The sequence below is a fragment of the Protopterus annectens genome, chromosome 14.part0 (assembly GCF_019279795.1).
Source record: "Protopterus annectens isolate FY-2018-M chromosome 14.part0, PAN1.0, whole genome shotgun sequence".
NCBI lineage: Eukaryota > Metazoa > Chordata > Ceratodontiformes > Protopteridae > Protopterus > Protopterus annectens.
This window is the reverse complement of record NC_056748.1, coordinates 508,523,892-508,668,070: the sequence shown is the minus strand read 5'-3', so window position 1 is coordinate 508,668,070 and position 144,179 is coordinate 508,523,892.

Sequence of the window (144,179 nt, the reverse complement as noted above, 5' to 3'; positions counted from 1 at the left end):
TGCCAATAGTCTGCATTAATCTGGACTTAGATTATTAAATTACCATTGATATGAATACATATCTGCTATTTACATGACAAAACCATCTTTATCTGCCTTTTGTCTGTAGGCAAGTATCAGCAAGTTGACTTTATTTTCCACACTTTTGCTAGGAGTTATTTATTACTTTGTGACGCAGTGAAATCATGACATTTTAGCAAAGTCAGGGTAGAATGGGTGAGAAATTCATTTTATATGATGAAAAATGCATCTATATTCTGCTACATGATAGTTATCAACCCCTTTTTTCCCCCTATTTTCTACACGGGGTCAGGTTGTCATGTTAACTGTCACCATCTCTCTGGATTCAATGCCACACTCCTGCCTTCTTCGACACCTATGCCTGACTGTCGTAGATTTTCTCTCTCAGAATCCATCCACCTCTTTGCTGGACATCCTTGTTTACTCATACCTTCATCATGTCTGTCCTTGATCTTCTTCACCAAATGTCTTCTGCTTTTCTGCACATGTGCTCGAAACATCACCATAATCAGTTCTCTTTTATCTTTTCTGCAACTTGAGCTACTTTGGCTTCTGCTCTTACGCTCTCATTTCTTTGTCCCAGTGTGCAACTGTGCATCCTACCACCCATCTCGGGCACTTCATTTCCATCATCTCCAGCTTCTTCAGCTGCTCTACCTTTACTGCCCAGGTTTGTGTACCACACAGTAGTACTGGTCACACCAGTTTTGTATACATTACTTTTAAGCTTCTTTGATATTCTTCTGTCATATGCCACATTTCACACACTATACCAGTTGGCTGCAGCACCTCTGATTCTAGCTTTGATACCTTCATTCAGGCTTCCCTTCTCTTTACCCACCCCTCCCAGACACCTGAAGCTGTTGACCTAGTCTACTATCTTCCCTTCCATCTCATTTCTCAGTTTCTTCTGATTTTCCCAATTTGCTGCCATCACTACTGTCTTATCTGTACTTAGTTTCAAGCCCATGTGCCGTCAATTATGCATTCCATTTCCCTATCCCCTGCTGAAGTTCTTGATCAGAGTCTACCTCTAATGCCACATCATCTGCATACAGTAACTTTGTTAATCTGTCCCCTCCAACCTGTTTGCTAATGTAGTCCATTACCAGTATGAACAACAGTGGGCTCAGAACTGAACCCTGGTGCACACCCACTCCCACTGGGAACTCTAAGACCGAATACTGCTCATACTTGAATAACTGGGTCCTTGGACATAGCCTGCACTATTTCTACCAATCTTTCTGGGACTTAGAACTACCACAATACTGCTCAAATCAGCTTTCCTTGGACCTTGTCATATGCTTTCTCCAAAACTAGGAATGCCCAGTTGGACTCTTTTCTTCATCTCTAGCTACTTCTCAACTATCTGTCTCACATCATACATTAGATCAGTTGTGCTGCATCCTGATTTGAATCCAAACTGCATCTCCCATCTTACTTTCTACTACTCTACATATCTGTATGAAATGACCCACTCCAGAACTTTCATGCAATGTGACAGGAGTTTAATACCGCTGTACTACCCACAGTTGTGGATGTCCCCTTTGTTCTTTTACACTGGCACGAGTATGCTTATTCTCCAGTCATACGCTTTTCTTTCTACACTGCTGAGTACACTCAGGAACCATTTCTCCCTTATCTTACCAAGCATCTTTATCACATCTGCTGTGACCTCATCTGAGCCTCCTGCTTTCCTGTACTTCATTTTTCTTAGTGCTTTTCTTAATTCTTCTAGGGTGGGCTCCTCCTCTTCTGTCATTGCAGGCTGTGTCTGGTGCAGTACAGTTTCTATGGGGCTTTCGTCATTTAGGAGCTGCTGAAAGTACTCCTTCCATTTGTGTTTTATGTCCTGTGGACTGGTGAGCAGGTTGGTGCCAGCATTTGACTATCTTCTTTATCTGCCTTTGCCCTGCAACCTGATATAGTATCTTTGTGCCACCTACTGAGTCACTTTCCAGAAGCTGAAAGCAAAGAACAAGGTATGGCAGTCACTATATTTCAACTCCTTTCTTAGCTTCTTTGTTAGCCAACAAGAATTCTTTCATAGTCTAGTCCCTCTTTTCTGTCTTCCACTTTTTCCTGCACGCCTCCTTTCTTTTAATGACTTCCTGGACTTCTGCATTCCATCACCAGCTTTCCTTATGTACCTTATTTCCATACCTGGCTTGGCCACATATCCGCTTTGTAGTCCTCACAGATGCTGTTTTGAGGCACCACCATTCCTCCAACTCCACCTATTTCCTCTACTTCTTGGGGTGCTAGAGTCCTGATCAACTCCTTTAACTGCTGTACTTTCTCTCCAGTAACTACCAGGTCTTCAGCATGGTCTGTTGACCTTCGAGCCTTCTCGGACCACTGCTTGCTGGGGATTTTGGTAACCAGTGGTTTATGCTGTGGGCTGATGCTGATTGCAAAGTCATCCCCAGCGAAACAATCAACGATTCTACCCCAGTACACCTAAGTTGCAGGTTGGCCACTCTTGTATGTGATCATGTGAATGCCTTTTTTTGAACCATGGGTTGGCTACTATCAAACCATTTTCCAGACAAAAATCTAGACTGTCCTCTACTACTTTATTCCTGTTGCCTACCCATGTGGACCCAGGCAGTTCTCATATCCTGTTCCATCTGTCCCAATATGTGCATTCAAGTCACCCATTATTAACACCAATTCATGTTGTCCTGCTTTATCTAGTAGGTCCTGCAACAGCTGTATGAATGCACACTTCCTCACTATCACAACCCTGCTGTAGGGCGTGGGCTGAGATTATGAATACTGCCCTATCATCACACTAAAGTCCGATTGCTAGGAGTATGTCAATAATTCTGATGACATCCCTCACTGCCTTCTGAAGCCTCTCTCTCACCACAATTCCAACAGCATTTCTACTGGTCTTCCTACTGAGTAGCAGACTCTGGATCCCAAGACAAGTGGCTTTCCTGCACTGCCCTTCCATCTAGTCTCTTGCATACATAGGATGTCCAGCCTTTTCCGTAACATCATGTCATCCACTTCCAATCATCCTATCAGTGAACCTATATTGAGAGTAGCAATTCTTAGTTCATGTCTGGCAAGTTGATTGGTTTTACATCCAGCTTTCGCTTAGAGCTATCCCAGGTAGCCCAGGCTGAGCAACTGGACACCGGCCAACCAGCAGATTGGCCCAGGGCTGCTGGGCTTTACGGCAGGCACACACTGGCCAATAGGTGCACATACACCCTTTCTGCCATTAGTATGGCTCCCTGGCATAGGTCAGGTCCTCAACCCACTTATCACAGGCAAATATTCATGCCCATTTGGCAACATTAGTCAACATGACTGATATATATATATATTCTGCTATATGACAGCCTGTAAATGAGCTGTTCCATTTTCCAGGTACAGATACGGTACCCACAGGTCGCACCCATCTTCACTACAAGATAAAAATTTTTAACACTTCTCATAGAACAAAAAAAATCCACCTCCAGGTGTTTAAGTTGTTTTGGAAAAGTTTCTTCTCTGTCCATTAATAAACTGGCAAAATGTGAAAGTTTAAACTATTTATTCAAAATGCATGTTTTTGTCTCAGGTGGCCAAGGATAATATTACAATGTCAAAAAGAGCAATAAATGAAATAAAATGACAAAGCACATTATTACAATTTATCTAGTTCAAACATGCTTAAAACCAGATTTAACAGCATTACAATTCAGCAGGCCTGAAACTATAATGCCATAATCCATATGTCTATATCCGTCAAGCTTTCAAATATATGCTCAGTACAAAAAGTTCTCATTTAGACCTAGAGTTTACTGTCTTCAAAGCAGTAATCTTAAAAGTTTTTAATATCCAGATTAGTATCTTCATCACTGCACATTCCAGCTCTGTGGAAGACGAGCAACTATCCAGAGGAAGGACGTTCATCAAAAACATTTATCCTCTGTCAAATTCTCAAACCTCTAAGTTTCGGTAATTTGGGAAATCTTACCAGTATAAGCACAACATAAATGTAGCAAGATACGCAACCTGTAAAGCAGCAAAATATTGTATTCCAGATTTATTATATAGAAAGGATAACAAAATAAGAAAGGTTCTGACTATTTTCTATTTTTATGTTTTATATAACCCAGACTAAAAGTATATTCTTAAATGTAGCCTCTGTTAACAGCATGCTATTTTGATTAAAAGGCAACATTTTTTGTGAACAATGGTGGTGCATTTCTAGATGCAAAATGAGGTTACTTTTGTATTCCTAGTATTAATATTGTATCTGTCATCAAGACTGAACAGTCATGCATATCTGGACTACATGTAGGCCTGTGTAATTTGCAGTTACAACTCTACCAGCACTGTAACTTGACTATCCCACGTTTTGAATATTGCCTTTACATCTATTGCTTTCTGGGATAGTGTGTGGCTGTCCGCACTATCATAACTGAAAATGGACGTATGAAGTGATGGAAGTTTCACAATATTTACTTGCAGATGATATGGCAATAAAGAATAAGCTTTTTTTTTTTTTTTGAGAACTGATGCACACCCATGAGTTGTAAAGATTGACCTTGAAAAAACAAAAGAAAAAGTGTGTTGTTTCTGCATAGAACTTTTTTAAATAAATATTAATGCAGGAAAAGAAACAGTTTAAAACAGTCATCTTCATATTTTGTTTACAGTGCTGAGTTAATTTTAATCCATGTCCTCTACCCATTTCCTCACTTAAGGTTAGTCTGAGTTACAGTAATAAGGATTAAAGAATGTCAACTGTTTTCAGAACAGTACATTAAAATGCAGCTTCTAAAACTGAAAAATAGTTTGTGCTGTTGTACAAATACTATACTTCCAACAACTGGTTAAACATTTCTTTATAATGAAAACATTTACAAGAATGGTCATTATAAATATATGTTTTATCTGTTATATGTGTAATTCTGATGTGTCTGTATTCACTGTACCAAAGTACACAACTATAAGCGGCATTCAGATATCTGTCATCATGGATGAGGGGAAATGGTTCCACCAATATTAATGAAAAGAAAAATTCAGGAGGCAACCCCCTTTATGCATGGGGGATTTCTCCCCACCTTTCTTACTTAAATATCCTAATTTCAAAGTTGAAGCTCCATGGAGTTAAGTGTAGACTATCTAAAGTGGCAATGTGTTCAGTCATCCTGTCAGAAACATTCTACTTGACTGAAAAAATAAAGACAACAACCAGCAACACTGAACAGCATGAACTACAAAATCCCCCCACAAAGAGCTCAAACACCTTCTGCTATACACAATGCACTGCACATAAATATCATAGGCATATTTCACTAGAAAGACAGTACAGCTTTCTTTTACATGTCAATCCATAAATCAGCTTGGCTGTTAACTGGGTCAGGGAATGCAATATCTGAATAAATGACCTGTACACTAGTTCAGTTGTATAACGGAATGATTTCACTGAAAGCAGCTTTGTCTTAAGGTTAGCCTGCACTTCTAAAAAATGCAATAACTATTTTTAAGGGACATGCATGAAAATTTTGAACTTTTTAAATACTTGTTTCTGTATTAGTGATTGACCTCCAACAACTTTTCACAAGAGTCACTGAGCATAATTTTATAAACTCGGATAACATGAACTATTTTACAAACATTTTAAAGTAACAAGAGTACAAAGCATTCTATTCAGTCCACCCCATTTTGTCTCCACTGAAGACATCATGAAATGACTGCTATGAAATGATAAACATCACTTTGCAAATTTTACTGATAAAAAAAACGTTATTCTTCCAAAATTATGTGCACATTAAGTAAAAAAAAAAAGCCTTTATAACCACTTAGGATCCGATTACATAACTTTAGGGAAAACCAGGACATATTTAATAATTACGAGACTAAATTGGAGGTTTGTCCACTGCCACAAGTAAAAGAACTGTAATAAAATATATAAATAGCTGTAACTGTTTTATTTCCTGCCCAGCAACAGTTAAAGAAACGAGTTTGAGTTGCAGGCCGGTAGAGTTTAAGTACAAACTGTTAAATAGATCAACAGCAACAGTGATCCACAGAATATAAACAGTCAGGGGTTCTACTATAAAACATCGACTTCCTGAAAGTCAACATTCCAAAAGAATGAAAAAAATGTCCAAGACCCAAAAGGGCAAACTTTTTTTTGCAGGGAGGCAAGCCTCCCAGACCCTCTGAACTTTACGGACTCAACTGCACCAACTCACAGAATGGAAAACTCTCCCTAAAAAGTAAAGCATTGCTGATACACACTTAGAAATCATTGCCTGTAAGATTTCTAAGTGTGCACCACCAATGATTCCCTATGGGGAAAAAGCATTAGACCTTTTGCCATTCAACTTTTTTTCCATGGGCTATTGACGCTTGAGCAATTTCTCCTCAAACATGTGTAGGAAAGCCATTGTCACTATAACCTGGTCCAATTTTTTGAGTGGGTCACCACCAGGTGTCTTTATGTGAAAAATTAACAGAAGGATCAGTGTATATAAATCTACAATATGTGTACCTGCCAGAGTCAAATATCCCTTTACATCCATTTTGCTTTGTTTATTTGTGCTTTTATATTTAGAATGCTTTTTATTGAAATTTGGTTTATGTGGTTCTGTCATACTCCCACAAGACAGCTGAAAAAACACAGAGCAAAGCTCGGCATTTTTTTCCATCTCAGTAATAAACCACAGAGGGACAGAGCCACACACAGACACACGCACACACATACTTGCTATCCATTCAGAATAATATACAGATATACAGACATGTGTGCACACACTCGTGATCCTTAATATAATTATTAGTTAAAACTGATACTTTGCATTGGTACATAACCTGGACATTTAATTCTGTGCTTTCACTGAACCTTTACGGCATCAGTAAAGTACACTGAAATGCAATAGCACTCTAATAAGAAATTCATTTTTTTTTTTGGGGGGGGGGTTGTTTTGCACCAGTACCACCACTTTGAATCATTGTACAATGATTTAAAGAAAAAAAAAAGCAGATTTGCACCTGTTGCTAGTTCGATTCTAGGGTGGGTGAATTTATTACTAGTCTGGTATTGGTACTTTATTTTACAGAAAGGAAAGGATTACACTGTACCAGGACAAAAAAATGCTTTAACGGCAGGAAAATAATAGGAATACCCTCACCTCACCTTCCAAAACATGCACACAAAACGCATGCACTTAACCCACTAAATATATTTTTCTCAGGAATGCAAATAGATTTGAAATGTCCAAAAAAACTGCACCTACCCAACTTTCTTTTCTTAACATATTAGTAGCATTAAATCAGGAACTCCACATATTCTGTTTTACATTTATCTTGTGTGACTTGAAGCTGCATTGTCTTACAGTAATTCTTTTTTTCAAGCTTTTTTCGCATCTGAACATTTTAAATAAGGCAGAGTTTAAAAGTATAGTTTTTAGGTAAGGCTTTACTGTCGAGTTAGGTCCCTGCCAGATGATAAAAATGAAATGAATCATCAACTGTCATGTAAAGAGCATTAGCTCATCTTTTTCAACCATTATTTCACTTTCATGTTTGTTTTTCTATGGCTTTGGTGGCTAAGCCTACAATGGTGGACATTGTTTTAGCTTAGTATTAACCTATGAACCTATTTTTCAAATTAAAAAAATCTCAGCATTTTTATTATTAGAATACTTTTTATTGAAATTGGGCTTGTGGTTTAGTCCCTCTCCTGTTCTGTGTCGTTAATGAACCACACAGGGACAGAACACACACTCACTTTTGATCCATTCAGCAAAACATGCAGATAAACAGACATGCGTGCACGCACACACACACACACACACACACACACACACACACACACACACACACACACACACACAATGAATGGGAACAACATGCATAAGGGAAGCAGAAGGTGTAAAAGGACAGGAAAACTTTTCTGAAATGGTAAGACTAACAATATGCATTTTAGTCGACTGCAGGTCTGCACTGTAATGATATTTTACTTAAAGACTAAAAAGTAAAAAATAAAAAAAATAAAAAGATTTTTTTTTTTTAATAAATAATGTTTTTTATTCAGCCATCCTAAAATATAAACATGGAATAAGAGTGAAACCTTTGCAAAAGAAATACAGACAAGCTGATTTCTAAAAGCATATGGGGTTGGTTTTGGTGATTCCTATTACTTCTTCAGATACCTCATTACCAGATTGCAAAGGTTTCACTGTTCTTCCTTGTTTTTTTTTACTTTTTAGGATGACTGAATAAAAAGCAGTCTATTATTTTTTTTTACATTTTTATTATTTATTTCTATTTGTTAACCAAGCAGAGCACTGATCTACATAGGCCTTTTCAGACTCTTTCCAGGAGCACTGTCTAAGTGAGTTGCTCAGTGTCACAAAACAGACAAATGGAGGCCAAGGGAGACAAACCTTGAACTACAAGCAGAAGCTCATCCTGTGATAACTACCATACAGATTACCAAACTGGTAAATCAAAATAAAAATCAATACTTGAGAAGACTTTTTTTTTTTTGGCATCTACTTATGCTTGTATCTGATGTTTCTATCACGTTTTTGTATACAATGAGAGGGACAGTCATTGTGCTGTTTGATGCATTTGATTCAGTTTTAAACTGCAGGTCAAACTGAAGTCTTTTTTGATATAAATGAGTGAAACAGAACCTTTTAAGTAAAATTAATTTTACTGGAATGCAAACTTTGAAAATGTTGTGTCCTGACATTGTGATGCTATCTGGTCCAATTATTTATTTTGCCTTGTCAGAAGAAGGCTCAGCGAATAATATTCAAAGAAAACCATTCTGAGGCACATTGTCCACTTGGGGTGACAAATTACGGACCAGACTACTTTCTTGTTTCACATACATAAATGTAGGAACAATTTTCCTTTATTGTGTTTAAATTCATGTGTTTTGTCTTTTGCGCTCTACCACTCTCTTCTTACAGTCTTTCTCCCCCTCTTCCTACCCTACTTCACTTGTTAGTCTCTTGATTTTTTTCCTCTTAATATAGCTAAAATATTTGATGGCAGATAAAAACGTACAAGACTTTCCTATTCTATACTCCTAGTCTGTATCAAAGAGATGGATGGATTGTATGAGAGAAGACAGGCAAAGTCAGGCAAGGCTATCGAAGAAAGTAGGAGAGTGGCATTGAATCGAAAGAGAGGCAACAGCTGCAAAACGTCCAGCAGTCAACTATTTTCAAAAGTCCGAGTCCGGCCGGCGAGTATTTTCCAAAACCAGCCTATGTTAGTAACTCAGCATACACAGGGCCATAAGCTGGCGTCCCAGATACAGTATGTACGACGTCACATCCTCAATCCTAAAATCCCAGAGTCTTAAAGACCCCTCAAAGAACAGCAAAAATACAATAAAGTCCAAACATGCTGCAATACCTGCATATTGGTTAACCTACAGCTACAAGGACAATAATACAAAATGACAAAATGTATAGTAGTCAACCACACAAATTACAAAAGCAAACAAGTACAAAGGCAAAGGGAGCTATAGACCCTACATGTATGTACCTTGATCCTTGGATTGTACAATATGTCCTGTGGATTGGTAGGATATGAACTGCAACAGGGACTTCTATGGAATAGAAAGTAGCTGCTGTTTGTAGAAGGCAATTGCTCCAAGCCCCCTGGCCCTATGCCTTTATGGTGGCAGTCCCAAGCCCATGCTGCCTGCCATATAGTGGCTGAAGAGCAGCAAGAGGATAAAAATGGCCCCTCTGCATAGCTGCCCCCAGAATATCCTAGCCTAGAACACCAAACAATAGAAATGGAACCCACAACTCCAGCGGGAATGCACGAACTTATCCCAGCTGTAATACTATGGCAACTGCTGGAATTGCAACTTGCCTAAAAGAAGTTCAAATTAAACAAAAGGCCTGTAACAACACAGGAAACATCTAAAAAAAAGCCACACTACAAAAAAATAGTTGGATTGCCTGAAAAACCTTAAAAGTGCTTTTCAAATCTTCAGAAAACTCCAACTGAATAAACTGTTCAAAATCTTAGTCTAATAATAGTAAGTGCCTAAGAAACAAATTAAAAATGAAGTCTTTGAAAAGAAGGAACAAAAGAAACCCCCTTCCATCAAAAATACTAATCAAATGAAATTCAAGGTGGGCTTTATTGCAGAAACAACCTGCAACAGAAAAACGCCAACAGAAAAGCAGTCTTTCTCTCTTATATTTTCAGCTCCTTGGCACCTGGCTTTGCTTCAGTTGTAGGTCCAAAATGCACACGAAATTTGAGATCCAACAAAAGTGGGAGAGAAAGGAATCACAGGAGAAAAGCCCATCAAAGTGATTCATTGCAGCATAAGAGGATTTCTAGAGCCAAGCACGAAAACAAAGGTTTGCTGATTCACTTGCTGTTGGAAAAATGTTCAAAACCTCTTCCACTTTTTGAAGAAAGGTACAAGAAAGATCTTTGTGATTCAAGAATAGCTTTGCTGTCCACATGCAAAAAGAATCACTTCCAGTTTCTCATCAATTTTCTTCTCCACAAAAGAGATGAATTCTTGAGATACACAGAAATAGAGGATGATGGGGCAGGGAGCTTGCATAAAGACACTTAAAGATTTCAGGGGTTAAGATGATAGAAGTGAAGGTAACATTGATATGCCAGAGACTTATCAGAAGAGAAAGACTGAAATCACCAGGCTGTTAGCCCTGGCCTTTGCAATCAGATTGAGAAGAAGACTGTCCTGCTTGAAGGAGGATGAATTACGGGCTATCAAAATATCCTTTGAAGATCCAGACTTGGAATTTGTCACCCATAGTGGAAAGAGCAAGAGACTGGGTCCTTGTGGCAAAATATCCTTTTTGTAAGGATTTGGCATAGAAGTTCAAGGTGTGAAGCTGAGGGTCTATGAAGGATGACTTGTACATGCTTTGTGCCTTTTGGAGTCCCAGAACAGGCATTTCCACTTCCAAGCAGCTTTGTAGCCTTTCTCCTTTCATGAAGATGCTGTAAGAGTTGTCCCCATCCATGATCTTATGTCTTCCTGTTGGTCTACTAAGCAGTTCACAGGTGTTCTGATGATCACCTTCTTGTCATAAAATCAAGGCTTGCCTGCCAGTGTCCCATAACCATTGATTTGCCCTAAGATTGCTTTAAGTGAGTTCCCTCTCATTGTGTTACCACTGAACTAGCCATTCCTCTTAAGGAATCAGAATGAACACTTGCATGTGACATCTACCTTCCTTACTTACGACTAAACTGGACTCTGTATGTCCACTCTGTTTAAGCATGTAGATGCCTTGGGACTCCACTCCCCAAGCGACTGCTTTCTGACTTCACTGACAGATTAGATGACGTGTTCTGGGCATGTGGCTGCTCATGTTGACTTTTTTCTGCTTTTATTGTAGCCACATAATGTTAGTTTTTGTTCCCTCTTTTTGAAATCTGATTCTGAAGATGGAAATACATTTTTAGATATTCCTGTTGTTTTACCTGAAATTCTTGTGTCAAAATCCTTGTTTATACCACACAGCCTTTTTTGAATACAGTTTTGTGTTGATCTCAGTGAAGTTACCATTGTAGAAGGAATGGATTGAGAAGATGACTCTACATGCAGAAATAAGTTTACATGAAAAGAATACCAGATAGGAAGTAAAGAGTCTCAGTTGATTGTTTTGGTGACTGGTCTGCAGTCAGACTGGCTGCTGTTGAGTTTATCACTGTAAGAAAGTTGTTGTCTTCTTTAAATTGTCCATCTTATGCTTCCCCATTGTCTACGCCTTCTCTGTTCTTAAGTATGCAGTCACATAGCAAGGATGCCTAAGACAGGACTCAGAACTAGGGCAGAATCCTTAAGATATAGAGACTAGGCAAAATTCCTTTGAGAGCCAGAATCATAGATGCTTCCAAAGAGATTGAGATTTGAAAATTCCAGAATGGGGAACTGTGAATTACTAGATAGCTGATTTGGTAATGGCACCCTGCACAAAGCTGGCCATTTTCAAAAAGGAAGATGATAGAGAACTGAGCAACTTAGCCTTATAGCAGAGGTGATACTTGTTCCAAGCGATCTAAAAGCAGTTGTATGCTGACTGCATCCCAGCCTATGTAGAGATTGTAACGCCCACAGAAATAAATGAAACTTATGTTCAAAAAGCGATGTTGAGCAATAAAATCCAAAACAGAGGAGAGATAAATCTATGAAAACTCTTTACTTGTGAATGGCTCTTGGCACACTTGTAGAGGAGGAATGTCTGGCATGCCTTTGAGTAAGCATTGTATGGAAATAAACGTTAACTTGCTTGTGAGGGATAGTCAATTGTGTGTTCTTGAAATCTGCTAAATTTGTATTTCTTTGAATAGCCTGAATTGAATTTGAATATGTGACAGTGAATTAATCAACCCATTCTTAAAACAGGGGATTAATCCCAAGTTTTTGTGAAAAAGAGACAGTCTTCCTCTTTCTTGAGCTGTTTTGCGTCCCTGAGCTGCCAGGGAAAAAAACAGATGAACTCCCTCCCCTGGTCTCCAGGTGAGTGAAGAGGGACTGGCCTACCACTAGAGGATTGAATCTAACCGAACCTTGAGTGAATCGCCCTCAAAGAACCCAGACAAAGACCCCTACTCAACTAATCTTTGACTAGAGCAACCCACTTTCTTAGCAGGCCAATTTCTACTACAAACACCTTCAACAGTTTATACATCAGTAACATTTTCAGCAGACAAAATTTTGTGTGAGCTTTTCTTAAGCACCTCCATTTTCTTTAACAAACTGCCACAGGCGAAGTAAACAACACATCACATCAGCCAGAGAAGATCCAAATCTTTGCCTGTGCAAACTCAAAATGCCTGATCCTTCACAGAACATGCCTGCCTCGACACACGAGTGCAGCAGCAACCCACCTCGAGAGAACCAAAACCATTCAACAAAATTTGCCTTACCTCACAAATCCAGCAGTGACCTACACACATTAACCAACAAAAGCAACCACATTGATTTCAATTGTCAACTGAGATTAAATATCTCTTTAAGTATACACTTAAACTGAGGATTCAAAGCTCCAGCCCTCCCAGTGGAAGAGAGTGCACTCTCCTTCTATCCAAAGAGGATTTTCCTGCCTCAGAAGCCTTTACACTTTTAGGCTGCCCACAAGATTTTGGGTTGCCCCATATTTTTATGACCTCCCTCTGGGTGAGCCCTAGGACAAATATTTCTATACGGGGGGAACAGGGAGCACAGATCAAAGAGTCAGGGCTTTAGGGAAGCAGAGGCAAACAGAGAAGGAGAGTCAGGGAAGCAGGAGAGGAATAGCCAAGGCCTCACAAGAATCTGAAAGCCTTTGGGCCAAAGGCCTATGCTGGAGTAAACAAGAACTTCCCAGAGTTTCCTTTCTGAGTCAGAATAAAAAAAGTCCCATTTAAGTGCTCCCTCGTCTCTGGTAAGTCTCCATAAAATGAGGAATCATCAGAAGAAGGATGCAGGGAGTGGAATCCAACACTCCCCATTCCAGAATAGGGCCAAATCTTCCGCCAGAGATTTATCAAGAAACTGAACAAACTAGGCAACTATCAAACTTGTCAGGGGCATAGAAAATCTAATCATAGCAAGGAACCCTTCTGCCATAGTAATCAAATCTAATCAAATTTTCTGATATGTTGCTAGGAGTTTCCCCCCTACGAAACTGAGAATGGCCACTGGCTGAAATAGCAGTGGCAACAGCAAAGTAGGCCCTCCTCAAAGTTGGAAGGAGACTAGGAAGAGAAAGAAAGAGAAAAGCTCCTCCTGCCCACCCTCAGCCACCCCCCCTCCTAAGAACCTCCTGAGCTGCATAGTTTAGACTGGCCTGCTCTCCACAAACTCCAATAAAACGGCTCCGCTCCACTTAACCTTCTAAAGAACCGAAATCCCGGGACAACCTCCGGTTCAGGCCGTTTGAAGAGGCGCTTCTTTTGCTTGGTGGCTGAAGCATGAGGCGGCGGTCAGCATTCGATGGCATTTATAATTACCCAACACCAAACTGGCACCTGGCAACTCTCCAGTCCTTTCCTGTGTTTTGTTAAAGAGCAGCCCAAAAACACAACCAACGGCTCAGGCCTCAACAAAGCAGGCCTAAACAAGGTATACAAGGTATGACCATCTATATGTTTCCCAAGAAATACCACATATTCACTTTTTCTGACATTAAAAAAATACCGGAGGCAAGAAAAAAAAAGAAAAACTAAAATGTTCTTCAGCCAACTCTATTCGGTTTCTGAAACTCGGTTTGTTTCGGAATTTGCAATCGCCATAACTGCACCTGCTTCTGCTTCTGCATCGGACCATGCGGCCGGAAAAAGATGGCGATATGGCATGCGATGCATACTCTGTACGCAGTACTGACGGGCGTCCGCGCCCTGACCTGACCGGCAGCAGCCTTCTCTCTTGGTATTCGGCCCACGGACGCCGGACTATACCCAATAGTCAGGACTGCAGCAATGGAAGACGAAGAACATCACCCTGTCCCATGCAGAAAATGGGAAAAGGAGGGCGATGATGACAGTCTGCATCTACATGTACCGATTTTACTTTCGCCTCTAACAAGTTAAACTGAAGTAACCTTGTGTAATATATGTAAGTCACTCTGTATTTACACTGTAACCTATAACTCTTAACTTCTTGTGCTGTCTCCTTGTCTAGAACTATACACCTGGAGTTTCTGAACAGTCTTGCTTGTTTTAAAACTAGTCTGTACAGTCACATTCAATGCCAGATGCCAAACAGGAAGCATCAACGATGTGTTGTCCACTTCGCTTGTCATGCCAGAGAATTTGTCCTATTTTTACACAACTCCATCTCAGTTGGAGTAAGGAGGAATCCTTCTGTACTGCCCTAGATGGTTCATTGAGGGCAGAATATATATATATATATATATTATATATATACACATATATATACATATATATATATATATATATACTGTTTGGTCAATGCAAACAGACATGCGAGATGGACAATCCCAGAGTGGGGGAATATTCTCTGTACACAGGGATTGTGTGATTTCACAATTATATATAATTAGCAGGGGTTGTGGGGGTGGAGCAGGGGTTGCCCCTCCAATAATACTTGTGTTTAGTTTACTCGACTCTGGGAGAATTCCTAGAGCATCCACAGAACACATCAGAATTTGTTTCAATGTTACAGTTAGTCATCTGGGTGTCGGCATAGCTAGTCATTTGATTTAGTAACTTACACCAATATGAATACCTAATTTTATATTATATATGTGTGTGTGTGTATATATATATATATATATATATATATATATATATATATATATATATATATATATATATATATATACACACACACACTTTTTTGATCTAATATTTTTATTGAAGAAAATGATCATTTTAACAATATGAACATCATGGATACAATTTTCAAACATAAAACAATGAAAAAGACACACTACAACTATATACACTATTTACAGTGGCCAAAAATTGATAAAATTATAAAATAGCAAACAGTTTGCATAATAAACATCAGATAATTCAGAAAGAGTTACAGTCTTTACAAAAAGTTTCAGTGAGAAAGGAAACCTTTACCCAAGGATTATTAATATTTCTCGAATTTATTCTCACTTCTTTCATTTTGGTTTCTCTGGAAATCACTTCTTCAAGGAGGGTCAGAAAATATTCCATAGCTGGAGAGGTCGTGGACTTCCATTTTCTTCTTCTACACTTTCTAGCAAATCACTAGTATTGTCCATAAGAGGTATGGAGTTGGCATTGCTCATTATAAAACCTTCATTTACATTAAAGAATATCATTGATTTAGTTAGAGAAAAATTATCTGTAAATAATGCTTCAAAAAACTTCAATATTATCCCAAAACTGTTTCAAACAGACACATTAATAAAAAATGTGGATCCAATCTGCTTTACATGGGGAAAAATATCTCCAACAAATAATGTTAGTTTTATTAAATTTTGTAACCATCTCAGGAGTTAAAAAGGCTCTGTGCAGGAACTTCCACTTAAAAATACTTCAACACTGTCCCCAGGATGTTAATTTTATAGAAGATAATAATAATAATATGGATTTCTCAAGTGAAGTATAATTGAGACAGAAACCCTTAGTTATTGAGTTCCAATGTTTATTTGTTAGTGTTGTTTTATATCATATTAGTATACCATACAGTTTGGAAATTATATTGTTAAAGTTAAAATTATTGTACAGTAATTCAGATATACAACAAATTAAAAATGGTTGGTCTTTATAGGATGAGTTACTAATAATTTTACTTGGATTCATTATACTTTGTAATAGTAACCAGTCTTGTCTCTGTAGATTGAATTCTTTAAAAATGTGTTGCATAGTTAAAACTAAGTCTCTTATTAAATGGCTCCAGCATACAAATTTGTTGTTCTCCCATTCATTGAAAAGTTTAAAGTGCAACTTATCCAGAAAGTTTTTTGCAATTTTGAAGGGAACAAGTAAATCAAACCAAATTTTTATGTCTTCATTGGAGTTTATCTTTCTGAAATTAAGGTGTTGTTTATATCATCAGACTTTGCAGGTTTTGCGACATTGTACTGTATGCAGTGGCAAATAAAATACCAAAATTTATTAGAAGATTCACTAATAAAAACTTTTGATAATAGTGTATTTTCAATTAAAAATTTAGAGAAGTGTAAAGACTTCCAATTAGAAACCCACAGTCTTGATTGCTTTCTGGATTTGTTTGGTTGATTCTGTTTACTGAGGAACAGCATTGATCAAAACCTGAACAATTCAGTCCCAGCCGGGGTTGAATTTTACAATTGCAAACAAAGAACCAATAGTGAACAATGCATATAATTCTAAAACAAATGGTATATTACAGGAGAGAGAGCACTGGCCAAACATAAAATAAGCCTAAAGCAGTGTAGAAATTTTGTGCAGAAATTTTGGTGGCAGTCTTATGTACATATTTACACAATGCTTACAGCACTAAAACTTCATAGCACCAATTTACACCCAAGTCCGCAACAGTTGTTTCATGAAAGCCAGTGGCATGCCAACAACAGACAAAGGTTTAAGTTTGCTGTACTTTGCACAAACCTCAAAACTGTCATCAATCTGTTTCAAAATAGAAATACAGAGTCCGCATCTCCTGAACCACAAAGCAGTTTCTACAGTCTATTCATAAACGTATGCCCAAACTGAATATGCGGTTTCTGTAAAACTTTCTGGCTCTCCTCCCCGCCCACGATCTCCGAAATTTTTGAGGGCCTCATTTTCACAATGACTTTCCTTATCTTTATTTAGAATGCTGTCAGAATAATGTCTAGAACAGTCAATTTCAGTCACTACTGCTTTGACATTTTACATATCCAGGATTGTTCCTGCCCTTTTTGAAGATGTCCTACTCAACAAAAATGCTACAGGTTAAATGCAATATTAAAACAGAAGTTGTTTCAGCTGAAATACAGATGTTGCTATGTTCAGTCAGTAGTGTATTAAAGGTGGGGTGAGAGGGGCAACTGCCCCAAATGCAAAGTGCTGCAGGGGTGCAATCAGCTGATCTGGATCTGTCTTTAATGCAATACTGACTTTAAAAAGCCAGCATTATATTTGCAGTCAAACCTGAGCACTGTGGCACTCTGTGTGGTCCAGACTGTAGCAAGTGTTTGTTAACATTGTTTAAAATTTTTTTTTTAAACTAAAACCTTAGCGCTATAGAGCTGCAAGTAAGTAGAGTATAATCTTTAGAAATTATTTCCTACAAAAGCAAGCAGTTTGCTACAGCTTAAAATAAATATTTTTTAATAAAATGTGTAGGTGGAGAGCAGGGCAAAGAAATGCGACCTGAATGGCTTGGGGAGGTGGGGGTTGTCATGCATCTGGTCCCCTGATTGGTGTGCCAGTAGGAAGTAAGGAATCTTTTTTGCTCTTCAATGGAAGAGCTGGGGTGAGGGGTGTTGATCCAACTGTAATAAGCCAAATGCTACAACAACGTAGCGATCGGCTAGTTACCAGCAAAGGGCCATGGTTGAGCAAGCTTCGGTGTTCACTCTCCCATCGGTATGCATTACTCTTCCAACTCTAAATTTGAAAGTTCTGCTATTAGGTGTACCAGTTTTCAGTGCCTTTCCATCTCCCTTTGAGTCATCATACTGATATAGCTGTCATAGGTTCATAGGTAGGTACTAGACTATCTGCCCGAAGGCATTTATAAGCCAAGCCAGAATGTGTTGGCTTCCGCTGCACCCTTAGATTAGTTCCCTGTGCCTCTGTCCAGCAGTGCCATTGAAGTGATCCCTGGGGTAAACTTTGTTTCCCATCCACTTATCAAGGTTTCTCTTGAAGAGGGTTAGCGAGGAGCTCTGCCTAATGTAGATTGGAATCTTGTTCCAGAGCATGGGAAGTCTCTGGGACAGGAATCTATTCCTCCAACATATCCTATTTATTGCTGTGGTGAGGTTTAGATCCCTGGAGCGTGTGGCTCCAGGGGATAATGTTTTCTTTAGGTGAAGCATGTCCACCAATTCTGGGTTGGACATGGCCTTGTATGTCAGGCAGAGATTACCTCTGAGTAGACGGTGTACAACCGAGTACAGCTTAGTTTCTTCAGTTGAGCTACATAGGGCATCTGCTTGAGGCCAGTGATCCTCTGGTGAGGTACTTCTGTGGTCTTTCCAGTTGTTGCAGGTGTCTTGTAAGGAACATTCCAAATGGGGCATTGTACTCTATGATGGGTCTGATGAGTGATGTGCAGAGGAGCCCAATGGCCTCTCTCAATCTGGATGCAAATCCTTTTGTGATTAGGTGGGCCACATAGAAGGATTTTCTAACCACTTTGGCAATGTGATTATCAAAGGAGAGGTTACTATTTACTTGGGTCCCCACCCCAGATCCCTCATTACATCTTCCGTATTTAGGGTCTACCACCTATGTGGTAGTTTGTGGGTACTTTGTTTTTTCCAAAGGGGATGACTATGCACTTTTTGGCATTTAGCTTGAGGCCATGGTTTTGTCACCAGGAATTTGTCTCAGTGAGACCATTTTGGAGGATGTCTGTGTCAGCCAGAGAGTCAATTATAGCCACTAGTTTGCAGTCATCTGCAAACTTGGTCAGCCATAGTCCTCCTGAGCTTGCCTCTACCTCTGAGATGTATATGCCGAACAGGAGGGGTCCTAGGACTGAGCCCTGGGAAGCACCACTTGTAACCGGTTTAGAGTCAGACCTAGCTCCCGCAACTCTTATCATGTGGGTTCTGTCCGTGAGCCAGTTGGCAACCCATCTCATGACATAGGGGTTTATGTTCAGTCTGGTGAGCTTGTCTATAATACCTGAGTGAGGAATGGTGTCAAAGGCCTTTGCGAGGTTTAGGTAGGCTGTGTGGACCATCTTTCCCTCATCTAAAGCCTTGGTAACTGTCTCAAAGAAGTTCACCAGGTTTAGGAGGCATGATCTGCCCTTAAAGGCAAACTGGGTAGGGTCCAGTGTTTGGAGGTTCCCAATGTCTCTGTTAATAAGATCCATGATTATGCACTCCATAGCTTTGCAGACCAAGCTAGTCAGGATTATAGGGCAATAGTTCCCGGGGTCCATTGTGGCTCCACCTTTGTGGAGTGGAATAACCATTGCTGTGTGCCACTCTATGGGTATGTAGCCTGTGGAGAGGCTGAGTTTAAACAATGTGTTTAGGTGAGGGGTTAGCTCATCTTTGAGCTCATGTAGGATGCAGCCTGGGACACCATCCAGTCCCATTGATGCTGTGTTTTTGGCTTTGGAGAGGGCTGTTTTAACCTGAGTGTCTGTGATTTCAGGGGCGCTACATTCTTCTGGTATAGGTATGGGCCCTTTTGGGGGTGAGAGAGGGGTGAAATTTGCACTGAACCTGTCTGCCAGGATGTTGGCTATATCGGTCGGTTCAGTGTATTTTGGGCCAGTCTGCACGGACTCCGAGCAGATCTGAGAATTGCCACTTAGGTTCTTGACATAGCTAAAGAATGCCTTGTGGTTATCTTTGGAGTTCATGGCAATTTTTCTTTTGAAGCTAGCCTTGGATGATTTTATGAGAGAACGTAGTTTCTTGCTGATACTGATCAGGGATGTCTTTCCTTCTTGGGATTTTACTCTTTTCTGTACTAGTTTCCTCCTCCTATTTTATAGCTTGTTTATGGCAGGGGTCCACCAGACTGGTTTCCTTTTCTTGGAGGAGTGAGTCTTGGTTTTGTTTGGGATAGCACAATCCATGCATACTTTTAGGTGCCCATAGAGTGCATTAGTAAAGGATTTTGCAGCCTGGACAGCATTATCCTTTATCATGGGGCTTTGAAACTTCCCACCTCGGTCTTAATAACATGAAGTTTGCTTTTGAAAAGTTTTTCACTGTGGTTTCTTTGACTGGGGGTGGTGGAAGAATGTGAATATCCAGAGTGATTAGTTTGTGGTCAAATCTAACCAGCAAGGGGTTGATCTCTGGTGTGGAACACCGGGCACCCATGTCGGTGATGACCAGGTCCAATATGTTGTCACCTCTGTTGGGGGTGTTGACCAGTTGATCCACAGCATTTGAGTTTATAAATTCTAGGAAATGTTGAGCAAGGGCGTTTGTACTTGAGTAGTTCTCCCAGTTAATGTTTGGGTAATTGAAATCACCTAATATCAGGGTGTTTGGTAGGACCTTTATGTTTCCCAGTGTTTCCAGGAATGCGGAGTGGGGGGTCCTGGGACATGGTGAGCGATCTGTAGCAAGCTATAATTTGAATAGCAGCTTTGCCCATTGTTAGTTGCATGTGGATGATCTCTGAAGCATCGTGCTGTGCCACAAACTTGGAGGTGTGGGTATCCTTGATGAATATGGATACTCCCCTGCCTTTTGTATTTCGGTCCGGGTTTTGTGGCCAAAATGTATGGTATGATTTGTAACCTGGTAGTGCTTGGGTGCTCTCTGGAGCCTAAAACCAGGTTTCTGTTACTGCACATGTATCCATTTCCTCCATACCCATAACCATAACCATTTTTTCTCCATAAATAGTTCTTTTGCATGCAGTATCAATCACAGCTGGTCCAAAAGATTTGATTACTTGAATCTCTGTATCTGAAACCAGCTCTTTGGCAAAAAAAAAAAAAATATGCTGCATTGTTCTGCATCTTCAGCTGGTTTGCTTTCTACTGTTATTTTAAAGTTTTTAACAATTGTTTGGGCAGTCTTTAGGCCTGTAATTGATGTGCAGACATACAGCACATTTGCATTTTCGGTCATACTTATCTTGTGGATTGACACCAGGTAATAGTCATCTTACAGAGCTTATTTTGTCTGCCCAAAGTGCTCCTTAGTTTCTGCTCTGTGAGATACGCAGTGTCTTGACTTATGATGATGCCCATTGCAGTACCCAATGCATTTTCATCAAAAATATACTTTAGGTTTGTCGTCATTGAGAAAAAAAAGTACGTTTGCTGTGTTCTGTAAATACCAGATGTCTGTTTTATATATTCAAGTGTTACTGTTACTATTCTAACAGTTTAAAAGCAAACACTGCAGCGGGTTATATTTATACATCCAACTATGTCATTGCTAAAAATCAGCTATGTAATTTGTCGCTGAAACAGTCTCATTGATAATTCAGTCAAAATGAACAAATGTGGTCAAAAATTAGAGTATTCTTTATTAACCCAGTTTCCCTTTTTAGCAGCATAGCATCACATTTAGTTATTAAAATAGATATACCTCCATCTGTGTTGAAATCCTCTGCTGAGATTTCCACAACAATGTCCTTTGCTCATCTGCAAGAGTATGCTTTCATTAATCCAGCTCAGTAGCCAATGTCCAGTTCATAACCTTATTTTTCCGGCTTTCACTGGCCTTATTTTTGTCAAACACATGTCCCTAAGTAAATACACCCACAGCAAAAGGTACCACTAACAGCCAAAACCCAAGACTCTCACTACCTCCATGTGTCAGTAAACAGCACAATAGACACCATATTAGTAAGCCTCAACCACACATGGAAACTTCCATATCTAGATTATATATGCTCCTTTTCCACTAACCTCAAGAAGAGTCACTCCGACTATGAGCCTAACCCTATAAGATCTTCAGATCTTGTAGTTAAGCACACCAGTGTTTCAGTTATTGGTGGCTCTATAGTCAGGCACAGTGAAGACCCTTTTCTCCAGGCCAGTTAAGGGCAGTGTTACTATTAGCCACACCAAAATTCATAATGTGATAAGGGGTTATTGGGTTTCTCCACTCCCCCAAATATGAATCTGACTTTGTTTGCCCATAGTGGGATGGTGACTTTAGATGCTCTACCCCAGGAGATATACTGACACACATGATATTTCTCTTTATGCACATGCCTGAAACAGGAAACTCATTTGCCTTGAGCAGTTTTTGCCATCACCAAGAATGATTTCACAGTTCAGTGGTCCTGCTGCATGTTGTCATTCAAAGGGATCTAGTTATACATTAGCAAGGGAGACAATGATTGACAGATCATCCTGCATCACCAGAGATGGCCTGTACCTCTCTCCTCAAGGCTTTGACATATTGGCTACAGCATTTGCTGGACTCAGTGTGTATTTTTTAGGTAAAGTCCATTTTTAGGGCAAATCAAAATATCACATTTTAATCCAGCTTGCATTAAGATGGCACTGTTTAGTACTAGGAATCCAAATAAAAAATGCCTAAGCATAAGGCCCTCCTAATACTTGAACATGTACATACTGGTGTAGTTAGTGAAAAGCAGTTTCGGTGTACTGATACCACTCCCTTTTTGCATGAGTTTAGTGCCTATCATTTGACCAGTCCTTCCAGACTGCAGTGCTGTCCATGTTAATTTACAATCCTATTATCTTGCACAAAATACTATACAATACCAACCTCTCATTCCTAGAAATCCTAATGACATTTATCAAGGTTATTCTGTTATTGCCAGTTATATGATCCCATCAGTGTCTCTTGCCGACTATTACATATACATAAAGTAGTTAGATCAAATGCCATATAATAATTTTAGGTGACTTCAACAACAGTTTTGTCAAATGGCAAACCTATACAGCCAACACATATGCACACTGGTTACTGAAGTGCTAACTCCAACTCTCTACAGCAAACTGCGCTCCTCAGGTGGGAATCTTTTTGACTTTGCTTTTACATATATTGGCACAGCCTGTACCATACTATGTGCCTCCTTCCCAATTAAGTCTGACCAGCAGGCTATTACCTTCTTCTTTAAAACTAGTCCACCCATGCCTATAAGCCCTTCTATATTTGGTGACTACTCCAGAGCCAAACCCACATCAATTGCAGACTACCCGGAGACATTCAAAAGTGCCCACCAAGAATTAAAGCTGATGAGCCTGCAGCCAAAGTTGCAACATATACCTTAGAATTCCACTCATCTAACCTGGTGTATGTATCTGTCCCTATCAACAGTACTGTGGCAAATTCAAAACTAAACCCTTATGATGGAATTCTTACATCAACAAACTTTATATTAAGAGGAAAAGATGCATGCTTTGTAATAATTCCCTTCCTTCCATCATAAAAAGTATCAAAAACTAGACAGTAAAGATCCCAAGGTGTAAGCATCTCTCACAACCAATCAGTGACAATAAGAGACATTTCCAAAATATTACAATTGTTAACTTGAGACATTAGCAGAATAAAAAAATGTTAGTGTACACTTTTGTGAAGTAAAAAATCTATAACTCCATTATTGTCAGAGTATAATTCACCATCCTTCCTACAAAAGTCACCAGCTTTTACTTGAAAATCAGGGAAAGTTGAGATGAGTGTGGAGCAAGTTTTGAACTAAAAATTACCACCTTTTCCAGATAGAGCTACCATTTTTTGTTATGCCAAAAATTGGACTGAAGCCAGACCCTTTGTACCTCCTCTAGCCCTGCCTCTCCCCACCCCTTTCTCCAACAAATCCACCTTCATCCATGAACTCTGCAAACATTCTGCAAAAATCTGGACAGTTGAGAGGTATGAAAATGTATAAGTTGGTGGGAAGTGAAATGCCTCTTTTTTGCACCAGCCAGCCTTGGAGTTTACTACATTATTGTGTTAGTGATGTTTTTCTTAAATAAAAATCAGTACAAGGTGCATCTTCACAAACTTCAGCATTCTGCTTATGCTGTGACGCAAAATACCAAAATTTGTAATGTGTTTTCCAGAGTGCAGGCAATCATTCTGACTTCTGGATACTCTGGAAAAAGAACAGGTAGTAACCCTACTTCCAGTGACAACCACAAGGCCTTTTTACCTACATTAGGGTACTCAGAACAAGCACCCAGTACTGTTGGCAACCTGCAGTCTGATGGTACCACTTATTCTTATCAGGACACCATTGCCATATCTTCACTACCAAATTCAGCTCTAATTTCACCTAGTCCCAGAAAGCCATAGGAAGGTTGGGGTGAAGGAGTTTAATTGCCCTAGGGGCAATCTATTAGTGGACATGGTCAGCACTGTAACAGAGGTACAGATTTATCCCTGTAAGCATATAAATATCCACAATCATGAATGTGGCTACTTGTATGAGAGGTTGAGCTGTAGCAACAAGTGAGTAAAGCTTTTTTGCTGCAGTTTACCAAAGATAGATGCATAATAGTTCTCTGCTTAGCTTGAAGACTTTTTCTAAGCATAAATGACAGTAAATAAAGTGTGAAAAGGAGTCATTATAACCCTTTGGTACAGTTTAGTGAAGATGTGAAAGAACTATTCCACACATATACAGTAACTCCTTATTTAGCCTGAAAGCCTTAAGATTTTTTTTAAATGGTGGGGGTGGTTCTCAACTTGGGGAGTAATTTTTTTTTTTTGTTGCTCTGTCTTATTTTTTCTCAACTCCTCAAATTCGAGAGGACTTTTTTGGTGTGGTCTAACTTTTAGGGGACATTTTTTGGGTCATCAGCTTCAAATTGGGAGGTGCCAAATGGGGAATTGTCTTGGGTGCCAAATGATCTTGCTGCAGTACTGCACCCCTGTATCTCTGCATTCCCACCAATGCTCTTCAAACTACCCCCCATATCACCTTTGAACAAATTCTACCCACACTATCCTAAACCAAAAGCACCAGCTCTGTGGGCCCTGACAATATACCTAGCTGTCTCTTAGCATAAAGCATTGCGTTGCTTAACCCTTCATGAGACAATTCATCTTGGGAGCAAAACTAGTGGAGAGGCTAGATGTATGAAGGACTGACATAGTATTTCTGTTCTGCTATATAAGTGTGGCCCCATCACAGAAAAAGACTAAGTTTCACCAGCATCATTTATAAGGTCATGGAATGAATAATAGTTTAACTTATAAAAATGAAACAGGTTAGCTATAATCCCTTAACCCTAATCAGTTTGGTTTTGGTGAAAGCTAAATTCTGATTATTCTATTTAATCAACTTATTTGAAAGAGTTATTGAAGCCATGAATAAGGACCATCAAGTCTGCACTGCCTATCTGGACATAGATGCATTTGCTAAAATTCTCAGGCCGGTATTCAAAGCTGTAGCTAGGTCACCTGCCATACCCCAATAAAAACAATGTCTTCCACTCTAAACATGCCAAGTTTCATGAATGCAGTATCAGCACTTATTCAAAAAGCCAAGATATTGCCAACAGCTTCTTATACGAGTGCTGATACTGCCCCTCCCCCATCAGCAACTGCTGATCATGCCCCCTAACAGCATGGGTCTGGGGCAGCTAACCCCTTCATCCCATCACAGGTATAGTTTTGCTGATATTATCAACAAGCTCACCCACCCAATATTAACCCTTACATCATGCATTAACTAGCCAACTGGCTTACCAATATAACTCACACTGTGAGGATTGATGGTACCTTTTCCACTCAAAGAAACATCACTAGTGTTCTACTACGTGGCTCAGTCTTAGGCCGCCTCTTCTTTGACATCTATTTTTAGACATGAAGGAAGATATCCAAAGGCCAGGTTTGCTCAGTACTACAAATTGAGCCCCATTATTAGTTCCTTTGCTGATGCTTAGACCCTACAAGAAGGTTCGACCATGCCTTCACATGATGTGCTAACCATGATCTCAAGTTCAAACAAAAAAAGTGTTATAGTTTCATTTGGAAAACGTGAGAATCCAACTCTATACCACATAAATGGTATCCCCATTAAAACAGACTGTCATTAAAGATATTCATTGACAACAAGCTATCCTCTGAATACCATGTATCAATCATCATTAGGAAATCAGTTTATCACACTCAACTAATTACCAAAGGAATAAAAGTCATAATGCCCCTTCTATTCTCTCCTCATTAGGTCCATCACAGAATAAATATAATGCCGCATTAATATATACTTCGTCAAACATTTTGGAGAACTCAAAAGGCCCCAATGACTTAACTAAAACAAATTACAAGACTAAGTTCCTTAAACTACCTGGAGAAATTAAAGTCCCCGTCACTTCACCTCATATTATGCAGATTTCATTGTGGTGATATTTACTTATGCTTCTTTGCTATAAAGCATCCTGTCCTACTAGACCTACTGCACTTTCAGAAATCTGGCTAAAATATGAATACTCACTGCAAAGATCTCAGGTCTTCATTGTAATAAAAATAGAATCCACTGACATAACCAATGTATCCACATCTATAGAACAGACTACTTTTACATGTCAAAAAAGGGACACACTGGTCACCTTTACAACTAATCTTCAAACACAATACAAAATAAACATTCTATAAACTGCAGAACCAACAACAAGTGGAGAACGCTTATTGCCTCTGTGTCTTGAGACACTGAAGTCCCTTTAGCCAGCAGCTCAAATCAGAAAAAATCTCAGCAAAGGTCCGCTGACATAAAAATAATTTTATTAAACAAAATCAACAGTAAAATATCCAACGGTTAAGCGCTTTCACTTGCTCCAAGGCAAGCTTCATCAGAACTCTGATAAACAGACCTTTGAACATTTAAATAGACAATTTGGCACCAAAAGTGCTGTATAAAAAACATTGCATTTAAAGACATAAGACATTTGTTGTAAAACAACATGCAACCAATACATTAACACAAAGACACAAAAATCTGAAATACTTGTGTGTGCAAGTGAAAGCGTAATACTAAAAAAAATTGTAAAATACTTTTCAAGTTATTTCCTCTCCTATATGTTATTTTTGGGCCATTATTTAAACGTCTAGCTATACACTGATCTGTTCTAATTAAGTCCCAATTTTTAAATAACACTTCCTTGATTAGCTGGTGATCTAAAGAGAAAGTGTGTAGGAAACTGATAGTATATTCTGATTTAGTCCCTAGAACAGTATACAGCGTGTCAGTTGTTTCTAGGTTATCTTCCTGGGAGGTAGTTGTCTGCCCTGAAGAATAATCCCCTAAAAGGGGAATGAAATAATCTTGCTCTCGCTTACTAGTGACCTCATTTATGAGTTTAAAAATTAGGCTAGATGGATACCATCTATGAACGAACATGCTCACCGCGGTAATTAAAGGACAGTTAGTTAGGGCTGCCCGTATGATCACAGACTTGCACGATTTCCATTCTGAATGTTTAACACTCATGAGCATTAGTAAAATATTTAGCAAGAATTGATGGAGTGACTTGTGCAAATAGTTATCTTTTATGTTAAATTGCCTGTTGTATATACAATTCCAATAAAATTACTTAAATAAAAGAAACAAGCAGACTCCACCTGTATTGAAGCTTTCAGAGCCTCACTTCTCATCATCAGTACAGTGTACATGTTATTTGTAAGCAACCCCCTCCTAAGCATTAATCAATGCTAGATATAGTTATGAACTTTTAAGCTCTTTAGCTAATAGGTATGCAAAATCATAGACGTATAGAAATGTACACAGAGCATTTTTTTTATTTATCTATAGGACTTCAACTTTGTTCAGTGAGATTCATCATTGTACCTCTTCTTGATGATTACTTAGCATTGCATGCTTAACTATTTCTTAGATTGTATTTTTGCCTTAACATTTATTATAGTGTTTTGTACCTTTGATTGCAATTCATTGCGTTTTCAATTTAACAGATTTACAATATTTTTCTTATTTGCAGACTTAATATTTAGAATGTAGCAAAGCTGCTATTATTTTTTTCTGTGATAGAGGTATAGATCTACACTTTTACAGCATTTATTTCTAGCCATTAGCATAGTGTTTGACTTAATAAGACATAGTAGCTTAGCAAAGAAATTATCTACTGAGGAGACTATAGATAAATAACATGTAAACTGTTGAGAGTATGTGTGTGTTAATTTGTGGGAACCGTGTGCTTGTATCTTTGCTTTTTGCTTTGACCTGTGGAGATGGAAGAGACTGGCATCAGGATTGTGAACATTTATTGTTTAGCAATGTCTAGAAAAAAATCAGGAGATATTTTAAAATCTCTCTCGAGCTTTTCCGATCTTGCGTGTGTTACAAAGATGAAGGTGATCCTCAGGTTAACATGGTAATGTCAGAGTCTCATCTGATGGGCATGCCATGTGGCTGTTAGAAGGTTTGCTTGGCTAAGAGACAGGGCAGATATTTAGGCATGAGTTCAAAAGGAATTGTTCTGGAAGTGATGATGAGGGTAATCTGTTTCTACTCTTCAGGTAAAAGTTGTCTAGGTGAGTTTTGTGTGCTGATTTAATGAGAGTTGTTTCCTAGCCATCTATATTGTTTCCTATTGTTTGTTTTCCTGATGCCTGGCCCTGGATTTGAGAATCCATTGATGACTTCCAGATGAAGCCATCTAGACATACAGCATGTAGAACAGCTGCCAGTTTATGGCTGAGGATATAAAATAACTTAAGGCATGTTTCTGAATGGATGTAAAGGGGTAGTGGTTATGTCATTCCCCTTTCTTCTTCCTTCTTTTCTGTGGCCAGCTTTGGCAGCCTGCTACTTTAAGGTCAGAATAATTACTTGGTTGTACTTCTGCAGAGATTGTGTGTATCGAGTGATATTGGTGGATTATAATTACAGAAGTTCTGAGTGGCCTTTTATGGTTGAAAGTTAATTGATTCATACATTTTGTTTCATTGCTTATTAAAAGAATGTTTAAAACTACAAATTTAAAACCCATTCTAACAAGTGGTGCTGTATTATACAAGGAATATAATTTAATACAGTCAGAAAGCTGAATCAAAAAACAAATATGTGTATGCATGGCCCTAAAAATGTGTGCAACTGTCTGTTTTGAAAACAGTCCATCCTCCATTAGCCAGATGCATTTTCTATGAATCTGGATTTTCATGCTATTTTAATGAATGTGAGTTTTGCGGTTTCAATGAGTATGAGTTTCAAGGGCAGAGAAGTTTACTGCTCATGCTAAGTCTATATTCATTGTGAGACTGTATTGTTTGTTTAGGAAATGGTCATCTGTGTTTGTGTTACTTTATTTCATTATCTGTAAACATTGTGGAAGTAAATAAGAAAACAGTATGCATACTGATAGATTTGAACAATGTGTCTGGTAACTGGTGAGAAATAGCCAAGTAATGGAACACTGGAATGGCTGTGGAGGGGGCTGCTTTTGGAGGGTGAGGGTTGCTGCAAGAGGGGTTGCTCGGGGGGGGGGGGCAATCTATTACCCTGCTAGGGCCCTATTTGACTATGAGGTTTACCTTTAAATAGGCGATTGCACTTTGTCGAACGGCCACTTCGACGCATTTTGCGCAAACCGAAAACGCGAAAATTTTTAAATGTCGAAAAACATTCGACGTTCGACATTTCCGGCCACACAACACCTCCACACCCATGCTACTATGGGTCAAAAAGGGGCGAGGTTTTGCCATTTGCACATTCGGAAGTCGACTTTGGTGACTATCGCATTTCAACCCTCGCGCAAGTCGAGTCTACCATATCAGGATCGGCATTATAAAGGTAAACCAACTATGATCCAGTTCTGGTATTTAAAGTAGGAAATAAGTACACAAAGGTAGTTGCAGTTTAACTGCATTACAAGGTATCTTTTTCTTATCCATTTAAATGATTTAAGGAAATCACTGGAGTGGCTTTCTTGGGGAGTGACTTACCTGTGGGTGTGGCTCAAATAGGGTTGTTTTGTGAGTATGTTGTGGGTTGGGCGTAAGGGGGCGCCATACCACTACTTCGCCTAGGGCGCCATTTCAGCTAAGGCCGGCCCTGATGTCAGCTCACAATTTGCAGTCATCTGCAAACTTGGTGAGTCAGTGGCCTTTGACATTAGCCAACAGGAACTGGTCCAGCACTCATCAGTGAGGTACTCTGCTGGTGACCTGTCTTTTTGGTCATAGATGTTTCCAGGATAATAACCACAAGGGCCTTTTTAAACCTAGCCATGCATCCCAAATTTCGAATAAGCTCTGATACCCTTGATAAGTGTAAGCATGGGCCTGGGAGACTAACCATTTACAGGTTGTGTGTGTGCATTAGAGACACAGGTGCCAAACCAGGGATGAATTTCTGGTTTCCCATCCAATTGTGCAAGTTGCCCTTGAATTGGGTTAGGGAGGAATTCTGCTTCACATGGAGGGGAAACCTGTTCCATAGATGTAGTAGCCTCTGGGATACATACCTATCTCTCCAGCAGGTCCTATTTATATCACAGGCAAGGTTTAAGTCTTTAGAATGGGTATTCTGTTGCTGTTTGTTTTGTGGATATGCAGGAGGTCTATTAGAGTGGGGTTTGACAATGCCTTGTATGCCAGGTATACATCTCCCCTCAAAAGCCTGTAGGTGACAGAATACAGGGATAGGGTCCTTAGGCGGTCTGCATTGGACATTTTACTTGCACCCTGTTTTTTTAATGAGGAAGCTTTGTGGACATTCCAGCTGTTGGATATGCCTGGTTAGGTACATACCAAAGGGGGCATTATACTCAATGATGGGTCTGATGAATGCTGAATGCTCCTTTTTCTTATAGAGTCAGATGGCTCACTATCTGTAATGGCAAAAATCAACACTATTTGGCAAGCTGCCTAAGGGCACTATTAACCCCATTAATCAGTTGCTTTCCCATAGAATTGTTCTCCACCATCAATGCTACTTCTTTCATCACTTCAGTTTATGTCTCAGACATGTTAACCTGCCTAGGAGTATCCTTAATTACCAGTCTTCATCAAACAAGGATAACTATAACTTTTTCTTCACCTACAGAATATTTCACAAGACTCATCACATTTATTCATGTGATTTGAGAGCACTTGCATGTTATTAAAGAAACTTGTGCATCTTGCAGACAACTTTGGCATTAAGCACCTCAGATCAAGAAATAGAACAAACTTCATTTATTTCCCCACTACTAGTCTCTAAAACTTAGGTTCCAGATGATAAGTTCTTAAAAGAAAAGGTGCAAATTCATCCATGAGATCTATATAACAGGGATATTTTAACCATAAGTTTTAAAAGCACCACATAGGCAGAAGAGTCGGTAATATGAGTAAAGTTAGATGTAGCTTTTGCAGATCTCCACGATCATGCAAATGCACAATTTTTATGTTAGACTTTCTTTCATAGATAGCTGAATCTAACAGCTTGTATTTGGACATATTAGAATTGCATTTCACAGGTCCTTTCGGACACCTAACTTTCCTAAAAATAGCTGAAGAAAAAACATTGTGAGCCACTACTGTTAATGTGACGTAAAGCCTGGTAAGTCTCAACATCAAGAAAACATTCTTTTTACTTGCATTACCAAGTTCAATTCAAAAGCAATATTTTCCTTAAGGATACACATTAAGGTTAGCTTTATATCTCTCTCTCTATATATATATATATAGATATATAGCACCTATGCTGACTTAAATGTAATCATAGGAAGAATAAATGGAACATATATAAAATCTAAACAAAATAACTAATTTTCATTTTGTGACTCTGTTAGATATATATATATATATATATATATATATATATATATATATATATATATATATATAAAACAGAGTCACAAAATGAAAATTAGTTAATTTTGTTTAGATTTTATATATGTTCCATTTATTCTTCCTAGGATTACATTTAAGTCAGCATAGGTGTTACTCCCTCGCCCTTATTTCAGTTTATGCAAAGTTTCTTCATTATTTTCATCTTCTCATTTGCATGCATATTTTTTTCAACAAGACATTTTAAATAAAAGAAAATTAATGTACATTTCATTTGAAGACATGGCTAATGAAAGTATGTTTATTAAAATAATAAAAACATATCGAACACCATAGGTAAAGGTTGTCACCAGCATAATCTGGATATTTTTTTTTTGAACAGCATCAACAAAAACCTGCAGACCAGTAGCACAGAAGGTAAATATGTTAAAGCTCAGAATCCACCGTGCTGCTATATTATCATTAAGACATAGTCAGACCCTTGTACCATCAATAACATGCAATATGAAAAACAACATGCATGGTTAAGGAATGAAAATGTGACAGTTTAAAAAAAAACTGAAAAGACAATGCAAGTTTTGCCATGTGGTAAGAGATAGATTTGATGGGATTCATGTGGAAAGTTGCACATTGCATAATTCAGAACAAGGCAATTTGTATTTCTGAAACAAAGTGTTGTATAACATTTTATGCCAGCCAGCCACAGTTCATACGTCATTAACAGACCATTATGTAACTTAGTTCTCTGCCAAGCAAGCATGCAGTTCAGCCAGAAATGGTTGACATGGACAGAGCACTGATTAGATGCATGTAAAAATATACATTTGCTTACATCGGATGGCTTCTGGTACCCGCAGCTTGCACAAATGCAACTAAGCACTGCGGTGCATTTGTGCAAAGCTGAACAAGGTGTTTAAAATTTCTGAAATAGTGAGGGCTTATGTAACATAAGTAGCAGAATTTTACACCACAAAATATATTTAATAATATTCAATGAAAGCAAAAAGCCACCAACTGGACACAAAGTAAATTTATTATAAAACCAGAAACGAACTTCAAAATTTACAATCACAAAGTAAACAATGAAATGTGAGCGCTTTCATTTAATTAATATTAAACTTCATCAGACAATACTTTAAAAAAAATCGCTTCCTTTTATAACTTCCTGTAATTCAAAAAAGCCCGCCATATGGCTCTTCAAATTCACGCATGCCTAATAGTACTAAATGGGGAAATAGAATCTAATGATTGTCTATATATTAAATTATGTATAGACTCAAAAGTCATAAAATATATACTTCAATTATGAATCAAATAGCCAGAAATTATAAAGATTAACTATATAAATATATTTAAAAAAAAAAATATATATATATATATAGATAGATAGATATATAGATATATAGATAAATAAATAAATAAATAAATGCATAAATATATATAAATTAATATAAATTAAATTCATGCTTGCCTCACAATAGTAATTAAAATACCCATAGTAACTATTTTAAAATTATTTATCAGTTATATATAATAGTAATGATTTAATTAAAAATCTATACATTAATAATTGGACAATACTTATGGATGACCCACAATGTAAAAAGTATTTAGGAGATGTACCAAAAATAGTTTACAGAAAAGGTAGAAGTTTTAAAGACATACTAAAAAGTGAACCCCATATAACAAAAAATAGAAATATAGTAAAAGGGATGAATAAATGTGGAGCCTGCAATTGGTGTTTCAAAATTAAAGAAGGGCATGCTTTTCATTTAAGAAATAAAAAATATTATTTGAAAAGTAGATATAATTGTAAATCTAAAGCAGTAGTATATTTAGTGATGTGTAACACTTGTCCTATATTTTATATAGGAAAAACAGAGAGAATGTTATCACAAAGAATCTATGAACATGAATATTCCATAAAGAAAAATAAAACAAATAATGCCTTAGCAAAACATATTAATGAATTTATAGATCATCAGTTCCATTTTACAGTAATTGATCATATAGAAGTAGATGACAAACGTCCTTGGGGGTTATTTTTAGAACAAAAAGAGATACAATGGCAAATTAAAGTACAGGCTGATATATGGCCAGGAATTAATGAACGTAGTTCAATAGCCCCAATTTTAAAACTTAAGGCATTAAATAGAAAGAAAATTAAAGATTAAAATAAAATAATTTATTATTATATATATGTATAGATTTTTAATTAAATTATTACTATTTATTATATATAAATAAATAATTTTAAAATAGTTAATATCATGGGTATTTTAATTACTGTTGTGAGGCAAGCATGAATTTAATTTAATTTGGGTTATATTAATTTATATATATTTATGCATATATTTATCTATCTCTCTCTCTCTCTCTCCCTCTGTGTATATATATATATATATATATATATATATATATTTTTTTTTTTTTTAAATAATATATTTATATAGTTAATCTATATAAATTCTGGCTATTTGATTCATAATTGAAGTATATATTTTATGACTTTTAAGTCTATACATAATTTGATATATAAACAATCATTAGATTCTATTTCCCCATTTAGTACTATTAGGCATGCGTGAATTTGAAGAGCCATATGGTGGGCTTTTTTGAATTACAGGAAGTTATAAAAGGAAGTGATTTTTTTTAAAAGTATTGTCTGATGAAGTTTAATATTAATTAAACGAAAGCGCTCACATTTCATTGTTTACTTTGTGATTGTAAATTTTAAAGTCCGTTTCTGGTTTTATAATAAATTTACTTTGTGTCCAGTTGGTGGCTTTTCACTTTGTTGTTGAGTATCTAGTCTGTTTTTTGAGTTATATTTAATAATATACTGGCTATTCCCTTAAAACAGAGTAATCTGAGACTTAGTCAAGGTTAAAATACCTGTTCTAATGAGGTTGCGTTGACAAATTTTGTTGGTCAGCATTCCCTAAACAAAACAAGGATCTTTGTAATGAGTATGCGAATGACATGAATAACCATAACTGAAATGCATGTCATGCATAAACCCAGATAAGGAACACATCAGTGTGAAGCAGAGGATCATGGGTATGTGTAGGCACCAGACACCATGGGAAAAGTGTAGCAGGCATTGCTACATGCTTAGGACAATAGGGACAGGTAACCAAGGGTACATAAAGATTTCCTAACATCGGCTAGATAACAGTGATTTCTGGGTGTCATCCTCCATCCCCAAGTGTAGTAACATTTCAGGAAAAGACAAGAATGAATGGTCTACTGGAGGATGGGGACTGCATGGTCAAAGGGGGAGAGAAGGAAGCCTAAAATGAGACCATATGTTGAATCCATAAAAAAATTAAATATGTTCATGCTGAATTGGTGGCAAACTTGCTTAGCTTCTATAACAATTCTTTGAAGAATTGTTATGACCATTTATAGATGCCTATATAATAGATAATTAGAAACTATATTTGGTCTTGTAAAATGTAGGTTGTCCCTTTGCTGACCTTTGCTTGAATCCTGTGAGCAAACAAAAATAGACAAATAGGAAATCTGAATTTGCTGTGGGGGTATCTGAGAAGAGTCTTTCATAACTAGCTATGCGTTATTACACCAATGGTATTTGCACAAGTTACAGACTCAGGCTCTAGTATAGAATACAAAGATATCCATACTACTTGACCTGATAATAAAATGTCATTTTTTATTTAACATCTTAACTTCCTGCAATGGGCTTGCAAATAGTAATTATGTAAATCTGGAAACTTGTGAATGATGCTTAACAGGTGAAAAATAAAAAAAAAATGAAGAACTTCAGTAATTGTACAGTGTGAAAAATGTGTATTTGGAAGAAAGTTACAATTAATCATGTAACAGTAATGATCATTCCTATAATTTTACCCACGTCAAATATTTTATTTTGATGAGACAAAAATGTCAAAAATAAAAATTCCAAAAATAAATAAATAAATAAAATTCCTCATTTAGCCCACTAGTTAAAAGCATGGAATCAGTTTGCAGGGAAAACTATTTTTTTAATGAGTTTGGATTTACAGAAGTTTCTAGAAGTAGAATGATATTGTCTTGACATGTTTTCCTGCACAAGTGCTAGGTGTGGAGATGAGCACTGTTAAACTCTCTAGGACATGAGGTACCTAACTGCAGCACCCCAGTATGGTGTAGGTGGTTTGACACACTCAAGATGCTCTCGTGAAAAATCAGAGTATACACTTCATGTCACACTGCCTCCTAAGCCACAGATTCTATGAACGACGATTTTTTTTTTTTTTTGCTTGAGAAGATAAGAACCCACTTAAACACTTGTTACATCTGAACTAGCTGATAAAAGCTAAAAGTCCCTGATATGTGGGGGATGAAACAAAACTGAAAAGTCTAAATGTTATTGGGTGAGGTCATGTTGGGAGACTGAATAAAATATGAAAAGTCCTACAGGAAGACACACTTTGGAAGTATATGTTCACAGTCCAGCTTATTTTACATTTTGTGTGTGTGTATGTCAGAGTAGATGAATCATCTAAATGAGTAGGGTGCAAAGAAATGAAGCACTGTACATATTAAAATTTGATATATACAAGCACAGTAGGCTTAACTGTGAAACAAAATGGAAAGTCTCAACTGAAATAGTAATGAAGAAACATTAAATCACTATTTAAATAGACTATAGAAGCTAATCCGTTTTAAATATTGTTATTCTCTTAAAGGGCAGGTGGCCAAGTTACCAGGGACTTTTCTCCTCTGTTTCTTTATGTAACAAAGGAACTGTTTAACATTAGCTTTGTTAAAGTTATAAATGCACTGTTTAACAAGTTCCGAGAAAAGTAGTTGTGGTATGTGTGCAAGTATTTGTAATAAAGTAATAGTGGTGACTAACTTTTTGAAAATGTTTTCTTTTTGTGTACTTGCACACAGATAAGAACCCATGAGGAAATTAAATCTAAAAGCAGATTACAAAGCACGCCTTTATGAACTGAACAGCTCAAAGAGGTTTCTAATGCAGAAAGTTCACATGATCTGTGGTTCAGTAAACACAAAGTTGCTAGCAACAGTATATCACATAATGAATGAAACAATTTTAAAAGAAAAAAAAAACAAAGTTCAGTTCCAGCCATTTACTTGCCTCTATTTAAATAGACAGATAAAGGGATGGACATTTATTGGGGTAACTTACTATAGCACAAACACACAAAGCAGCTGCCTCAGTAGAAGGATGGTGCTGAAAAATGCTTATGAATATGAAGTAGACTGTACAAGACTACCCTCATATGTACCACCCCAAGGAGATCAGAGCTCCATGCTGACAACTGTAGCAGCACCCTAAAAGGAACACTAGTCCTCACACCTTTATATAGTAGGCCATGCAGCATGTCATGGGTATATGGACTGTGCTATGATGGTCAGCACTGGTATTAGATTCCTAGAAGTCCAAGGAAAGTCAAATGTAGGGTAAACTGACATGGGGAACATACTGCAAGTGCTGCTTCAATGTGAAGAACTAGTGTACCCCCACAAAGCACCCACAAGGTGCCAATACAGATGACCACTGCTTTGTACATGCAGATTACATGGTACAATCCTGTGATTCTTAAACATGCCATGCAGATACAACTTATGTGTACACGGTATGTTACTTCTGCAATTTACATTATGGACTCTGACTTAGCAGTAGTAGAATGCAGAGAAAAGAAGGAAGGAGGCACTGATGCATATGGTAGAACTTGCAAGTGCATCTCTAACATTTTATATAAAGTTAGTGTTCATAATCCTTGATAGGCAATCTAAGTGGTCATGTGTAACAACGTCACAGTGTAGTGTTCCATAGCCTTTGTGCAGGGTTGGTATCTGGCCAGGTAGAGAGTATGCTGGGGTATCCATATGCTGCACATGAGATTGCCAGTATCCAATAATGAAACTCAAGAGAAGTATCAGATGGGTCATTAACAGATGAGTTATCTATGCAGATAAAAGGTTAGGTGTCAGTACAGAAAGTTTAGTGTGCAATATGCTGCACAGATATTACTCAACAGATGTAGGAAGTGTTTTGAACATGTATGTCAGATACTACATGAAATACACATGTTGCACTACTGACATATATCATAGGCAGTGCTACACATCATCATCTCAGGGCACATTACCACTATCAAGCACCCTAACTGAAATGGTACTACCTCAACTAAGAATGTTATTAATGTTTAGAAGTGCTGATTGATTAAAGACAGTATTAGTAAAATCAGGATGACATTAGTATTCATTCAGCTTTAGAAATGATCGATTTGATAGTTTGGACTGACTGAAGTGTATAGTCACTAGTTTATCCTTAATACTAAGCCACATCATGAACAGACGTTATCAGTTTGACTTGAGTTATTCTATGATTACTGGATGGTGTTTTGATTGTTTTGTGTAAATGTTCATTTGTACATGACAGCCTGCATGAATTAAACATACCACCAGCCTTGGAATTCATAATAAAGTGGAAGAAAGAGGACTACTTTGTCAGAAAAGCTCTTGGATACTACACTGCCTTCTGTTGGTACTCAAGTATTTCTTTATAAGCTTAATTAAATTATGGAGTAATACACGTTCCCTTAAACAGAGCATTCTTTTATAATGAAACTCTGTTACTCTTGCAGGAAGAATGGTAAATCTGACAGCAAAACTCATTGCATCATTCCAAAACTGGGCACCTATTGAAGGTTTGAGAACAGTAACAGAGATTCTCAAAACAGTAAAAACGTAAGTGCATAAAGGAGAACATCATACTAATTCAGAAGCAGTGGAGACTTGGGTGTATTTCTTCTACTCCGATTTACAGCAGTCTTTGAGTTGAAGTAGCAGTGGGAGTGTTGGAGGGCAAAGTCTGCCCTGCAAATCTTTCAACCTATCAGCAAGTTTTGCAATTCAGTTTGTGTGTGCGTCTCAGTTGCATTTAAGTTTGAGGTGCTGGGGCTGATAATACTGGGTCTTGTGTTTCCAACAGGGAGTTACCTAAATCACAGCAGTTGAGAAATGAGAGTACATTTAACCTATGTAGTTAAACAGCTTACAGGCTTGAAAAAGTTTTGGTCTGATAATATTCTAAGATTCTGAGCTAATGAATTTCTAAGTGAAGGCTGTGAAGCTTGAGAAGGGTCTTTATGCTCTAATATGACCTGTTGTCTTGTCATTATTACAGTACTGTTTGATTGGGTAGTGGAAATCACAAATTAGCAAATATGCATTTTCTGTGGCAACAGAGGACAGTGATCCTTAAATAAGGAGGAATGGATCATTGTTGCCCTGAGTTCTACTGGGGGCAATATTGCATTTGCTAGAAAAACACAGCAGTGCTCTCTGAGTAAATTGAATTTGTAAATCTACACATACGGTTCAAAGCTATTTTTGAAACATTTTGACTTGAAGGGAGGTCCTAGGGTAAAGGAGATTAGGTAGCAATCTGCTGTAAATTTATACTTTTGGCTATGTATTCTCTTGTTTAAATGGCATGTTCTCCTGAGTGTTTTTGTGACTGTTTTAAACCATGATTAATTTTGTTAGCCAACCACCGAATTGATTTACTTGTTTTATGAATTTGCTTTGGACACTTTAATGGTTGACTATAAGGCTGGTTTTATTTTTGTTGGTTCCCAAATAGTATCAGTTTTGTTACATTTGGATTAATAGTGAGATTATTTTCACACCACTGTACATGACTGGAGGGATTTTGCTAACAATTTTACTAGCTGTATCATTACAGATATAATTTGTGCTCCTACTTAAACTGTGTTGGCTGTATTTGAAGATCTACTTTTAAACTAGCTGCAAACATGGGAAGAAGCATTCTTAAAACCAATAATGCCCACAACTATTATTAAATCTTTGAGTTAGAGAGGATTTGATTTACCACAGCCCTGAATGCGATATCTGTGTTGTAACTGTGTCAAACCATGTTGGTTGTAGAAGCTGATGTCATATTTTGTGGCACATTGGAGTAGGTGATTAAAAGTTACGTTTTCCATTAAGCTTTGTAGTGATGAAATTTATATATCTCAATACTGTCACACTAGTTTTAAGATTAAATTATGTAGTAATAAGTTTACCAGCTACATGTATGTTGTTTCACTTGGTTTATTTTTTTAGTAGTCCTACATTTACAATTTTATTTTTAAAAGCTTTGAACGTATTTTAATTTAAAAGTCAGTATTACATTTCACATTTATAACAATCTGTCTGCTGATTTAATTCTTTTTGGTACATCTTTCATTTTACTTCTAGTTAAACCCAGTACATAGTCCACATTAAATGCAGTTTGGCTTCTGGAAAAATTAATTCACTTAATTTAGTAAGCATTAGGACATCCTCCACTGGACAGAAGGGTTCAGTACATGGAATCATAGAAGATGGAGGTTTTTTTCATCATATGATTGTCATTCGCAATGAAACTGTTGTTTCACATTGTTTCTAGAATTGAGTTCATGTCAGATGGAGTTCACATACTCACAATTGCCACGGTCTTCTTTTATGTCCTCCTCAATGTTAAATGCAAAGGTTGTCACCAGTAAAACAGAAGGTTCTGTATGTTGACAAAGTCCAAACACCTTTACATGATTTAGCAATTTTAGTTTTGAAATTCAAACTTCAGTAAAAACTGCAGAAGTGTCACTGTTCATGTCTTTTAATCTGAGAAACATCTTCTTAGATGCAGCTTTTTCTAATATCAAAGTTAAAGCAAGGTGAGGAGAGGCTCACAGAACTCATGCACATAACAATACGTTTACTTTGATGTGTGCCACCTAAGCTAACCTTGCAAGATAACACACAGTTTTTTCTCCTCTGGTTCCTGCTGCTCATTTTCATTTTCGTATAGTAGTCATGCACAGCAAAACCTTTAGAATACCGCTTACACAGGCATGTGATTTCAAACAAAAGGAGTACCTACATTCAATAGCAAATGAAATGTTGCTTCTTATAAGATACCTATATCACAATGACAAAGATGCAGGAGTGGGGTACACAATGACCCCTCAAAAATTTTAAACAGTGTATAAGGCTGAACACTTATCTCATTGTTGCTGACACTGTGTCTTAGAGCCTCTGCATACTACAAACATTTTTTTAGAAATATAGCTTTGCTGCTTTGCATAAATCTTAAGGTAGCAACATTTCTAACCATTTAGAACTGTATACTAGCATGACATGGCTGATATGGTCATATTATTCACTTCATAATTGCTAACACTATTTTACATGCTATTCAATATTTGCTTATTTTAGTAATTCAAAACAATACAGCTAAATACAGTCACTGTTTTATATATATATATATATATATATATATATATATATATATATATATTTATCAGTTTATAACTTGACCTTCTTGATCTTGATATCTGTATGTCACTTTTCCATTTATCAGACTGCTGAACTTCTCTACAGTTTACAGCCTGAGAATTACCTGGTAAATGAAGTTTCACAGGAGTGGACTATTCTAGCTGACACACACCTTCAAACCTGTCATATTTTGTAGACTCCTTGGCAACCAGAAGATCCCTTTCACTCTGAGTCAGCCGCAAGTTTAGCCAACTGGTCTAATCCAGTCTTGGAATGGACTCTTTATGCTCTATATAGAATGCCTTGTACAAATGACTCACATTTTTAATGTGTGTTTACATAATAGTCTTCCCTATCTGTCCATCTTTTTGTGTCTATGGAAATTGTACTCAACTTGATCCCCTTTTGTAAGTAGCTGAATTGCACTGTTCTGTGTTTCTGCATCAACAAACTGACAGCAGCGGACTTACTTTCAAGCCATCTACTTATAATTGAGCTGGGGATAGTGCTATGCCTTGACGAGGATAGTTCTATGCCTTGATGATTGCATTTTTACATTCCACCAAAGATGGATAGCAATCACATTTACCAGTGCTATATTTCATCATGAAATTCTTTACTGTTAGTTTAATCTTTTCATATATAGCCATTAATTTGGCATCACGGTGCTTGTAAAAAGTCAGAACTCCAACTCTCTTGCAAAGTCTTGGAACTATTGGCTGTTTCTCTGACATATTTGTCTGAAATCAGTGTCTCTGGAATTCCACACCTAAAGAAAGTGTTAATGCAAATATTACACTAACTCAAAGTATCATTTAAATTAATAACCCCTGCAGATGTGAAGTAATGGTCTACACTATTAAGGCAATAGCAATCTTTGAAATGAAACAGCCCACTTTTGGTCTTGTTCCTTGACAATTCTAGCAGATGGTGTGATAGCATTTTTTTTGACCGAAATCATAGAATATAATACAACTTCTACTCGTTCTGATATTTTAGTCAACAGAAAACACTTCACGCATTGTCCTCACACTTCAAAATTCCAAAGTGTGATTTATTTACTATAAACATTTCTTATGATTTGGACAACAGCACCCAAGTCGAACTAGTCTCGTCTTTATAATATACATAATTACAATATTATACAATATGCATTGTACACTCACAGTCTTGTGCATAACTAATAACATGGCCAATCTTTCATAACAACTTCAAGTAATTGCATTTCCTTGTTCTCCTGAATACAGAGTTCTAATCATTTTCTCAAGACACTGGTAAACGTGGAATAATTCAGAAGATTCTCAAATCTTCAATTAAAGGGTCTTCCTTCTGTTCCTTGAGATAAACTTGACTTAATAAATCTGCAGTGTTTATTTGCTTGCCTGGCTTGTATTGAACAAAATCATACTTGTGTAAGGTGCTACCTAAATCACAAATTATGATAATGATGCATTTATGCAATAAAGTCCTGAAAATACTCTGCAGAAATTTATGATCAATTTTAACATTGGCTTATTATGTATATACTCACTGAAACCTAAACATCATTTACAATGGCTAGCATCTCCCATATTCTAACATATTTAGCCTGTGCATTTGTAAGTGCTCTTGAATCATAAGCCACTGGTCTATTCTGTCATACCAGTACAGCTCCATGCACATTTTGACTCACATGCAGTCACAGCACAACTGCTTAAATGTGTGTTAATACTTCAGACTTTGCGCTTCAGTCACAAGCCTCTTTATAGACTCAAAGCAGTTTTCTTGTTCTGCTGTCTAATTCATTGCCATGTCAATCTCTAGATTTCTTAGGATGCACAGTTCTCTCTCATGTGAATTATGAATTTAAAAATATATCATTTCTACAAATGACATTTTTATTTTCTGATTTTGTCAAACATTATAGTTTTCACTTTCTCAGTATCTCGCTTCAGGCCATCTGTCATTATTTGCTAGAATTTGTTTACCAGGTAAGTCAGAATGGGCACAAATGTGACACTTTTTCAGCAATGGCCCAAAGAAATAAGTTAATGACCCATATATTTTAAAACTAGCCACCCAGATCCAAGATTTATTTTGGTTCAGTTTCCGTTTGTTCAGCAACTTAACCAGCCTCGATTGGTCATCCTGTTTACTCATACCATACCAGTATATTATCAGTAACGTTAGATATACCATCTAAACGTTGCACAATTCTAGCCACAGCTCTCTGGAATACTTCCAGTGCAAACAAAATGCCAATTTATCATCCCCAATTTCAAAATGTCATATTTAATGCACACAGCCTCAAGCTTAATTTTCCAGGATCCCTGTCAAGCATCTAAAGCAGACAAAATATTTGATATTTGGCATAAATGACAGAACCTCTGTTGTCAGCAGTGGATAGTGCTCTCTCTGAATCACTATGCTCGGGGTTTGGAGGTGCAGATTCAGTTTGTTTTGCTGTGTATATGCAACCATACTGATAACCCAACCAGTAGACTAACATTTACTCCTCATATTTCTTTCAACTACTTCCTCTCTTCTCTCCCTTGCAGTTACTCATGCTCTCTTAGAATGGAATATTGACAATGCCATCAAGTGATACTTTGATGTGGTATTCCCCTGGAAACCATCCTGGCCCGATATATATTTTACTTATTTATTTTTGCATTTGTTAACTGGGTTAGTCCAAATGGGGCCAGAGAGCCTTTTTTCAGTGGAGACCCTAGGAGAAAAGCTCCAGGAAAGTAATTAAAAAAAATAAGAAAAAACTAACAATTCAAGTTGTAAGATACTTAACAGTACAAGAACAGAGAAAGAGAAGTATACAACATGAATATTTACAAGGAAAAAGTACAGTATTTTGATAATGCAATAGCAATAAGTTTGAAAAATTTGGTTAGCATTAAGTTATATACAAGGAATATAGCAATGCCTAAAATAAAAAAATATACAATACACAATTCAGAGTAACATCATGACATAATACAACAAAGATGTGTTTAACAGCATAGGTACTAACTGCAGAGAGTAATGTTCAGACAGTTTAGATAGCAGATACCAGGCAGAAACGTTGACAGAGAAGAAGAAAAAATCATTAGGTTATTTCCTGACAAGTACAGATTCGTGCATGTTGGAAATGGGTTTTTAGTTGCTTTTTGAATTCACCACTTTTGGATGTGGAGCGAAGGGACAATGGAAGTTTGCTCCATGAGTATGCAACTGAATGACTGAAATATTTTTTCCAATATTTGTGGTTGCATGCTTCTGAGGTCAGGATCGGATGTGAAGGGTGTAATTATGGATGTATGGGCAGGGCAAGAGTTGGGCCTGTTTAGGATGCTATGTACAGTTTGTACTTGTGATACTTGTAGCATGTGGGGGAGCTCAGGCCATCTTAAGCTTTTCTGGAATATATAATGATGGTATTTGTAGCTATTACTGGCTGCAAATCTGGCTATCTTGTTATAGGTGGTTTCCAGTCTGGTTAAGAGATTATTTTGGAAGTTAGTAAGTATGGGAGCAGCATACAGCAGGGATGGTAGAATATATGTTTGAACCAGTATAGGTCTAGATTTGTTAGGTAGACATTTGTTGTTGCAGTACAGAAGACCTAGTTTTTGATTGGACTTTTTGATACAGTTTAAGATATGTAGGTTAAATTATAATTGGACGTTTATAGTAACACCAAGCAATTTGGTGTTTGAGTCGGCGGTGATAACTATATTATCTAAGGATGAGATAGTGAAGTTTTCTTTAGCTGGATTGAGGTATTTTGGAAAGAAAAAGGAGAAGCTTGGTCTTTTGGGGTTGAGAATCATGTTGTTTCCAGTTAGCCATTGTTCTACTAGGTGCAAAGATTGTTGAGTGACAGTCTGGAGATTTTGTATACTGCCGGAAGTGTTAACTGTGGAATCATCTGTGTACTGTATTAAAGTAGAGTGGGGGCAGGAGACATGGAGGTTACTTATAAATATATTAAAAAGTTGGTGGCCCAGGACAGAGCCCAGAGGAACCCCGGTCTTAACAAGATGGATGCCATCCCAAGCAAAACCAAGACTTACTCCTCCAAGAAAAGGAAACCAGCCTGGTGGACTCCTGCCATAAACAAGCGATACAATAGAAGGAAGAAACTAGTACAGAAAAGAGTAAAATCCCAAGAAGGGAAAACATCCCTGATCAGTATCAGCGCAAAACTAAGATCCCTCATAAAATCATCCAAGGCAAGCTTAGAAAGAAAAATTGCCAAGGACTCCAAAAATAACCACAAGGCATTCTTTAGCTATGTCAAGAATCTAAGTGGCAATGCTCAGATCTGCTCGGAGTTAGTGCAGAATGGCACAAAATACACTGAACCGACCAATACCACCAACATCCTGGCAGACAGGTTCAGTGCAAACTTTACCCCCCTCTCACCCCCAAGAGGGCCCATAACCATACCAGAAGAATGTAGAGTCCCTGAAATCACAGACACTCAGGTTAAAACAGCCCTCTCCAAAGCCAAAAACACAGCATCAATGGGATCGGACGGTGTCCCAGGCTGCATCCTACATGAACTCAAAGATGAACTAACCCCTCACCTAAACACACTGTTCACACTCAGCCTCTCCACAGGCTATGTACCCATAGAGTGGCGCACAGCAGCAGTTATTCTGCTCCAGAAAGGTGGAGCCACAACAGTCCCCGGGAACTATCACCCTATAAGCCTGACTAGCTTGGTCTGCAAGGCTATGGAGGGCATAATCATGGAACTCATTAACAGAGACATTGGTTACCTCCAAACACTGGACCCTACCCAGTTCGGCTTTAAGGGCAGATCATGCCTCCTGAACCTGGTGGACTTCTTTGAGACAGTTACCAAGGCTATAGATGAGGGAAAGGTGGTACACACAGCCTACCTAGACCTCACAAAGGCCTTCAACACCATTCCCCATTCTGGTATTATAGACAAGCTCACCAGCCTGAACATAAACCCCTGCATCACAAGATGGGTTGCCAACTGGCTCACGGACAGAACCCACATGGTGAGAGTTGTGGGAGCTAGGTCCAACTCTAAATCAGTTACAAGTGGAGTTCCCCAGGGCTCAGTCCTAGGACCCCCTCCTGTTCGGCATATACTTCTCAGAGGTAGAGGCAAGCACAGGAGGACTATGGCTGACCAAGTTCACAGACGACTGCAAACTAGGGGCTATAATTGACTCTCTGGCTGACACACACATCCTCTAAAAGGGTCTCACTGAGACGGATACCTGGTGTCAAAATCATGGCCTCAAGCTAAATGCCAAAAAGTGCATAGTCATCCCCTTTGGAAAAAACAAAGTACCCACAAACTACCACATAGGTGGTAGTTCCCTAAATATGGAAGATGTAATAAGGGATCTGGGGACTCAAGTAGATAGTAATCTCAACTTTGATAATCACATTGCCAAAGTGGTTAGAAAATCCTTCTACATGGCCCACCTAATCACAAAAGGGTTCGCATCCAGATCAAAAGAGGTCATTGTACCCCTCTAATCATCACTCATCAGACCCATCATAGAATACAATGCCCCATTTGGAATGTACCTTACAAGACACCTGCAACAGCTGGAAAGACCACAGAAGTACCTCACCAAGAGGATCACTGGCCTCAAACAGATACCCTATGCAGCTCGACTGAAGAAATTACAGCTCAGAGGTGATCTCTGCCTGACATACAAGGCCATGTCCAACCCAGAATTGATGGACATGCTCCACATAAAGAAAACCTTATCTCCGCGAGCCACACACTCTAGGGATCTAAACCTCACAACAACAATAAATAGGACATGCTGGACGGCTAGATTCCTATCCCAGAGACTTCCTATGCTTTGGAACAAGATCCCAATCTACATCAGGCAGAGCTCCTCGCTAACACTCTTCAAATGAAATCTTGACGAGTGGATGGGAAACAAAGTTCACCTCGGGATCACTTCAGTGGCTCTGCTGGACAGAGGCACAGGGAACTAATCTAAGGGGGTGGCGAAAGCCAACACATTCTGGCTAGGCTTATAAATGCCTTTGGGCAGATAGTCTACTACCTACCTATGAACCTAAGAAAGGGGAGAAGGATGGTTGCCATATGACAGACTGATATCTGTTTGTTAAACCAGGAGGTAAGTGGAGGTAGTGAGTTGTAGGTTGGAAAGTTTGTTTAGGAGGATGGGAAGGAAAACAGAATCAAATCCTTTGGATAGGTTAAAGAATAGAGCTGATATGAGTTTATTATCTCTGGCTTGGGCAATGCTGTGTGAAAGATAGGAGGGAAGTGGTAGAACTGTGCGAGGGTCAGAAACCGTGCTGTCTGGGTGTAATTAGGTTTGCCTGTAATAGGTGGTTTAGCATTTGTCTATGTATACATTTTTCCAGTATCTTGGATAAGGTGGATAATATGGCAAAAGGCTTGTAATTTGAGGGTTCTGTAGAATTTCCTCCCATGTGGAGGGGTATTATGAAGATTTTTTTCCAGATATCTGGTACTGTATTTTCTTGGATGGATCTATTGATAAGTATAGGTAGAGGGTATGCTACAGATCTGGCTGCATGTTTAAGAAATAATGGAGGTAGTTTGTCGGCTGATGGAGAACAGGGTTTGAGGTTATTAAGAAGTGATCTGATGAAGGAAGTTGGTACAGGTGCTAGGGAGAGCAAGGAAAGAGGTGAGGTGGAGTCTTAATATCAAGAGTGTCTGGTTTAGTAAGCTTTTCTATTGTTTCGATGAAAAAGTTGTTAACCAGAGTTGCAGTTTCACTAGGTTTGTTAGGGAAGGGGTTTGGTGAAGAGAGTTTCCCTGGAGATAGTAACTTGTTTGAGTGCCAAAATTTCTTTGGGCTGGAATGTGGGTTGCTCAGAGGTTTTTGATAGAATTTTTTTTGTCCAGTATGACTTGCTTTTTTGTTTGGTTGCGAAGTTGTTCATACAAGTTCAGGTGGAACGTTGTGTAATTTTTTTACCATGCTCTCCGGGCACCGTCTCTGTTGTTCATAAGTGATCAAGTTGCCTGGTTTATCCAAAATGTCATCACAGATATCTGATCTTGTAGCTTTCCAGTGAATCTGCTCAGTTTGCAGCTTACTTGGTCTTTTCCCAGGTCTTAATGAAGTACCACTTCAGGTAGCATTAACAGAACCATTCTGGAAAACACCATTTGAAATGCTGCCCTCGAATGCATAAACATTTATGTACTTGCATGCGCAGAGTTCATTTCACCATATTAAGTTTCTCCTATACCAAATAATCCAACACATTTAGTTTTTCACTATTTCTTAATGAAATGTTTTACAAGCATATTTTGTATCTTATAGAACATCAACGGCAGATGGAAATACTTTCAATAGTTTCTAAATTAAGAAGACCCAACAGAAGCTGTACTGCCCCAGACATGCCTATGATGAAAAAGAGGAGTCGTCCACCATAGAAGTAAGAACAGCACAAAAGAAAATGAAGTCAGGGAAAGCAGCAGACTCAGATGAGGTCACAGCAGATATGATGAAGATGCTGGGTGAGATAGGGGAGAAATGGCTCCTGAGGATACTTATAGCAGGTGTGGAGAATCCCAGATGACCAGAGAATAAGCATACTACTGCCAGTGTTCAGGAACAAAGGGGACATTAACAACTGTTGGCAGTACAGGGGTATCAAACTCCTGTCATAGTGCATGAAAGTTCTGGAGAAGATGACTGATAAATGAATATGCAGTGCAGTAGAAAGCAAGATGGAAGATGAGCAGTTCAAATTCAGATCAGGATACGTCACAACTGACCTGACATTTGTAGTGAGACAGATAGTTGAGAAGATAGAGATGAGGAAAGAGTCCAACTGGGTATTCCTAGACTTGGAGAAAGCACATGACAAGGTACCAAGAAAGCTGATTTGGGCAGCCCTGCAATGCTTCAAAGTCCTAGAAACACTGGTAGAATTAGTGCAGGCTATGTACAAGGACCCAGTGTCTCAAGTACAAACAGTGTTTGGACTCACAGAGGGGTTCCCAGTGGGAGTGGGGGTGCACCAGGGTTCAGCTGTGAGCTCACTGCTACTCACAGTGGTGATGGACTACATTAGCAAAGAAGTCAAAGGGCACATAAACAAAATTGCTCTATACAGATGATGTGGCATTACAGACTGAGCAAGATCAGGAAAGGATAGGGGAATGGAATGAAAACTGAAGGCACATGGGATGAAATGGAGCACAGGTAAGACAACTGTAATGGCAGCAAATGGTGCAGTTCAGAAGAAAGTGAGAATTGAGGTCGAAGGGGAAAATAGTGAAACAGGTTAACAGTTACAAGTATATGGGAAAGGCGGCTGAGAAGGGAGGTCTAAATGAGGAGGTCAAAGCTAGAATCTGAGGGGTTGCAGCCAACTGGCACAGTGTGTTAGGTATAGTATATGACAGAAGAATGCCAAAGAAGCTGAAAAGAAAGATGTACAAAACAGTGGTGTGACCAGTACTACTGTATTGTTTAGAAATCTGAGCAGTAAAAGCAGAGCAGTTGAGAAAGCTAGAAGTGATGGAGATGAAGTGCCTGAGACAATAATTCTTAACTGTACAGATTTTCGCAGACTGTCCAGATTTTGCCTCATATTTTTGAAGTGTTACTCAAAAGCTTGTAATCTTCTGGTAAATAATTAAGGACTGAAGACAAAAAATAAAGACAGACATTTAAAATTCAGACTTAATACCCTTCATAAAATTCATGCTCATTCAAAACCTGTTATTCTATCAACTAAAAATTGAACATATTTGTGGGCCTTTGTCCTCCCCATTACTTATGGCTTTTTTTATTTTTACTTTTTTAAACTTCTTTATTGAATCATCACTTGTGAGACTGGCAAATTTACATTTAAACAAAAGTAATCAAATTGTATTAAATTAACATTAACATACTTTATATATTGCTACATATTATATAACCTAAACAACATTATATCAATTATTCAATTCTTGCCCCCTTTTTTAAAACAAGAAACATATTTATTAAACCATTATTTATGGCATAAGCAATCATACATTTATATAAATGAAAATGAACCACACTGACACCATCCTAGTTGCAAGCATTTTGTCCAGATTTCTTGCTCTAAGAGGTTGAGAGCTATGCCTAAAACAGGTGGTAGGATGCACACTACGGCACAGATGAAATGAGGACATAACAGCAGAAGCCAGAGTAGCCCCAGTTGCAGAAAAGGTAAGAGAACAGATTATGGTGGTTCAGCACATGTGCAGAAAAGCAGGGCAATCTAGTGAGGATTTGGAATAGATAGGAAGAAAGCAAGAGAAAACAAAGGCATCCAGCAAAGAGGTTAGTGGATTGTGTGAGAGAAGACCTGCGACAGACGGCATGAGTGTTAAAGTAGGAGAATGGCACTGAACAGAGAGCGATGGCAACAGTCGACAACACCCCAACCGCATGTAGAAAACTGAAAAAGGGAATTGTGATGACTATTTTTAAACAAGTCATCACTATATAATAGCCCAGAGGCTTTATGCTCTGAATATACCAGTAAGATACCCTTTAATTTGCATAAAAGGCTTGATAGCTTCACTTTAAACACACTATATGGGAAAATATTAAGCTCTGCTCCAGTGCAAAGCTTAAAGTCAACTGCTGTGCTACTAATAGTAAGCTTTTCTGACTAGCAGCTGTTCAATTCTCTCTCTACAAATCAGTGCACTTGTTTCTGCATTTCTTACATTTCCAAGTCCCCAAAAATAAGTTATTTTTACTTGTTTATATATGCAAATTCAGCGTAATGGTCTATCTCTTACATAATCTTAAAATGGCTCATCCTGCCACATAATTTATAGATATGGTTAAATTATGTATTTTCTTTCCTCATGTTTTTAACTACACCAATTAAGTGGATTTTAACTGCATAGCTTCTTTTAGGTACCATCTTGTATATTCCATAGTTGTGTAAGTCATTGATTATATGACATTATACAATGACTGGCCATTAATATTCAAAAATGAGCACGCTGATTGTCCAGCCCAACCAGCATGCCCATTGTAAATCCCAGAATATACTAATGGAAAAAGGTCCGGTCACCCGGACTTTATCCCATTAGTATATCTCTTTTTTTTTTTAAACTTTTCTTTCTTTTTTTTGAACAAAACAGAAGACCTGAAACAAACGAGGGAGACAACACAGACAAAAATAAAAAGATAATCAGGTACGTTCTGCAAAACTAAAGAAAGTTACCCGATTATCCTTTTATTTTGTCTGTCCCAGCTCTCCCGAACATAAAGTCTCCAAATTTCTTTTTTCAATTAAGGAAAAAAAAAAAGCAACGGAGATCTTCCTTCCTCCGTTGCTACCTCTGCACATCACTGATATACTGTGTAAGCATGGGAATATGTCCCATATGCATGCGCAGTACATCAGAAAAAGCCCCAGGATACCAGAAAAACGCAGAAGGGCATCACGGAGGCAGTATACAAAGACATTATTTAAGAAAAGCAAGTATTTTTTTCTTAAATACTGTCACTGTATAATAGCAATAAATTACTCCATGGTTGTGGAATATTGAAATTTACCCCCGGTTGGCTTTAATCACTCCGGCTTTGCCCTGATGATTAAACCACACCAACCATGGGTAAATCTTTAATATACCACACAGACATCAGTTATTGCTTAAGTCACTCACACTCACTTTGTGCTTAATTTTTTCCCATTATCTTCAACTGCAGCTGTAGTCTTTTACACTTCCATTTTCAAGTATGCTCTTTCAACTGAATACTTAAATTTAATTCACTCTTTGCACATCCCCATATCCAGGGCTTTAGCTGAAGTCAGTTCAGAGTATCTCAAGATAATTTTAATGTTACAAACATTTCTCTTGTCAAAGAATCATGCAACTCACCAAATTTAGTCTTTTGTTTTGTCCTTCAGTTCAATCATGTCACAGAAGCATCTATGGTTTCCTTAATGTTTTAGCTTCTTGTAAAAAGAAATGTAAGAAAATTGCAGATTGTTTTTCGGTTTACAGTAACTTTAATTTTTTCTCTTAATTGGGACATCTCCCTCTCTCCACTTTAGGGTTATTGTAATTCCATGTGACACACAGCAATGTTGTATTGTTGTGTGTACTGATTTTTCTGGCTTTTCTAGAAACACTCACTGAGATGCACCTCCATATCTAAAGCTTCCAGTTTTCTGACAAGTGACATTGCAGTTTGAAAGATGTTGGTATTTGCAGTGCGTTCATCAAAATAAATGTAGAGGCTTGCATTAAAACAATAATTAATTAATTTGTTGTTTCAGCAATTTCTGAAAATGTGATACAATATGGACCTTGAACAGACTTGGCAATTCTGGTGAATTGTCAGTAAAATCTGAAAAAGCATGATGTTGACTCATTATACAACTACTGCATACAAGGACTAATACTATAGCAATATCTAACAGAGAAAGATTTCTAATCTGTAATATTTTGCATACACGATAACTTAAAAGGCAGCACAGTGGTGCAGTGATTAGCATGGTTGAGTCACAAGAGGTTCTCCAGTTAGATTCTCAGCTGGGTTGCCCTCTGCAGAATCTGCATGTCCTCCCTGCATTCATGTGGATTTCCATTGGGGGCTTCAGTTTCCTCCCACATTCCAAAGACATGCATCTGGAGCATTTCTCCTGTGGCTTCCAGTGAAAATAACCTCTGTCCCAGTCGGACTTTCCCAGTAAAGAAATGTTAAATAAATAAAATCTGTCACCATGGACTTTATCCTCTATTCTGAATCTATGTAGGAAACCTGTAATGGTACATCATTATGGCAAAGTAAAAAGTGCAAGTCATGTCTGGCAGACATGTCTATTCCCTCTTATTACCTCTTCAGGAAGAATCAAATTATTTAACATATCAAGCTAAACACTGCAGCTAAGATGAAAGCAGGACTAATCGCTGCACACATCTTCAATAATGGCTAAGCTGCTAGCATCTTACCTAGGCTTTGACGGAATTTAGATATGTACTGTCACAGAGGCATGGTTTAAAGACCTATCCGGCATTCTACCAATACCTAGTTCCAGCTACTTCTAGTTAATAAAATCATCACCTTGTTTGGAGAGAAGAATGAAATTTCATAGCCCACTCTTTCAAAAGCAATATCAGAAAAACAAATTTTGGGCATGAAGTACTCCAAACCCATGTTAAAATAAGCACAAGCTACAATACTGTAACATTTTATTGCAGCTACTCAATCACCTTGACAGCATGACCACTTCCTAGATTAATTAATTCTCCTCATAAAAAAAAAAATTAGCTTGTTGGCCATTTTTTTTATTAACTGAAAAGACCGTCTCAGACAATCAGGCAAAAAATCTTCATGAACATTAAATACACTGAAAAGGGACAGAAAACAGTAGATATTATCCTGATAAACATCCCTACCAGCTGTGCTAACCTAAATGCCTTTCCAGTTCATTTACACTTTGACCCCAATGCCATGACATTCCTCATACACACCACTCCAAGCTGATTTAAAACACAATACAATCTTTATGTTGTTTTCAAACAGTAACTATAGTGCCATGAGTGCATTAAGCCCCACCACAAGCTTCTGATAACTCATTCCCAGCCCATCACAGCATTTTCATAAAATTATCATCATGCAAAGTATTCAAACTTTACCCAACCCAGTTCAACAAGACTGATCTCTATCCAAAAATAGAATTCACAAAAGCAATCAAAATAAGCAGATATGCCACAAAACAAAGGTTTTACAACCACACCTGAAAAATTAAGGGGAATAAATAAAGTCTGATGTGTTAGAACAAAATGGTATCACCATAATACCACCTACAGATTTAGGTTACACACTAACAGAGATGTGGTGTAAATTTCAGAACAAAAGTGTTGACCTCATTAACTCTCCCTCACAATGCAATCGCATCCAAAATTGCATCTTAAAATGTCAGTAGTCAAGATCTTTCATTTCATGGAACCAGAAAGACTAATCCATACCATCAAAAAGTAACCTAGTAATAAACCCTTATGCCCATTCTTAATGCAGCTGTTAAAACGGACTGTGTCCCTGGCATCTAGAAGCAGGCAACTCTGGTTCTACTCAACTTCCACAGACACTAATTTACAGACCAACCAGCCTTACAAGCATATCCTACAAAGTAATGGAAAGATCATCATGATACTTGCTCAGAAAGCCATGGGAAACCTTTTCTATGACATAACCCAATATAGTTTTGTAAAGGATAGATCTTGTATGCGTAATCTCACACATTTCTGAATGTGACTACCACTGCCAGCCTCGATAAGGGTTTATCTACTCATGCAGCTTGCCTAGATCGGAGGCATTTGAGACTGTATTCCATACTGGAATTGTGCAAATTCAGGGAACTTAAGGCAAATGGTGCCATGATAATGTGGGTCCACAATCAGTAACATGGTTATACATAACCTAACCTCACCATTTCCTATGCCCAGTGGCGTACCTCAAGGTTCATTCCTGGGTCCACTCCTTTTTGGCATCTTCTCAGATGTTGGAAATTACTCCTTTGTCAAACAAATAAGATGATTAATGCAAACTTGAGAGCACCCTACATCTCCCTTCAAATAACACTTAGCACTACACACAGATACTTCAGTAGAAATTATCTTAGCTTCAATAGTGAAAAATCTTGGGGTCCTTATAGATGACAATTCATGTGATCTCCATGTAGCCATGACTGTCCACAAAGTGTATGGAGTAGTCCACATTTATTTATTATTTATTTGTTTAACATTTGTTGACCGGAAAAGTCCAACTAGGTTCCACAGATCCTGTTTTCAGTGGAGGCCTGGGGAGAAATGCTCCAGAAGCATGTCGATAGATGTGTCAGAGTAGTAATTGTTACCCTTTATACATTTGTTATTAGACCAGCTAGAGATTACTGCACCCTCTTCTGCAACATACTTGCATTCCAACTGATACAACTGGAGAGGGTACAAAGATTCTTCAAAGAGATTCAAAGGTTTCAAGACATGTCTTAATATGAAAGAGTGCAGGAGTTCTCAGTCTCCTGTCTGTATCTTATTACCTTCTTAGAGGAGACCTATTGTTGTCATACAAAGGATTAAAGGCCCCAATATTATTGGAAATCCTTTGCTTAAAATATCTAACTCCCCACTGACATGAAAAGAAGATGAAATGCGCCTCAATAAAAATTATCTTACAAAACTTCATATCTTAAAGACTTCCGTGCCTATGGAATAAACTCCCCTTTTGTATTACATTCTGCCCATCAAGCCACATATTCATGAAAAAATTAAATAGTTATGTTCATACGCTTGTACTAGGCGAACAACCACAAGGTCCTTTTTAAGCCTAGCCATGCATCCCAAATCTCTGACAAGTTCTGGTACCCTTGATAAGTGTAAGCAGGGGTTTCAGAGATTAAACATTTACAAGCAGAGGCCTGGGAGATGAACCATTTACAGGCTGCCTGTGTCCATTACAGACATAGATGCTAAACCAGGGATGAATTTCCTGTTCCCCATCCAGTTGTGCAAGTTGCACTTGAATTGGGATAGGGAGCAAGTCTGCTTCACACGGACAGGCAGCCTGTTCCAGAGAAGGGGTTGTGATGCCCATGCACTGGCCCAGTAACCAAGGAGCCTCAATCCTCACCACTAACACCAGTGATGGGCGTGCATATTGGGAGGATAACAAGGACACACAGTAAAGTGCAATTTCCCTTAAGAGCACACAGAGATCACAGGCAGTCTGGGGCTTATTTCTCCCTTTCTCCAGATCCCCAATAAGACTCCCCAATGGCACAGCTATAGGGTCCAGATCTCAGCCTAATGGTCAAGCTAAAACCTCCAGTACCCTCTCTGTCCAACCAGTGTTCCGTGTCCCCTGCCCAAGTAGTTCACATACACACAAAGATTTGATTTAGACACAAAACACAAACATTTCTGGGGAAGGCTGGCACAGGTTCTCCAGCTGTGCCCCCTTTCTGCCCAGACTATAAGGTAGTACTGACTGCCACCAACCACTAATATCAGCTACTATAAGGCCCTTCCCAAAGGGTGACCAACTTCACTGTGCAATGTCACTGTTATCCAAGTAATAAGTATGACTGAGCAGCAAGACTACTGGAGGGGCTTGGACAGCATCATTAAATACATGAAAGTACTCTAGAGCTTAAATTATCACTACATAAAACAGCCACAGTTGAAAGGTTTAAAAATATTTAATAAATCATAAAAATACAAGACAAATCTCATCAATTCAACACAGTGCTAATCAAGAGTTCAGAAATCATAGGAAAATGTTTTAAAACAATATTTTAAAACAATAGTGTAGGATAGTCTGACATATATAGAAAACAGCTAGATTAATCTGGCTAAATTCCTATCTAAACTCTAAGAGAAATACTAAGTTCTAAATACTACATACAAAGCAAAGTACTGGTGAGTTGTTGTCCGTTTCAGACAAAATCCAAAATGCGTAATTCTCTCATTGAGGAAGTCTTAAATTGATAAACACCCAGTACTGCAGAGTCATTTTAACATTACATCATTTCTATCAATTCTTTAGTTCCCAGGCTAACAGAAACTCAAAGTTTACATTTCTCTGTAAGTGCACCTGGCCAGGAAGCCACAGCAATAAAAGACATTTTTACATGTAAACTCTAGTAATTAACTCTGTCTTAACAATAGAAATAATTTGCTATCTCAGACATCCTGTCTCAGAGCTTTGAGATCAAACACAGCTGTAATTCTTTAACAGCTTTCTTCCAGCAGAGTCCATTGTGGTTACATTTTTTGAAGTTCATCATTTAACACAGTTTTCTTACATTTGAGAGAACAAGCCTGTGGATTATATTAATATTTACAATGACACATTATTATCTACAAAAGTCTATCTAGCTAGGCTGGCAGCCTTCACAGGGGTAATAACTGGGATACATACCTCTCTCTCCAGCAGGTCCTATTTATATCACAAAGTTTTAGCCTTTAGAACAGGTACTTCTGGTGCCATTTTTTGTGGATATGTAGGTCTATCAGAGTGAGGTCTGACAATGCCTTGTATGCCATCATTATACATGTTGTCTACAATGTCAGCTATGCAAGCAGTCTCTTTCAGTGCATACAGACAGTAATTATGACTGATAATCAAAGTCATGTTTTTGACAGGCAGAAAAGTAACTGCTAATACCTTCTTTAGATGATTACTTCATTTATGTTGCACCTGAACTAAAAAAGTGAACTGTTGTCAGCTGCCATTTATGCACATACTTCCTAGGTTGATGTTACCACCTTTTTAAAATAATTATACTCACAGGGCATATATGACATATTCCAAAAAAAATTCATGGGACTTAGAAGGGAACTGAACCTGTGTCATTCAGTTTTCATATCAATTATCCAAGCACTGCATTATCTGATTTGACTACTAGTACTGTAAAAAACTGAAGATACATTTATTGCAGTGGACAGACCTCTATTACCATCTTACACTAGATCATCAAGAATTTTGGATGACAAGCTTTGCATTGGTTTACTTCCAGCAAAGTACAGTTGTGTACACTTACCATAAATGTAGATGTTAGAGTGTCTTCACTGTTGCAGTCATGACTGTAGGGTTCTCCCCTGCTGGCAGGCAGTCCTCGGTCGGCCAGAATCCCAAAGTCTGGGTCCGGCGTCGGCTGTTCAGCCATGCTCCCTGATGTCAGAGCGCCAAGAGTACAAAGCTGACAGCCGACGCCATTTTCTCCAGTTTTTCTTGCCCCAGATGTCAGGAGTCCCAAAATGAATAAGGTCCCATACCCTTTGCAAATACACCTCAGAAGAATGGTGAAAAAAAGAACCACACAAAAGTAAAAATAAGAGGGGACAGGAGGGAAGGAAACCCAGACTGCAACAGTGAAGACACTCGAACATCTACATTTATAGTAAGTGTACACAATTGTACTATGTTCATTGTGTTTCACTGTTGCAGTCATGACTGTAGGATAGAATCCCAAAGCAGAATGAAAGGGAGGAGGTCATAAAGAAGAAGGGGCAGCTAAAAGGCCCTGCAAGACTGCAGAAGCAAAGCCTGCCCTAGACGTAGTGTAGAGAGGTAGATTGTAGTGCTTTGAAAAAGTATGCACTGAACTCCAAGTTGCAGCTTCCAAAATGTCTTTGGTAGGAACTCCCCTGAGGAAGGCAGCGGAAGTGGCAGCAGCTCTGGTGGAATGAGTCCTTATACTCCCTGGGATTTGCTTTCCATGGTATGTATAGCAAAATCTGATTCCATGAGGAATCCATTTAGAAATAGTCTGTTTTGAAATGGCTTTACCTTGGGAGCTTGAAGCATAAGAAACAAACAATTGCTCCGATTTCCTGATGTCCTTGGTTCTATCCAGGTAAAAACGTAGTTGTCTGTGTACATGCAAGGAATGTAAGATCCTTTCCCCTTTATTTTGAGGAGTGGGGAAAAAAGTTGGCAAGTGAATAGTTTGATTTAAAGCCACTTTGGAAACCACCTTAGGCATGAAAGTAGGATTAGTCCTTAAAGACACCCTGTCTTGATGAAAAATAATATATGGTTCCACAGCCATAAGAGCTTGCAACTCTGAAACTCTCCTGGCAGAGGTCAGAGCTAACAGGATGGCTGTTTTCCAAGATAAAAACTTGATGCAGAAGTGGCAGCAGGCTCAAGAGGAGGTAAGGTGAGCTTTTCCAAAACATAGTTGAGATCCCAAGCAGGAATGGGAGGAGATCTAGGGGGGCTTAAGTTCTTAGCTCCTCTGAGAAACTGTCTCATGAGCTTGTGGGAAAAGATTGGAGGGTCTGTATTATAATGAGCAGAAATAGCAGAGGCATGTATCTTAATGGAAGAGAAAGAGAGACCCTTATGTAAGAGGTCTGTCAGGTAAAGTAAAATCAAAGGAATGTTAGGAAGAAGAGGATCAGAATCCTGAGCCTGCATCCAGGAACAAAATCTTTTCCATTTTCCTGCATAAGATTTTCTAGTGCTAGGACGTCTGGCTTCTAAAATGACATCCATAACCTGCTTGGGTAGGAGAGAATGAATCAAAGACCCTGGATTAACCAGGCTGCCAGGCTGAGTGTTCTGACATGGGAGTGTAGAATCTGTCCCTGGTGTTGGGACAGAAGGTTCGGAGTCTGTGATAAAATCTAAGGTTGCTCCAGACAAAGGTTTTTCAGAGTTGGGTACCAAAACTGTCGAGGCCAATTTGGGGCCAGCAAGATTATCATCTTGGGCTTGTCTTGCTTGATCTTTAATAATACCCGTGGAAGAAGAGGAGGAGGCGGAAAGGCATATCCCGAGAGGTTTCTCCAACTGAATGATCGTGCATCCACTTTCCAAGCATGTTCATGGAAAGTCCTGGTGCAAAAAATCTGTAGTTGATGATTGAGGTGGGATGCAAAGAGGTCTATGTGAGGACATCCCCAGACTGCTGTTATCATCTTGAATATTTCGGTGTCCAGCATCCACTCATGTGGGTCCAAAAGGTTTCTGCTCAGACTGTCTGCCAGGAAGTTTTGCTTCCCTGGTAGAAACTGAGCTTGAAGGTCCAGATTGCAAGCTAGAGCTGTGTTCCACAGATCCATGGCTAGTCTGCAAAGGGGGTAGGAATGACATCCCCCTTGCTTGTTAATGTACCACAAAACTGTGGTGTTGTCTGCCCGTATCAGTAGTTGTCCTGGTTGTAGAAGATTCCTGAAGGCCAATAGGGCTTTTTGAACGGCTAACATTTCCTTTAAATTGATATGCAGGTGCTTCTGATCCTTTGTCCAAAGACCTTGCAGACAGTTGCCCTGAAAATGGGCTCCCCAGGCATAATCTGAGGCATCCGTTGTTAGTATCGGAGTGGCAGGAGGCAGGCAGAAGGGTTTTCCTTTGTTTAGAGTACATGCCTTGGACCACCAAAGGAATTCCTTTTGAAGACAAGGCAGGACAGAGATCAGTATGTCTAAACTGTGGCAATGCTGAGACCATACACATTTTAGGTACCACTGTATTTTCCTCATATGTAGTCTTGCATATGGTACGAGAAGGATGGAGGCCATGTAACCCAAAGCCTGCAGGAATCTCCTTGAAGATAGCTGAGTTAAAGTTGCTAAGGTTTTGAAAGTTGAAGCCAGCTGTAACTGTTTTTCGTATGTCAGAAATGCCATCTGGGTTGTTGTGTTTAGAGAAGCGCCCAGAAAAGTTATCTGTTGTGAGGGAGTCAAATTTGACTTTTTTATGTTTACAGTGAACCCCAGGAACTTGAGAAGATTCTGAACAAACTGTAGATGCTGGAGTAAGACATCCTTGCTGTCTGCCTGAATAAGACAGTCGTCCAGATAAGGGTAAATTTGAATTCCCTTGAGTCTGCAATAAGCTACTACTGGAGCCAGGCATTTGGTGAAGACCCTGGGCACAGTAGACAATCCAAAGGGCAGCTCAGAGAATTGAAAGTGCCTCGATACGGCCTTGAACCTGAGGTATTTTCTGTGGTCCTGCCTGATGGGAATGTGTAAATATGCCTCCTTTAAATCTAAAGTTACCATCCATGCATTTTTGGTCAGCATAGGAAGTAGCTGCTGTAGAGTAAGCATCTTGAATTTTGGAATCTCCAGAAAAGTGTTCAAGACTGACAGATCCAGAATGGGTCTCCATGAATTTTGCTTCCTGGGGACTAGAAAGAGCCTTGAGTAAAAACCTTGTCCCATCTCTGAAAGTGGAACTAGTTCTATGGCTTTCATAGCCAAGACAGCTTCCACCTGGTTTAAGGCCTCTGTCCATTGATGTTTTGGAAGATCTGGCCATCCGCTTGGCCTTGGTAGGGTATGAAAATGGAATTTGTAACCTCTTGAAACCACATCCAGAACCCACTTGTCTTGGGTTATACGAGTCCAGTTTTGGTGAAAAAGAGAAAGTTTTCCTCCGAGAGGGGCTTTCAGGCAAGCAGTTCCTGCAGCCCAACTGAGGGAGTCATTGAGTCTGTTTCCTATGAGCTTGCGACCTGTCCTCTCCTCCCCTAGGGGTGGAAGCAGTCCACTGTCTCGGTCTATAAGAGGCTTGTGTTTGAGGCTTTCCTCGGGAGCATCTGTATCTACCCCTCTGAGGCCTGTCTGAATTGGGAAAGGACCAATTTTTAGTGGGCCAATTCCTACTAAATCTGGGTGGCTGTACTTGTAAGAAATCTTTAACTGTTTGCATGGATTTTGCCTTGTCCTCTATCTTTTTAATCACCTCTTCAGCTTTAGATCCAAACAAAACATTATGCTGAACAGGAGCATCCAATAATTTAGCTTTTACTTGATCTGGCAAATTTTGTTCCTTTAACCATGCATGCCTTCTAATTACTGTGCCAGAGGCAGCAGCCCTACAAGAAGCCTCCAAGGCATCAAATCCACAGTGTAAACCATGCTTCCCAACTTGTTCAGTGGCATGCATTAAGTCATGTAATTCCTTATCATCTGCACAGGCGGAAATGGAAGTTAGCTTTTGTTTTAAAACAGACAGGAGAAATTGCTGGTATTTCAGCATATGAAACTGACAATTTAAAGCCCTTATAGATAGTAGCAGAAGTGTACACTTTTTTGCCCTATCTTTCTAAATATTTGGAATCCTTCTCAGTGGGAATGGGGTTTTTAGCAGAAGCTGCCTTAACTCCCTTAGGACCCTGAGAAATGGTTTCAGGGTCAGCAGTAGGGTTCTTGTATAAAAATTGGTGGGAATCAGGAACCCTGTAATATCTGTCAGGCTTAACAGGAGCTGGAGGAAAAGAGTCAGGGGTTAAGTTAGCCTCTGAAAAAGCATCATCCACAATATCCAAAACAGGAGGAATAGCCAGTGGTCTATGTTGGGGAAGAAGAAGAAAATCCCTCAATCTTTTCTTAGATTCCGAATACTCCTGTCTTTCCCAGTGGAAATGTTCCCTCATTTCATGCAAAGTTTTCCCAAAAGAGAAGTTCTCAGGGGGAGAAGCTGAAGGAATGGATTCCTCAGCATCAGAATTCTCATAAGGAGGGAAAGAATAATCCTGGTCAGAAGAAGAAACTGAAGAAACAGAAGCCTGATCAGAGGAGTCATAATAAACTTCCTGCCTTGGCCTTTTATCTGGAGGGGGATGTGAATCCCTAATCATAGTAAGTAAATCCTCCGCCATCTTAAGTAACTGTTTCTGTGACTTGGGAGCTGGATCAGAAGAGGCCTGTGTTGCAGTCTTTGATTTGGAAGGAGTCTTTGCCTTTGTCTTTGGCTTTGCCTTTATTAGAAGCTGAGTAGGCCTGAAAACCCCTTCAGAAGCTGGTACCTGCACAGCGGCTCCGGACCCATCTGAAGGAGCATTGTCCGAAGGTCCTGCAACAGAAATATTCAAAGGCCTAGTTGGCTCCTCGTGGGAGTCCATTTTGGCCATCGGTTCCAAAATGGCCAACGACAGGGGCTGCAAAAGCGCCTCACTGATGACAGCCGAACCTGAAGCTGGCTCTGCTTGAACGATATCGTCTGATTTGGACCTCGGAGGCCTGTCTTTGTCCTTGCATCGCTTGTGAACTCCAGTAGCCGGAACCATATCCGACATTTTGTAATTAAAACGCCTACCGAAGTAATGAAATGCAAAATCTTACCTTCGTTTAATAGTACGTTGATTGAACCTAGCACAAAACCGACAACTAGCTACGTCGTGGTCAGGGCCTAAGCAAGGAATACAGTAAGAATGAAAATCCTTATGAGGTATTTGCTTCCCACATGAAATACAATTATTAACTTTTTCTGACATCGGACTGGAGCAAGAAAAAAGTTTCCCCAATGGGGTACTTAGCTTTGAGTAGGAGAAGAAAGTTTTCGGACTGAAGATTGTTCAGAAAAAAATGTCAGGAGTCAGCCAACCGGCACTTGCGAACTGCTATCACTGCACGGCAAGAAAGACTGGAGAAAATGGCGTCGGCTGTCAGCTTTGTACTCCTGGCGCTCTGACGTCAGGAAGCATGGCTGAACAGCCAACGCCGGACCCAGACTTTGGGATTCTGGCCGACCGAGGACTGCCTGCCGGCAGGGGAGAACCCTACAGTCATGACTGCAACAGTGAAACACGATGAACATCTGCATTTGGATCCTGAGCAACTCACAAACTTCAACATTATTCAGAAAAATACATTGTGTGAAATAAGTTTTGCATCACATTTTAGTATTTTATGATTCAGAGATCCCATGTTTAGTAGCAATCCAAGAGCATAAGGAAATTAACTTGCTTGGTGTCATATAAAATAGATGCTGTTCACCAAGTGGATTCAAACTAATGCGTCAGGACTGCATTCCACTATCAAAGGTGGAAAACAGTACCTTCCCACCTTTGAAATTAAATTTGTAAAAAATAAAGTCAACACAAAACCTAGTGGTAGTTTGCTGAACATGCCATCTCATCATGACTGCAATAATGGAATGCTGTCCTATCTAAGCATACCATACCTCTCAACCTCTTAGAGCAAGAAATCTGAACAATGCCATCAATAAAGGTTGTACAAAGGCCCCAAAATAGGGAATTTTTAAATATTGCTCTTACAAACTTAGAAAGTTGATAGAATAAAGGTTTTACATTAGCATGAATTCCCTGAATGGTATTGTCTGAAACTCAAATGTCTGTCATTTTCTTTTAACATCAGTCTTTAATTATTTGCCACAAAACCACAATTTTATGAAAAATTTACCAAAAATATGAGGCAAAAATCTGGACATTCTGCTAAAATATGTACAGTTGAGAGGTATGAAGTATACCCTCATAGGCTAATGATATCTGAATATCTGGAAGCCATAATACACTAAAGACTGTATATGACTTGTTTATACAGGAACAATAACTGGTAAGAGGCTGAGACTCAACTCTGTGTATGTGGATGCACCAGACTCCTTCATAGCTTACCACCATGACCACTTCCAGCTCATGTGGCTAAAACTGAGCTCAGAAATGGAATGGATTGTCTCACTCTGAAACTGCATCCTTAGATTCAGCTTTAATATCAAAACCAACCTGTGGAGCCTTTAATGGACTGAGTGCAAGTTGGATTAAATGATGGACAGTGCTGCTAACCAAGATGGTGGCCAGTTGACAGGATTTTTTTTTCTAACAGACTTATCTGGCAAGACTTTAAAAATAAAAAATATATACTCAACTCATGCTCAACCCTAAAAACTAAAATAATATTTTCCCCTCAAATCCCGGTCATGAAAAAACAAGATTTAAAGTAGTCTCTCTTGATAATATAACCATTGAAGTAGCTACTCATAGAAAATTATTAGGGATGATACTGTATATACATCATACACACACACACACACACACACACACACACACACACACACACACACACACAGTAGAAAGTTTTTTAAAAAATTTCAAAAGGTATTTCCATATTTCTATAAACTTCCTGTCAAAACATTGTATAATAAAGGAGTAACTTGCTGAAGAACTGCAGGACAGGTCATTCTGGATCTAATACACAAGATAATTCTGTCAAAAAGAACTACAGTTTTTGCTTGACAATATACAGGGCAATTGTATAAAAGTTGAAGATGGACATAAAGACAGATTCCATAATACAAGACTATAAAACACAAACTGAACTGATCAGTAACTTAGTTAAGCAGCAGAGCATTAAGAATGCACAAGATATCATTCACTGATCTTCACATTCACAAGAGATTCAGAAAAGAATCACACAGAACTTTTTCTTAAACAAAAGAGCTTATTCCTTGAGAAATTAGACAACTTACAGAATAGCTCCAGGAGGAATAAGAATTTATGGAACTCCAGAAAAAAAAAGAGAAAAAAAAATCTTAAGTTTAAACTTTAGACTACTTCAGGTTGTTAGCTTACATGAGGCTTTATCCTGTGGTATCCTTACATGAGGCTTTATCCTGTGGTATCAAAAAGGCACACAGGTCTCTGGGACATTCATCTTCTGGTATGACCTGCTCTCCCAGGTCAATAATTGCAAGAGGTTTCTCCTGTACCAAGACGGACTTAAATTTTAAAGACCGCTTGGGCAAACCCACCTACAAAAACAGGTGATAATCAGATTTGTCAATGACTACTCTTCAAAAATAAGTTGTAAATAAAAAGGTTTCCTTACCACTAGCTAAAGACTTAAAAAGATGGTAACATTCTCACCACACAACAGGCCTCCCTAATACAATACACAGATGATGCCATACTAATTTATACATCTGACATGGCGCATCTACAAAAAAAAAAAAACTCAGGAAACTTTAACAGCCACTGAAATGTGGCTTTGTAACAAGTCATGCTCAACTCAAAAAAAAAAAAAAATGAGCTACTTTTACCTTACTCAAATCCCACTCTCATGAAAAAAAAAATAATTGTTTAAGTCTCTCTTGATAATACAACCACTGAAGCCACTTCTCACATCAAATTATTAGGGGTGATAATGGATGATTATCTTAAATTCAACCTGCATGTACAAAATTTCATAAGAAAAACTTATTGAAAACTAGGGATGCTTTACACTCCCAAAAACTCTCACCAATGCAACTAAAACTACAATTGCTACTACTTATTTCCTCCTCACACTTCTTTATGGCACTCCAATCCTTAATAACCTCCAGGCATTACAAAAATCAGAACATGAACAATGCGATAAAGTTGCTAAATTTGCAGCAAACAACCCTTTCAGAACCCGCCTCTGTACATCACTAAAAGCCTAAAGTGGTTAGAACTACCCCACCAACTAACATATACACAGATTCTTACCACCTATAGAATTATCCAGTATTCATCTGGTTGCCCAACACTAAATAATATTTGCACAGCTATGTTCCCAGTTGGCCATTAAGATCTAATGGCCAAAAACTGCTGTATGGCAGTAAATATGTCTAATTTGGTATGATTATTTAAACTGTATATTTTTTTTTGTATTTTTGAAGATTGTAAAATCATTGTTATTAAAAATGTTTTGTAATGCTTTGGAGCTTTTCTCCCCTGGAAATATGCTCCTACCCAGTCGGACTTTCCCTGTACTCAAATGTCAATAAATAAATCTATTGTTCTCTGCCAGAATTAGGTTTAAGTTTCTTCATGAAGGCCAGGAATCATGTGATACCTTATTATGTAATCAAATAAAAGACAGGTTTTTGAACGCAGTTTCATTAAATGGACAAGCTGAAAAATGTTTTGAAAAGCCAATGAAAAATCAAAAAAAAAAAAAAACGTAATTTTTCCAGATTGTTTGATAATTGGCATTACCAAATTTTATCACTGTATTTTAGTTCTTTAAGGTAATAACAGTTTTATCACATGCCTAACCATATGTAATGAAAGACTGTAGCCATTATATTTTTTCTTTGTTCCTTTCTTCTGCTCCTTTTCTTTGCCTTCTCTTCTGTTCAATTCTTATTCTTTAAATGTATAATAGCAGATTTAATTAATGTATTCATTCCTCTGTTCCTTCTGGCTGTTCTGTCCTCTTTCCTGTTAAATCTGGTGCTTCTACTATGCTTAATTTTCTATAGTTCAATACATATGTTTATATATTATGTGCATACACTTGCATGAATGATCCTTGAATATAATTTTATTCAGTTATATTTTTTATATATAATACTGCAGTTTTTCAAGAGGGCTTTGTCTACTGATAATTGGCAGTGCAGTAGTTTCACTAGCTGCGATGTTAATGCTATATGCTGTGTGTAATAGTGTTCAGTATGAGCTTTGTGTTTCTTAAATCATTTTTATTGCTGACGTATACATTTTTATAAAATTCTTAAAGTCTACATTGCTGATTATTTCTGTTGTATCAGGATTGGTTACAGCCGTTAATTCACTTAGCATTGTTTTAATAACGTGGATTTAAAAGATGTGTTTGTCAGTTTTTCTTCATTATTCTTTCTAGCAGTTGTGCAGCAGTTTTACTGTTTTAGTAAAGATTTTAGCTCTAGTCACCCACTTGCTTCATGTACATTCCTCCTGCATTTATTATGGATATCTGGAGTTGTGAAGACAAATGTCACAAAGTAGAGGCATGACAAAAATCACAAGGAAGCAGGAAATGATGGCAACTACATATGTGATTTTTGGACTTTTTTTTTAATTTTTGTCTTGTAAACAATGTTTTCAGTTTTAGCATATTTTGATACTCAAATGCTGTTTTTGTTAACTTGTCAAGTAATTTACAGCCACCACTATTTTGTTCGCTGTCATTTTTTACATTTGGATTGCAGCTTCCTTTATGTTACTAACAAAGGACTGATTCTTCCCATTTCCATTAGAAGTTAAGTTCTTAGCATTTTAATTATTCCCTTTTCATTTAAAGAAAGGTTGATATTCTATTACTCGGTCTTATACAGATTTTTCTTTTTTCTTCTCTCTACATTAAAATAAGAGGCAGAGGGATGAAGTGGTTGGGGAGGGTGAAGGCTATTAAAATATTCAAACATCTTAATCAAATATTGACATAGAGAATTTGTCTTACCGCATTACATCCAAGTGACACCTCCAGGTGCATCTGAAGTTACCTCCTACTGCTCCTCTAGGCATCAAATATTGCTTGTTCATTTTTGCATGAATAATTCCAAAACCATGCCCTATACGAGGTATCAGAATATTTATCTTGAAGCATACATGATGACAAACACAATTGTATTGATATTTGACCTATGTCAATGAGTATTTGTTAGAATTGTAAGGTGATAACTTTATTTTTTAAAGATTCAAGCCACGCCCACTAGGAGTTAAAGGTGCACAATCAAAAGAGCTGTACTGGAGGGAATGATTTAAATCATTTAATAAGTATTAAATGACTCGGACTGCTTTGATTTGTGTGCCTCTCATCATTTCTTTTCTCTACATTTGAAGTGGGTATAAGGAAGCTATGCCATGCACCATGGGGGACTATGGATCAGGACGGATGAGAAGCAACGATCATGAAAAGCAAGCCCTCTGAATGCTATTTGTGGATTTATATTACACATATAAATATGGTGCTGTGATAGTTGAAGGGGGTATATATTCTGTTACATTAACATGCGGATTTTGAAGGGTTTGCCTACTTGCCATTGAATTGGTTTTAACTAAATACTTTCAGTGTTTGCTAATTTATTACCTGTCTAACACATTCTTTTATCAAGCATGTCAGCATATTCACATATTCAGTTTCATTTATTAAGATTCTTTTTCCTTCTGTCCTTATGTTTTACACATTAAAAATAAACTAGCCACCTGGCAGTGTGAACATTGGCTCTAGATGGTCACTATGTAATTCTCCAACCCAATATGCAAAAATGGGAAAAGGGGGTTATGGATGGATGATTTAAGTATACATCTGTATTTGTTTATTTGGGGCATTTATATACACATGCATTCATGATACAGAGTGCACTAGCTAGGCATTTGTTTATATAATTTATTTATTTATACAAAATATGCTCCTCATGCATCCCAAGAGCATGTACAAAAATGGGGAAAGGAGGTGATGAATAAATATATGTTAAATATATATGGTTAGTACATGTTACTTCTGTTAGGTAGAGATGTTACACATTTTATTTTTACTAAGGTGTATTGGGCTTTTTTTTAGTATTGACATGTAAATGCATGTGCACAATAGATATATTTCTGTTAGGGATGCTGTGCTTTACTTTTTAGTGTAGGGTATTAAATTAGGATTTGTATTGGATCAAAAATGCATTGCTTACATATGTGATCCTATTACTTGCATCTTTTTCATTAGTAATGAAAGTGGTTGCAAATGAAATTGGTTGACATATGCCTCAACCAATTTAATTTGTGATTTTGTGTGATATAATGCCCCCTCTCTCTCTCTCTCTCTATATATATATATATATATATATATATATATATATATCTCCAAGAAGACACTGAAGGCAGGACATACACAGCCCACTTGGCTTAGCAATCACAAAACTGTACCTTTATAACAGTTATCCAGTTTACACAATCCTTCCTGGATAAAGGCTTTCTCAAGACAGAAAGGTCCCAGGCTGCAGGCCTGTCCCCGAGGCCTCACTGTCAGCTCCAAACTTCATGGATGTAGGCTTCCTCAGACCCTACATTTAACTCCCAAGCAGGTGCTTCTACCAGGTGCAATCTTCAGGTTTATGCTCCACAGGTCAACTCTGAGGCCTCTATCAATCCACACTTCCACATGTTCCTTTCAGCACTTCTCTGATATTACTTCAATGAGAACTGACTCACTAAATTTAAATCTTTGGTCTTCTCTTTTATATGGGAATAATTAGCAGTTAAGTTCATGTGACTTGTCTAAATGCAATGAGAATCACTATGAGAATATCCCTACACTTCATACATTAAGAGCACCATTAAAAACACATACTCAACTTTCCATCCTCAGTACATTACATTATCTCTATTAAATAATTCTTCATGCAATTACACATTTTCCATCAAATGTTACAATATCATAATAATACAAGACTTTACATGGTATTTATAGACTCAAGCTCAACATTTTATAACTACCCCAAGCACAAAACAAGGGGATTTGGTTTCATCAAAATGGTTAGTTAAGTTCTCAACAACCTGTCTGGAATGTACAAAATATGCTTTTCAGAGGAAACAGACTTTCCCAGTACTTCTCAATTTGGACACATTTCTACTATTTTTATGCAGCCATTCTGAGTTCTGGCATCCTGTAAGGCCTTGATGCAACATTCCCTTCTTAAACTGATGCTGAACTGAATCAATGTTGCATAAAAATAGTAGAAATGGTTCCTCAAACACTGTCCTGTTCCTTAGCAGAAACTTCACTTTTTTTAATGATTGGTGTCATCTTTTCAACCCATCCAGTAATTCTGTCTGTTCTCTAACAAAAACCTCCCTTTTTCTGGTTTCTGTATTATGGGTGTCATCCCTCACAACCCATCTTTTAAGTTACTTTATCACCATCATCCCTAGCCCCCATGTTTTCTACATAGAATAAGGCTTTCACATCAACTGCCACCACCTCTCTTGAATCAATGCTACTCTTCTTTAAGAAGTAGGCATGACTATCACAGGTCTTCTCTCACCCACGTCATTTCTCTCTCTGCTGGATGGGCTAATTTCCTCCTGCCTTCCTCATGCGCCCAACACCATGATAAACTGTTCTCATTTACCTTCTCTGTAATTGGAGTTGCTTTGGCTTCAGCACTGATGTCATCATATCTTTTTCTGTCCCACAGTGTGCATTCTACCGCCCATCTCAGGCACTTCATCTACATCACCTCTAGCTTCCTCTACTGCTCTGCCGTCACTGCCCGGGTTTTCTGTACCATATAGTAGTACTGGTACTTCCACTATTTTGTGCACCTTACCTTTCAGCTTCTTTGGCATTCTTTTGTCGCAAACTACCCCTGATACTCTGTCAGTTGGCTACATCCCTTCCAATTCTAACTTTGACATCATTTGAACTTCCCATCTCTTCAATCACTCCTCCCACATACTTAAACCTCTTCCACTGTTCTCCCCTTCTATCTCAGGTTTCAGATTCTTCTGATTTCCCCATTTGGTGCCAAAAAACTGTTGAAGTTCATGTTTAAGGTTTTTTTTTTTTTTTTTTTTTTTTGACAAAGCACCATTAGTAAATGAAAAATGAGAAATATAAAAAACAAGAAATGAACAGGACTTGATGCATAGTATATAAAGGAGTGAAGTGAATTGTATGTTAAGTCAAATAAATATGTCTTTAAAGCATGTCTGTAATTGAATATGGCAAAGCAACTGATGTAGCTAGTCTTACAGATATGGGGCCTGATAGTAGAAAGATCAGAAACCCACATATATTCAAGGATAACCCATAAAACCACACGCAGCACCTTTGATGCTGAGTGTAAAACCCATGCAGAGCGATCTGGCACAATAAGCTCATTCAGAGAGCAGGGACCCAGGTCATGAATGGACAAATCACCAATGCTAGAATCTTGAAGATGCTTCTGTACCAGAAAGGGAGCCAGTGCAGGTCATGCAATACAAACTAGATGTATCAGTAAAGTAGCCTGGCTGCAGAATTCTACACCAACTGTTAATGGTCAAGTTCAGTATTAGTCAGTCCCAGGTACAGGAGATTGCAGCAGTGCAGTCTGTAGGAGACCATGGTATGAACAATTGTCAGATCAGTATGTGGAATTAAGTGATTAATCCTGAAGAAACCTACAGCCAACAAATGGCCCCAAAGTATAAGCTGTGGGACAATAGTAATGCAAAGATTCTTCACCTTACTAAACAAATTCCAACTAATCGCTACCATACTTAATGCAATTAGACAAATGTATGGTAGAAGAATCTCTCAGACTTGCATGAATAGCCAAGACATTAAGTCTTGGTGGTGGTCGGTGTTAATAATTAGTATGTGTGAATGGCTTCAAGATCGGCCAGGGAAAAAATAAAAGATGCATCTTGCTGAGGAAAGGAAAAATAGATCAGAGTATTGTCCATGTAACTGCAGTACACTAGCCACCTTCCCCTTGATAAATTTGTCTGTACTCAGTTTCATCTCTTGTGCTTTCAGTTTTGCATTCCATTCCCATATCATTTGCTGATCCTGCTGTTCAGTCTGCTTGTAACACTAGATGGTCCACAGCCAGCACTTTTTTTTTTCGGTTCCTCTAACCTGTTTCCAGTAAGGACAGCAATGGGCTCAGAGTTGAACTCTAATGCACAAGCACTTATACCTGGACATTTTTCACTAGTCCAAACAGTGTTCATACTTGTGTCATTAGGTCCTTGCACATAGCCTGCACTAATTCTACCAGTGTTTCAGGGATTTCAAACCATCACAGGACTGCTGAAATCAACTTTCTTAAAACCTTGTCATATGCTTTTCTCAGAGTCCAAGAATGCCCAGTTAGACTCTTTCCTCACCTCTAGCTTCTTTTCTTCTCTCTCACTGCAAACAGATCATTTGTGCTGCATCCTGACCCGAATCCAAAATGTTAGTTTCCCATCTTGGTTTTTACTGTCATGATTTCCAGCAGCTTCATGCAGTGTGACAGGAGCTCAATGCCTCTGTACTGTGCACAGATGTAAATGTCCCTTCTGTTCTTGAGCATTGGCACTAGTTTGCTTATTCTCCAGTCATCTAGGATACACACCTTTCCATACTACTGAGTTTCTAAAGGAGCCTTTTTTCCCCCTAACTCATCCAACATCATGATCACATCTGCTATAAATTTGTCAGAGCTTGCTGTTTTCCCTAACTTCATTTTTCTTAATCCTGTTCTTACTACTTCTATGTAGGTTATTCTTTTTAGATATTTATACCAGACAGAAGGTTCAGGACTGATCCACTACATAATACAGGGATACTATGCACTCTGAATTACTCATTCATCTGTTCTTCCATCCTGTCACTCTGATACTGACTTGTTGTCCCAAGGAACATATTTCTCCATCTGTACAAGTCAAATGGTCTCTGCCTAAAACAAGGCTCTGGCAAGAATGCTGAAGCCTTGGAATGAGTGGTGCAGTCCATCTTTAACAAGCAAGCTAGATGTTAAGAGTCACATCCCATATTAGTTTGCAAAAGCAGAACCTATAGAAGTAAGATGGTCACAAATATTAAAGCCTATTTTTGACAGAGCAGCATGCAAGAGTAAAGCCAATGGAAAGAAGAGATTCATACATTAATATATTACATTTTGAAAATGCTACAAAGCAGGAAACAAGTAGTACAGCCCAAGAGTGTCATAGGGTGGAGAGTACAGGAATCATTCCAGCTCAGATATATGGCAGGAAGTGGAAGTGAATAACAGTACTGAAGAAAAGGAATCCCTCAATGAGGCAGTGTATTCTGAGGAAGTATATTTAAGAAGTAAAAAAATGTGCAAACTGTGGACTGAGTTATGAACTTTCTATCAAACTGCAACAGAAAGATGCAGAGGGGGCGATGGAATTAGCAACTGAAGTTCCAAGGTCTTTAACAGTATTTTTTTTTTTTTTTTTTTTAGTGCGGGCATTGTCCATGTATGCCAAGGGAAGGATTGTCTACCAAATGTGACAACACTGCACTTATTAGCATTTAAGCTGAACTCATTTTTAGCTCAACAGTTATCTAAGAACGTAAATTCTTGCTGAGGGACACTGGGAGGAAGATTCAACAATGAATCCCATTTTACAGCCATTTGCAAACTTTATTACCCAGAGGTCTTCGTGCATGGTCTGATCATCAGAAAACTAAATGCTGAAAAACAAATGTCACGCCAGCACTAAGCCCTTTGGGACATAACTGGTACCCTTCATATTCACTGAGAAGACACCTGCTACCAGCATCATGTGGGTTGTGTTTATTTTTACAGTTTGCTATCCATCTTGTTATCTGAAGAAGCACATTTATTGTGTGAAAGTGCTTACCTTGTTATATATTTTATTAAACCTGAGTTTTGTACAGAGACGGTCGTGCTTTGGTGCCATTTTTTATTCAGTGATTTTGCTTCTTGTTAATTGGTGCCATTCATTCCAAAGGATTTTTTCTTCTTCATTATACAACTCAAATATTGCTTTAAAATGTTCCAGCATTCTAAAATAAGAAAGACAAAATGCATCAAATTCCTTCCTGGCTCACAGTCTCCACCCATCATGAGTTTAGACCTCAGTGTATAGCTCATGCTGTTGTGGCCTTTATGAGTGCTGTGCATGTGTGTATCTGCTAGCCTGTCTGCCCTGGAGCCTGCTGTGCTGACATCCGCCAGTACTCATGTTCAGTATAGTAGCTTCCCTCCCCCTTTGTATCTACCTCTATGATTTGGGTAAGGTGGCATCAGTTACTTACTCCCACCCCTCATGTTGTTCCCAACAACTCCAGACTCACTGCTTGAACACAGGTTGCTGGCGCTGAATTTAGAGCTTAGTAACTCTGTGACCCAAGTCACCAGATTTCTGTTACCTTTACGTACAAGCTACCTGCATGTAGTCTACAGATTTGTTAACTAAAGAATGACTTAAGTAACTGCATATGTGACTATGTTACCTTTGTTTATATTTCCTATGTGTATTCTTTGTTTATGAGGTAAAACTATGTCTGTATTTTGTTTCCTTTCTGTCTCTCCTACATTCAAGGAATTAAATGTTTATTTTAAAATATTTGCCAGGGTTTAAAACAATTAAACAGCTATTCTGCTGCTCTAGGATGTCTCTTGTGACCAGACAGACAGACACACGGGCACACAGACACACGGGCACACACACAAACACACACACACAGACACACACAATAAAGGGCACCATGACTGAAATGTGATACTAACTCTGAGTCTCACAGCTTCAAAACACAAAACTGTTTGCAGAAGATATTATATTTAATATGTTAATTTAATACAATTTAAGTCTTTTTTTTTTTTATGTATGCTAACATAGGGGCTGCACACTCTGCAATCCCTCTACAGATATATACAAAGCCAACTGAAGTACTGCAAACTCAGAGTTCTAACATTCACATTTTTACTGTCACAGTTAGTGATGGTACTTGTAGATAGAGGTCTTGTACCTCTGTTTTGATCCTTACTTAAAGGACTTTTATATCTCAGGATGTTCCAGTTATTATGCCTTGTAATCAACTGGAAGTGAGGAAAGTTCTGTAAGCAGCATTTATAATGAAACATTTTTTGTTTGTGTGTGTAAAAAGCATGTCATGATAAAGAAAATATATGTTTTTATTTAAATGTATGTGAAAGGTCCAGGTGGACTAGTTCATAGTAAAAATACAAAGATTATTTTTGTGACAGCATGCTAATGCTGAATGTGAATGCTGATGTAAGAAAACTGAACTTAAAAACATAGTTCTTCATGTGATATGGTTTAGTACCACAAAGACTATGTATATACAGGCAGTGCTGTTTAATGGGAAGGTTAAATGTTGTTGAGATAGTATCTTCCTTTTTTATACAATTTAGAGGACACTCTAAATTGGCCCTAGGCATGAGTGAGTGCGTGTGTGCCTTCTGTGGAAGGTTGGGTGCCAGGCTGACAACTCAACATCTTAAAAATCCACTGCCAATCATGAGCGGACAGGTGATCCGCTGTGGTGACCCCTAACTGGGAAAAGACGAAAGAAGAAGAAATAAGAAGCTATCCATCTTATCACAAGGCTCTATTTGTAATGCATTAAGATTACTATGTTAGTATGAAGAATGGTGTCAAACTCCTTATTCAGGTCAATGATGAATAACTGAAGTGAGCAAACAAGGTTGAATGAAGTAGGAGATTGCCATCTGAAAGTGATGAACAGTAGTAAATTGTCAATTCAGTGAAACTGTTAAACCAGTGTCATTTGAAAGTAATAAGAAATGGTAATTTGTTAATCCATTGAAACTGTTAAACCAGTGTGTTATACAGACAGACTTTATAAGAATACAAACAATAATGAAAAGTCCAGAAGTCAATGCTAACATGAAAGTGAAATAAGTTAGAAGTAGTGTGCACAGGGATATGGACAAATAAAGGAAGAAGGACGAAATAAGGATGTCAGTAGTATAAAGTGAAATAATAAAACTAATTAACTACTTTGTTTATTCCATCTTAGTTTAAATGTGGAATGCAATACTGACTGATACTGATGTAAACAGTAAAGCTGCATTAGAAAAAAAGTGCCTTATAGGCAGAGTCATACTTGCAACAATAATACTACCACCACATTTGAAGGGAGAAATTACAGTAACTCATTTAAGGGGAACTATTTTGGTGGGTTGAAAATGTATAAAAATTTTACTGGGGGAGACCGAGATTTAAACATTTGTTTATAATTACAGGGACATCACGAACGAGAAGTTTATTCAACAAATATAAGCTTTTCCCCCAACAGTGCTTCTAAGAATATACTAAAGTCCGAGTGTAAGAGCAGCAACATTTAAAAGCATTCACTCTAGGCATCCCATGATCAAAATTAACCAATGACAATGATTACATAACACATCTAGAAGTCTTAGAGAGACCATGTTTAAAAACTTTTAAAAATAGTTTTTAGTATATCTGTTTACTAAAGATCAGTTGCATTTATGTATTTATTTACCTACTAACTTGCTAACGGCTAGTAGCTATATTTTGAAATGTTAAACCTACAATTGAGTTTATAACAAAAATAGTCACTTTATGTAAATGTTGGATATTTTTGTACTGAATTATGTCTTTTCATTTTTGTAACATTGTGACAAGCCAACTGTAAATATCACAGAGCTTATCTGTAAATGTTTAATTAACTGTATGAACTATGTCCTTTTGTAACATGTGAAATGTAACTTGCAATTATTGTGGAGCTTTTCTCCCCAGGCCTCCACTGAAAACAAGCTCTTCTTCGCCCAGTTGACTTCTCCGGTCATCAAACATAAATAAAATAAATAATAATACAAAAAAGATAATCAGCATTTGACAAAGTTAAGATAGTATTTTTTACACATTGCAGAACAAGAAATTCAGACTTAAATGTTTCTACACAGATGCTCAAAGTATAAATAAGACGAAACATGAACTAACCCAGATTACTGAACATAATCTAAAAAAAAAAAAAAATAATACAGTCATGTGATACTCAAGGAATAAATATAACCAGGATACAAGTATAATTTGATTAGAAATGGAAGGGCAGGAGGGTTATTAGTTCCAATACCAAATTAGGAATCAAATCATGTAGAGCATCAAGGAACCATAGATACAATTTTGTTAGTATAAGCTACATTGTTAATGTACAACTAAAGACTGTATATAGAAATCCAAACACGAATACAGAAAAGCATCAATATTTTCTGGAAACAATTAGATCCTATGGATGATATGCCAAATATAATTTTAGGAAATTAACATGAAATTTAATTGGAGTAAATATTACTCAAAAAATCACATTTTTTTTTTTAGATATTTCGAGTGGATGTAAATTTCATAAAAAATAAATACATCTACTACTGTATTTTGTTAGTAAATAAAGGGCTGGCAGTAAATCTTGATATTGTTAACCCGCTTAGTACTGGAGACCATGATAATACTGTATTTGATATTAATATACTTAGAAAAATTACAAATGAAAAATGTGACCCTGTATGATTCAAAGGAATTGAACTTTGCCATTTGCTAGTTCTGTTTTCAAAATTTCAATTTTGATATTTCCAGAGTATGGATGGTTACAATTACATAGTCTGTTATACTGTTATAATAAAAAAAAAAAAAAGAGGGAAGTACTGCCAAACCCTGATGGATTAACATAACCCTGATGGATTAACATAAGTAGCTTATGCAAAATAATGATTACATACTAAATTCAGAATACTTAAAACTCAGTATGATAAATGAAAAATTCAATAAACTTCAGAGTGCATGTAGGGTTTATGAAAATATCTCAGTTAAAAAATTTTAATATTTTATATATACATGACTGCCAAAAAAAATTATTATTAGCTCCCATCTTTTTCTGGTGAAAAATTAACGGAAAAAGAGATACATTTGAAGCATTCAATCAACACTTTATTTGATTAGGCTCTATTAATACATTTATATACCAATGCTAAAAGATTGTACAAATTCTGGCTTCCCTATAATTTCAAATGAAGTTGTACCAAGTTCAAGGAAAGTAAAGGATGACAGATTAATTGGACCTAATCATCTGTCTGGGCAAGGTATTAGTTATATTACTGGCAATATTATTGTTTAACCATTAAAAAATTAAAACAGGTCATAACATGGACTTGTGCTGAGAAACAGAAAAAAAAATTGCTTGTAGCCCCCATATTCAATGGGGGAAAAAATTAGAAATTTCCAACTTTGATAATCTGATTTCAATTAGTGGAAAATGCTTCCCACAAATTCATGATTAAAAAGCTAGAATGCATACACAGAGTCTAGATAACAATCAGTATGGATTTAACAAACATTGATCTACTCATTACTTCTATGAAAAAAAAATCTCTAAATTAAAAGACACAGGAAAAACAAGTACAGTGATTTACCTAGGCTTGTCTAAAGCTTTTGCTCAAGACATGACCAGATTATACACAGATTGCAAACCATAAACGTAAACCCATACCTGATACGGATCTCTGTTTATTAATAGGGAACAATGTATAGTATTCACTGGGCATCAGTCCACTTGGAAAACATTAACAAGGGGAGTCCCACAGAGTTCAGTGTTGGGGTGTATTTTATGCAACATTGTTTTTTGCAGACATGCCTACTTCACCAAAATTCTGGCTTGCTAAATATGCAGACAATTGTAAGGTAGGGGCCAAAATAGATTAACAGAAGATGAAATGTTTAAATTATTTATCTGAAAACTGGACTAAAAATAGGGCTACATTTTAATCATAAAATGTACTAAAGGGTAAGCCCTTACAATTATATATGAGGTGATATAAGGATGAGAATCAAGTTTTAGAAATAACTGATTGTGCTAAGGATCGTGGCACATTTATTGGCAAGGACATTAATTTTAAGTACCTCACACAAGTCAAAGACTAAGGCTTTAAGACAATCTGGCCTACTGTTAGGTATATTGGGAACTGGAAATATGGTTTTAAAATGAATTTATAGTTATGATCAGACCCATGACAGAATATAATTTTCAGTTTTGTAATCTGAACAATATGGACATATGGAATTTAGAAATGGTTTAAAGAAGGCTTATAAAATGAATAAACAAAATCAATAAGTGACATTTTGAGAGTTTGAATATTTGGATCTTTTCAGCATTTCATAGAATAACCAAGGGAAACTTTTGTGTTTAGCCTGTATTACATGGAATAATTTTGTTCTTTGACAAGCAATTGGTTTAATAAAGACTATATGAATATCTTATTATATGGGGTCATGGTTCTCAATATATAAAATAGAAATCAAATGAAGGCAAGAGACAGATATGTAACAAAGGATTCTAAATTATAGACTGGCATATGCGTTTATGTCAGAAATGATTGTTCAATGTCATTTTTTAAATATAGGTCGGACAATTATATTGGGAAAAGAAATTTAAATATGGACTTATGTAATCTATAATGCTTAAAGGTCAATGAAGACCATTTACAGTTTGAACTATGAAACTATATGGCCAGTATGATTGATGTTAACAGCCTGTATTACCCTAAGAAATTAACCAGATTCATTATCACCAGCAAGAGGTAGCACACTCACCTTTAGTGCAGAAGGTTGTGATTGCTAGCCAAACATCAGGTAGCTGAATTGCTGACATTACAAGTGCATCATAATGAGGGTGGGGTGCTGCACTCCTGAGTGTGTCATTCTTTGGATGTGACATTACATCGAGGTCCCATCTGCTCAAGTAGTTCATGTGGATATAAAAAGATCCTGTGACAACTATCATAAAGAGTAAGGGAGTTCCTTGAAGCTCTGGCCAGATTTTCCCTAGCAGTATAACATACCATCTCGATTGAGTCCCCCTGAAATGAGGCCATTAGCATAGTGCGATGAACCTGGTCAAGAAAGGATGGATAGGTAGATAAAATTAGACAGGATCTACAGTTGACAATGCCAAACTTATGCAAGTCTATCATGAGGAGATTTCTGATGTCATATGTGCAATGCTTGCAATTATTGCAACTATATAAAGCAAGCTACATTCTTTGAACATCCTGTAACAAAAAAGAAATATCATATTCATAGTTATGTTAACTGTAATACATAAGGTCCGTTATACTTAGCACTGTGTGAAGTATGCAGTGTTTCATGTTGGCAAAACCAACAGGCATTTGAGGGATAGAATACGCAAATATCAATATGATATTAAGAAAGGGAATCTACATAATGCATTAGCTAAAACAGCAATACTGAAGGTATACAACACGTTTAAATTTATTATGTTTCAAGTTATAGTACTGAATGAAAGAGGAGGGGACATAGGATGCTTACTCAGAATAAAGAGAGTGTCAGTGGATCACAAGACTTAATGCCACTGAAGTTCCAGGTCTGAATGAATATTATAGTTTAAAGCCTGTTCTTTTAAGCAGAATTACACTTTATGTAGTTCACAATATGGTGACTAGGCTATACTATGGAGGAATATAGCTATGCATATTTTCATATGGAGGGTTTATACTTTATTTATGAACTAACTGAGTTGGTTATTGTATGAACTAATTGAGGTAAATCAAGTTTACCTGGTCAGGGTACACTGCATACTATATGAACAAAATGTAGTACATTTAGTTTGGTTGTTAGGGGTATATTGCCTGACTAAATAAAGTAAATCAAGTCATTCAGGTTAAGTTACAAACTGACAGCTTAGAGTTTTGATCTATGGAAGTCGACTACAAACTGCTTTAGGCAGCATAAAACTACAGTAGTTATGGAAAATGTAGAGCAGCTGTGAGTTGATAGAGCTTATATGGAGGAATATGTGGTATACAGTGCTACTCCATTGTGCAACTGAGTAGCTGGCAGCATGTTTATGCATCACTAGTCACTCCAATTACTAGGATTAGGGAGAGAGAGGTAGGTGGCATTAAGACAGATATGGATCAAAATACCTGCATCTATACAACGCACATTACAACACAGTTGTGCTTAGAGCAGTGTTGTGCAAATATGGGAAATTTACTGCAACACTGACAAAAGCTGAAATTTTTCAAATGAGCACACTTAATAATAAAACACTCAAGGTTCTCACAGTAAATTCAGTAGAAAATAGAAAAAACATTTACCCCAGATCTTACAGGGCTGGTTTCATTCAATTAGTAGAATCAGGACAAGTTCAATAGAATATTAACACATTATCAAAAATTGTATGTTAGCATAACCACATCTAAACTTAACTTATTAATACCAAACTTAAATTTGTCAGTGTTACTAAAATATTTTGCACGCACAGAAGTATTAGTCTTCCCTGTATCTAACAGCCCACCTCACTAGATTCAAGTAAAGTTTATATCCATAAATGAAAAAAGGCACAGCAGTTCCAGCTATAAAATGCGAGAGCTTTTATTGCCGAAACCACAGAAGGTAGACTTCACACAAATAACGCTGCTACAGTTGTCTTATACGTTTTTGTCAGCTAACTTCATCAGAATGAAGTAACCACATCAATTCCTCCCTATATATGCATTTGTAATTTAATTTAATCCAATTAAATCATCCAACCCACTAAATACACTTAATTAAATGTGTAATGTCAAACAGCATAAAAAACAAACTTGTGACTATAAAATTTCAAGTGTTACTAAAGTCACAACCAATAAATGATACTTATGTTAATAAATAAAATGTATAAGTTATATAAATAACATATACAAATGTTAAAATATATATATATATATATATATATATATATATATATATATATATATATATAAAACTTAAAAAGATTTGTATAAACTCCTGAATTATAATAAATGAGAATCTGAGAAAATGAGATGTGTAAAAGTACATGAAAGAAGGGATAGAAAGGGATATGGTAGAATAACAATAATGTACAATATCCCAAACCAAAGGTATTGGGAAGAAATAATAAAAATGTTTACTATAAAAATGTTTTACTATAGAGAGGATGGATATAATATTGATGCACATAATAATGATATAAATGAAGACCAAAGTGGATTATACAATGTGTGCCCCTTTACAGTTTCCCTCTCCCAGGAGATCAGAAAGGTTAAAGAAAAAGGAACCTATAAATTACAGAAATGGGAACTACCAGCAAAAGGGAGGAACACATACTGGAGACAATAGTTAGAGGATATTGGTTTTAATGATGGCATTTTAAGTTACAAAGGTTTAATTATTTTTAACCTCGCTGATATTTCCATTACTAAGGCACACTTTATTTACTAAAGGATTCACCTTCATTCCCAGCGTTAAGGCCAATATTGCAAAACTCAAAAAAACACACCAACTATGGAAAAACACACCAGGAAAGCTGCTCTATGAACAAACAACACCCGCTTTAATAACTTTAAATGCACTTTAAAGAAGAAAAAGAGAGGAGAATGCTTTAGCTATGCACATAAATATGTACCCTGAACATAAATTCAAGTTTAAAGTAATACAACAAGTACATTTGGATGCAAGAGGGGGACCATCTGGGTTACTGTTGGAAAAATTAGAACTTCTTTGGCAAATAAAGCTTAACGCATATGTTTTTCCAGGTATTAATGAAAAATGTTCTATTATGTGTTTATTAAAACTGAAAAAATGTAGATAGATGAAATGTAATGAATCTATAAAAGTAATAATAAAATAATAAAAAATTATATATATATATATTTTTTTTTATGAATTTATTATGCATTTAAACAGATTTGGGTGAAATAAATTTAAACTTATAAGAATTCATATGTATTCATTCTTATTTTTATATATATATATATATATATATATATATATATATATATATACACATGTGTTTTTTAATATTTTTCAATTTTATCAATTTTAGGAAAAAGTAGTCTATAATGTTCAAAGACATTTATACATTTTTGTCATTCAAAATATTGTTAATAGCAATAATACACTTTTTTAATATATATATATATATATATATATATATATATATATTCATAAATTTGTGGTGTTGGCTGGTTAAATATTACTTTTTAGTTGTTTGTGCAATTTATTCATTCATTTTATTTAAATATAAATATGCGGATATTTTTTAACATTTTTAATGCATTTAGAATCCATTCAAATGTGTTTTACAGTATTTTTTATCATATGTCCGTAAGAGGGCTTATTGAATGAGATATACAGGCTATGTAGCTTTAAAATTGCATCACTGACTGAGGCTTTGTCTTTGGCGCCAAATTCAATTTAAAGTTTATATAAAGGGTGAATTTTTTGAATGTAGTAACTTTCTGAAGAAGTTTCACTATTAAGTGAGACGAAAAACGTTTGTGTAAAGTGCATTTAAAGTTATTAAAGCAGGTTTTGTTTGTTCATAGAGCGGCTTTCCTGGTGTTTTTCCATAGCTGGTTTGTTTTTTTGAGTTTTGCAACAGTTGTATTACACCATGGCAGACAAGTCATTCGAAACAACGCCAGCGGTTCTTAGAGATGACGCGAGATATCTCACTAATGGAGAGCAGATGGGCAAGTTAACGATGCTTTTGGAGCTATTGTCTCAAAGAATGGATTCTATGAGCGCAAGTTTGGAAAATATGACGCTTTTGCAACAAGACCAACATCAGCGTATTACTTTTTTACAAGATAACTTACAAATATCTGCAGTTCCTGAACAAACAGCTTCACAGAACCGAAGGGTTAATTCAAATGACTTGCATTTAGGGCAGTCAACAATTTTAAATCCGACGGGGCAAACACAAGCAGTACGGATGCAAGCAGGTACTTTCACTAATAATTCAGTACTACAAATGAATGTTGTTAATGATAAGGCACAGCAATCTACTACTACTATTCCTGATGGTGCTGTTAACAATCGAAATAATAGTAGTAATAACAATATGGTATCTGTAATACAAAATTCAAGCACTAATAATGATGTTCCACTAGATCAGATGAATTTAAGGGAACTATCGCAGATGCCAAATTTAAAAGATTGGCTTATTTCACCTATAGGTCTGTTTAGATCTAATCAAGAGACAACTGAACAGACTAACACACAAAATGATCACATTGTGTTGCCAAATTTGCTTAATGAATTAGATGCAAATATGTCGAAATATAAAAAATTGACTTTAGAAATTGAATATTTCCAACAATGTTTGCAGGCGGAAATAGTGCCGAAAGGCCTTAGAAGTTGGCATTATCCTACAGGTTTAATTCCGGGGTCGCAGTTTCATAAAGATTTGTTAAGCTTATTTGATCAGCAAGGATTTCAATTGATGCAGACAATGATCAAACATTATGCTGCTTTTACTAAAGACTTGGGGGACACAATAGAGAAACTGGATTCAACTATAAAGCAGAATAATGATTTTATAAGATACAAGTATGATTATATTAGAAGTTTTCAAAGTATAGAACAGCATATAGAAAAAAATGAGGAAAACAAAGATTAAAAAATTAGAAAGAGATAGGGCACAATATGAAAAAGGTACAGCTTACCCAGTGCCACCACCCACACAAGTATGGCAAAATAAGCATTTAGATTCTTTAGATGATTTTACAGAACATAATAATGAAAATGGATTGAACACAATTAGTACTAATAATAACAACTTTAACAATGGGAATGTGCCTAATCCTCATGTACCTGTAGTGCAACAACAACAACAACAGGAAACTAATGTCATTGAACAAAACCAAGTGAGGAGAAGTGAACGGTTAAAAAGTCATAATAACATTAATAATCCAAGAAATGAAACTGTTAATGGATCAACAATCAACAAAAATCATGGTTTTCGGAGGTATCCACAGAGAAATCGATGGAACAAGAAGAGAAATCAGAACAACCGGAGAGAACCCAAATTAACTTTGAACAAAATGGACTTAATATTATTAAAAACAAAAAGAATGATTTTGTTGTTTATAATTTTTCTTCTTTTCAGGTTACACAGAGTTTGGCTGACACGCTTTCCAAAGGTCTTACTTTTGTACCATCGAGTAGGATGAATGTGGCAGAGACAATTTGTGATCTCAAATTATTCATTAGAAAACTCAATTTAAAACAATTGTTAGGAGTACAGCAAGAATATGTTAATAATGAGTTCAGAGTATCTAGTTGTTACAATCCTCCTTTACACAATTCTCTGGCTATTTTAAAAAAAATATGTGAGTTAGATTTAAGGAAGTCAAAATAATATAAATTTTATCGATAATCTAAGTAAAGAAGAAAGAGACAATTTAGATTGCATGTTAAAAGCTAATATCAGAATAATGAGTCCAGATAAATGTGGGGGGTTAGTTTTTATGGATGTTCCAGATTATATGCAATATATCAGAGACATATTGACAACTGATGTTTATCAAATGACATCGATTAACGAATATAATAAAGCAAATCAATTTGTTAAAAGTTTTATAAATGAGCTGTTTATAGATGCAAGAATAGACATTCAAACATTTCATTTTTTGTCAATGCCAATACCTAGAGTACCATGTATTTCTGGAGTGCCAAAAATCCATAAGAATTTACAAAAACCCCCATTTAGACCTATAGTAGATGGGAGAAATTCCTCAACATAGGCATGCGCAAAATTTATAGATGTTATATTAAAGAAATATGTAGTAGAAGAGGAATGGATTATCAAGGACTCTTGGACTTTCTTACAAAGATTGGATAAGTTTGAATATAAAGACGATTATAATTTTTTAACAATTGATGTCAGAGAATTGTATACTAGTATTCCGCATAATGAAGGAATAGAATGGGTTGTGGAAAGAATGCTTCAAAAACAGGCATTAGCCTCCGAAATTTCTTTAGTACAAGAAATTTTGGATATAATTTTATCATATAATTTTATATTTTTCGACAAGCAATATTATGTACAAAAGAAGGGGGTGGCGATGGGATCACCATGTGGTTCAAGTTATGCAAACATGGTGATGTCATATTGGGAGAACACATACGTTTTCCCGAATGCCTTATTCCAGAAAGTAATGAAATTATATGTCAGATTCATAGATGACATTTTTGTCATAATCCAAGGAACGGAACAAACAGCTGAAGATCTAGTTTTCATGTTTAATTGGACAACTCATTTTTTAAGTTTTACTCATACATTTGATAACTTGTATCATATTTAGATATAATGCTCATTAAAAATAAGCATTTAAAACAGTACGAAGCTCTCATATATAGAAAGCCCACATATTCGATCAAATTCTTGCATTTTTCTAGTGCCCATCCGTTTCACCAGAAACAGTCAATACTTAAGGGACAATTTGTCCGAGCGGCAAAAATGATAACTGATAAAGATTTTGAAGAAGAATGCTCCAATTTAAAATCCATGTTTCTCAATAGAGCATATCCATCCAGTCTCATTGATGAAATAATGAATGAAGTAATAAGAAAGAGAAGTAATGGGGTATATACACCCATCTTAAGTAAGAGAAATTGAATGGATGCAGATTTTATCAGTGGACAAATCATGGAAGTAAGGGACAGGATGGAAGCATCTCAAGAGAAAAATAATTTCAATTTAGTATGCATCATGAGTTTCAGTTCTGATGTAGCATATATAAAATAAATCATCATTAAAAATTGGTCTTTATTGAATGATGATGCCACTTTAGGGTCTATTTGTAACTTTAAACCTAAAATTGTATGGAGAAGGACAAATCGTTTCAAACATCTTTTTCAAAAACAAAAAGATACATTTGTAAGGAATCCAGGCATGATGCAATGTGGTAACTGCTCATCATGTTATTTAATGGACACAGGTTATAGAATCAACATCAATGGGTATAAAATTTACCTAAAAGGGAGGTACAACTGTAATTCAAAAGGAGTGGTCTACACAGCAATATGTCAAGGATGTACATCATTTTATGTGGGCAAAACGGACCGTAGATTGAGAGACAGCGTCTCGTAACATGTAAGATGTATTAATCAAGGAAGAGAGGAGAATGCTATAGCTAGGCACATAAGTATGTACCCTGAACATAAATTCAAGTTTAAAGTAATACAACAAGTACATTTGGATGCAAGAGGGGGACCCATCTGGGTTATTGTTGTAAAAATTAGAACTTCTTTGGCAAATAAGGCTTAACGCATATGTTTTTCCAGGTATTAATGAAAAATGTTCTATTATGTGTTTATTAAAACTGAAAAATTTAGATAGATGAAATATAATGAATCAATAAAAGTAATAATAAAATAATAAAAAATTATATATATATATTTTTTGTTTATGAATTTACTATGCATTTAAACAGATTTGGGTGAAATAAATTTAAACTTATAAGAATTCATATTTATTCATTCTTATTTTTATATTTATATATATATATATATATATATATATATATATATATATATATATGTGTGTGTGTGTGTTTAATATTTTTCAATTTTGTTTATCAATTTTAGGAAAAAGTAGTCTATAATGTTCAAAGACATTTATACATTTTTGTCATTCAAAATATTGTTCATAGCAATAATATAGTTTTTTATTATATACATATTCATAAATTCGTGATGTTGGCTTGTTAAATACTACTTTTTAGTTTGTGCAATTTATTCATTCATTTTATTTTATTTAAATATAAATATGCGGATAATTTTTAATGTATTTAGAATCTATTCAAATGTGTTTTACAGTATTTTTTATCATATGTCCGTAAGAGGGCTTATTGAATGAGATATACAGGCTATGTAGCTTTAAAATTGCATCATTGACTGAGGCTTTGTCTTTGGCGCCAAATTAAATTTAAAGTTTATATAAAGGGTGAATTTTTTGAATGTAGTAACTTTCTGAAGAAGTTTCACTATTAAGTGAGACGAAAAACGTTTGTGTAAAGTGCGTTTAAAGTTATTTAAGTGGGTGTTGTTTGTTCATAGAGCAGCGTTCCTGGTGTGTGTTTCCATTTAAGGCCAATATTGTTAACCTACTAGTGGATGTAAAGATGTTTATTAGAATAATTTAGAGCAGTTTTTTAATGGTAGGGAGATGGAAAAAGATATTTCTATTTTAAAGAAGAGCACGTTTAATCCACCCCTACACCCACAGCTCAAAAACTTCGAGAATTTACTGGAAAAAGGACTTTGGGAAAAACAAAAATCTTAGGATTATGAAGCCTGACAAGGCGGGTGATGTGGTTTTAATGGACCAGATTGCCTATGATGCCAAAATGTTTGAAATGCTTAATGATGAAAATACCTATGAGAGGGTATCCGTGAATGAATTCAACATAGCACATAGGAAACTCACTGTGTGTCTAAATGACTTGGTATTAGAGGGACTAATAGACCTTGAAACTTTTAATTTTTTATATGTTGAAAAACCTAAAGTTCCCTCCATTTTTGGCATACCTAAGGTCCACAAAAACCACAGAGAGCCACCTTTAAGACCTATTGTTTCGGCTGAAGGTTCTTTAACAGCTCCTCTTGCCAAGTATATAGATGTTCATTTAAAACAAACAGTGATGGAACATCCCAATATCTTAAAAGATTCATGGGATTTTTTAAGATATATAGATAAAAATGACCAAGAGAACACTTCTTTTTTTCATAACCTTGGACGTTGTGTACCTGTTTACATGTATTCCCCACGACATAGGTCTAGCATGGCTCGAGGAATTTTTGGAAATTAAAAATGCCATCCCCTTTAAGGTATTTCGTACATACCTAGTACTCATGGATTTAATTCTAAATAACTTTATATATTTTCAGGGAGAGTACTATAGGCAATTAAAAGGGGTGGCAATGGGTGCACATTGTGCACTCACATATGCCAACATTATTTTATTATATTGGGAGAACAAGTTTGTTTTTAATTCAGAGTTCCAACAGTGTTGGAATTATTATGGATGTTTTTGGATGACGTCTGTCTTTTCTGGAATAATACAAAGGAAAAATGTGTACAATTCTATGAATTCATTTTAAGTACAACAGAATTTTTAAAGTTTACTTATAATGTTGATTCCAGTGAGCTTTGTTTTTTAGATGTAAATATTCAGAGAACCAATACAGGTTTTAAATCTAAGATTTACAGGAAAGGAACCTTTTCCAGCACATACTTACATTATATTAGCTCTCACCCGCCACACCAAAAGTAGGCAATTCTTAAAGGACAGCTGGTGAGAGCAAGTAGAATGACCTCGGATGAGCATGATTTTAAACAAGAATGTGAACATATAAACATGTTTAAGGAAAAGGGTTACCCAGGTCATTTTTTACAAAATATCATTAAAGAGGTAGTTAAGGCAAGGACGACTAGATTTTCACCTATATTAGGAAATATTGAAAATATAGTAAATATTAATAAAGAAAATCACCCAGCTGGGAAACTGTATCAGTCTGCCTTGACCCATCACATATGACCAGGAGTTTTATTTTATTAACAAGGAATGGAACAAATTTGTTAGTTTAACTGATTTGAAGTTGAATTTTGAAGAACCTCTCAAGTTAATATACAGAAAAGGTCGTAATTTTAAAAATATTATAAAAGGAGCCAACTACGGCCCACAAAAAATGCACAAGAAAGGGACAAGTGTGGCAGTTGTCCCTATTGTTGTAATGTGACGGAAAGTGAAAACATTTTTTAAAAAAATAAAGGTAGATTTATTACAACCAAGGGTTTTGCAAATTGTAACACTAGTGGGGCTAGTATACATTGCAGAATGCGAAGCATGTGATTCCTTCTATATTGGTAAAACTGAGAGAAAATTAAAGCAAACGATATATGAACACAATTATGACATGAGGAAAGGAAATGTAAACAATGCCTTATACAAACATACATTAGTATGTGATCAGGTGAAATTCCAGTTCTTTGTTATAGAAGTGGCTCCTGTGGATCCCAGGGGAGGACCATGGAAAGCTTGTTTAGAATACAAAGATTTATATTGGCAAATAATATTAGATGCCAATAGCCCCCCTGGTCTGAATAAAATGGTTTCCCTAAAACCTGTTTTGAAATTAAGATCTGCAAAATTATAATATAATATAATATATATATTTGTGCACATCTATACAATGTTTAACAAGATTTTAAATTATTTTATGTTGACTGTTGAATAAACACCTAACTGATGGACATGCTTCACCTAAAGAAAACCTTATCCCCACGAGCCACACAGTCTAGGGATCTAAACCTCACCACAGCAATAAATAGGACGTGCTGGAGGGATAGATTCCTGTCCCAGAGACTTCCCATGCTTTGGAACAAGATCCCAGTCTACATTAGGCAGAGCTCCTCGCTAACATGCTTCAAAAGAAATCTTGACGCGTGGATGGGAAACAAAGTTTACCCCGGGGATCACTTCAGTGGCGGGAACTAATCTAAGGGGGCGGCGAAAGCCAACACATTCTGGCTAGACTTATAAATGCCTTCGGGCAGATAGCCTAGTACCTATCTATGAACCTATTTAATATGATTAGATATTCATTCCCTTTTTAAAAAAATTAATTGTACTTTTTGTTATTAATTTTACCAACTATCACGACAAGATTGTGCTATTGCACAAGATTCTCATTTATTAAAATTCAGGAGTTTATACAAATCTTTTTAAGTTATATATATAAAATTTTTAACATTTGTATATGTTATTTATGTAACTTATACGTTTTATTTATTAACATTATATGCATCATTTATTGGTTGTGACTTTAGTAACACTTGAAATTTTATAGTCACAAGTTTGTTTTTTTATGCTGTTTGACATTACACATTTAATTAAGTGTATTTAATGGGTTGGACGATTTGACTGGATTAAATTAAATTACAAATGCATATATAGGGAGGAATTGATGTGGTTACTTCATTCTGATGAAGTTAGCTGACGAAAACGTATAAGACAACTGTAGCAGTGCTATTTGTGTGAAGTCTACCTTCTGTAGTTTGGGCAATAAAAGCTCTCGTATTTTATAGCTGGAACACCTGTGCCTTTTTTCATTTACTGGCTTGCGGTTCGGCACAGAGACCACTTTTTTTGTGTTTAAAGTTTATATCCAATAACTTCAACATAACATGCACTATTTTCCACACTTTGCTTAATAGTCTTAATATAGTCTTTTTTTTAGTAATCATCTTTTCACAATGTCACCTTGACCCACTTTTCATGCACATTATTTTGTTAGGCAGCACAAGATTTAACTCGCAAGCTATCATTTCAACAAGCATTGTACACTTTTTGTTGTATTTATTTCTGTAAAATTAAAATAGCTCACTGTTTCTGTTACACCACAAAGTGTTTAGCAACAGATCTGAACTCATTAATCCATTGGAAAATTGTTTTTTTTTTTCAAAGTCAGTCCCTTGCAGTTTTAAAGCATTAGATACTGTAAAAGTTCAAAGCAAACTGAAATTATATCCACTAGCCAGTCTTCAATTTGCAGGTGCAAAACAAAGCAGCAAAAGTTAAGTTGACGGGAAGAAAAGTTGTACTCTCTGAAATGAAAAAAATGTTCCAGCACTAAACAGGAACACAGCTGCATGAAGCTAAGCTTCTCAGCACTCCATCAAATGGAGAAGCCACACTCACTTTGTTATTGTTAAGTTACATCTAGGGACTTCAGGCATATGCATACACGTGAAGTCCCCGCATTCTCCACGGGAGTAGGATCCAAGAAAACATTGGAGGCAGGATGCATATACAAAATATATATCTTCCAAAGCTAAAATGTTACCCCACCTGGCTTTGAAATAAAAAAAAAATATACAGTATGTTCATAACAGTAATCTAGTCTACCTACTCCTTCCAGGATGCAGGCTCTCAAGTAACAAAAACATCCAGGCTGTAGGCCTCTCTCCCACATCCCCCAGTCCAAACTAAGATACTTCTACACTTCACTCCAAGACCTCTACAGACCTTATTTTCACCTCCCAAGCAGATACTTTCACCAGATACAATTCACAGGTTATTTCCACATGACAGTTCTGACTGGGCCCTCTGTTAAGGCCATTCATCCAGGTTTTCCTTTCAGCACTTCTCTCCAATGTTCCTTCACCAAGGAACTAATTCCCTAAATTTAGTCCTCCAGACTACTCTGTTTTAAACCAGAATAACTGACGTGTAAACTCATGTGATTTAGTTAACTGCTGTTAGAACTACTCTGGGAATATTCTCACACTTCACATATAAGAACATGCTAAAGGCACGGTTAAACAAAACTTCCATCAAAAAAGTTAGACATAAATGTAGGTGTAAAAAAGTCCAAAACCAAAATCTTGCTAGAAGACCAAATTATTTTTATTTAAAAAACTGCTCAGCACTTTTGCAATTTATAATGAGACTTCATCCGAACAATTCCAGACTCTCCTCTTACCTTTTAAATGCAATTGACAGTGATTTTATTTAACAGCCAAACATGATTTGCACATTCAATTTAGAGAGGCAGCGCTTGTCTCACTTTTAATCCATTTGATACTATCAAACCAAGATAACATTTGCTCAGAGTTCTATCTGCCAATATGATTCTCTGTACTCCAAAAGTGTGTGCAGGTCACCACCTCTTGCAATTAACTATATTAACCCATAACAAAAAAAAATGCAAACTTTGTCCACTTGTCAAAACTTAGTGTATGTTTGAAGAAAGCATTTTTGTCATCAGTAGCTTGTATAGTATACAAATTTTTATGATGTGACATTGTAGCCTAAATGTGGTCTTTACATAGAAGCTGTCACAACAAATACATAGGCCCACCTAAACCATTCCTCTCATACTGCAATTATGACGTTTTGCACCATATATTTTGGACATGCCTAAGACACAATGACAAATGTCAGTAAATTTGCAAGTTACACCAGGAAATGCACCCTAATGGTGTATTTGTTTCAAAGGGGACTTGGGGAAACCCTATGTTCAAGTAAATCTTTAGCATTATATACAATACCATGACAGTAATTGACAATAATAATTAATAATAATAGTAATGACAGTAATTGGTCTGTTACAAAATAATTGTGCAGTCTTGGAATTCTGTATTAGAATGCAATTATCGCTCATACTACCCCATGAATCCACTGTATATTGTAGATTCATACAAGTTTGTCCCTTCTCTCCCTTCCTAAAGTGGACCTCTAAACCATTTCTCAAAACTCTTTAGTAATAAACATTTCTGTAATTCAATAACTTCCCTATTTGCCTTCCAACCAGTCTTTGGTGCAACCTCAGTCCAAGAGCATGTTCACAAAGGTGTTCACCTCATTCATAAAGACGTGAGTCTATGTGGTTAAACTAGACATCCTCATTGATTGACTTCATCACATTTCTTTAAAAAAAGGATGCCAACTAGATTTTCTATACACGTCTCAAAACCTGTTCTGCCAGAAATGAAATTGACCTTCACATCTGAAAATGTAACATTCCCATTACAAATGAATCTAGTAAATTAAAAAAAAAAAAAAAAAAAGTGCTGTGGTTAAGCTCATCTGAAGCACACAATTTTAATTTTACCATTTCAAACAAAAATACCAGTAAAACACCCATAAAATAAAATACTTTCAGTTCCCATTCAGCTGAATCTAGACTGGCAAAGGTTGGGGGCATTACTGCCCTCATTGCCGTTCCTTTAAATTGTTTCAAATACATTCCTCAAAAACAGTAATGGTTTAAAATCACATTTAGTAGAATGGTAATGTACTAGCATTACACAGGCTTGTAGATCTACTAGAAAAGCTCTCATGTCTATTCCCTCAGTAACAGAGATACCTGTGTGCAAACTTTCAGGAACTACAATAACTAATAGACACTCAGTACCAGTTTCCCTATGACTCAGCTTACTCAGCTCATTCAGAAAATGCCAGAACACTTAATTAAAATTCAGTGATGCTACACCTGTGATCTACTACCATCAGAGAAGTTCAGTCTTGGAACCATTCGCTGATGCTACTAAAAGAAGGATCACAGATATTTTGTGTATCTTTAGCATTCTGGAAGAAGGTACTGTATGTGTCTAAAACCACTAGTGAACAGAACATCTCTTTCAATCTCCAACTTTTTATCACTTCAATTCCTCATTTAATGTTACTACTTTAAATTTATGCTCACAAATCAAAAGAGGAAACCTTTCATTTTGATGTTGACTCCATGTGCAAAAATGAGAAAAAGGAGTTGTGAACAGATGGATCTTTGGTCATAATGACCATTCTTTTACCTCTGTTGCCTTTCATAAACCAGAAATATTTCATGCAGTTCTTTCAAACAAATTTAAAATGCAACATTTCTTTGGCAGTTTTTTACAAATAGCTGTACACATTTTCAAACTCTGTACACTCTTGTGTAGAAGAGGATAAAAGGACTCATTTAATTTGGTGGAAGAATTCTCATCCACCAAGCTTTGTCATGTAATAACAATCTTAAAATTTAACTTCCTTCTATGTAGCTTCAAATCAAGAACATTCTTAGTGTAATGATCCCTTCAAAAGAGGATGAAAGAAAAAAGTCTGTTCAACAAAAATTTAAAAATCCATTAAATTATACAAGAAAGTATAGGCTGTGTCTTGCTGTACTTTTTATCTCCCTCCTCTCATTTGGTGTCTGCTGCCACGGAGTGCACCATGACCCCTCCCAGCTGACTGCTGGCATCTGAGGATCTGCCCCATTGGTTCCAAAATCTGTTCAGTGAATCTAATTTCATTTGGCCCAGTGTTCGACTGCTTGGCATTATCTCCTGCTGTTGGGTAAGTAAACCTGTTTAGGCCAAGTGTTTGCACTGGCAGCCTGCTTAACTTGTTTTAAGTATCAGTAACAAATAGTACCTTTCTTGTAGTCATTCCTCATTGAGAATTTTAATCGTGCCCTTTATGTTGCAGTGACTACTCATTACTGATACAATAAAATATATAGATTTTCAAGCTGAACAAATTCCTGATGAGATTTCATATATTTTTTTTTTGTGATCATTTTTTTTTCCAGTGACACCAGTGTGATATCATTATGATTTATAAAAACTTTTGACTGCTGCAAACCCACCATGCTAAAAAAAAGCTTTTAGTTCAGCATATAAATCAATGTCTGATATAAGCCCATTAGGGATTTTTTTTTTAAATATACTTTTAGGTTCACATTTAGCACTAATACTTCGCTCACCAGGGGCAACCATTTTTTAACAATCTGAACTTGAACATCTTTTCAAGATCTTGTAATTGTTTGTTTTCAACTTCTCCATTTATAAGACCCACGTATATAAATGATGTCAAGCGTTTACTCAACAGTCATCACATCTCTGGTGGTTCTGTTATCTGTACAATGGTTATGATTAGAGTCAGAGTTATTATGCAGCTGTTCTAGTTTCTAAATTTTGAATCACACCAGCAGCTAAACTTATAAAACTGTCTATAATTCATAAAGTGGTGTGGATAAAAAGGGTCCTCTGACCAACCCACCTACAGATAACAAATGGTAAATAACTAAAAATAAAATAATAAATGCATCAATAATCACCCTTAGAGCATTGCTTAACTCACTCTGCAATGAATGCAGTAACTACCTGAAAAAGATGAAGTATTCCTGTTCTTCCACTTCATGCACCAACTTGAAAAAAATACAACAGCAACTGATTAAATGTGAATGCAGGAGTAAAAAAAACACCCAAAATGAAAGCAGAAACTCATGCTGGAAGACAAAGCCTATTTAAAATACTGCCGAGTGCTTTCCTCTCTCCAGCTGATGGTAACACTTCATTCTTCCACTGGTCTCATCTTAGAGCACATTTCAAGAAAGCAATTTTTGGCATCTCGTTTGTATGCCATACAAGGCTTTTTACATTCATAGACTCAATAGGCTCCACTTGGTACTCACCCACTCTCTCTTTATATATAAATTATATATATAGGTAGAAGTTCATTTTTTCTAATAAGAGCTTGATCACAGTACAAGTGACAAAAATACCATCACACACAACCCATTGCACACTGCCATACATGTTCTACAGCATACATTCAGCTGACATCCATTCATACCATACTCATGCGTACACTGTCAAACCACATAAATCCAGGCAGTAATTCAACACACATACACCAAAACACCACACTAGTATCTACAAAAGTAGATAAGCCCCCAACTCTGTTATACTCAAGACTGCAGAGCAGCAGGAAAGGGTATACTCCCAAGTCCTGCTGTACCGCAATCCTGCACAGCAGAAAAACAGATAGCTTTTGCTTGCAAGTCAGAATTTCAGCAACATGTACCTTCAATTGATTGTACACAGCTCAGAAACATTTAACAAACTAATAATACGATCAACTGAATGGTGTACACACACAATACATAGATATATACACATCTACATGCATATATATGCGTGTCAGTTGGTATACCACATACATAATATGCATATACATAGATACACATGTATGTTAATACATTGAAAAGTGAACGCATCAAAAGGCAACTGGCCTAACACAACCTTTCGATCAGCAGCTTATACAAAATAAAGCAAAAAGACAACCATAATTTTTGTAGGGGGACAAGCCTCCTGTTTATCATATATACACACACACCAACTCAGTGATTGCACTACAGTGGGGAAAGGTCAATTCTTTGATCTCAAATGGTAAAAAGTCAGTATGCTCATTCAGTTAATTTTTGATTAATTGTTTTTTTTTTTCCCCATTTGACAACTCGTATATAATACAATACATGTATATCTCTATTGTAATGGGAGCTCTTACTCTAACCAGGTCCTCCATAGGAAAATGACCGTCAGTAAGGCACTCCCCTGCTCCTTAAAGGCAAAGTGGTATGGAATAGTAGCTGCTACTTTAAATTACCAAACAGAGGTAGGACCTCATGGCCTACTTTAGGACTTTAAACACAGGTCTTCTGCATGCTGCTTATTCAGAAGCACAAAAGTCAAGGTGGCTAGATGCTCAAAATATATGGTAACCAGATTTCCCAATAGCTGCAAAAATAATACACTGGAAATACAATGTTTACCAGGCGCCATGTGTGGTATCAAACATTGTAATCCTAAGCGATGACATCTGAAGTGTGACCAGCATCTGTCAGTGAGAAAAGTTAGACTGGGACCACTATGTGGGATCAAACCATGAATTATATAATGACAAAATGGTAACCACTATATGGCTTACATCTGTGTGGAGTGGATAAAATGTGGGAAGATGCTAGACTGGTAACTGAAAACTAATGTATACATACAGCTGCAAATTAAGACATGATTCTCAAAGTGAGCCATGGGATGTTTTTTGAGCAGTTCTGAAAATTTACATGGAAGGAACCTCCCCCCCATGATTCACATTTTCTGAACAGAGATCTAAACACACTATACACAGCTTCGCAAGAGAAAAATGTATGACTACAGACATCAAATGACCAATTCCTAAACATGAAAAAAAAGAACATTCTAGGGACTTTTGTACGTTTTCATGGAAAGGGGGGGGGGGGGTCTGTGTAGCTAATGTCTAACAGACCAAAATTCCTTTAGTGGTACAACTTTTTTTCACACAGCTTGACATTTTCACTCTAATAAGCTTTGTGAACAATTGTGTTGCTAATTCTGATACTCACTACCAAATTAAATGCAAAGACAGCAGCCTTGTTAATCAGAAAGACTGAAATGGTGTTGCAGTCGTTAATATTTGATGGCAAGATAATCCTTCCATTTATCTCAGGCCATTAACACACATTCATTGCAAGGTAACAATTTGGTGGCAGGAAATCTCTCTCTAAAAAGTGGATTTTAAACTTTGACTACATCTAATTTTGCACTTTTTGTTGATGCATTTGTTTATGGTAATGGGCTTGTGTATAATAAGATAACATTCAGACACATTACAAGTTGTTGTATTACTACAGCTTTACTGAAGAGAGACTCCTGTGTGTCTGTCCAAATTGCTCTTTCTGCAGTTCACAGAACCCTTGGCAGTGGTGGCACAGTTTGGATAAGCACCGTGTAAGCAAAGATACCTTTCTTGCCTTGCTGTTCGCTATTACCATGCTGTTTTTACCACAGACCATTCTGACTTATAGGCAGTCTTAAAACAGCTAACCAGCATTTTTTCAGTGATAGCCTTAAAGAACAGCTTTGAAGTTTGGTATGTGCTTTCAGAAATAATGTTACACGCAATGTATTTTAACAGAGAACACATTTATATTGAGATATAAAATGTATTCACTGAACTGCAGTGCAAATCTGAAGCACTGACAGCCTTTTTCAGCAAATCTGCAAGGAAGGGGAGCCAAGTCTGGTGTCAACAATTTTGTTTCTCAGCTTTGTTGAATCTAGCATCAATGAATGGGACTCTGACTACTAGGCCAACAAATACAGACATGGATGGTATTCAGGTAGCCTCTATAACAAATGTAGAGAGAGAGAGATGAACATGAAGTACATCAACACATCACTTTAGTCCGGGTGCAGGAGCACATTCTTCCATCAACATAATAGAATAAGTAATTAAACAAAGAAGGGGATGGAAAGACTGCGTCTATACGTCTACTGAAACAAGGCTCAAAAGAGGGGGTCATCTGAGCAAATATTTTAGTCAATTAGTCCAACCTGATTGTTCAAGACCTCAGTGGTTTATCACACTAGGCCTGTCAACTGCATGTTTAATTCCTTATACAGGAAGGTCTCAGTTAACTGAAACTCAAGCAATCAAAAAAAAAAAAAAATAAGAAATACAGAACCATTTTCATGTGTTGCACTTTGTTTACCCCCTGCAGAAACATACCTTATGTTTTTAGAGTTTTAAAAAGGAAGACGAAAATAAATTCCCTCTCTCCCCAACCTGAGAACAAGTTAAATCAAACAAATAGTATAGGGTACAGTATTAGTCAGGCCTATTTTTAATAGTAATTCTCAAGCAACCAAAAACTACAATTTTCCGGCATCTACCAATCCCCATAGGTGCCATTTAACCGAGAGTTTACTGTGTTCATTATTTCAGTAATACTGTGCATCCATCTTGGTCTATGGTCTTTACCATTAGTGTCTTCCTTGCACATTCCTGTCTTCACACTATGTGGTCAAATTATTTGAGTTTTAGTTTTGCTATCTGATCTATAATCAAACAATCTGTTTATTTCCCTAAGCACAGTCTGCATCGATACAGCAATCCACAGAATTCTCAAAATTTCTCTCAGATTCAACAGCTTAATATCATGCATTTTGCAACATACTCCTAGCCCAATTCTCAGATATATAGTATAAGTGGGAAGACCATTACTTTCACTGCAGTGATTTTTGCTGAAAATGTTGGAAGTGCTGATCAAGCTGGTAGCACTAGTTGTATAGACTGTTTTGTCCCATTCAAGCCAGGAGTGCATGAATGGCAGGCAGTACTCAGCTAAAAAAGAAAAGAAAATCTTGCTTTTCTTTTTCGGCAGGGAAGATTTGTTTGTGCAACTTTCTTTCACACTCGGGTCTAGGCGATCAAAACCTAGCTTGCTAGCAGTTAGGAATGTCATACAGCTATTTGACTGAAGTTACTGCTCAATAAGCCTAATATGATACTGCTATAAACTTTGTACTCCAAATATATTTAACTTTTACTAGCCCAGGTCTGTTCATACAATCAACTGCTTCACATTTAGTGAATTCACATTACTATATTTTACTGTAACACTGGGCTTACCTACATTCTGTACTCATTTTATCTGAAATCCTTTTCAACCTCTTTTGCATAGTCTCTATACTTCCTCTGACTGGATCATGGCTTACGAAGTCCAGTCAGTCATCTAGTTATTAAACATGTATACAAGATTAAATATAGACTAGAAAAACATTTTTTTCATTCCATTTTTTTTTCCAAGGACATAGTTGTAGGAATCTTCGCAGCTCTCTTCAAAACTACATTACAGATTACCAGCTAGTGACACCAAGGCTCCATAGATGGGACAGACATACTGCCCCACATACTGGCTTTTGTGGGTTTCCAGCTAGCCAATGATTCTCAAGCTTGTTTCTGAACTTAAATGACAGCAGTAAAAAAAGCTAAAACCCTTGCAAGCCTAAACATACACCCTAAACCATTTGGGTCCAGAGTATCATAGGCAGCTATATGGGGGGCCACCTTTGTAGGGAGGTAAAGGATTTGTGGGGGGAGGTGTTAAATATTTTTTTTCTAATTGACAGCCTCTGTCCATAAGCAACATGGGGGCCAGATGAGGGGAAATTTATTATTTCCCATCCAGTTGTCAAGGTTTCATTTGACTAAGGTCAGGGATGAACTCTTTTACATGGATGGGCAGCCTATGTCATTATGTGGGGATCCTTTAGGATGCATATCTGCCTCTCTAGCACATTCTAATTTATGTCGCAAGTGAAGCTCAGAGCCCTGATCTAGTGTTTCTGGTGTTGTTTTGAACATGTGCAACAGACACATCAGGGCTGGGTCTGAGGAATCCATGTAAGCCAGGCAAAGATTCCCTGTCAGTAGCTTGTAGGAGAGTGAAATCAGATACAGTGTCTGTAGGTTGCCAGTGTTCTTGTTCACCATTTCCATGATAATTTATTCCATGGCTTTGCATATTGCACATTAGGCTTTTTAGACTGGATGGGTCTGTAGTTCCCTGGGTCAGTTGATGGTCCTCCCTTGTAGTAGAGGGGAATGACTATTGGGGTCCTCCATTCACTTGGAATGTAGCCTGTGTTTCAAGGCTGCAGCTGAAAAGTGCCTCAAGTGCTCCTGATAGGCTGTGCTTCAGATAGTTCAGAAGGCACTCTGGCATGTTGACAGGATCCATGGAGGTGGCATTCTTGACTTTAATGAGTGCTGCAGGGGATTTTACATAATGGAGCTGGGGAAGAGTGGGGAGGGGGGGTGAAGTTTGAGCTGAATTCATCAGCCAGTAGATTTGTTATGTCACCCTGACTGGTGAATATAGTACTGCTCACCACCAGTTCAGCATACGTGTGCGTTACCTTTAAGGTTCCAGACATAGCTGAAGGCCTTCTGATTGCCCTTAGCCTGCGCGGCTAACCTGCCCTTATAGTTGACCTTGTTGGACTTGGGCCCATTAATTTCTTGTTTAGTTGTATGAGAGAGCACTTGTCTTTATTAAGAGAGTTGTTGTTCTTCCTGATTTTGACCATGGGTCTTCATCTATTATATATCCTGCTTAGCTGAGGATACTAAAAGTAGGGTTTGTTTTTAGTGTTTGTTTTTGGGTTTACTTCTGGTAGGTTTGGCAGCCTCTATGCATTCACATCTTTATATAGTGATACTTAAGAATTCTACATAGGTAGCTGCAGTCTAAGGGTTAGTGAGAGCCTTGAATTTTCACAAACGGTCACTTAATAGAATGTAATTTCCTTTAGAATAGCTGGTTTAGCCGGGTTTTCAAAGTAGATTTTTATTTATACCCCCCATGTTACATTCTCATATCAAGTAAACCGCCATATTTTTGAGTACCAGATCCAGTGTGTTTGATCCTTTGTTTGGAGCATGCATTATTAACACAAACACCCTGGAACAAAGTCCAGAAAGCATTGTGCCTGTGAGTTTGAGGCAGTGTAGGTTTCCTAGTCTATACAGGGGTAGTTAAAGTCACCCATGAATATGCTGTTTGGTTGGATGTAGAGTGCCTCTAGTCATGAGACTCTAGGCATATAGATGGTATCCTGTTTCTAGCCATGATATGGTGAGGGACCTTATCTATGGTGACTTGCATGTGGAGTAGCTCCATGGTATCATCTTGTTTAAGCAACCTAGAGATATGCTTGTTGTCAACGTAGATTGTGACACTTTCACCTTTGTCCCCAGTATGTGCTGTTATTGGTCTAAATGTGCAGAAGGGGACGGCCGTGCACTGCCAGAGTATTTTCTATGACTTTAAACCAAGTGTAGGTCACACACAGTACACAAAAAGTGCTGCCTCCTTGGCTTGTACAAGGACCACCAGCACCAATCCAATTAAAATAAAGTGTGGCCTGAATAATGAATATTGAAATGTGGATGAAAAGACAGTTCAAATCACAGAAAGTACTCCACCGTCATTATAAAATTCAAACTATTCTAAAAAGTAAAGTTAAGCGCTTCCATCCTGCTTTTGTTGAGAACTTCATCAGAACTGAACCATCATTATCCTTCTTCCATTTAAATCGATAAAATCATTAATTTATTGTTAAAATCCCAAACATTTAAATTTCTTAAAAGAATAAATGCATATCTACAACCAGAAAAAAATGGAGCAAATGCCCACACAACTGATAATGGGCCAGATTCAGTAACACCTACACTTAAGCGTACACAGTCTGTATTCAAGAACATTCCTACCACATCTTTTGTGCTTTTTAGTCATTCATATAGATTATATTAAGTGTACATGCAGTCTACCCTTTGTGGTAAACTCTATGAATCCCCCTCAGTATTTAAAGCTGCAAGACAATCAGTAGGAAAAGTAAAATTAGGAAGGAGTGTGAGTCATGCTTGCATTGTCTGTTCACTCAGAACAGTGTACACAGCATAGGTGTTAATGAATCCCAAGGAATGATCTTTATAAAAATATTATATAAGTGAATATATGTGTTACAAATATATATGCAGATGTATATAAAAAATAATGAACACCTAAACAATCGTAAATGTTATCACAATTTAGTTTACTTTAGTTTTAAAATGGGTATAACAGACACACATTCACTAAGGTAAGGCTGTTTTTATTTGCTTCTAGATCCAACTGTCATATTAGTTCTCTGTATTGTAGAAAATCCTTCCATTGTCCTCTCTGTGGTCCCTTTTAATTGTTCTAACACAGAGAATTTAAACTTCCCATTGTGGCAGTATTTATATTTTGCCAAAGTATAGTTTTCATTATTTTTATTAATATCATAGATGTGTTGATACACCCGCTTCCTCAAGGTCCTTTCCGTTCTTCCTATAAAATGACATATATTGGACACGTATTGCAATAGAAATCACCCAGTTACTGCTACAAGTAAAATAAGATTTTGTTTTTATGGTCCTCTTTCTCTGTACTATTTATATAACTTCTAGACTACTCGTGTAAGGGCATAGCTTACAGGTCCCACATCTATACATTCCCACTTTTTTTTTTTGTTGAATCTGTATAACCTTTTCTCTTTTCAAAAAAAATTTCAAATTTCTTCCTTTCTTGAATACCACCTTAGGAAAATGTGTTACAATATGTTTTTTTTTTCTTTTGATAAAGAAATTAAGATTAAATCCTTTTCTTTCAGAGCTTTACTACCATCAGCAGAGACCTTTAATGTGAGATTACTAAACAGTGGAGTAATGAAGTTTTTCTTTTCCCGCACTGTTATGCAGTCTCGGTTTATATAAATATTTTAGCATGGGAATGGTGGATGCCTTCACCTGCCTTGCTGAAGTCTCCCTGTATGTCCTGCCCTCACACCTCTGAACTTTACTGCAAGAAGTTTGGGCAAAGCATAAAATAATGGCTGGACAAAAGCCCGAAAAGAGGGACAGATTATAAACATTGATCTTACAAACTTAGAAAGTTGCTATTATAACAGGATTTGTGTCAGCATGCATTTGCTGAAGGATATGAAGTCTGAAACTCAAAGGTGTATCATTTAGGGACTTCAATCCTCAGTGATTTGACAAAAAAAAGTCAAATTTTATGAGGAGCAGACCAAAAATAGGAGGTAAAAATGTGGGCATTTGAGAGGTATGTCTGCTCCAGTGGTATTGAGATCAGTTTCTCCCTTGCCCATTTGATGATGAAGCTGCTCTTGGTGAGGCTTTGTCTTAGTTTCTTGTTCGTCTTTCCATATCCTAGACACAGTCTTCAAAGCCAGTTCATTGTAAGCAGCACCACCATTGCAGAAATAAGCCAGATAGTTGCAACACTTTTTGTACAATACAGTGAAAGCTCAAATTTATAGATATGTAACTGTTCCCACCTATAACATTTACCATTTGTAAACCTATTGTTTGAAATGAGAGCATTAAGATTATGTCGACCATCTTAATATTTTTTCCAAGTTTAATAGCATTCAGACAAGAATATCCATAACCTCAGTCATCTCTCAAAAAGGAGGAGTTGCTGTAAAATTTGGAATTCCTTCCTCGAAGATTAAGGTAGATTATACTTCATAAGGACAGTGAGTTTGCCATCTTCAATAGGTTTCCTTTGACATCATTCTGTAAAACCTCTAACATCAACATATATACACCTAGTAAGATGCATTGAATAATCTTTAAGACATCTGTGCCAGGTAATGTCTGGCAGGAGACAAAAAGGCTTCAAAATCACAAAGGTGTGTTATTCTTTGTTGGTATTCTAGTGTTTGCGTATATACTGGATTAGCATTTTAAAACTCAAATCAAAATATCCGATTTTTTCCATGGAGCATTATCTTTAGCTTAGGAAGTTGGATTAGTTTACTTTAAGACTGTCCCCACCTCCACTCTCCTGCAAATACAGCTTTCATCTCATTCTTTTACTGCTCTCATCTCCCTCCTTCTCAGTAAGCCATAGCAGAGCTCCGAAGAAGGAAATTTTCTTCAAGTAAAACAGAATTAGTAAGTCTGGCTACAATCCAAGATGGCATAAAAAGTCACAAAACTGGATTTGTTAAAGCAAATCAGTAGAAGCTATTTTTATACAAGAGCTATTTCCTATATGGCTTTGAGATGCAGTGTGCAATGCACGGCATTAAAAATGTTCCAAAGTGCTCATTTGTTTCCTCTGGCTTCTGATCAATCTTCACATAAGGTTCACTTGTCCTTCGTTGACTTTTACTTCTAGATGTCAGCATTGTTGCTTTGGCTCTTTGTCTAAGTTTATTATTTTTTGACTATTCCACGTGTCCATGTTCTATTTTATATATTTAATGAAGCTGCACTCCTCCTTAATATATGCAGGCTAATAACCGAAATTTAGTGGCAGGCTCAAATAGCATAGAGCTAATGAGCCATTTAGGGTTTTACTAAGCAATTTATTGTATACTTTCAAAGGCAGCTTGTTTACTACAACAGAAAAGCAGCAAACATATCATTTGCATTTAACTGATTTATTGGAAAATGCAGCCAATAGACCATCAGAAACAAGTTAAAACAAGCTGCAGCAATTTTCTAAAAAATCAACTCCAGTTTTAGACATTGAACACTTACATTACTGCTAAAAGATAAGCCACGGAAGATAAGTAACAACGAGAACACAGCTCTCACTATAAGCACCACCATTTTGTTTCTGTCTGCTACTTCTTCCGAGTAATATTGTTGCCCTGGCAGTATCATAGCATGTTTGAATTAGATCTGTAGTTGAATCATACATTCCTGACAGAGTTTTAAGATTCTGCCATCCTTTGTGCAAAATACTAATGGCTGTCAAACTATTATACTTTTCTGCTTATTCCCCATGATCTCAGTCTTGCGATCATCCTAACTCCCTGTGGTCTGATTTATTATTTCTCAGACTCTGAACGGTCACTTTTTCCAATGGACTACTTAACCACCTCTAAGAACATATTTTCCACGTTTGTCCCTCCCTTCTGCGCCCCCCCCCCCAGTTATACAGTAGGTTCCTGACCCAGACAGTCCCCATACTCTGGAATAGACTGCCCATACATATCAAGCAGAGCGCCTCGTTGGTCCTCTTCAAAAGGAACCTTAATGATTGGATGGGAGATGGGAAATTCACCCCAGGGATCACATCAGTCACCCTGCTAGACAGGGTCCAGGGAAGTAAATATTGTGAGAAGAAATATCCAGGGAATTATTATGGCTAGGCTTGTACAGGCCCTAGGGCTGATAGCCTAGTACCAACCAACCTATGAAATAACTGGGAGCACTTAATTAAAAATGGTTACAGTTACATTACTTTACCAAGTTTGTTATCCAATACAAATAAGATAGTGCATTCAAAGCCTCTTTGAACAGAAGCAAGTTAATACCTAACCTCATCATCCATTTTAAGCCACTATACCATCACCCAATGACCTCCAGCCTCCTTTATGGGGACATGGGACAAAGTACTCAGATGGCACACTTCTTGACTATCATGATGTGACCCTGCTACCTGTCACAGGCAATGATATACAAGATAAGTCCCCATTTTGTTATGCCTTTCCAATATTTTACCTTCCAGGTCTCACAAACGCCATAGGATATTGTCAAGTACCTACCCTCTGTAGAACAGAGAGCTGTGTTGTACCTGTAAGAAACATTTCCAAAGACTGAACGTGCATATAAATAGCAAGCACGTGCGAGCTTCAGTGCTATTTTGAGAGCGTAGCCAGAGATTGAGCATGTATGAGTGTAATAACTAGTTTGTTTATAAGTTTATCCAAGTTAGTTATTAAGCCTCAATCCTGATGTGTTTGTACATAATGAAGCTGTTTGAACAGAACCCACAAAGGCCTGTCTATTTTATCCTGACTGGATGAGTGACATGGTGCCAGAACCAGGATTCTACGATTGCTTTTCAGAGCTACAAGGTTAACACTGAATGTAAACTAAGAGAATTGAGCACAAAAAAGGGCCAGAAATGAACAAAAAGTAATGAAAATTTGCACAAACAATTTTATAAAAAAGATAAAACAGAGCATTACAAGGGCACAAACTACATGATTAAACAAGCGAGAGGCACAAAAGGTTTATGAATGAAATGTTTAAAATTAAGATATCTAATAAAACAAGCAACAGAAAAGCACACAAGGGGGTTTGGAATTATCTCTGAATTACAAAACAAGCATGTTTAAAGCAAAACAAGCACAAGAAAAGTATAATGGGCAAGTAAAAAGATTAAATGAGCAAAACGAACAGAAGAGCAAAAAGGGCACATTAAACAAATAAAGTAGGGCAACTGCATGTTTTTAGCAAAGAATTGTGTTTTGGCATAACTACTATTTTGCATTGCAGTCAGGGCACAACTAAAGTTATTCAAAGTATCTCAAAGTGTGTAAAAGTGCTTACAGTATGAGCTCATTACTGTGCATGTGATCCAAAGAGCCATTTCGAAAAGTTTCTTGTGCTGGGTGTGTCTATTCCCAGAGTGCCATTATTACATGTCAGTTTGGTGATTTAAAAGATAAGTTGATGGACAGGCTGGTCTGTGGTAATAGTGCTGCAGTGAGAAAGATTTTGTTTTGCGACAGTGATTTAATTCTAAGCAAGGCTATTAAGACCTGTCAAATCCATGGAGTTACAGAAAGGCACACAAGTATACTTGCAAGTGATAACAGCATGGTTTCAGCATGCTCCAGAGCAAATGTAGACAGCATGCACTGCGTGGCTAACAGAAGCAGGCCTAATTACATGGCAGCTGCAGCCCCTATGGGTTTTACTGGGAAGTCCTGTAGTTTTCCAGCAAGTTCAAAGAAGAGAGCATACTCAGTGCATGGTGAGACAGCAAAACCCAAATCCAGTTGGTTAACTGTCACAATTGTGATGCCAATCAGGAGTCTAAAAGAGAAATGTGCTTAGCATTTGGACAGCGATGCCACAAGTGTAAAAAATGGAACAATTTTCAAAAGTCTTGAAATCAAGTAAACCTCACACAGGTGTAAAGAAGGATCATTTAAAAAAGCAAGTTGATCATAGAGAGCTGCAGTTCTACTTTATGCATAGATGATAGGTCAGTGGTTGATGAAAAGGTTGATGCAATGAATTTGTTGGCAAAGAATGAAGTGTTTTGTACTGTCCAGATCAATGGTAAATCCACGAAGCTTAAAGTAGACACTGGCTCAAAGTGTAACATTATGTCAGCAGATACATTTGCTAGGGTGAGAACTGGTGAACAACTCAATGTGGCTAGTTGCGCAAAACTTGTTGCTTATGAAGGTGAAGAAATTCAGACCTAAGACTAAGTAGACCTTTCATGTTATTTAGCTAGGAATTGTTGCAGTTTGTTATTCTATGTAGTCCGAAAACCTGTGCAGTCATTATTGGGTCTCAGGACAGTTTGGGAATGAATTTGCTTTCCTTTACCAAATAAGTTCATCAAATAAGCACATAACCTAGTTCAGATTTTATTGAAGCTATTTTCTCAGAGAATGCTGATGTTTTCGATAAGTTGGGCAGTCAGTCCAGTTGTCAGACCAGCAGAAAAGTTCCGATAGCTATACAGAATAAAGTTAAAGCTCAGTTGGATAAAATGGTGCAGCAAGGTGTGATTTGTACAGTCACAGAACCAACTGAATGGGTGTCATCCATGGTAGCAGCCCACAAAAAAGGCACAGACAGAAATCAGAATATGTATTGACCCAAAAGATTTGAATGAAGCATTAGAGAGACCGCTTCATCCAATGTGTACAGTCAAGGAAGTCACAGCCCTAATACCAAATGTTACATTTTTTCCATCTTGAATGCAAAAAGTTAATTTTGGCAAGTGATGTTTGTTACAAATCCTAACTGCTGACTACTTTCAGTACCCCGTTTGGCAGATGCAGATTCCTCAGGATGCCATTTGGTATAAATTCTGCAAGTGGAGTCTTTCAGCTTGCAATGGAGCAATTTTTTTCAGGTTATTCTTGTGGCATGACAGTAGAGGATTTATTGGTTGGTGGCAATGGTGAAGCAGAGTATGACAGAAACCTTAAGAAAGTTCTAGATAAAGCATGTAAAGTGAACTTAAAACTCAATCCTCTGAAGGGCAAATTCAGACTACCAGACGTTACATATGTAGATTATTTATTTACCAGTACTGGCTTAAGACCAGGCCCATCTAAGCAAGCAGCTTATCCTAGAGATGTCAGCACCAGATAATATTCAAGCTCTACAGTGTTTTTGTGGCGTGGTCAACTGTTTAGGCAAGTTTATATCATACTTCAGTGAGTTGACCGCACCTTTGAGAGAGCAAAAGTCTTGGTTGGAACAGCACCAGAGACCATTTGAAGACCTTAAGCAGAAAATTGTCACCCCCACCTACATTAAGATACTATGATGCCAATAAACCAGTAATTCTTTCCTGTGATGCTTCCAAATTTGGTTTTGGTGCAGTTATTCTTCAGGGAGGTAGACCAGTAGCCTATGCATCTAGAACACTTACCCAAACTGAAATGCAATGTGCTCACATTGATAAAGAACTTTCAGTAATAGTATTTGCATGTTCCAAGTTTCATGATTATATCTATGGTCAAGCTATTCAGATTGAAACTGACCACCAACCTCTAGTCACTATTTTAAAGAAGCCTATGCATTCAGTTACAGTGAGATTACAAAGAATAATGCTCATATTGCAAAAGTGCATCTTCAAAATGTTCTATACAAATGGCAGACTTCTTTATCTGGCTGATATATTATCCAGATTGCCTAGAAATGCAACAAAATAGCTCGATGCAGAGAATTTTTACTTTGTCATGGAAGTGCATAATTTTTCTACCATGAGACTTGAGCTGAGAGATCATACAAAGACTGATCCAATTTAGCAAAAACTCAACCACTACATTAATGTTAGATGGCCATCAAAGTAATCTAGTGTACCACCTGAAGTGCAAATTTATTTTCCTTACAGAGATGAGATGTTGATGGAAGATATCATTATTTTCAAAGGTCCTAAAATTGGTGCTCCCATTTCCTTACAACATGAGTATATCCAGATTTTGCATCGTGGTCACCCAGGTTCCAAATCTACCAAAAGAAGGGCAAGAAGACTAGTATTTTGGCCTTCTCGAGTAAAATACATTGATAAAGTACTTTCTTCTTGTCCAGTATGCAATAGTACTAAACTGCATTTGCAAAAAGAACCCTCAGCCAAGTTCCTGAACTACCTCGGTCAACAGTAGCCACTAATGTATTTGAGTAGAACAATCAGCATTACTTAGTGTTGGCAGATTCTCACTGGTTTGAGATTGGTTTACTACCTAATTTAATGTTCACTGCTATCACCAAGTTGAAACATTTCTCAGTCCATGGTAGTCCACACAAAGGTATTTCTGACAATGGTACCCAATTTACCAGTCAGTTGTTTCAGAAATTTGCAAGAGAATGGGACTTTGTACATGTTACTAGTAGTCCAGAATATCCACAGTCAAACAGACTAGCCAAACATGCAGTACAGAGTGCAAAGCAATCATTAGAGAAGTTAAAGCGTGATAATACCTATGTCTTTTCAAATTTACTGAATCTCAGAAACATACCCATGACGATAGAAGCCTCTGAGCAGTCGAGCCAAGTATAGCTAAGCAAACCAAAACAATATTTATCAGTTCCGGTTTGAGGCCTAAAGCTAAAAACAAAGCAGTCAAAGCCTAATTATTCAGAAAATGTTCTTTCCAGAAGTCCATTTATGATCAATTGAGCAGATGTTTTTCATCCATTGAAAGGAGGAGAGACAGTGAGGATACAAACGGCAAAAGGTTTTGACCGGATTGGTCAAGTAACAAGTGTATGTGTCGAGCAGAGTTCCTATTTCGTAGAATTTGAGGGTGTGGAGTATAGGAGAAATCGCAGACATCTGCTTCCTGTATCAGAACTGTTATCGCGGCATTTTTCCTGTGATACAGACTCTAGATCTCAGAGCAATCCAGACAATCTTCCTGTTGCAGAACATGTCTTGACTCCTACTTTCATTTCTGATTATGTTCCTGATGTACCAAAGGTTGAACATTCAGCAGAGAAGGTCCCACTTGATAAAACTAAATCTAATTTCTATGTCACATGATTTGGTCGCATTTCCAGAACTAGTGTGAAATGCACAGCAACCTGGACGTAGTTGTATTTATGCATCTAGTTCTGTACAACTGCATGACAAAGAATCATTTGAATCAATTGCATGTCATTTAATGTCATCAATACTGCATGAATCATTTCTCAAAGAGCGAGGAGGTAGAATAGAAATGTTGTACCTTTAAGAATAATTTCCAAGGACTGAATATGTGTATAAATAGCAAGCACGTGCTAGCCTCAGTGCTATTTTGACAGCGCAGCTGAAGTGTGAGCATGTATGAGTGCAATAGTTAGTTTATAAGTTTATCAAAGTTATTAAGCCTCAATCCTGATATGTTTGTACACAATAAAGCTCTTTGAACAGAACCCACAAAGGCTCGTCTTTTATCCTGACTGGATAAGTGACAACCTCCAATCAAAATACTCAAAACATGTCTTATTCTTGTCTAATATGCCCTTTAAATATGTATATTTTTCTCAAGTCTACCCATGGCCCTCACCTAGGACTCTCTAAAACAGCACTTTTTATTTGAGTATTATTCCTGTTACAAAATCATTGTGCTTCTGTACCTAACCCAGAGCTTTCTAATTGCTTGCATTCTTCCACTGTAAATGCTAATCAAAGTCAAAGTAAACTTTGTCATTCAGATGAGCAATGTTATGGATCACTAGATGAAATTTTGTTGCTTTAGGCTTATGTGCAATGAAAACAGTTTTCACAAGAGGGGAAGGAAACATACAACAGATGAAATTCTGGACAGTACAGATATAAACACACATAGATAACTTATCCATCATTGTTTTTAAGCTAGGATAGCAGGATAGCAGCATAGTACAATTCACAGTTCCTGTACTCGTGCAAGTAATTTAGTTCAGATTGCATAACTTAGATGAATTCTACAACAGTAAAAACAATCGTATTGCAGTTATGAAGTTCTCACGAACTGAGGGAATGTTGACACTGTTAGGGTTAGTTGTTCAACAGTTTGATCACTCATGGAAAGAAACTATTCCTGAATCTTAACGTTCTACACCTGATGTTTCTGTATCATTTCCCTGAAGACAGGAGGTGGAACAGTCCATGTGCGGGATGATATTTGTCCTTTTATTAGTTTCACAACCCTGCCATGGCATCTCCAACAGTAAAGGTCCTGTAATTTTCCTGGCCTGCTTTATAACCTTCTCCAGTGTCTTATAATCTGTGTATGAGCAGTTTCCATACCAGACTGCAATGTTGTTAGTCAGTACACTTTCAATCATTGCCCTGTAGAAGGTCATGAGGATGTGGGGGTTGCTCCGGGTAGTTTCCAGAGAAAATGGGGACATCGTTGGGCTCTCTTTACAAGGCTGGAGATGTTTGTTGCCCAGCTTAGGTGCTTTTTACCCTTACCACTGATGGTGATGGGTGTGTGGGACCCTTGCTTTCCTCCTGAAGTCAATCATTTTTGTTTTGTCAACATTTAGTGCTAGGTTGTTGGTGCTCCATCTGGTGAGTTGGTTCAGTTCTTCTTTGTATGTCCCCTCAACATTTCTGATGAGGCCAGTCATGGTGGTATCATCTGCAAATTTGATGCAATTTATCTGATGCTTTGCATAGCAGTCATGGGTCAGTATTGTGAATAGATGTGGACTTAGCATGCAACCTTGTGGGACCCCTGTGTTCAAGGTGATGCATCATGAGTGGTTCTTGCCAACTCTAACAGTTTGGGGTCTGTCCGTCAAAGTCGTGGATCCAGCTGCAGCATGCATTTTCTATGCCTAGTTGACTTAGTTTAGACAACAGCTGCTGTGGTATTACAATACTGAAGGCTGAGCTGAAGACTATGAACAGCATACGTATGTAGCAATTTTTGTCTTTAAGATGGTTCAAGGTGTGATGCAGTGTTAGGGAAATAGTGTCTGCAGTGGAGCGATTTGGTCTGTAAGCAAATTGTAAAGAATCAAAAGATGCAAGTAGACATGATATATGCTCTTTGACCATCCTTTCAAAGCATTTCATCACCACTGGTGTGAGTGAGATGTGTTGGTAGTCATTTAATGTGACAGGGGATGACATCTGTGGCAGTGGAATGATGATGGCAGACGAAGCATCTTGGCACGATAGCCTGTTTGAGAGATGCGTTGATGTCAGTGAAGACAGGTGCCAGTTGATCTGCAAAGGCCTTAAGTAGACTACCCAGAATCATGTCAGGACCTGTTGACTTAACTGGGTGGACTTTTCGTAGGTTCTGTCGGACTGCCTCCAGGCTGAGACATAGCAGTGTGGCATCCATATCCACGGGTAGTTTCTTTGGTGAGGTTTGTTTGTCTCCTCAAACCTACTGAGGAAGGTGTTAAGTTTGTCTAGAAAGTCCATATTATCTATACATTGTATTGACGGAGGTTTGTAATCAGTAAGGCGCTGGATGCCCTTCCACAGCTGCCTGTGGTCCTTTTGTTCTACAAAACGTTTTTGTATTTTTAGCCCATGAGCACATTTTGCTACACTTATTCCCTTGTTCAGGTTGGCCCCGATATCTTTCAGGGCATCTTTATCTCCAGACTTGAAGGCAGCATTATGTGCTCTTAGTAGCTCATAGACTTCACTAGTGAGCCATGGTTTTTGGTTTCCTCATAGGTGTGTCCTTCAAGGTGGTCACATCCTGGACACATTTGGTGATATACCCCACTACTGTTTCAGTATACTCATCCAGGTTTACATAGTTTTCTGTGGTGGCAGCCTCTTTGAACAGGTTCCAATCAGTGCATTCAAGGCAGTCTTGCAGGGCTGAGACTGTTCCTTCTGGCCAGATCCTTACTTGTTTCCTGGCATGTTTTCCAGTTAGCAGCATGGGTATGTAGGCTGGGATCAGCAAGATAGAACTGGGATCCAAGTTGCCTAGATGAGGGTGGGGAACTGCTTTGAAAGCTTGCTTGACATTTGCATACACTTTGTCTAATGTATTTGCTCCCCTTGTGGCAAAATTCACATATTGATAGTAGTGTGGTAGTACTGTTTTCAGCTTGGCCTGGTTAAAATTTCCTGCCATAATATTCACACATTCAGTGATTTTATAGTAGTTCACAGATTGCCTGTATAGGCCAGTAAGTGCAGTTTTAGTGTTTGCACTCAGAGGAGACTGCTGTGATATAAATGGCTGCAAATTCCCTAGGTAGATGGAATGGATGATATTTAAGCATAAGGTATTCAATGTCTGCTGAGCAATGGCTGAAGGCAATCTCATTATTACACCAGCAGTTGTTTACATATATGCAAACTTAGGGTTACCATACATCCGGGTTTCCCCAGACACATCCTCTTTTTGGGCTCCTGTCCGGGCTGTTTTTGAAAATTCTATGATTTGCCCAGGTTTTTCAAAAACCAAGACAAATCGCAGAACTTTCAAAAACCAGACATCCCTATTTCAGCGGGATTGTCCCAGGATCAGCAGTCCGATCCAGAGTCCTGCACTGCCAGTTACATTCCCAGCAAAACAGCCTCTGCTTGGTTTATTTATTTTTTTTTGATTGGCTGGTATACCGGTATACGGGCCAATCAAAAAATTGCAAAACAGAGCTCTTGTTCAATGCGGAACTGCTTGATGTTCCACATTAAACATAAGAGGGTCCACTATGCGAGTTTTTGATTGGCCCGTATGCCCAATCAAAAATCGCCAAACACGGAGCTACTTGTCTTTAATGCGGAACTGCAATGTTCCACATTAAAGACTAAATACTTCACATAATAGAATCACAGAAGCTCAGAAGAAAGTATGAGAAGAGATTAAAACAGTATTAAAACTAGGAATAATCTGTCAACTAGCAAGTGAAATTTCCATTGTGCTTGTGCCAAAACTAGATGGCACTGTGATTTCATTATGATTTCTATCTACAAGTTCAACAGCTACCCTTATGCATCTGGTAAAGCCACATCTCTTACTACACTGGACCTGAACAAGCTATATTGACAGATTCCCTTAAACAAACAGGCTAAGGTGTAGACTGCATTCTCTGCTGTCAAAGATCTATTCCAATATACTGTCCTTCCCTTTGGTTTGCATGATGCCTAACCCTCATTTTAAAGACCACTAGACTGAGTGCCGAGATTCTGTAAGTCTAACACAACGGCTTACTTGGATGATATAGTCAGCCACTCTGAAGACTCAGACTCACATCTTCCTAAAGTTCAGGCAGTTTTCAACACCCTACGATAGGATGAGTTTATGGTATATGCTCTGAAAAGTAAAGCTGGCATAACTGAAGTTAGTTATTTGGGATTTGTAATAAGACAGGGATTAATAAAGCCACAGACAGAAAAAAATAGAGGCTGTGAAGGAATGGCCAGTGTCTAGGACAATAAACCAAATATAGAGTGAAGGAATGTTCAGTCTTCTCAGACAAAGTAAGAGCTTTCCCAAGACTTGCAAGGTATTACCAGAAAATTTATTCCATAGTCCCTTAACAGGCCTGACTAAATGTAAGATTCCAAAATGAGTCAGATATACACCAAGGCCAGAAGAAGCATTTAAGAAGCATAAATAATGCCTCTTTGTCAAATCAGTTCTCATTTTCTAATAGTCCATGACTTCTTCAAGCCTTTTATTATTTATACAGATTCCTCAGGGGTAGGATTACTGGCAGTGCTCACACAGAGGAAAGAAAATGAGGGACAGACAGTATGAAATCTCAATAGAAAGTTAAATAAAATGGAGACTAGACACTCTACAAATGACAGTAAATGCCTGGATACAAAGTGGCCCCTTGGTCTCTACAATACACTCTGATACCCAAGGAATTTACTAGTTACACCACTTCTGCAGTGGCATTAAAGACTAAAGACCTTTTTTTTATGGTCTTCACCTGGCAACCCTAAAAGAGGATGAAAAAATATGTAATACCAGCACATTTTTTCATCCTCTTTTTCATATAACCAAATATGGTAACCCTATGCAAACTCCCCCACCTCTGTTTTGCCACTGATGGCCTGTATCCCGCGTCTGCTCTGAATAAGGTGCAATCCTGTATTCCCACAGCATAGTCACTGATATTTGAATTTAGCCAAAGCTGTAAAAATTATTAAACAGCTGTTTCTTACCTTGCGATTTGCATTTAAGTCTAACCTGATTTAATCCAGTTTGCTGTCCAGAAATCGAATATTTGCCAGCAGCATGGATGGAACTGCAGACCTGTGTGGAGCTTTTCTTAATCTGACATTAATACCCAATCTTTTTCCTCTTTTCCTTTGTCTGTCACATCTCCTGCAATTTTTCCACTGATTTTTGCAGTTAATCTGGGAAACAGAGCAAGTGCAGCACACTGGATGAATCTGGATCATTATCCTCAGCTCCCAGTGTTTTAGGCCTCACAGTGCCTGCAGACAGCAGCCCTGCAAACCATTCACCTGGTGAGCCAAATTCTAGCAGATTCAGCACAGTAAAATCTTTCATACATCCTTCCCACATTCAAAAAATCAGTCAAAATTGCATTTTCTTGAAAAACAACCAATGAAGAGATAAAGTGAGCAGAGCATTCATGAGCTGAAGCAGTCGCAGCCATACAGGGTGCCGCCAATTTTTTTTTTTGCTAATATTTGCATATATTCCATGTGCCTCTGATACAAGAGGTTTGGGAGGTCACTCAGTGGAAGTTCTAGCTTTGCTGAAGTTTTCATTTTGTTTTTACAGTGACCCTCTCACTCATTGTTTTAGTTTGTTGTTTGGGATATTTTTGCAGTGACCCTAATGATAATGGACAGCAGGTGGGTATAACAGCCCTGTGTTTCTAATTCTTAGTCAAACACTCTGCTTGTGTTGTGATGATGAGGTCATAACAAGGCAGAAATATGCATATCCACAGCTAGTGTGGTTTGGCTTTATTGGCCTGAAATTGTCCATTAAAATGACAAAACAAGTCATGGGCATTCAGAATTTCCAATTAGCTGAAACACCTGATGTTCATAAGGATCATTTGCATATATCCCATGTGCCTCTGATACAATAGGTTTGGGAGGTCACTCAGTGGAAGTTATAGCTTTGCTGGAGTTTTCATTTTGTTTTTACAACTCTGTTGAACAGAAAGATATGGATCAAAGTTGCTGAACTATCTTGGCTTGCACTATTAACAAAACTATTCCAAGTATAAATCCTGCACCAACAAATCTAAAGAAATTGACGTTATAAATGCCACTAAAATGCATAGTTTCCAAAAACACGGGTACCCTGCCACAACTCTAGGTAATATAGTACAAACTTTGCACCACCATACACAGCTGTAACTATCATATCTGGCACCTTGAGCAGTTCCACAGACTGGTGTTCCCCTCAACCATTACATGATACCCCCCCAAAAAAGGTCTTCCACTTTGAACTCTAACCATAGTAAGCTCAAGCTGCTTGCTAAAGTTACTAACATTCAGCTCTGCAAATGCAGTATCAGCATTCATTAAGGACAATATAATACACAACTTCTTATGCAATCTTATGCTCATTGGCAACTGTTGATTACTCCTCCAGGGCAGCCACCACCTTCACCCCACCACAGTCACGGTTCTGACCTTATGCTTGAGGGGCACTCAACATCCCCCTTGCAAAAGTATACTGAGTACCAGACAAGTCCCTTGCAATACAGAAGAAACTGGTGGTATGGTGAATAAACTGTTAGGACTGCCATACAAACAGCATATGTGAGGGGCTGACTTGCCACATGCCTGCAGACAGTACAAGTTCTCCAAAAATTCTTTATTCAGACAGAAGTATACTTCAAATCCCCCAGTAAAATCCATATTTGGAGCCCAAGATGCGAACCGTTTTACATTTTTTATTATTTGAATTTGTTTACCTTGTAGGTGAGCTAATCCGAAGACCACTTTCAGTAAAATGGCAATCACGTTATATTTAGTCTAAGTCACAGTTAATGAGTTTTGGCATGCAGGTAACAGACCAAGAGAACTGTTAAGTACATTTTAAGGTATGAAAGTAACAGTCATTATGAAAACATCACATTCTTTCTTGCTGCCCAGTTTTCAGCATTATATACAATATTTATATTATCTGTAATGAGCAGTATTTTAGACCAGCTTTATGGGGTTAGTAGGTTTTAGCACTCAAGACAAGTGCAACTGTTTTGTGGATTTCAGTCAGCATCATGAAAATAGCTTCATTTGTAGTTTCCTGTGAGATTTTTTGAATAATCTTTTGAATTTGGGTAGGTAATAAAATGCCTGAATTTAATATGGCATGTTAATCCAACTGGATAATGTAATTTTGCAAAAAGCAATCTCTGTTATTCCTAGCATGTACTGGGAACTTTAAAGTTGAAAGCCTTCATGACTTCTTAAATTTATAAGTAGTTTTGAATAATAGTATTCCTAAAGGGAAAAATGTTTTTACTTAGTAGTTTATAAGGACAGGGCATTTAGAAGCGTGTCTCTAGCTGTCACTGGGAATCTTTTCAATTTTTGTCTATTATAGCACTGATGTCCATTGCTTGAAAATGTATTTATAAACATTAATTTTATCATCTGCCATACACAAAAATTCACTTTTGCATGTCTCTCAACTGTCAAGATTTTTGCACAATATCCAGATAGTTGCTTCATTTTTGATCTGGTTCTCATAAAATTTGTGGTTTTCTGGCAAATCACTGAGGATTAAGATCACTAATTAATGACACACATTGAAGTTTCAAACTTCCTGTCCTTCAGAAAACATGCAGTAATGTGAACCCTGTTATTAACTTTCTAAGTTTACAAGAGCAATATTTAAATCAGTCATTGATTTTGGGCCACTTGACCCCCCCCCCCCAATTAGTTTTGGTCTTGTCCAGATTTCTTGCACTAAAGACAGTGTTTTGCAGTGACAATAAAGTGATGACTGGCAAGGCATTTTAGAGTCTAGGTAATAAGACTTTTATGGTTTCCAACATTATTCTATAAGCTAACTCTTGCTAGCACCTTCTCTATACTTCTGGAAGGTTAATCAAGATAGATGTCTAGATAGATTTGCTATGTTGTATACTGCAGTGGAATACCTGTGGAGTCTTTAGTAATAGAGGTTTGGGATTAAACAAACATTTGATGAATACTTAGTGTGACAATGTCTTCTGCATATTGATACAAAGGCCATTTGTGGTGCTCGTTTCATACATCACTAAAGTCCTTTTGCAGATATCTGCTTAAGGGCCATGGTTTATTTTGCGGGATAAGTTGATTGCTGTTATCTACGTATGGTTTGCAGTTTATTTGTGGGTATTGACATGGCAAGTTGTTAAAGTGGGAAAAAATAAGGGACCCACGACCAATCTCTAAAGGACTCCTTTGGTTAGGGTTTCATCAATTGTATAGGTGTTTTGGGCAAGGACTCAAAATATTCTATTGGAAAGATAATTAGAAAAACATTGGATTACTTCCTCTGATAGACCATATGAAGCGAGTCTTAGTAGTAGAATAGAGTGGTTGACTGCTTTAAAGGCTCTTTTTTGTATCTACAAAAATGGTATCCATTAGCAGTGCCTGATTCATATTACTGCAAATGTTGTTTACTAATTTGAAATGCAAACTATGTTTATCTGATAACCTATAATAAGTTTGTGTATATTATAAAACTTACCGAGATCCTATTTTTCTAGTATTTTAATTAGGGGACATATCCTCTATGAGTCTGTAGTCACTGATAATTGAGAAAGTGGCATAATTTGGTAAGGCAGTGTTGGAATATGTTGAAAAATTTGAGGTATGGTTTAATGTGTTATTGACAAGCTGTAGATAAATGTCAATTGTCTGCAAAGAAGGTGTCATTTAAGTCAATTATTCACTTGTATCCTTTGCACTTTCTCCATGTCCCAGCCTTTTGTGATATAATATATAATTAGTTGTTAAGAATATGACTCCAGTCAATTAATCAACTAATTCTAGCAAACAGTAGCAGATCACCCAATGATAAAGAGAAGGAGTCTGACTGACTGCCTGAACTAATCTCCAACAAGTCTCTGGTACCCATAAATATGGATGAATTGGGGGAGGGGGAGGGGTCAGAAAAATATGGTTAAATGTTTTTTCTAGCAGTCTCTGTTGTGCGTGTATTACTTTTGAGGAGTGTGTTCCAATACATTACAAATGTAAGTTCTTCAACCCAATCTCATTTTGTTATACTGTGTAAACTAAGGGCGCAGAATAATTTATTATATAGCCAAGAGAAAAATACAACTTCTGTAACTAATTCAGGAATATCCACCTAGGTGGTATTTTAAATGAAACCTTATAAAATGCATTGGGCTTTAGAGAGATTATTAACTATTAACCAAGTGGCTTGTTCTGAACAGCACTCCATGCCCTGAGAGAAGACCTTTTCTGCCTTGTCAGGGAACCTGAAAATTTTCAAATTTAGATACGAGTCATGCTCATCAATAAATTATTTTGAATGATCAAACTGTGTAACTTTAAATACTCTTAAATTAGCTTTTACATAGAACTGTTTACCTTTGGGATTGCAGTCTGCCAAGTAATATTTCAGAGGACTGTATAATGTTTGATACAATTTGTGCTGCATGATTCAGTTCATCCAGATGGAATTCGGGTTCTTTAGGACACACAAGAGGAACATCTATAAAATATTCAAGAAATAATCAGGATTTTGCAGCTTAAGGGAAAGAAATTTAACATTTTATAGATGCACATGGTTTATGCCTTGTAAACAAAGTAAAAGCCATGATGGATCTCGGTCTCAACGTTATACAGAAGAATGCAGCTGTTTCAAAACTAACAATTTTGCTAAATCCTTTGCAGCATTTGCTATGCAAAGATGTACATAAAGGTGAAGTACGCTCGCTGCTTAGTGAAGAGAATTAAGACTATGAGCTACTAATGGGCTTCGTCCTATAGTCCTAAGTTGACTATATCACATTTACCAATAATATTTAAAATTAAACATGAAACTGTGCATAAAGATTTAACCAAATTTAAATAATCAAGACTCTCTCCTCAGACATACATTTATCTAATTCTATCATGGCAGAAAAAGTTCCCTACACCAGCCCACCTACCTATTAAAGAATAAATAAATATCCTTTACAATGAGGAATTAGTCATCTTTGGGGCTTTGAAAACCATAATTTTTTTTAAAAACTGAGACCTCAAAGCTCTCACCAGTTGTCCAAACTTCAAAGCAATGCCCTTCATTTGGAAGAAAACCAAAGTTACAATATTTGGTACCAATCTTGGACTATCATCCGTTCCCCCTTACTCAACTAGCAAAATAACCATACAGAAACAAACTCCTTATACACATATGCAATTATGTCAAGTGAATTATCAACCTCAAGAAAAAAAATCTACTCTCTCCTTACTGCTACAAAATCTCTCATTTCTTTATATCACAAGCATGTGAAACAATCTGAAAGGCTGTTGTCTACACCCAGATTAAGTCTGGATTTGACCTTTTCACATACTCTGCCACCCAAAATCTCAAAGACAGAGATCCTTGATAATGAACCCTTGGATTCATAATCATAGTGTGCACTTTAAAGTGCATCGACAGCCTGTCATTTCTGCGATTCCTAAATGTACATTGTGGGAATAACAAGCTGTGCAAAGAATGTAAATGTATATGAATCACACACACACACACATATATATATATATATATATATATATATATATATATATATATATATATATATATATATATATATATATTACTGTATTATGCACACCAGTGTCAGAATAAATGTCTAGGTGTCAGGATAGTAGAGCACACTGAAACTACTACATGTTGTGAAAGAAGAACAATAATATCAATGATTTCCTCACAAATTTCTTCTTACCTTACTCAGCAGTAGCAGTTTCCTGCTAGACTCTGCTCTCGTGATACAGATTGATCCATAGATGTTTGAATCATTTGACATGAGGGCAGAGCAGACCTCTCACACATCCTTATTTTGGAAGAACATAACCAATTTTAAGCCTGATTCACCCCTGCACGTCATACCTATGTTTGGAGATATATCCTTATTTTCAGGCTTGATTTACCCCTTCACACAATTTTCTGAATCACTCTCATCACAACTGATTTTTGAAGCTGTCTAGTACAAAGTAAACCAAACCACATTACCATCTGTACAAAAGTACAAATATTCAACACACAGAGACACACACATCTCCATTTTTCACAAACAAAAATAAATGACCAAGTGTGGAAAAATTTTGCAGTACAATTCATTTAAGTCTACAGATATGACACCATCTTTGATGAAGTGCTTATATTTTCCATTGTTTTGTCACTTTCTGCTTTTAAAACTTGTTTCTAAATAGTATCCCGCATTCCTACTGAAGTGAGAAGAGGCATGGTATTCAAATTTTGTTAATTAGGTCCAGATTTCTGGCAAAATGTACTTACTTTTCAAAAACCTTTGTACCCATTTTCAATGTCTGCAGGTTGAAAGATATGCAGCAGAGCAAAGACAATTCCCATAACATGAAAATGGGTTCTGTTGCTGGGGGGAGCTCCTACTGACAAAGAGCTCAGTCACAGAGGCAAGTGTGGTCCTGGCAAGTTAGTCTGCACTACAAAATGGCATGGCAAGTAGCATCCTACTATCTGAAAGTGGTTTTTAGGGATCTTCAGCACTTTTTGATGATGCTGTTGCTCAGCTATTCATGAGCATGTGGAGGTGCCATACTTCTTACCTGTTAGGGCAACTATTTGCATGGGATTTTGGTCCCATAATTTAAAGGACTCACACACACGGTTGGTTCCTTGCTCCTGAAGTGCAGATGGCCATTGCAGGGTCACTTGCAAAGGAACTCTATGCATGGATTACTGTGACTACACAACATGTCAAGATTATGTACAGCGGCTCACAACATTTTGTAGCAGTGTCTGAATTGCCACAGGCTTTGGTACAAATGCTGTGTACCAGCTCTATACTTTGAGGCATTATGTTTATGAATCCCCCTCTGTGTCTGTAGATATATTCTAATGTCACTCAGACAATCACTGTAGAGCCTTCTCTCAAGTCAGCAGGTTTCTCTTTAAGGAAAGGTCAAACCTGCAACAACTTAAAATTTTTTGTTCTGTTTCCATACATCCCTTCCTCACTTTACTCTAAATCCAGAAGTTACAATTTATTTTTCAAGCCCATCCCCACTTGTACCCATCTCTAAATACATAACTACAAAAATGCATCATCCCTTTTACCTCCTCCCACCAGCTGACCTTACAGTTTGCCTCAAGGCTCACCTATGCCACTTAGTAGGAATCTAGTGCACTTATTACATGGTAACTGTAAAAAGATATTCTGAAACTCGTTACTGTGTGTCCTGGAAGAGTTGGACTGAATGACCAAACACGCAGACTTACATTTATGAAGTCTAAGATCACCATACCTCAGAGAAAAGGAAATGCTCCAAGAAACAGCTGTCTTGGAGTGGGTATATACAAGTTCAAGATACACCTGTGTGTGGAGGTCTACATCTACCTCCTGCAAAACAAATTTTAAAGGAGAACAGCAGTCTTCAACTTTTCTTTTCCCTGTATCTTTATTTTTTTTTTCATAATGTCAGGACTTGCAGTTCAGAGTCTCAGAGCAAACAATAGGGAACCACATTAATAGCCTACCGTTAATTAATCAACATTTTATTCTTATTAGAACCCATTATAATATTGTTTGCTAGTTTTTCACAGCTGTGTTGACATGTGCAGATTAAAGCAAGCATGTAAACATTTGAGAAATCTATGTACGTTTTTAATCTTTGTTCATATGCTATGTATTGTACGTTTGCCCTCTGCATGTTCCTCTGTAACTATGCCATCTGTAAATACCATTTATTATAAGTTTTCCTAAGTTTTTCAAATTGTGCCACTTCAACTATTTTTTTATTTTTTGTTGCTCTTCAGGCAATAATTAAAATGTGCCCTTCTGGATCAGTCTAATGTCCCAGTCAACAACCAAATAATATAATAAAGTTTCTTAAATCCCCACTTGTCTACTGTGGAACAATGAACCAATCTCAGTCATGCAGTGCTCCCAGGTTAACTTTGAGAAGCACTTGGTTCTGTGTGTTTGTCTAGATAATAAATATAATAAAAATAAAGTGGTATTTTAAAAGTACAAAGTTGTCACTGTATTGATGTTCTTCTTAAGCAATTAGCCATAAATCTTGGAATCCAAAAGGTTCATAAATATTGATATTGTCAGGCTTTTACTGTTTGCACATGACAAGAGCTACAGACTGAACAGCAGCAAATATGCCCCACAAATGGGGTCTCCAAGAGTTGAAAGATGGGCAGTACTACCTCTTCAAGGCCTCTAGAAGGACTATTCTATTATAGCCTCCAAAGAGGCTTCATCAAGAGAATGGAGGACTATAGCAATAACCCACGCCTGGGTGTGGGTAATGCGGGATTTAACCACGGTTGGCGTGGTTTGGTCCTGAGGGCAAAGCCCGAGGGACCAAACAAAGACAACCGTGGTTAAATCCCTCATTACCCACACCCAGAAGTGGGTTATTGCTATTATACTATGACATTATTTAAGAAAAGAAACAATTACTTTTCTTAAATAATGGCATTGTATAATGCCTCTTTGCTGCCCTTCCGCAGCTGTCTGGCATCCGCGGCAGTTCTGATGCACTGCGCATGCCTACACAGTACATCAGAGCTGTGGCCAAAAGCAATGGAGAAAGCAAGATCTCCATTGCTTTTTTATTGTTTCGCTATGTTAAATGGGTTTAACATAGCGAGACAGCTTTAAAATAAGCAACGGAGATCTCCGTTGCTTATTTTAAAACTGTCTCGCTATGTTAAACCCATTTAACATAGCGAGACAGGTTTAAAAAAAAAGCAACGGAGAAAGCAATATCTCTGTTGCTTTTTACACACTGTCGCTATGTTAAAGGAGTTTAACATAGCGAGACAGCTTTAAAAAAAGCAATGGAGATCTCCGTTGCTTTTTTTAAACCTGTGTCGCTATGTTAAACTCTTTTAACATAGCGAGACAGTGTTTTACAAAAAGACTTATACTAATGGAAAAGGTCCGGGCGACCGGACCTTTTTCCATTAGTATAAGTCGATTTACAACGTGCACGCTGGCCAATCAGCGTGCACGTTTTGGAATATTAATAGGGGGTCATGGTATAATACAACTGTTATCCCACTACACAAGAGTAAGCTATCCATAGGCCCAGGAAACTACTGACACAAGCCTGACTAATATGCAAGGCCATAGAAAGAATCATGGACATGACAAATAATGACAGAGGAAATCTTCATATGTTGGATCCAACTCAGTGTGGTTTCATCAAAGGATGGTCAATCCTACTCAATCTGGTGGACTTCGAGAAGGTAACCAAAGCAATAGATGAGGGCAAAATTGTGCATACTGCCTACCCCGACCTGGCCAAAATAATTTAACACAATTCTCCACTTGTTGTGGACAAGCTCATTGAATTAGGTATAAACCCTGATGTCACACACTGGATAACAGGCTCACAGATAGGATCCAAAAAGTTAAGACAAGGGCGTCTACCTCCATAAAAATGGGCTTCTAGTATTGGACATTCATTTGAAGAGGATGATGTGAATGCTTTGAACTCTATTATACAACCAGTTTAAAACTTAAGCAATGCTTCAGCATGCATCATATTCCATAAATGATGAAGTCTAATAGTATATTTTGTTTCATTTATTTGGAATTATCAAAATTTATAAATGGAAGTCATTTCATTTTTCAGTTTCAAAAGTCATCTAATGTCCATGTAAAGAGGTCAATGCAGATTTTTAAATGATAAAGTAGTAAAATGGGAATCTGTTCAAACACTGTCAGGATTCTTATTTAAATGACATAATTGCTCCTCAGGTAATGAGATGATTTGTCTCGAGCAGTAATTCTTATTTTGCAAAAACTAAGATCCATATTTGAACTGCTCCGACCAGGTATAAAAGCAAAGTTATTTTTGGCAGCGAGTGAGGAAATTTCATCTGAAAATAAAATTAAAACTGAAGTTGAAGTGAGGAGTATAGTTGTGGTCCTAAATGGATCTCTGGAGTAAGAGTTGCTCAGGACCTGTGTCTTAGATTACCTATCATGATGCATGTTGATTAAATAAGAATTAGATTTGCAGAGATATTCCCAGTGCATGGACTGGGAAGGAAAGATCCACTGAACAGCATTTAGGTTTACACATTACCGCAATCACTTGTGGAAACAGTTAAAGGACTACACCCTAAACACAAGAAAATGGTCTTCACCCAGAATGTATTTTCCTCTCTAGAGAATGATCCCCACACTTTCACAGATTTAAAAAACATGACATAGCAATTTCTCCTTCACTGCGACATTTCTGTCCTAATAACCTTTCTGTGCTGCTAAGTTTGGATTGTATTGAATTTCTTGACATGTTTTTGTTTAGTTTCTGTTTGTTGTGGTACTTTAATGAATCTGCATCTGCTGTAAAAGAATACAAGCATACTGTGAATCTATAGTTACCTGTGACCATTACACTGACACTGTGTGCCTGAAAGGTTACCCTATTTAATTCAAAGGCCACATTAGCAGTGAAATCCTTTTCTTTGAAAGGGAGCAAGAATTCTGTTTTCAGGAAGGGCTTGTAGTCTGCCAGATCCCCATGGGTAAAAATTAAATATATTCCTATACCAGTGGAAATGTATGAAGTTCAAAGCAAGGATGTTGAAAGGAGGACACACTACACTAATTTAAAGTATGCTTCCTCTGAAGAATGGGTAGCAATAGGACTTTGATGAAAATACATAATTAAGTTAAAACTCGTTTAATGCATATATTTTGTTTTGCCCAGTCTGTAAATTTGCTGTAAAAATCGCTGATAATGCAGTGGCAGTCATGTAATGCATTGCGCTTCAGCTCTAAATAATCCCATTTCTTTTGAGTTACTTTCAATGGGTTCCATCTACAGTGATCTGCAAACAGCCAGATGTACACTTCTTTGAACTACAAGATAGTCACTCAGCACGTACAGCAGCATATATTAAATACGATAGCTCCATGACCACAGAGTTAAAGAATCTTAATGCTCTGTACTTCAGCAAGCTTGTGCTTATACACATCTCACTGATCATTTTTTAATTAGAATCAGTATGGATGCACCTTTATTTGCAGACCGCATTTAAGTTTGAAAGAGTGCAGTGAATGCCTTTGTTTACTGTTTATCCATTTTAACAGCTTCTATAAGAAACTGCAGCTGTCACTTCTTAAGTTTCTACATTTTTTCTTTTTAAATTAAGAAACTTTGAAGTGTGGAGGGTAGGAAGTTCACTCCTTAAATTAGGTTATGCCCCTAGCTCACTAATAAAAAAAAAATTTAATTGTAAAATACATACTACAAAATAATAAAACAGAAAATAGTAAGTAGTCCACTGTTGAGTTAGAAATGAAATATCCTTTATTGAAACACAAAAACAAGCAATCCTAGTTGAGTATAATAAAAAGCATCAAAAACATTATTTATATATGATCAGGTTGTTTGGAATGAGGAGGCAGTTACAGGGGGTGGTCTGGTTAAGAGCAGCAAAAGCATTAAACTCGTTCCTTTAACCAAGTCCCCCTTCCCCCTTAACATCATAGTGTAAACAGACTGTGCCACGTTATAACTGAAACTAAAAGAGAGACAAATTAAAATATATAATATAAGAACAATTTATTAAGGCTAACCTATTAAAACAGACTTTACCAATTAAGAAACTAACAAAATGACTAATTAACAAAAATATCTACCACTAGGCATGTATCAGAATAAATATGAATACTTATAAACTGAAAGTGTCAAAACTCTCTGCTTTTATAAGTTTATGCTGCAAATTTATCAACTTTCTTATACCATTGCTCAAGTTTTAATGTTTCTGAAGCCTGGAGGTTAGTAAGGATGGGGGCACCATAAAGAATGGGAAGCTAAGTAGTGAAAGTGTAGTTTTAGCTGCACTGGTAAAGTTTTTGGCTCTGTAAAGCATCCCTACTTTTGAGGAGTTTTTCCTTATGCAATGTTCTATATGCAAGTGGATGAGAATCTTGCATTCTACCATCACCCCTTCATAGTTTGCTATGAGAAATTACTTCAAATGGTTGTATTATCAACAGAGAGGATTTTATTTTTGTTTTTTCATGACAGGGATTTGGGGGGAAAAAGTAGTAGTTTGAAAATTTTTGGGTTGCGCATAAGTTGTGTGTTAGGAAGCCATATGTCAGTGCCTTTTAAAGCTTCCCAAGTAATTTTTGGGATATATACCATGTTGTCAGATGTGCAAATGAGAGTGGAATCATCTGCATATTGTTTTAGGGTGGCCTGTTGTGTGGAAGTATAGAGGGTGTTGGTGAAAATCTTAAAGAGGAGGGGACCAAGGATAGAGCCTTGTGGCATACTGGTGGTGACTAGGAGGTATGGAGAGAGCATGGAGTGTCATTTTACTGACTGATACATATTGGACAAGTAGATTTTGAACCACAGAATGGTGGGCTGAGAGAGACCTTATGAGGAGATTTGAAGTAGAGGTTTGCTGTGACTAACTGTGTCAAAGGTTTTAGACAAGCCTAGAAATAAGGAATAGACTAATTTACTGACAGTATCTATATAGGTTAGAAGGGCAGTGCTAGTACTATGGGAAGGATGGAAGCCATGCTGTGAAGGGATAGGAGTTCTTCCTGCAGGAGATTGTGTACAGTTGTTTTTGAATACATTTTGTAGCAATTGTTTTTGAATACATTTTTCAAGTAGTTGGTGAGGGGAGACAAGGTTGCTATAGGTCTAATGTTTTCAAAGTTTCTTGAATTTCCTCTTTGTGCAGAGGGATAATGTGTATCTTTTTCCAGAGAGAGGGATTGTGAGATTCCCAGATTGACCTATTTATAAGGATTGAGACAGGACAGGCAAGGCTATTGACCGCTATTTTTAGGTACTCACTTGGACTGTCATCAGCTGAAGAGCAGCACAGTTTAAGAGTAGTTTTATATAGGATGTGGGCACAAAATTGAAGGAGAAAGTGAATGTGGTGATACGTGGCTGTAGGGCAGGGTTGGGATTATATGTTGAGGAATGCTTGGTTAAAAATGCTATAATGTCAATAAGAGTTGAACTGTACTGTAGTTTTGGGTTGAGAGTTATTGGGAGAAGGGTTTGGGTTCAATTTTTGGCTGGGATACAAGATTTCGTTAATGGATATCGAAATCTAAGGTAAATCAGCCAAACAAAAACAAAACCACTTAGGAATTTAAAATTCTGCCACTTTACTAAGTCAGTATTCATATACTACTTCTAATATTTAAAACATATTACTAAAACTTCTAATTATATCAATTTAATGTCAGTATTTATATACTAATTCTTTATTTATTGTATTACACAATATAATATTACAGATATATCCGCTTACTTAACTATAAAAGTAATCAATTAAAAATGTAATTTTTCAAAAAAAAACAGTATTAACTTATTTTATTACAAGTACAATTCCTAACGATATAATTCTTGTATTTATTAAAAGACTGAAATATTACACTTTTATCTCATTTAATATGGAAGAAAAAAATAAACAAAAAAGTTGCTATTCTGTGTTTCTTTAATGCAAGTTTAGAGTTTTCATTAAAGCCATTTAGCTTTCTGTTTGTCTGAACGTCAGTTGTTTGTTTTTTATTTGAAGCCATTCCATTTTGTTTGTTTTTCGCTTGCTTATTTTTTTTCTTTTTGTGATTTGATGAATTACTTTTATTAAAAAGCGAAGAGTTCGTATTAATTTTTTGTTTGTTTTATATTGAATCATTTGTGTAAGAAAAGTGGTTCGCTTTTTCTGTTTTTCACTAAGTGATATGTCTACAGACTAAAGGAAACCCGTTTTGATGCATCTTTGTGGCCTTCTATTCACTCTATTTGAAGACCCTAAGAGTACTGATGCACTTTTGCTTCTTCTAACACAACGACTGAATGTTCATACTACGCTTTCTAGCTCAAATCATGTTAATTTGCCGAATACTTTTCGGATGTACATATCTGCTGCCAACAAAAAACTGGCTTTTGTTCTGAGGGAGTATTTTCACAGAACATTCACTTTTGCGATGTCAGGAGGTAGTTCTACAGGAGAGCGGCTACACATCACAACTTTTGACATACTAGAATTGGTGACATAACTTCAAGGCTAGATATGTAATTACCAATTTACTAATCTTGGTGCCAGTACTTCAAGGCAGAATATTGAATCGAATGGATCAAGGCTATCACACAAATCCAATTTGGGCTTCGGCTGGCATCTCCCATTGGGCTGGCTTAAACAGAATAGGATTCTTTTAAAAACTGTTTTCTTGCATTGGAGAGTACAGGACAAGATATTGATGTAGAATATCGCATTAAAAAATAAAGAAACTTTAACTGAAACCCTACAGTAAACAAAATTTAAAAGAAACCTTCTAGCTTAGTTTTGACTTATTTTCTTTTTTGTTCCAACTCCTGAAAGAAAAATTTAAAGTAAATGAACTTAAAGGTGCTTTTTTTTCCCACTGGACTTTTTTATAATTTCAAGTTTATGAAACACTGATCATTATATTTCAGATGAAACTTTGGCTGATGAAGGGAACCTTTATGGGTGAAATAAATTTGATTATATTTTTTTATTTTTGGTTCAGTGAGATTGACCGTGATGAAAAAAAAAATAAGATGACCTTTTTGTCAAACAATGTATATGATTAATTAAAAACTTATTCCAGACAGTATTCCACTACTAAATTAAAAACTCTTTCCTTGAAAACAAAAAACTTACAACAAGAACCAGTGACTTATGCTAATGGTTGGTTCTATCCTAACTTAAAAAAAAAAAAAACACAAATGTAACACTAAAATCTCCTGGTGAAAAGTCTGATGTGATTAAGGTGAAACCTGGTGATGCATTTCTGAATGGGGTGAATATGGAATACAATACAAGGATGAAGGCAATCCTCCAAAAGCAAAAGGGGAGAGTAAGCCTAGAAACCTTTAGGAACTATCAAACAATCATGAACAATGACCCTCACAAAAAGGTAAAGCCTTGCCGGGCCTTGACCAGAACTAATAAAACAAAACACAAGAACAATCACAAATGAATTGCAAGGTCCCACCTTGATGTAAACTCTGCCTCTATCCAGATACCCACCATCTTTCACTAAAATTCACTGGAGAACAAACATTTTTACAATTTTTCTCCTGAATGTATTTGAAATGATTTGATTATTCAATTCTTTTTGTACCCAAACAAACCTAAAATATCAATTTAAAATATTGATATCATTTTGATTGATTTATTTAAAAAACTAAGTGTTTTAAACCCAAACTTCTATCAGGCTCTAATTATTTTGAAATTAAGTGTCTTCAACCCACCTCTGCACCCCACTCTAAATATTTTTGAGAATGATTTTTTTAGTAATTTTAAATCACTGGATTTAAGATGTCAAAATGGAAAATGAAAGAGTAATACTTCATCTATAACCTTGTCAGCACCCTATGACAATATTTGAATGTTTATATGGTTGGTTTGCCTGAAAGGGGATAAGAAAGAAATCATCTGACCTGATATGTCTAAGTCATCTATGAGAAGTACTTGTCCTGATAAGATGTTGCTTATGTATTCCAAGTATAAAGACTACTTTAGGAACTTTAGGATCCTTTGATACTTTGATATAAGTACTTTAATTTCAAGAATATTTTTTTATGTTCATGAAGGATCTATATTTTTTTCGGGATCAATCTGTGTGTTATGTTGGGATCCCTAAGATCCACAAAAACCTAAGATCCTCCATGCTCTTATCACCCCTCCCTAATACCGGAGGCCAGGCACTTTATCGAGCATGCACCTAAACTTGCCCCTCAATGTTGGGTGGTTGACTTTATCTTTGACAAAGGTTTATCGACCCAATCCCCATCTGATCTGGCCCTCCATTTTTTTACTTATCGATGTGGTTTCCTTTTTAACCTCTATCCCCCATTTTTTTCTTCGGTCTATGGTTAATCTTGATGCTTCTAAGCTTAAATGCTCCTAGAGATGAAATTGATGTAGTCACACTGTTGTTAGACATTATTTTGTCTCTAGATTTTTATGATTGACAAATTTTGTCTCTACATTTTTTTCAATCTTTCGCCATTGTTAATTTCAATTAGCGCCAGTTTCATCTTCCACATATAGCCATTGGAGAAGACCTGAGGTACCTGTGGTCTTTAGGATTATTGGGTTAAACAAGTAAAATTACAACGATTTGATTGATTTATCAAAACTTTACATAGTTTACAAGATTTATTTGATGATCAAGTTTTTTATCATTTTAGGGCAGGGAATTTTCTTGATTCACTGAATAAGAATTTATGAATACTGAAATTCATTTATTAATTTGTCAAAATAGAAATTTAGCAAATATAGAAAAATTCTTTAGAAGAAATTGATTAAAGAGCCTTACAAGTAATAATTTTTTCCTGTTTTAAATTGATGAAGTTAGAAAACCTTTAAGAAGTTAATTATGCTGGAAGCTGCCTGGAGCTGCCCGAATAATGGTAGTATTCTTTGTCAATTGTGTAGTGCATGTGTCAACTGTGATGTGTATGTTTATTTTAGGAATATCAACTTTGATTTCATGTTTAGACCTGTGGAAGAAGTAAATTCAAATTAAAAAATGGATTTGATGAAGAAAAATCAAATACAAAAAGAAATAAATATGAAAATATCTACATTTCACGCTATCAATTTCTTCCTTGCTTGTGAATGATATGTTGTTTGCCATATGCTCTTAGTTACAACACACAATTTTGTTTGTGTCTAAATGTGACTACAAGACCAAATTTATTATCACTTATAATAAGCATGTAAATGATATTTGTTCTATAGTGAATAAATAAAAAATTACATGGTATCCAAATTTATTGGACCTTTATCCACTCACTTAGGTTAAAATGAATTGTTTTTCTTTATTTCTAGGGGTTTCCTAACCTTTGTTTGTCTTTAAGAGGCAGTAGCACTAAACTTTTGGAACACAAATTGGACAACCCATGCTATCTTATTGCATTAAAAATTTAGTTTTGCAGTGGAATCTATGTTACTTGCAATTTATTTAAATAGGGCAGCTCATTATTAGAAAATTGAAGTATTTTGTTAATTATAAAATTAATTGTTTAACAAAAAAATGTGATCTATGTTGTTGCTTGTCGTAAATTTGGGGTTGGCGTTGGTAAAACTGCGTTTACCAACACAGAATTAAAACATGTGATTAACATAATTTAAACATTAAGAATGAAAACATGAATTAAAAAAAAATTTTATAAAATTCACTACATACCCTTTGAATTTGATAATGTTGGGAATTGAATGTTGGAATTAGGGGGCCCTCAACTCAATCCCTTTGAATGGATGAACTTGAATGGCAAACTTTTTATTTTTTTTAAAAGATTCTTGTAATTAAGTAAACTTTTGTTATTTCAGTATTTTTAAGTTACAAGTATTATTGCTATATTGTTGTTTGTATTAATACAGCTATTATATACCCACTTTTACTATTGTTTAAAATTTATTTTTTTAATGTTTTTATATGTAGTATATTGTGATATAACAATTACAATATGTTGTATTATAAATAAAAATTAGTATATGTATGTGCTGTATATTTTGAAGTTGATTGATTATTATTTTATTGTTTGATTTGATATAGCTGTTTGTTTTAGAATACTGACTACCTTATGGTAGTTAAGGAAATGACATCATGAAGTTGTTTTTTTCTGAGCCATTTGGCGCTTTCTTCTGTGTCTGATGAAGCTTTTACTTTTGTAGAAGCGAAAACGGAATCTATTAAAGTACGTTCACGCTGATTATTGAAGGTTTGGTGTTCTTGTACTCGTATCGTGTGTACTAAAAGAAATCTAAGGTTGTGTTTAGCATTATACTGAAAAGTATTAGTATAGTTTTTTTTCGTCTTCATTTGCCTTTTAGTACGATTGCAAAGCATTGTGAAGTTTTCAGGATACTGAGGTATTTTATGTTGTTGCCGTTCTTTCCATGCTTTTTCTCCTACCTGCATTAGCATTCTACTCTTTTTGGATAGCCAAATTTCATTATTGGTTTTTCAGTCTCTCTCTTCTAGGAGGTACAGGGCTATTTAGGATATTTAGAAACTTGGTACTGAATTCAATTACAGCATCATCCAAGGGGAGGATGTTTCCAGTTAATAGATAGTGTAGTAATGAACATTTCTGTGTATAGCTGGAAAGGTTACATGTCGTTTTACAAATATGCTGTTTAACTGGATGTGTGTGATGTCTAATCAAAGATTGGGAGATGATCACAGAGTCTGGCATTGAACCTGTGGTGGAGTATTTGCTAGGGTTTGATACCAAGATCCAGTCTACAGGAAGATGGTCTCTATCAATGTGTGGGTTATTAATTAGTTGTGTGAAATCATACAAGTTTCATGCTAGATAGATGGGAGTTGGAGTTTATGTCCAATCAATGGACATTCACATCACCTAGTAATAATTTTGTGGAAATGTTATGGATATCCAATGTAGGATATCTTCCAGTATAGCTGTATTGTTGCCAGGAGGGATAAAAGGATAACTCAGGTTTATAACAGTTTATTTTGAGGAAAGCAATAAGAAGCTCTCTTGAACTGAGTTTTGGTGTTGCTTTGCTGTAAGGGGGATCATGGTAGGTACTGGGAAATATTAAAGCAATACCACTACCTTTCCTCTTTATGGTCATTACAAATATTATTATAAACAGGAGGTATAACTTCAGAGTCATTTATGATGGGTTTAAGCCAAATGTCAGTTTTACAGCGAGAACAGCATGATTTTGGGTAATCCAGGCAAATAGTTCAGCAGTTTTAATTCTTATACTTCTGACACTTATTGCAGTAAAATTTAGATCACCAGGGATGGGGATGGACTGTTGTTGGGTCATAGAAGTGTGTGGGAGAGAAATGTGTGTACATTGTGATAGGTGGGGCCAATATTAGGGTATATATCTCCTCTTAGAAGGATTTTAATATACTGGGGAATTGTACATACCTTTTTGGAGAGGATTGTTGCACATAATTTTGTTTCAGTTTGAGCTGAAGTGCAATTAAGCAGACTAGATTTGGAAAAAAGGTGGCAGGCAATATTCAATACATTCGGTGCAGAGTGTAAAGAGGAAGTATGGATAGGTGACTGGGTCAGTGTAGGAGAGATGTGAGATACTGAGTCACGGTAGGATGACAGATGGCACAGCAGGAGAAGAACACAGGATAAGCTGAAGAGTGGCATAATTAAGTACAGGAATCTCTATATTAGATGTCAGGTAGTGGGGGAAGTAGAAATAAAGGAAACAAGAACTTGCAGGACAGAAGGAAATTCAGTGATGGTGGATTCTGAAGCTCGAACAGGATAGGTAAGGACAGAACTATTTTCTATACAATAAGAAAGGTAAGGTTGTCCTGGTACTGTCTCTGGAATGTAAGGACTAGAGTATAATGATATAGTTCCTGGTACTGTCTCTGGAATGTAAGGACTAGAGTATAATGATATAGTTCCTGGTACTGTCTCTGGAATGTAAGGAATAGAGTATTAAAGACTAGAGTATAATGATATAGTCAAAATAAGAAGAAATGAGGGTTTGTGTTGGGGAAAGATAAGCGCAATGTGGGATGGCTAAGTAGGTACTATTAGAGAGGACTGCGATTATAAATTGATAGAGTGCAAACATAAACCAAAAAAAACAAATGCAAACTAGTGAAAAAAAAAACAAAAGTGCTGCAAGGAGGTGGCTAAAAACAAACCAATTTATTCAACAATAAATGTAAAGCGCTTTTCATCAAGTCAGTGACTTGACTTCCTCAGACATCAAACGTGTTCTCAAACCATTCTTTTATATATTGTCTTGATTAATTAATCTGAATATATATACACCAATCAGACATCCCTTCCCACTAATATATACTGCAATTAAGTCTTAAAAATACAGCATGAAATAACAGTACATAAAATAAAACATAGCATCCCCTTTTATGGGTGCAATATGATGAAACATTCAAATACACTAAACATTAAATACCCTACATATTAAAATTAAAACCAAGATTAAACAAAATAAAATGCAATACAACAATGTCTCTAAAACTGTACCACCTAACCTCTATCTCTCTAAGCTTTTTAATTTCAAAATACCAACAACAATAACTTGTCCACTGACATTGTGCTTCAGGAAGGAATGGATTCATCTAATAGTTCATCTGAGGTTGGGAGCTTAACTGCCCTCTTTGAAAAGATGAATCAGAAGATTTTAGAATTGTCTTGTCACATTGGCCGTTTGACAACATCGAACTTTCCAATGAGTAGCACTAGTCCAGTGCAAGTGGTAACTGTTTCTGAACCAATTGATGGGAACACTGTTTTAAAAGAGACTGGGGCTGGTTTGTCCACAATGTCCTGGAATGTTAACAGTGATGCCCCAAGTACTTCTAATTCATCTCGGGGCTTATAGGGGTCCCTGATCTCAGGTTGATGGGGAATCAAAATACAAGAAAGGAGGGATTACTGACTGGAGGGAATGGGTCTAGCACTACATTTTTGTCTACGATGGACTCCAGGGCTTTATAAGATGAGGAAGCTTCAATTAGAGATTGATTATTTTGCTGAGTGTATAAAAGAGGAGATCATGCCCAAGGGTCTCCGATCATGGCAGTACCTGAATGGGTTAGAAGCTGACTCTTTTTCATAAAGAACTTTTAGATATGTTCAATAGGCATAGCTTGGAATTAATGGCAGTTATGTCTAAACATTACCAACTTACTGTGGATGCTTTATCGGAGGAAATTACTGGGTTGGACAATGAGATTAAGTCACATGAAGATTTTGGTAGGTATCAGTTTGAGTATAAAAGGATGTTTGGATCGACTGACCAACAAGTAAGTAACAACATTGATGTTAAAATGAAAAAATTGAACAGGGACTTAAGGGACTACAAAAATAGTGTTGCCTTTCCTAAGCTGCCCCTTTCTCAGCAACAAGGTTTCATTGGTTCAACTGCTTTTAGACAGGTGGTGAATGGCTCAAGTAATATTACAGAGGATGTGTGCGACAGGAACAGGAGTAGACAAAATATGGAGAAAGAGGGAGATGATACTGTAGAGGCCTCTGGTGGTACATATAATTACCAGAATTCGGGTGATGGTCAACAGCAGTTTCAACAACAAAACGAGAATAAGAATTTTTGTTTTGGCCCAGAATCAAACCAGCGGAAGACGTACAACACACGAGGATCCAACAAATCATATATGAAGGGCAACAACAACAAGAGGAAGAACTAACTGTTTCTGCAGGTAGTGATATTTTACCTACATCTTTACAACCTTGTACTGATATTTTACCTACATCTTTACAACCTTGTACTATCATTTATAACAAAGAAGGTGACTTCAAACTATATAATTTTTTCAGATGTGGAGATAGATGCTGCACTTATGGAAATATTCACTAAGGGTTTAATGTTTGTTCCTTCATGCCATTTTGATTTACCTAGAACTATATTAGATGCGAAATTATTTGCACGTAAATTAAATCTATGTGTTTTGTTAGGTAATAACCAGATTGGGAATGCTACTTAGTGCCTAGCTTGTGCAACCCACACTTGCACCCATTGATGAATTTATTTGAACAGCTGTGCGAGATGGAATTGAGATAATTAGGGGCGCACGGACAATGAATTGTACAATGGAATATATCAAAAGAGGAACAAACAATGCTTGAACAACTTAAATTGTTGCTCATCAGGGTGCTAAAACCAGATAAAGGGAGAAAGTTGGTGATCATGCATGAAGAAGATTATAAAGACAGAATGGAAAAGGTGTTGAATAGTGATATTTATGTCTTATGGAGCATGAATGAAATGCAAACAGCTAATAGGAGAATTATTGATTTATTTATTGAAGGGATGCTTGATGTTGACATTTATAATTATTTAACTAACCTTGCACCTAAAGTTCCAACTTTGTTCGGACTACCGAAGATCCACAAGAGTGTAGTAGATCCACCCATGAGGGTCCTTGCAAATGCAAGAATGTCCATCAATTACGCCAGTGCGAAATTGGTGGATCAAATATTGAAGAAATATGTTTATGGAACAGCAGATTTGCAAGGACTCATGGGCATTTCTGCAGGCCATGAATGCTGTTGGCTTTGAGGAGTCATAACTGACAGTGGATGTGACTGATTTATATTTTTCCATTCCTCACACATTACGGATAGAATGGGTTATGGCCAGGTTAATACATAAGGCACCAAGTGCTGAGATTAGACTAATTGAGGAGTTATTGGATATTATTCTTTCCAATAACTTCATCAGTTTTGACAAGGAGATATATCTGCAGAAAGTGGGTATAGTGATGGGCTCCCTGTGTGGAGCCAGTGTGGCCAACTTAGTGATGGCATACTGGGAACACCATTTTATTTTTGAGAATGAGAACATCATGGCTGAGATCAATTATTATACCCAGTTTTTAGATGATGTTTTTATCCTTTTAAGGGAGATGTTATTGAAGCAGATGTGTTCATGAACTATGTGAATAACACAAATGAGTTTTTGAAATTCACTAGTACATTTCATGACAGAAATATAAGCTTTCTAATATTGGCAAGACCGATAGGAAGTTGAAAGACAGGGTATATGAACATGATGATTACATCAGAAAGGGCAAGGTAGAAAATGCATTGGCAAATCACTGTGGTGCCAACTTGGGTCACTCTTTTCGATTCAGGGTGGTGGAACAGGTTGCCCCGGAACCATGTAGAAGAGGACCATCATCCCTTATTTTGGAGAGGCAAGAGGTTTTATGGCAATTATGCTTGGATACTTGCCATTACCCTGGTCTGAATGAAGTGATGCCATTAACATGCATTTTGAAATTAAAAAGCTTAGAGAGATGGAGGTTAGGTGGTACAGTTTTAGGGACATTTCTGTATTTCATTTTATTTAATCTTAGTTTTAATTTAATATGTAGGGCATTTAATGTTTAGTGTATTTGAATGTTTCATCATATTGCACACAAAAGGGAATGCTATGTTTTATTTTAAGTATGGTTATTTCATGCTGTATTTTTAAGACTTAATTGCAGTATATATTAGTGGGAAGGGATGTTGTCTGATTGGTGCATATTCAGATTAATTAATCAAGATAATATATAAAAGAATGGTTTGAGAACATGTTTGATGTCTAGGAAGTAAAGTCACCAAGTTGACAAAAAGCGCTTTACGTTTATTGTTGAATAAGTTGGTTTGTTTTTAGCCACCTCCTTCCAGCACTTTTGTTTTTTTTTCCACTAGTTGATATAGTGCAAACCAGTGCAGGATGGATATATATTTGGGTCTACTTCACATCACCTAAAACCCATTAGACTTACTTTCATTTCACAGAGACCAAATCACCTAATTTTCAAAATACTGAATCTCATTTCAGTGAATTGTAAGCAATAGACATGATATGGGTTTCCATTCACCTGTGACTTGCCATAAAAAGAATTTCAGTAACTTACAGTACGGACTGTCAGAATACCAATAGTCATGTAGAAAGTAGTGTTGTAGTGTTTTTAAATGTGGGTATGTCTCTACATTTTTAAGGGAAATATCAAGTAATATGGCAGATGTTTTGTATGTTCCCAGCAGTAGTGGCAGAGTGTAGACTATTGTAAGGCAAGTAAAAGGTATATGCCTTTTTGCCCACTGTAGTGTGATCCTGGAGTTAGTGTATATAGTTATTGCAGGTGTGGGGGGTACAGCACCCCACATTGAGGGGTGTAATGGGCATAGCTCCCCACTTAGTTTGGTTTAATATTGTCTGGTTTCTGTTAGGAGGGTAAGTAGTTTTTAAGGTCTGGAAAGAGGTAGTTATTAGTATGCTTGTTTATGGTTTAACATTTAGTCTTTGAAAGTTAGCATTGTAAGCTTCCAGTGAAATGAGATTCAGTCAAATGAGTTTTCAGTATTTTGAAATTAGGTGATTTGGTCTTGGTGAAATGAAAGTTAATCAAATGGGTTTTAGGTGATGTGAAGTAGACCCAGATATTTTATATATACACGTCTTTTTATGTTATTGTTATGGTTTCTAATGGGGTAAACACTTTTCTTTAAATCCTGGACTAAGACTTGAAAAACATATCTGTTTGAGACAAAGTCCTGTACCAGGCTATACACAAATCCTGCTTATTTTGTCTTATGGAAAAGCATAATATGTATTAAAGGTCCATTTGACAAACCTTTATAGTAACTACATTGGGAAATAAAGAAATCCAGCAGTCTTCATTTAAAAATTCAGCATCAGCACAGTTTTCTCCAAACCCCCCCCCCCCCCCCCGAGTGAAAACCATTAATATCCATGTCTGCTTTAGACTGTTCAGGACCTCCCAACAGATCTATGAATCATAAGAACAGAAGGCACTTGAGACGTCCTCTCCAGCATCTAAGAAAGTTGCTAAAATGGATGATATTGCACCTAAAACCATATTAAGCTGTGTAATCTAAATCTTACAAGTGTTCAACTTCTTAAGCAGGTAGAGAGACCTGTTAGATCTCGTGCCAGAGATCACAGTCCAAAATGTGCCACACCCATACCTATTTTCCCAAGTTCATCATGGGTTTTGTGGATGTCAAGCAGGGTAGGCGCAGACACACCCGACACTGATGATGTCAGGGTTTTTTTATACAGGAGAATTCTCTGCAAAGACTGACACTATACCTCCATGTGATCATCAAGTGAAGATAGGGTGCCACCCAGCACACTACTTTTCTCATTCAGTACTAGTATACTGGGACCCTTTGTAGCACTAGAGGATGCTGCAGGAAGCTTTTTGGTCCACCCAATAGTCATTTTAGGTGGCCCCCATGGTGGAGAGGTTTGTTGTGGTGACCAAATGCTGCACAAGAAATCCTTACATAGCTCCAATTCACAGTAAATCGGTCAGGGTTCTTCGGACACCTAAAAATCAGAACTTCAAACACTCCCCAAGCTAGTCCTGGATAAAAGGGTTCCAGCCCCCACAGATACCTGTGGTCCACTGTCAACAAGCAATTTAGGGACATGGATCTGTTAGAAAAACAGATTTATGCCTTCTCGTTTCCACTGCAAGGAGAAATGGGGCCAAGCTAGTAACCTTTCACAAAATGTTACATGAACAGCAGCTCCAAAATTAGTTAAAAATGGCTACAAAGTGGGTGCATCAGCAAGTTACAGAGGAACATGTAGGAGGGGTGCAATGATTTTAAAGTAAAAAAGTGTTTCTTGATAGAAGTGAAGTTTTTCAAATGAATGGTGTTATGCTGGAATAAAATGATGGTATGGAGGCAGAGGATAGCAACAGTGGCCATCTAACCCAGAGGACTCATTCAAGTTCATTTAGAAAGATTTCTAGCTACATTCATGAAGGGATAGTACTGAAAATAGGGGATTGGAATAGGATTTTCAGTGAAAGGGAGGTGGCTGAACAGAAAATATATGAAGATCAGAAACTGATCATAGAAGGTGCCTGGGTTCAGTATGTTAGAAGATACATAGGCAAGAAGGCTAGTCCAGGGAGAGGAAGGTTATTCATATTTTGCCCCAAAGTACAGCCATTGGTCCAGGCTAGCCAAGGCATTTATATTCCAAGAACATGGATACCTAGCAATCATTTTGGACCATGCTTTTCTAATAAGGTCCAATTAGGGAAAAATGTAGCACTCAACATTTCCAACATATATGTATAGGGATACAATCTTTAAAAATTGAGGAAAGAAAATTTGCAATAATTAATAATTTGGAAGCACTTACAGTTGATGTATGGCATAAGCTAAAAAGTAGATTTAGAGAGAACAAATACCTAGGGCAAAAGGGAACTAGAGGTTAAGAGAGAAAAGCAGTTGGGAATAATAAAACTGCAAAACAAGACAAAGCTGCTAACAGAAATGGAAAAAATTGAAAAACACTAAGGAAATCAAAAATGGAATTACAAGAAATGGAAGATGGACAAAAGATTTGTAATTAGGGATAAACTTTGCCAATACTCCAGTCTGAGAAGACTTGAGTACAATGCTTGAGGCAATAAAAGCTAGAAAGGATGGTTAGAAAGTTGAAGTATGAAGAAACAGGAATAGTATACACTACATGTGAAATACTGAGCAAATTTCAACAACTTTATAGTAAGTTGCATCAGGAAGAGGATGGAAAAGATATTAAAGCGTATTTGACAGGTTTAAGGCTTCCAGTCTCACAGGAGCAGCAAGGGAGTAGGCACATGGGATCAATTATAGGGAAGGAATTAAATAAAGCAGTGGTGAAGACAGTCATCTGAAAAATCACGAAGTACTGATAACATTCTTACTGATTTATGGAAACAGCGGAGGACCTCAGGATAACATAGGCAGAAATGGAGACTATTGTGAAGAATGTCCTACAGTTAATGAAAAAATGGATTATAGTGATCACACTAAAGGATAAATTCTGGTGAGTTCTATTCAGGAAGCCAGTGTGTTATCACGATAAAAACAGTTAGCCACACACACATTTGACTTTATTGATATTTAATTATAACGGGAGTAGATGCATAATAGCCAGTAGAGAGTTGATTTTTATTTACTCTAGAAACATGTCCCTTTCTGAATAAAATAAAATCTACAAATCTTACAAACTTATTTACCTTGGGGTATAGTGGGATTTTAGGCAGAATTTTATTAATCCCACCATCCCACAAGTGTGCTAGAGTACCACCTCTAATTTGCTGGCAAGACTCTTATCAAAAAACTAAATTGTTATTCAACAGCTCTTTCCTCTTTCTGCCAAGCAAACCAATTGACATAATGGCAGAATTCTGTTTTGTCCTCTAAAAAACTTCATTGTAGCATATAACAGAAAGCTGGGCATTGGATGAAACTGCATTCCTCTTATTCATGGAGAGAGAATAGGCCATACCATTATCACAGGCTGTTAAATCTTTATTTTACATTGTTTACAATTTACGAACAGTAATTTAAATTTGTTAGTTGCTTCAAAAACAGATTCATATTCTGTAATTAAATCTTTGAAATAAAAGCAGTTTCTAATAGACTAAAGTATCCAGGCTTAGATGAGACTAACATTTTAATATTGGTTTTATTGTCTTATCAGTATTTTCATTAACTGTAAACAGTAGTTCACCATATAAATTGTCACCTTCTATTAAGCCTTTAAAAAGACTAAATCCTTAAGAAACCACATTTGAATTATATTTTTGCAGTTACAAATTACAGCAAACTAATGACTTCTCTGTTTTCTTCTCAAAGGTCACCAACAAAGTCTCAACACTGGTGCTTGTAACATTACTAACTTGCAGGCGAACAACATTTTATTGTTTCTTTTTGATAAATATTACCAGCAAATTAGAGGTGTAGCTATGGGGGTACCACCACCCTCATATGCCAATTTAATTATGGGATAAAGGAATATATAGACATTCTGCCTAAAATTTCACTGTACACCAAAGTAGATAAATTTATAAGGTTAGTGAGTGATTTATTTTTGGGGTGGCCACGGTGATGCAGCGGTTAGCATTGCCACCTCACAGCAAGAGGTTCTCTAGTTCAATTCTCGGCTGGGGTGCCTTCTGTGCAGAGTCTGCATGTCCTTCCTGTGGCCGCGTGGGTTTCCTCCGGGTGCTCCGGTTTCCTCCCACATCCCAAAGACATGCAGTAGGTGGAGTGGACACTCTAAATTGGCCCTAGGTGTGAGTGTGTGCCTTCTGTGGAAGGTTGGGCTCCGGGCTGGCAACTTGACACTGTAAAACTCCACTGTCAATCATGAGCGGACAGATCTGCTGTGGTGACCCCTAACCGGGAAAAGCCAAAAGAAGAAGTGGACGATTTATTTTTTTATCTGGAGTGGTACCAGATCAGAAAGGGACATGTTTCTAGAGCAAACTGACCACTTTCTTAAAATTCACTATGGGGAAAGTTGTACAGATATGAATTTTTTGGACATTATTATGAATGTTGGCAAAATATTTGAAAGCAAAATTACACAAGGAAAAAGTTCTAGTAACCATACATGTTTTACGAAGAGGAACAAAGACAATTCATTAGAGCTCAGAGATTAACTAGTAGGGATGATCAATTTTGAGATGAGGTAGAACTACAAAAGTTTGCTTTGGGAAATAGGATATCCTTATGGGAAGTTAATAAAAACAGTGAGGTATTTTCTGAAGAATAGACCTGCATACTTTTCAATTATACTGTATAATGGAATGCAAACAAGAAAAATTACTAAAGTTAGGAATGATACAACATTCAATATAGAGATGTCTGTAGATGTTGGCCCAAAATAAAGTTTTTGATGAGAACTGGAAAATAAATCAGGGCAATCAAGGTGTTTTCAAGATGGCTGGCAAACGACCAAAGATTGTTTATTCCAAAACTATAATGCAGCATATTAATACTATTAGAGACACAACTAATACAGCCAAATTAGTAGGAAAGTATCAATGTGCATGCATAGATCCGTTAGATTTATTTTGAAGAGCAAGTCTGTACTTCTACCAACGAGTAAGAAAACCTCAACAACTCATTTAAGCATAAAATGCCTATTTCCAGTTCACACCCATAGCTCATTGTATCCCCAGACTTTTTTGCATCTGGCATCTTTAAGCAACTTCCCAGCTAACAGGCAGTATTAGGAAGTGCAAGGAGTTAACAAAACGGCACTAATATTGGTAATCTAAGCTGTACTGTAGAAAAAAAATGTATTACTATTTGTCACTTATTCATATTTCTGTTCATATTTTTTATAACAGAGAGGCTACATGCCATTGAGGGGCATGGTGTGATATATCATAGTAGGAGAAAAGGAAATTCATTGTCAATGTCCATTTATGAGACACGTTACCTGAGATATTGCTAGTTATATGTTAGTAATTATTAAAGTGAATAATATTTCCATATGTGCTTCATACTTCAAAGTACAAGTGACTTACAAACTGTTACATGACATTAGATGAAACCTTAGATTTTGTTGAAGATGGTCTTTGATATTTGCTTTGTAAATTGCACATCTTGAGAGATTTTTAATGT